Source organism: Lycium barbarum, chromosome 4, assembly GCF_019175385.1.
Source record: "Lycium barbarum isolate Lr01 chromosome 4, ASM1917538v2, whole genome shotgun sequence".
Taxonomy (NCBI): Eukaryota; Viridiplantae; Streptophyta; class Magnoliopsida; order Solanales; family Solanaceae; genus Lycium; species Lycium barbarum.
In genome coordinates, this window is record NC_083340.1 from 148766920 (window position 1) to 148911098 (window position 144179).

Here is a 144179-nt window from a genome sequence, read left to right on the forward strand (position 1 = left end):
CATATGCCATCCTGGTCGCCATCCCCATACAAACACATCATCAAATCATATACAGATGTAAACAGAACCCGGCCCGCACACCGAGGGACGCGGTGAACAATGCAGTGGAATGTGCACGAGTAACAGAACCTGGCCCGGGCGCAGTGAAGGAAGCATTGAGGCATCCACGAACAGATTAATGAGAAACCATATGCATACAGACTCAATGAAACTGAAATAGTCTAGATGATAGATCAAATCGAATAATCGGACAAAATTCATAGTAGGTATGCATAAACGTCATTTGGGATGGCACGACAGATTATGTCAGAATAAAATGTCTAGAACCGCTCCAGACGTCAGAATATATTATGAGACTCATAACTATGGTCATAACGCTTGTCATATAGCAGACAAAATAATAACCAAAAGTTACCTGTGAGTTCAGACAGAAATGGGTTAATTAGAGCCTTACAGAAAATATCAGAATTACGTGGGCCCACCTTGGGCCGAGCCGAGTGGACGTACATGAAATTATGGATCATAGGTAATATGGAGTCATTCATGAGAGTCTTAAGGCATTCCGGCTCCATTTGTAAAAGTTGCCTACTTATAGGTCAATTTAGAAGAAACTGGTTCAATCTTACTGAATGATTTGGAGCCAATTTCAATCTCGAATTCCGAGGAACAGGGTCGTTTCTAAGGCTCGCATCTGAGCCTATTATATTTAGAACATGCCTAAGAAAGAAGGGAAAGACTTTACATACCTTGGTTGCGTCCTACGCTCGCTCAAACTCGATTCCCGTTTCGCCCAAAATCTATAAATAGTCATGTTTACCAATTAGAAACTTCAAGCCTTTAGAACTTGAACTTTAACTCAGACTTTTCTACAAAAATTTGGGCAGCATCTCCTCTATATATACGACATCCTCGAGATTTAACTCGGCTCCAAACATCAACAACCAACCCAACAACAATACCAACAACAAATGACAATCACCACAAAATACAACATAGTATAAATAGTCTTCTTTTCTACATAAAGCGACAACTTCTACCCAAACTTCATACCTCCAAACTAATCTTATTAATTTCACATTCCTTACTAATCACGACCATTACAATACGATTTGGAGGCATTTCTTATCATTTTACACAATATACACAAGATACACAAAATATACAAGTTTTCCTTCAAAATCATAATTCACTCAAAACCTCCAACTTTCAACATAAATGTTCACAACACATTTTTATGTTATCATTTCACTTACAACCATCACTATTTGCACCCTACAACTTCAATTCTTATAATTACATAACCTACTACAAGGTTGCATATTTTCCTACATCAACCTTACAACATATTTTCCATAACAACAAGAACCATTAACCTTCCATTTTCATCACAAGACTTCAACAGCTCGATTAACATACTAAATAATTTAATTCATATTCCTCCCTCCAACTAGAGGCATACGGCCAACACACACATATCCCCAACACACAAAATTTCATACTTTTGTTCATTTTCACATGCTACAACATATATGTAGAATTCTTCCAATATAACAAGAGAAAAATTCTTACCTTTCTTCCAACTTCAATCTTCCGCAAATGCCGCTCTCTCGCTAAACCAATTATATCACGTCGGAGAGCGTCTTGAGCTTACTATAAATACAAGAAGAGCAAGATTTTTGGACCAAAGATTGATGAACACAATTTTTTTCTCTCTTGGCTGAAACCCTTGGCCCTTTTGCTCTCAATTCTCTTCTTCTTTTTTTTGTTTGTTTCTTGAACTTTCTTGAACCTTAGCCCCTTATTATAATTCTTGATCACATGATAAATCACATGACCAATTTATGGGCTTGGGCCTTTAGTTGGCCGGCCACCCCAATTGGGCCTCTAATTTGTAATAATTTTTTTTTGGGCCAACCCGGTTGGTCACGAGTTGGGCCTAGCCCACTGACATTTCGACCTTAAAACGTCCATATCTCCTTGAACCGACGTAGCCTGGGAGCCCACGACCTATGGTTGGAAAGATATTTCAATTATCTACAACTTTTATTTCTGGGCGTTTTCCCAAATTCCAAACTTATAATGCCGTTTTTGCCCCTCCAAGTCAGGTCATCCGAAAACGTTTTCTTAAAAATATTCGTTTGGAGGGCTTCCATTTTGATTTGGCCCCAGGGCCCTTCACGAGTTGTGTTTAACTTTACATATGCGACTCATATAACTTGTCACATGTCCCAAAAAAAATCTTGACGTGTGGGCCCCACCTCAACTTACAATTAATTCGACGTTCGAAAATGCAGGATATAACATTTGTGTTCAACAGATCTAAAGAAATTTTTGTGGGATTTGGTTATACTTTTTCGTTCCTTTTTCTATTTGGATGTGAATATACTTGAAGCTGAAGTTCATAAAAAAAAAAGGAAAATGACCTAATAATACTAGTTAAGACTCTATATTACAAAATATAGGGATACATTTCCTTATTTACAAGATATAAAAATAAAATTACAAAATATACCGAATCTGAAAAATTAAAAGGGCAGATCTTCCCTTCCCCATTCTCCTTCACCCATATTTCTTCATCTCCCGACATCGACTCTTCTTCCCCACCCACTACCTCACCGCCAAAAGTGCAGCGACACCACCACATTGAAGGCTGTATTCTCTCTTTTTGGTCTTGCAATCACCGCCACATTCTTCTTCTAATTGATGCTTTAATTACTAATTAGTTAACTCATATATGGTGGTTTAATGGACTAAAATAGGGACGAGATTCAGAGAAATCAATCGTGAAATAAGTGGTTTGGATCTCAGTTGTTGGCTATCCCATAGTGATTTTTGGTTGAAGAGTGGTGGAGGGCTGGTTTCAATGGTGGAACCTTAAGCTTCACCTTTCTCCACCAACCCTACCAATGAAACGATCTGGGTGTTAAATTAAGAGATTGGGCATTGAATTGTATGAATAATAATAGAATACCTTCTTCTAATACTGTTCCAAGTCCCATTTTCAGGTTCCAATACCTTCTAATTTGCTTCTGCACGAAAAAACTTTCCTTGTTGAATCAATTGTCCATTCAAGCAAATGTTACGTTTTCAGACGCCCTTTCCTCTTAGAATCTATGCGAATTTGGATTAATTTGATCAATGTTGATTCCGAATTGGTTGAATCATCGACACATTAATCACTTAGACTAGATAAGTATTAATAGAAGCAAAATTTATATTAATGAGCCGAATTCTAAGTCCCAAGCGAGTTTCGAAGCGAGATTCGAAATTATTAATTTGTATGAATATTCTATGAAAATTGTATCCAATGTTGTTGTAGTTGTTTTAAATTTTCGAAAACCTATCATACACTTTATACAAATTTATATAGTTATATACAAATTTCATACGGTTTTTATATAGTTTTCATACACGTAAAATGTGAGAATTCTAAGCCTCAAGTGAGATATACATATTTCATACCCAAAATTTTGAGCAAAATATTTAAGCCTTGAGCGAGATATACATATTTCATATAGTTTTCATACACAAAATATTGAGCGAAATTTTTCAGCCTTGAGCGAAATATACACATTTCATACAGTTTTTATACACAAACTTTTAAGTGAAATTTTAAGCCTTGAGCTAAAATTTATATATGTTTTGTAAGAAATCTATCGCTATGTTTTGTAAACTGAAAAGTATCGTCATATTTTGTAAATATACCCTATTCTTATATATATATATACGTCATTCTCCCCTAAAAAAAATGATGATGCTTGGGCTATCTTGTGTTAGAGTTCATAGATTAGACCAATCAAGAATTTTAACTAATGAGTGTGTAAAAAAATAATTGCTCAGGGCATCCCCTATGGGGTTATTATTCATCTTTTGTCCCAATATTTTTTATTCGTTGCAAAATATATATGTTTGATTTTATGGCAAGACAAATGATATATATGAATTTGCAATATAAGTCGGTGATTCGATCATGACAGTTAGGTTGCATATATTTAAATTTCAGAAAAAAATCTTTAAATAAATCTATTTCACTAATGATATCTGAGAAAATAATCCTTTAAAATCTAAACAGTCCTATTTCATTAATTATGGTATCCGAGAAAATAATACTTTAAATAAATATACCGCACTCGTTATAATTGAAAATATATTTTCCCCTTCTTTGTGTATATATTTGAATTCATGACGATCTAGTATGATTTATGAGTAATTCAAAAGGACAACTAGGTTGAATATAGCATGAAGTCATACCTCATAACTGTTTGGAATGACTTGCATGTCACATACTTCTTTTATTATAGTTATGAAATCATGAGATTCAGTTTAATTTGTGAGTAATCCAACAAGTTTACTAGGTTGAATATAACATGAAGTCATATCGATTTATCATGATTTGCAAGACACAATTTAAAAATATTTTTGTATTTCATTGTTTGTAGCCTCGAGATCACAACGATCCAATGTGACTTATGAGTAATCCAACAGAACAACTAGGTTGAGCATAACATGAAATCATATAGATTTGTCATAACTTACATGTCACAACTGCCGACATAACTTTACCATATATATTAAACTTAAAAATAAATTATTTCCACACAAGTATCAAAATTGAAAACAATATTTAAGTAGCAGAACAAAAATATTCATTCTGTACAAATCACCCCAATAAGGACCGGGGATCTTAGTAGCTTAGTTGGTTGACTACCTGAACTTTATCTCGTTGCTGAGAGTTCGATTTTCACCTTATAATCCCCTTCCTAATTTCTCCTTCCCTTGGCTCCTGTGTAATCATTTTTTTGCGCGGATTATCCTTCAAAGGCACCGGTCTTTAATTTTTGCACCTCAAATTGTTGGTCTTTAATTTTTACACTTCGCCTAAAAATTCATGAGTTTCGGGTTTGAATCTCCGCTCAATCAAAAATTAAAAAAACAAAAAAAAATCACAAGGCGGAGTACTGGTTCCCTTATGTAATCATCATATATATATATATATATATATATAAAAGCAGGCGAAAGGCCGCTGACGTGGCGCAAGTACAATCTAGGATTTTTATTTATCTATTTTGACAGTTTTTTGCCACTTTTATTGATTTTCAGCATCAGAAAAGAGAGGGGAAAAAGAGAAAAAAAAAACCTATTCGGCCCACAAAACACCGTTTCGCTAATTCGAGCGGTTTAAAACTTTCTGTATCGTTACTACTACTCTCTCTCTCTCAATTGTGCTGTATTGGAACTCAAATTTATGAATAATGCTATATCGGCACTCAAATTTGATCTATCTGTTTACTTCATCTTTCTTCCTAGATATTTTAACGCCACTTTCTAACAACTAGGCCATTAAACATGTCTCCCTGAGAAGATGTTAGTGGTATGACTCTATTAAAATTTGATTTTGCTTCACTGGAGCATGGAGTGGTATGACTCTTTTGATTATGTTAATAAGGGAAACTATCTTGAAAGGTGGTAAAATTATCTTTGGTGGAACAAGTTACGTTTGAACATCATACATTAATTAATTCTGATATCTTATAACTTTGTGTTCCCCTTCCCGTGCAGAGCATATGTGATTTGTTTTCTTCTCCATAAAGGGGCTCTATCTCAAGTTTTCCAAGCCTCTATGTTTTCTACTTTTTTATTTTTTGTATACTTTTGCTCGATGTCAACTTGTGGTTTGAAAATATTGATAGTTAACTATATTGGTTGGCTTCTTGGATGCAGAAAAGATATATATACTGATTGGCAGTTTTGAGGCAAGTTATGATGGTATAAAGTTATGTTGATATCCAAAAAGCCTGTGAGTACTCCTGGAATTTTAGCTTGGCCAAGTAAACTACTTTTTTTACTCTCTTTCATTATGTTAAAAGCCAACCAAATTCTGTATTAACAAACTTTTAAAGCTATCTGTTCACTTTCTCCGAGCAAGCCCAAATAGCAGCAGTTTCACCAAATATATTGTAACTTATTTTACTGCAATTAATGTTTAGAATTTGTCAAATAACGGATGAATATAGAAGATAAAAGGATTGTGGCTTAATGCTTGATTGAGGGGATGTATGTTTTTGGTTATAGCTATATACGGATGCCAAGAGGTCTTTCCCCTGTGTTTTTAGACCAATAGATGAAGCTTTGAGGAAAATGAAAAGCGAGGGAATTTGCTATTAGAAGTAAAGGAAGACAAAATGAAAGAATGAATAGAATGATATGTAGTGCTAAATTGATGAAGTAATTGTTGTTCCTTCTACACCCGCAGAGAATCTCAAGAATGCAGGCTACTTTTTTTTTTGAGCATTTGCTTTAGTGCAGCTTATGTCATTGCGAATTGATATTATCAAGTTCAATTTGTAAGAGACTATTTTTTTTTATGCTTTATGGATAGTGTCGAAGAAAGTTTGGACCTTTTACTTTCTTTTGGTCTCAAACTCCATCATTTTGTTACTTTAATATTCAAATATTGGAAAAGGATCTTTCATAAGTTTTAAGAAATGAGTTGTTTATGACAGCGCGAAGCGCGGACAAATTTCCTAGTAAGCTAATATAACTAGCCCAAATCCATAAAGGATGATGTAATTGCACGGTTTGTCCTTCAAATGTACTGGTCCTTAACTTTTGGTGGGCCTTCAAATGGGCTGGTCTTTAATCTCTTCACTTCAAAATCAAACTTATGTCTTACTAGGCATAAGTTCTTTAAGAGTACGGGCATAACTCGGGAATATATGAAGCATAGCTTATGCCTTTCTACGCATACATTCGATTTTGAAGGAAAAAAATTAAGGGTGACTCACATAAATAACTACCTTTTAGGAGCAATTAACCATCAATAACTACCCCTTTCATATTTACAATTTGTAGCTACATTAGGCATTTTCGCGCTACGAAATTGAATGTATGTCATATGTCTTGTATGTATCTGAAAGAAGCCAAATACATACGACGAAATACACTCAGATACAAGGAGAAGAAGCTAGGAAAAAAATGTAAGAAAAATAATATGGTTGTCTGAGTTCGAACCTGGGCGGATAGGGGCAAAGCCCACACCCAATAACCACTCCAGCCACAACCGCTAGATATATTTTGATATAACTACGAATGGTAATTTATTAAATTACTATAGCTACTAAATATAAATAAATTAAAAGGTAGTTATTATCAATAATTACCTCTACGAGGTAGCTATGCTAAGTAATTAAAGACCAGTCCATTTGAAGGACAGAAATTAATGACCAGCACAAAATAGGGCCAAAAGTGCAAATGGGCTTAGCGCACGGCCCTCTGACCCATAATATAAAATGACACTTTGTCGGGTCATTTTCCAATACTCCTCTCAGCCCAATTTTTGTCCTTCCTAAACCCCTAGGGCTTTCGCTTCTAGAAACTTCTTTCTTCGATTCAGGTTTTGCTTTACCTTCTTTTTAATTGCGTTTGTTTAATCAATTAATTACTTACTTATGTATCGGTTGAATTTTTTCAGCTGTAATTTTAATTTGTTTTGTGTTTAAATTCAACGAATTACTTAAGTTCGTATTGGTAGAATTAGTCATTAGTGTTGCTGTTGTGTTATGAAGGGGAAAAATTAATTTTTCGTGTTAATAACACGACTCAGAATGTTTTGTTATGTTTTATGTTGTAAATAAATGTTTTTTTTTTTTTTTTTGACTCTTGACAACCTTTAGTTTTAGGTTTAGATGCAAGTAATTGAGTTCAGAACATTTTTTTGGGAGATGGATTGAGTTCACTGTATTATACCAGTTAAATTTGTTGCAGTTGCAGAAAGAAATAGATTATGAATTAAGGACGTGCCTGTTAACCTCAACAGTAAATAGTAAAAGCATTTGATTTTTATAATGTATATAGCACTTCATAAACAAACAAAGAAAGATACTTACCATCTGTTTGGATGATTGTTTCCCGTGGTTCATTAATGTACAATATGGTATGGTACAGTATGGTGTTGTATTGTATTGTATTATATTAATGAACACAATGTTTGGATAGATTGTATCGTTTGTTGTGGTTTAAATAACATTTGTATTGTTTGGTTTGACTGTATGGTACTGTATACTAACTTGTAAGTTTACTAAAATGCCCTTAACTCTTAATTAGAAATTAGTTTATATATATTAATAAAACTCAGGTAAAGAATAAAATAGGAACTTTAAAAAATAAGTAGGTAGTGAGTGGGGGTGGTGGAGGGGTGGGTAGGATGAGGGTGGGGGTAGTGGGTGGTTGTGGGATGAGAATGGGGGTAGTGGGTGGTAGGGTGGGGTTGGGTGGTGGTGAGGGGTGGTTGTGGGGGTGGGGTATAATGGGAAAATGAAATATGTAATCACGGAAAAATTACCAAATCCGTGGTTACAAAAATTGGGACTTTTCATGGTTATATAACTATGGGATGAACCACGGGTTTACAACAGCATACCAGATAATTTTAAGAACAATGAAAACAAACATGGTTTCATACAAAACCATACATTAATGAACCATGGGAAACCACCATCCAAATAGGGGGTTAAAGGCCTTCTCATAAAAAAAGGAAGAGAGAGAGAGAGAGAGAGAGAGAGAGAAGAGTCATTCGCATGATAATCACTGTGTGCGCTATATGTCGAACTTGGGTGTTTCTTGATAACTGATAGGAGTAGTAACTTAGTCATGTGCTGGTGGAAGAGCCGAATAAACTTATTAAAGTTTAATTTTCTTATTTCTATTTGATAGTTGTACAGTCCTGTTTAGTTTGCTCGTACCTTGACTATTCCATTGGGCACCTGCCACCTCCCACCAGTACAAGTATAAGGTGACTCAGAGAAGAAACCACCTTTTGACTTTTGTTAGGATCTGAACCCAGTCTTCACTTTATTGAGCAACTTATCAAAGTTCAATGATTGTATACATTTAATAATGATCAAGATCATCTTAGGAAATATGTATGCAATTAGCCTGTACAAGGAAAAAGGGAATCAGGGGATGGATGCTTATACGTTCAGAATTGAGAAGATTAACCATTAAGACTAATGCAGCAAGTATATGGACTTCTTATCCTGCAGACTAGAAGGCAATAGTTTCATTATTGAAAAAGTGAGTGATTCTCTAAAAATCCAACTGTATGAAATGAGTTTAAATGTAGGTTCACAACTCAAAATAACTTGAGCTTCTTGCTTCTCTGCGCCTTTGTGGTATTCTCCTAATCATCAGATCTTTTTGCCTGCGAAATAAAATGAAAGATAGTGCAGCAGTGCAGCTAAGATCTTTGCAAGTGTACTAGTGTTTATAAAGCTCTTATATTAACAAACATGAAATATTACTATTAACGGGTTTAACCAAATAAATTTCTGGTATAGGTGATGTAGATATCAGTCACTCTCTGTGGAGAGAATTAGAATAAGAGGTGCATGATGTCACCAGCAACTGCATTACTTAAGCGCGCACAATTTCTGAAAATTTCCGTGAGGGTCCAATTTATCTTTCTTTTCTTTTTTACTTTGGTAGGTCGAGAAGATCTAAAATTTGAGAAGGGAAAAGTTGATTGTACATTGTCTTTACCCTTAAAAAACTTTGGGGAACTCAAATTTAACCATGGTCTATACCATTTTCCATAATGTTTGGCGAACCCTTATCAGGGGAAAAGAGCGGGAGCAAGGGGTAGTGGTAGGGCTAGGGGTAGCGGTAGAGCTAGTTCAATCTTCATCTAGGAAGTGTCAGAACTGATGGAAATCAAGTTGTTTTGGACAATTCTGTAACTGATGCTATTTTCTTCATTTTCCTTCTTATCTGAAGCGCTCATTGCACGTTAGGGTGATAATACTTGGCAGACTATCAATTTTTAACATATTATTTTATCACATACCAATTCTGTGTGATTACATTGGTGTATTATACTTCTTGTCCTATTTATATTATGCTTTCTGCTACAATCAATGTAATTATATGGATTCAAATTTATTATTTTACCTTCGTTTCTGCTGTCTGCTAATGACTCTTGCTTCATTTCTTCTTTTCCAGGTTAAGACCTCACCGCGAGAAATATGGCCAAGCATCATCCTGATTTGATCATGTGCCGGAAGCAGCCAGGAATAGCTATTGGACGACTTTGTGAGAAATGTGATGGAAAGTGTGTGATTTGTGATTCATACGTCCGTCCTTGCACACTTGTCCGAGTTTGTGATGAATGCAACTATGGATCCTTTCAAGGGCGTTGTGTCATCTGTGGAGGTGTTGGTATTTCTGATGCTTACTATTGCAAGGAATGTACTCAGCAGGAGAAAGACAGGGACGGTTGTCCAAAGATAGTCAATCTGGGTAGTGCCAAGACCGATCTGTTTTATGAACGTAAAAAATATGGTTTCAAGAAGAGATGAGGGTTCGGATTGTGCTTCTACCCTTTGGTGGAGTTCACTACTAGAGTTTTGTACCTAGTCTTACAAGTGTAGACCATGTAACTTTCTGCTAGGTTTCGTTGGATCTTTGCGATATGACATACTGGTGTCAGAAGTGTAACCCATTGTGATTTTGTATTGTGTTAAGGACATACGACAAAATGCCAACATTAATTGGCTGTTAGATCCTTATCGAGCCTGAAGGTTTTACTTCAGTTTCTCCTTTTTAACTTTCCATGCCTTTCTATGATGATTTTTTCTTTACTTCTCTTGTACTTTAGTTGAAGCAAGCTACTTAAGTTGATGGGATTTGTAATAGGAAGTCACATGAAGAACATCACACGACTTGATATCCCTCCATCTTCAGACTTCTTGAAGATCTAACGAATAGACCAGCGACCTCAGGCAGTGGAAGATGAACAGCCGCTAAAGAATAGCTTCAACTAATAATTGGGGCAATTCTGCTAAGATTAATAATTTCCTCAGGTACAAACCATTTAACATGTGAAAGTAAATGAGATGCAAATCCTCAGGCCAAATACATAAGAAAAATGCTTTTAGGTGGTCAAAGGTAATCATGCAACGTACCAAATAATCATCTTTTTATTTGTGTTTTAATTTATGAACCTTTTAGACAAAAGATTCCTTTTGAGTAAATTGAAAATTCTATGAAAAAATGTTAAGACACATCATGAAATTTCGAAAGCTATTATAGTCTAATGTTTTGTTTGTAAGGTTGAGCAATATACGAGCAAACATTTGATGAGTGCCATGTTGATCGGAAGGCTAGTTTCTCAAGGACAATATACACACAACTTTTAGTACCATGTACATAATCGGCCTAATAAGGGGGCCACCTGCGTAAATCAGCCTTGCATGAAGAAATTGCATGGTTTGTCCTTCAAGTGGGCTAGTCTTTATTTTTGGTCCTTCAAATGGAGGATCTTTAAATTTTTGTCCTTCAAAATCAAACTTAACCTAGCGGGACACGAGTTATTTAAGGGAACGGGACATAATTTGTGGAATATTATAATACGAAAACATAAATTTATGTCCCGCAAAGAAGTTATTTGCAATTGAGGAGAAAAAAATTAAAGACCAGCACAAAATAGGCACAAAAGTGCAAATGACGCTCAAATGTTATGTCAGTACAACGACAACAACAACAACATACCCAGTGAAATCCCACAATGTGAGGTCTAGGGAGGGTAAAGTGTACGCAGACCTTACCCCTATATAGGAACAAATATTAAACCGGAATCTAATATTGTTCTGAAGGTTAATTTTGAAAGGCTATATTTGGACATAGGGATATAATCTAAATAGTGGGCTGATAAATCAGCCCCGAAATGTTGGCCCAAACTAGAATGCCATAACCCAGTGGGCCTCATATTACATCGTATCATTATATACAACCAAAAACTAGGGTTTTTGTTCCTTCTTAGGGTTTCAATCAACAACAGAGCTCATCGCCGAAAGGATATCTCCAATTGTGAAAATGGTGAGTTTCTATTCAAATTACTTACATATTATAAGCTCGTAAATGGTTAAAAACTGATTTAATTGAATTAATTTTATGTTTTTTGTAGCCTTCTCATAAGACATTTATGATAAAGAAGAAGTTAGCGAAGAAACAAAGGCAAAACAGGCCAATTCCTTACTGGATTCGTATGAGGACTGATAACACTATCAGGTACTTATATATATATATATATATATATTTTTTTTTTTGTTGGTTTTTTTATTTATGTTGATTGAGCTAATGAAATTTCATTTTTTTTAATCACTAATTGCTTTTCGTGATTTTATTTGCTTGAGATTTATGTTGATTGAGCTAATGAAAATTATTCATATTTACTAATTGTTTTTTCGTGAAATTATTTGTTTCTGATTTATGTAGATTGAGCTAATGAAAATTATTTGTATTTACTAATTGTTTTTTCGTCAAATTATTTGTTTCTGATTTATGTTGATTGGGCTAATGAAAACTATTCATATTTACTAATTGTTTTTTTCGTGAAATTATTTGTTTCTGATTTATGTTTATTGAGCTAATGAAAATTATTCATATTTATTAATTGTTTTTTCGTGAAATTATTTGCTTCTGATTTATGTTGATTGGGCTAATGAAAATTATTCATATTTACTAATTGTTTTTTCGTCAAATTATTTGTTTCTGATTTATGTTGATTGAGCTAATGAAAATTATTCATATTTACTAATTGTTTTTTCGTGAAATTATTTGTTTCTGATTTATGTTGATTGAGCTAATGAAAATTAGTTATATTTACTAATTGTTTTTTCGTGAAATTATTTGCTTCTGATTTATGTTGATTGGACTAATGAAAATTATTCATATTTACTAGTAGTAGTTTTTTTGTGAAATTATTTGTTTCTGATTTATGTTGATTGAGCTAATGAAAATTATTTATATTTACTAATTGTTTTTTTCGTGAAATTATGTGCTTCTGATATATGTTGATTGGGCTAATGAAATTATTCATATTTACTAGTAGTAGTTTTTTTTGTGATATTATTTTGTTTGTGTTTTATGTTGATTTCAATAATGAAAATTATGCTCTTTGCTAGTGAAAATTATGCTCCAAGTCTATTTTTGAAAATATTTACTTAATGTAGCCTATAATTTGAGTTTGTTACCAGATTTAGCTCATATTTGTGTATGTTTACCTTTTATTCACTAGTATGCACTATACAAGGTTGATACATTATGTATAATGCTTTTCCCACAGGTATAATGTTGTATAATATTGTATATTGGGCTATGTGGTGTAACAATTTTCAAGAGCTGTATATTTTTGAAAATTTCCTATTATTATATGGGAAAAAAGGCTCTATGTCTATTTTTGATAAGGATATTTATCCGGTTTAGCTCAATTTTTTCCCTTAATTACCTGGTGTAGACCAGTTTTTCCTTAAACGCTTCTTATACTCTTTTATACAAGGTGCTTACATTGTTTAGAGCCCGTTTGGATTGGCTTATAAGTTGCTTATAAGCTATTTTCAGTTTTTTTGAGTGTTTTTGGCTTGTCAGCTTAAAGCCATATTGTGCTTAAAATAAGCTCAAAAAATTAATTGGGCCCGTTTGGCTTAGCTTATCTAAAGCGGCTTATCAGCTGAAAACAGCTTATAAGCTGCTTTTTTTAAGCCCATCCAAACAGGCTCTTAATGTCATATAATGTTTGTATAATGTTGTATACCGTGTGTATAAGCACTGCTGCGAAAATAATAATTGATTATACAAATTTAAACCGAAAAATTGGGTATGTAGGTGTAATATATTATGTTGGGTTGCATATATTTGTAAAGATCCCTAGTTTTATTTGTCTTTTTCGTGATTTTATTTGCTTCTATTATGTTGATTGGGCTAATGAAGTTTTTTTTTTAATTGTGTTTTAGGTACAATGCTAAGCGCAGGCACTGGCGTAGAACCAAGCTAGGGTTTTAAGGTGGAAGACTCATGTTTTATTCAAGTTTTGTATGGAAAAACTTCTCGGATTATGTTTTTTTTTTTCCAGTTCGATAGGAGCTTATTCTGTGAGAAAACAGATTGTGGTTTGATTTCAGCAAAGTTTATATATTGAGATGTTATTCCGTTTAATTTGATCCAGCCAACTGACAGTAGTATTTGTTGGTTTATGTCCATGCATTGAGTAATCTGTTTGTGAAATTAGATGTTCTGTTTAGAAGTAAATTTTTCCTCTGTACTTGGCTTAACACTGAATTTGCCTAGGATTTTTAAGAACATTTCTATATAGAAGGAAAGCACGATTGACAAGACATGAAAATAAAGGAAAAAATTATCAAGGAGATATAATGATGTACGCAATGGTGAAGAAATGCAAAGGAGAAGTTCTAGATAGTTTCTGGTGGATCTTAATTAGATTCACTTGAAGTTCAACGATGGTTTGAGTTGCATTGTGGTATACATTGAGAAAGCTGAACTTATCAGTATAGTGGTAGCCAAATTTGAAGCCTAAAGGTAGTTTGTGGAACAAATTTGCTCTATCACTTCTTGGGGACAAGGTAAGAAAAGGAGAAGACAACTTGGAGAAATGTAGAGTCTGCTCAAAAGGAGTTCTGGGACAAGGCTAGGTGCTTATACATAGAGAAAAAGAGAGGCTTCCAGTAGTACTAACTTGCTTTTACACACCTCAGGTGATATGCGGGGGAAAGTAAAGTGTCTTGGGGGCGGGGAGGGGGGGGGGTTGACGTTGGAGCTTGTCAACTATTGATGCAACAGCTTGTTAAAAAAATGAGTTGTCACCAAGGATTAACTGTCTCACTTCTTAAGAGGAAACATGCCTTCCTGAAGAAGCAATGAAAGAACAAAACTTTGTATATGTTTTATGCTCTAGTTGCTTCTATTTAGAGAATATGTTTCCTCCTAAGAAGTGAGTGAGTTGTACTTGGAAATAGCCAATGAAGGCTTCTTTTCTGGCTATCGTGTCATAGTAGAGATCGTATTCTTGCCAATATTGGCCTATCTCTGATGTTGTGGCGTCAGCTTGGTATTGAGGGCCAGATTGCTTGGGTAACCTTTTATCCTTTGGCCTTTTATTTCCATACTGAGGCTGTCTCTTCATCGGCTACCGTGTCATAGTGGGCTTTTTAACCTCGCCTATGTGACACACCCCTGGTACCTAGCACATATTTTGTGGATGATTGATTTAACTTTCCGGTATATTAGGTACTGTACATTTCAGTGGCATCGAAGTGTATTTCACCAGAAACTTGACTTGGGAATTTCTGATTCCTAAAGTATCTGACTAAAAGCTTGTTTTGTTAAGATTGTTGATCTGGAATTATTGGAACACTGATTACTGCACTTTAGTGGTCTGTGGCATGTGCATGTTGAGTAAATTTGTTTGCAGCAATTATTCATAAACATGGACTGCACATTTACAACTATATTCTTGATAGAGACTACCCAAGGTTAGGCCAGGGTGAGGATGAGCTCTCATCTTTTGTGAGGGCTAGAGGAGTTTTCAACTGTATTCTATTGGCAGTTGATGTATGCATTTGTCTACATTATAAGAGGATGCTATCTTTTTGTATAGTTTAGAATATATCCCTCATTCTCTATTTTCTTTACATTGGAAGAGTTTTGAGGCAAGGAGTGGTACATTAGATTGTGCTGACATCTGAATTTCTAAAGGGTTGTCATGATCGACTTTTCTTTCCAGTACGAAGTTTTTTAAAAATGTTATTTTTCTGCCATGTTGCCTAGGCTTCTACATGAGCTATGATTTGGTTAGTCAATATTAAGTTTGTGAAATCAGTTAGGTCTAAGTATTCTGAAATTCCTCAGAATAAAGGTAGCCATAAAACAATAGATTAGTCTGGTCTCCAATAATTATTCCACTAATTACATATCCGATTTGGCCTATGCACAAATATGGATCTCCTCTCTTTAAGAGAGGTCATGGAGAGAACAATCACTCATAATCTGTTTGATTGAATTGACAGATACGAAGCGCTCCCGATTCTTTGGAATCAGTTTGATGAAGTTTGTTGGTTTTCTTTGAACCCTCAAAGCAACTAGCCTCAAGAGCCGAAAAAGTGAGCAATTTGTTAGAAGTCGGTTTTTATTTCCCATTTTCACTCCCAAGCTAATGGTCATAACCCGTTCATAGTTAGCAAGGATAGAAAATGGGTTGAGAGACGGATAATATAGATATCCATACTATGCTCGCTTCTTGAACATTGTCATTGTTAGGAGATGTTGAACTTAGTCAGAGACTCATTTTCCGGATTTTAGAATCACAACCTAGTCTTGCGGATAATATGAACTTATCCATATACTGGTTCAGTTCAAATAAAATTATCCAAACTATGCGAATTACACGGATACTTGACAAATTTATCCACTTTACCAACACTTTGCTACTTTGTTATTTTATTTCCCTTAAAAAATAGAGAACAAGTTGTATTGAAAAGAGTCGACACAAGAATCATAAGACTATTCAATTACTTTGTTATTTGATCAATAAGTATTTCAAGCTTCATTCCTATTATTCTATTTCTTCGCGATAGGAAAGAAATAGTAATGGAATTAAAATGTAACTTAACTGGCATGATGGTAATTGCATGTTTTTTTTGGACCGGCGAAGGAGTGATTAGTGTATTTTTAGTTTATTTATTTCTAACACTTTAATTGGAGATGAAGAAAATGAAAATATCTTGTTATAATTAATCAGTAAAACTTAACTAGCATTGAAAGAAATTCTCAAAACATGAGTTTCCATGGTGTTGAAAGAAAGAGAGTACCGAGAAATACTGCTGCATATGCAGCCCAGCTTGTACCTTCCATGGAGTTGTTGGTACTTTATGACTCTGAGTGAATGAAGACGACTGATAGTGATTGTAATTGTTTCAATGGTGGAGTTTATGGTTCCAGTGATAGGCTGGATTTGTAGTGTTGGAGAGAAACTTTAATAGTGCTAGTACAGTAATGAATAATTTAATAAGTCAATAGATATTGATTATTTTATAGTATTATTTTTGCTTACTTTAGAATCTTGTGATCGTCATTTGCTGTTATTCTAATGGGGAGAGTGGGGCTTCTGTAGAAAAAGTCCAATAATTTCCTGGAAACTTTGGTTCGGTTGCCTTTGCTCTTCCAAGAAATTATTTCTCACTTCCTTGTTACCTTCAACAGCAGGGTGTGAAACAACTTAGATTAATATTATAACGTACCCCACAAACGAAAAAAATAAAAAAATAAAAGAGGAAACATTAAAAGAAAAGGTACGAAAGTATTTTGAGATGGATGTTGGCCTGATCTGGTTCAAGCAAATGATTAACAAGGGAAGGCAATGTTATCCTAGTGGTTGTTTAATGTAATCCCTTTGTTTAATAAACCACTCCTAGGGCGAAATATATAACCTAAAGTTGTTTTGTGTTAGTTTAGAACTAATAGGCTGTTTGGTCAAAGCTTCTAAAATCAGTTTATTTAAAAAATATTTTTAAAAAAATTACTTTTGACGAAAAGCAGCTCGTGTTTGGCAACTTAATTCAAAAAAGACTTTTGAGCAGTAATTAATATTTGATCAAGCTTTTTAAAAAATACTTCTAAATGTATTTTTCTCAAAAGTGTTTTTCAAAAAAGTTCTTTTGAGCAAAAGTTTTTTTTAAGCTTTTAAAAAATTGTTTATGCTAGTCTTCAGAAGCATTTATTTTTTTCAAAAGCTTGAACAAACACTTCACTTTTTAAAGTAACCACTTATTGCAAAAAATAAGTATTTTTGGAGAAAAATAAGTTTGGCCAAACTATATGGTGGATTCAACCAGATAAATCAACCATTTATAGTTTGTATACAAAAATAACAGATGAATCAAAAGTAAAAACTGTGAAGAATTTTTTTTAATTTAATAATTTGTTAATCAAAGTTCATTTATTTGATTAACTTAAATCGGCATGAATTTAAGCGGTTAAAGTGGTCCTTGTAAGAGAATGACAAGTTTCTACGTTTTTGCCTTACATTAGAAATGTGTTAACAAATACAGTACCAGAAGGTCAAGTTTTTCAAGTTTGGCACATGATGCAGCTTCCGCTAAATTTTGTAAAGACTTGACACGAAGTTTACCTAGACTTTGACTCTTGATCTTAATTTGGAATGGTGATATTAAAATAAACATTTCTTTTTGTTCTGTGTAATCGTGCTGTATATTTTTCATTTGTGAAGTGTTCGATTTCACATTATAACAACCAATAAAGTATCATGAAATATGAATCAAACTGTGTCAACAACCGTAAAGGCCTTTTCTTTTTGCATCTTGACCTCTTTTTTTTTTTTTTTTTTTCTATTAAGCAAAAGAAAATTCATAGCTTTGGACCCTTAACTACTCTTACGAGTTAAGTGTGGATTTATTATCACCACCATCCAACCGAGAAAGAAAAAGAAAACAGTGCGTATAAATCATAAGGAAATTAATAAAGAACTTCCCCGATTTTTTTCCTATTTCACAATTGATTGTGACCTATCCACAAGATAAGTTTCTATTTTTTGTTGATGGATCATTTTTCATAAGTTTCTTTTGATGCTATTCTCTATGTAGATTTGCCCTTCAAACAACCCGTACAGTTAAGGACAAGGGAATATTAAGAGCTCAAAATAATGAGGGTGGCCACACATATAAAAATGTGAACTAGTGGTCAATAAAGTAGGTGGAACCTCAGAGATCAGAATTCAAATTCTAGAATAAAAATACAATTGGCTATTTTTTCTTATTTGCCTAAGCTTTGATTGGTAGAATTATCAAATTCTGAGCTGGTGAGAACTAACATATATCTAGTGAAGAGGTCCGAAAGCTTTCCGATATCACAATTATTTAAAAAAATGATGGTGGCCCCATCCAAAAAATGCCATTAGATGCAAGATCTTATTATCCTAGTGTGACAGCTAGTAGTTTCTTTTCTCTATTAAACTTTTGAAACCAGAAAAAGCACAAGGATGAAGAACCAAAATCAGAATTATTTTCCAGTCAGAATTATTTTCCCAAAACGTGTTGTTATACGTAAAATCAACAACTTGCAATTTTGGCATAAGATAAAAATTACTAGTACCACTACTTTTAAGGTAAGTGTAGTGGCAAAAGTGCATAAAGCTGATGAACATTTGTGGAAAGTTAGTAATTTTACTAAGAAAATTTGATTTTGAGATTAACTGAACTTCAAAAGTTATTTTGTGAGGTGAATCTAGTCCAATGTGAGATTATCTGACATTTATAGCATGGACACTATTGAATGTTTCTGTTGACTTGCTAGAATAATTAGTTTTATTTGAAGTTGTTTAGTTATAGGAGGAGTCTAGTTTCTATTCTAATATCTAGAATGTTTAGCAAGGCTGTGATAATATGACTCTGATTTCAAGCTGATTCAACTTCAAAAGCCAATTCATGATGTTAAGAAGTCTCAAAGCTTAGAAGAAGAAAAACAATCCATTCCCTGAACTGATATGAAACATAATTACAGAACGGAAATTTGGTAATCAATCCATTTCTCAAAATCAACAACCAAGATCGAATGAGAAAGAAAATATGTACTTACATGTCTTTATTGGCCTCATGATCCCCTGCTTTTATTCTTCCCCAGTTTAACTTTGCTTAAATAATCCAATTTAGTAATCCTTCTGCATGAATTTTTGAAATAGCAGATCTACTTTCAAAAAATAGCAATTTATGAAACATTTTCTTACAATTTTTGACACATTGTTTACGTTACCATAAATGTTCGTGCATTGTCAACCAAAATTCTATTAAGAGAATAAAAATGTGCTGAATTATTTTTGAAACAATTGAAAAACATAAGACCAGTGATATGACTTATACTATTCCTAGATTTAAGATTTCCCCAGACCCCACATGATGGGATTATAGTGGGCTTGTTGTTGTCGGTTTAAGATTCAATAAAGACATAGCTCTGCTTTAATGTAAAATTTTGAAAATTCATCTGCATTAATTATGACATAGATAGTTTTGATACAGGACTACAATAGACTTGGAGTGCCAATTCAAACAAACAGTCTATCTTGATGGAACCACATCATGCTGAATCAGACAGAGTAAAGATTTGGTGAAAGTCTTGGCTCAATCACAGCTGCAAGTGGAAACTTTTTTGGAGTAGAGAGCCCGAAAATCTCCTCCATATTGAGGTCCTCAGGTGTCATATTATGAGGCAATGACCATTTAAATCCATGTAGAAGATTAGCTAAGCTAGCTTGAATCACCTTAAGCCCCAAACTATATCCCGGACACATCCTTCTCCCAGCTCCAAATGGCAATAGCTCAAAATCATGTCCTTTGACATCGATGGACTTTTCGAGGAACCTCTCAGGTTTGAACGCCTCAGGCTGGTCCCACAATGTAGGGTCTCTTCCGATGGTCCACACGCTAACGAGGACCCTGGTCCCTTTCTGAACGTCGTAGCCAGCTACCTTGCAGTCTTCACGACACTCACGTGGCACCAGCATTGGTGCCACGGGGTGCAGTCGCATAGTCTCTTTGACAATTGCCTCAATGTAAGGAAGATTTGGAATGTCCTTTTCTTGTACCCATCTGTTCTGGCCAATCACACGGTCCAATTCTTCAGTAGCCTTTTTGAAAATCTCTGGCTTCTTTAGCAGCTCTGAAATTGCCCACTCCACTGTCACTGCTGAACTCTCAGTTCCACCAGCCAACAAATCCTGATTGTGCAATACACATTTTACTCTTGTCATCAGCTATAACCAAGCATAAAAAACGAATACGAATAATCTGTCTAGTTTGACTAGCTACGATTTTTGTCACCACTCTATTCCTAAATATCTTGTTGCAAACAATCATTTTTGATAATCTATCGCTAAATAGGATTAGTCATGAATTTTGTTATTTAGCTATAATATTTGTCTGTCGCTGATTCTTGTTTTTTAATAGTGACTTTCTATTTTCTAAAACTTGTAATTTATCTACAGTTGGATTCACTCATTTTATCCGTTTTACTCTAATAGAAAGTGGATCTGATATCATTTTCAGTAACATTATCATTGATAGTTCAATTATTACAAGTATATTCTTTTGTCGGGTTTTGATATTGGTGAATGGGAAATGATGAGATTGAAAATGAAGGGAATGTAAAAGGTCTGTTACTTCTATTATTTTGTTGAGTTTAAATTATATACATCGTCAGTAAAGGGTGAAGTGAAGTGGATACCTGAGTGAATGCTTTGACTCCATGCCTTTCCAGCTTAATCTCCAGAGTTGGATCATCAGCAAGCTGCAATAATACATCCACCATGTCTTTAGCAACATAATTTTCCACTGCGTTTCTCCTCGCGTTATGCTCATCAAGTACATGCTCCAGAAACTTGTCGAATTTCTTGCTCACAACTTTCATCCTCTTAACATAACCTTGCAAGTCCATGAAATCAATCCAGGGAATTGAATCTCCAATATTGAGGACACCATTTAGCAAAAACAACTCGTCTAACATCTTCTTAAATTCCTCGGGATCCACAATCGAGTTCTCAGACTCGTCCAAGTAGCTCTTCCCTAGTACCATCCTGCTAATAACATTTAAGCTCAGAGTTGTTAAATGATCTTTTAGCATAATTGGTTTTCCAGATAATTTGTTTAAATTATGGAGAAGTGAATGGAGTTCCTCTGCACGAATATACTCGTACGAATCCAGACGTTTCGCACTGAACAACTCCATCAGGCACATTCTACGTGCCTGACGCCAATAGGATCCGTACGGGGACCAGGTGATATCCGAATAGTTATAGGTGGTGTATTTTCCTGCAGCCGTTTTAGGTCGGCCTACAAAGTTGACATCCATGGTTTTGAGGAAAATTTTAGCCATTTCGACGGAGGAGCCCACTACAACGGGGAATGACCCGAATTGGAGATGCATAATGGGACCATACTTGAGGGAAAGTTTGTGGATTGATCGGTGAGGAAGTTCGCCCATGAGGTTTAAATTTCCGATGATTGGCCATGGTTTTGGGCCTGGAGGTAAGTTGAGTTTCCTCTGGCGAAGATATTTGGAAAGGAGTGAAAGAAACAAAGTACCAAGAAATACTGCTGCATATGCAGTCCAGGTAGTACCTTCCATTGAGTTGTTTGGGCTTTTGGAATGAGTATTGGTAGTGATTGTAGTTGTAATTGTTTCAATGGTGGAGTTTATGGTTCCACTGATGGGCTGTATTTATAGTGTTTTGGAGAAGACTGAATAGTGCTATGAAGATAGTCGTTTTCTATTAATTTTTCTTTACTTTATAAAATATGATTTTCATTTTCTGTTATTCTAATATGGAGAGAGTGGACTTCAGTAAAGGAAAAATCTAATAATTTCCTGGAAACTTTGTTTACTTGCCTTTGGGTCTTCCATGACATTATTTCTTATTTTCTCATTACCTTCAACAGGGCGTGAAACAACTTAGTAGAATAATTGTATAAGGTACCCCACCTGATAAAAGGGTTCCCCACAGTCCACTAAATTGAAATAATGCAGTGAAAACAGTTTAGAGGATTATTTTACTATGTTTTAGTTTATAATTTGTGTATGAAAGTTAATAGTCGCTACGTTTCAATCTATTTGACACCGTTTTATTTCTAGTCTTTAAAAAAGTTATCCCTTTTTGGCTATGAAGTAGTTAATTTGAACCTTTCATAATTACCTTTTGATGACAACATTTTATAGCTACACAATATTAAATATCATATGAAAAAAAAGTTTCAAAAGTCTAATATTGAGACGAATGTTATGTCATATTTAATAGATCATGCAATTTTGAAGTCTTTCTTCAATTTTGTGCTTAGTCGAACAAAATCACATTAAGTAGGCGTTTGGCCATAGAAATCAAAAACTTTTTCACCTTTTTTGGAATTTTAGAGTTGGAGTTGTGTTTAGCCATAGTTTTTTGCAAATAGTATTTTGATGTTGAAATGTACCTTTTCAATAAGGTTTTGGTTGTGAAAAACAAGTTTTGATTGTTTTTCAAATTACAAATACAACTGAATTTTCATGGCCAAACACTTATTTTTAAACAAAATGAAAAAAAAAATCGAAAAAAAAGTGAATAATTCTTGTGGTCAAATGCGTCCTAAATAAATCGATGAGAGTAGTGAACCAAAAGGAGAAAACGGAGTGACGAGTTGTAAGTTTCTACGTTTTGCCTCAGAATAGAAATGTGTAACATAAGGTCAAGTTTTCCAAGTGTGGTACATGATGTAGCTTCCGCTAAATTCTGTACGACTTGGAACGAAAATTTAGCTTGACTTTGAGACTGACTTGTGACCGTTGATTTTTAATATATATTGACGTGGATATTAGTTCTAAATAATAAAATTAGGAATGGTGATGTTAAATATAAGCAATATTGTTTTCTTCTTTTAATTATTCAGGACGTTCTAATTAAATTATTGCGTTGTAATCGAGTTATATATTTCTTATTTCTGATTCACACAACCACCACCCAATAAAGTACTTTGAAATATGAACCAAACCGTGTCACTAACCATAACGGCCCTTCTTTTTTGCACTTAATTTTTTTCCTTTAATAAGCAAAGAAAGTTCATTGCTAAGACCCTTAACCACTCAAAGTTTGGATTTATTCTCATCACACAGTGGACTGCCCTTACAACCATCCAACTGCGAAGGAAAAAGAAAATAGATAGTGCGTTTGAATAGCAATGAAATTGATAAAAGAAACTTCCAGGCTTTTCTTTCTTATTTTCACCACTGATTCTGATAAATTCACTACTGGACAAATAGTATAGGCAGACAAGCACATGCTTCTGGTTGATGGTTCAATTTCTCAAGTTTGGCAGCTTTGACAACTATTCTTTATGTTGATTTCAAACAACCCGTACAAGTTAATGACAAGGCAAATGCTCAAAATAATGAGGGTGGCGGTTTCCCATTGTTTATTAATGTATGATTTTGTATGAAATTATATTTATTTTTATTATTTTTAAAATTATGTGGTATGGTATTGTAAACTCGTGATTTATCCCATGGTTATATAACTATGAAAAGTCTCAATTTTTGTAATTACGAATTTGATGATTTTTCCGTGATTACATATTTCATTTTCCCATTATACCCCACCCTCCACAATCCACCCCACCCCACTCCCACCTTACCACTCACCCCCACTCCCACCCTCCACCATCCACCCCACCCCCACCCTACCACTCACCCCACCCCCACCCTACCACTCACCCCACCCTACCACCCACCCCCATCCTTATCCCACAACCACCCATATCACACCACCCACCCCTTCACCACCAACTACCCCTCACCACCACTACCCCCATCCTCATCCCACCTCACACCACCCACCCCTTCACCACCCCCACTTACTACCTACTTATATTTTAAAGTTCCTATTTTATTCTTAACCTGAGTTTTATTAATATATATAAACTAATTTCTAATTAAGAGTTAAGGATATTTTAGTAAACTTACAAGTTATTATACAGTACCATACAATCAAACCAAACAATACAAATGTTATTAAACCACAATAAACGATATAGTCTATCCAAACATTGTGTTCATTAATACAGTACGATACAATATAACACCATACTGTACCGTACCATACTGTACATTAATGAACCACGGGAAACAACCATCCGAACAGAGGGTTAGAGATCATAGTTCAAATTTCACAAAAACACATTTAGTGAGTTATTCTTATTTGTCTAAGTCTTGATGGACAAATTACTCGACTAACATATATATGATGGAATAATCCAGATTAGAGAAAGATTTCCAGACATCACAATTATTAAACAAAATAAGGGCCCCCCATCCAAGAAATGCCAGTAGACACCGGATCTTCTTATCCTAGTGTGCAGTTGCTCGTAGGCGCTTTTTTTATTCCATCCGTTTTAATTTATGTGAACCTATTTTTTTAATCCGTGTCAAAAAGAATAACCTTTTGTCATCTTGGGAAACATTTTTACCTTTGTGTAGTGATTTATAGCCACGCAAAATATATGTGCCTCATTTTACACCACAAGTTTAATAGTCTTCTCTTTTTTTAAAAAAAACTTTGTGCTTAGTCAAATCGGTTCACATAAATTGAAACGGATGGAGTATTTCTTTTCTGTTTCTATTAAATATTCAAAATGCACAAGGATGAAAAACCAAACCTGAATTCTTTTCCCAAAACCTGTTATACGTAAAAGAGGTTCATCTCTTATCTCAGCTCTCGTCCATTATCTAGAGCCTGGAGGCGTTTTAAGCTCAGTAAAATAAAAAAATGGCAGTACGATACACAAAGTATCTTGTGTTAGCATGGTTCGAAGAAGGGCGATGCACACAACCTAAGCCCGTCAACCGGTTTAACCGGAACCGGACCGGTAACCGGTTTGAAACCCCAAACCAGAACCGGTCCGGTTCAAACAGTCCAAAACCCTTTTTTTTTGTTTTTCGTATAATATATATATATTATAGTATTTATTAGTATATTGTAGGTATATTTACATATGTTATATAAGTTTATAAGTAAAGTTTAAATATTTACTGACTAACAGGCTAACAGCAAGTCAGCAATACAACATATACGTGTATATACTTGAAAAATAACTAAAATATATTAAGAATATACTTATAATATATAGTATATGTTTAAGTATACATATACTATACTTAAACATATAGTATACATATATATATATATATATATATATATATATATATATATATATGTTTAAGTTATACTTATATGCTATATATTATAAGTATATTCCAAATATATTTTATGTATACTATATATTCTTAATATATATTATATGTATACTATACTTATATGTATACTATAAGTATAACTTAAACATGTATATATATATATATATATATATATATATATGTTTAAGTTATACTTATATAGTTATATGTATACTATATATTATAAGTATATTCCAAATATATTTTATGTATACTATATATTCTTAATATATATTATATGTATACTTAATATATATTATATGTATACTATACTTATATGTATACTATAAGTATACTATATATTATAAGTATATTCCAAATATACTTTATGCATACTATATATCCTTAATATATATTATATGTATACTATAATATATATTCTTAATATATTTTAGTTATTTTTCAAGTATATAACTGTCTAGTTTTTAATTTACGTAGATGTATATTATAAGTATATTCTTAGTATATTTTAGGTATATTCCTAACTTAATAAAAGTAAAAATATGAACACAAGTAAATAGAAGAAAGCTCAATGAGCCATATATTTTATTCATTCTTGGATAACATTTATTTGTAAGTTGTAGTTTTTTTTTAACTTGCAAATAATACATGAGTTGTAAAGAAATAGTAGAATAATAAATTCACCAATTCTGAATCATTTCGTTAATTTCCCCCATATCATATTCGGCCATGGAAATATCTTCAAAGTCTTCCATTTGGTCTGGTCCACTTGCTATCAAATCTTCAATTTCTTCCTCTTCGCCTTCCTCCGCTTTCGAGTTTTGGTTGCGTCGCTCCGATCTAATCCAATCGCGAATGCACACTAGTACTTGCAAGCTAAAGCCGGATAATGAATGTCTATGGTCTCTAATTTGTTGTCTTCCTTGGCTAAATGCTCTCTCCGAAGCCACGGTTGATACTTGAACCGTAACGATATCTCGAGCCATTCTTAAGAGTATCGGATGACTTGCCTTGTACTTCTTCCACCATGCTAAGACGTCCAATTCATCCAGTTCCTTGATATCCACATTTGGTTGCATCAAATAAAAGTTATATTCATCAAAGTTTGCATTACAAGAAGAAGTTGGCTGTGAATGTAAAACTTTTAAATGCGACAAACCCGACAAGCCCTTTTTGCTACTTTGAGAAGTAGTATGGCGTGGAGCAACGGGTGTAGTACGTTCTTCCAAATTAGAATAATGAGTAAAAACTTTTCTAAACTCGTCATCAATAGCGAGTTCGGCTTCAACTAAAGATGGTTGAACTCCCGGTTCAATTTCTAAAAATGTATAAATTTGACCAACCAATGCTTTAGTATAAGACACTTTTAAACAAGGATTTAAAAGAGAACCCAAAATAAATAAAGTTGGGATGGGAAAAAAATACTTCTTAAATTTGATTATCATTTCAAAAATAGCCGCTTGATAACCGGATTTATATTTATACTCTTGTAAAACTCTAGCTATTTCCGCTAAGTAGGCTAAAATTCCGGTTACCGTGGGATAGAATTGTCTAGAAAAAGCAAGAGTTGCATTATAAAAAATTTCTAAGAGTTCAACACATTCTTTAACATCTTCCCAATGCGAAAAATTTAACCAATCATCACTATCAGTATTATATTTGTTGTGAACTTGTTGTATGGAAATCCTATACTCATATGCTTGTTGTAGCATAATGTAAGTGTAGTTCCACCTAGTTTCAATTTCTACTTGAATTTTCCTAGGTCTAAGGTTATTTTTCACACAAGCATTCTTAAAATCTCTAAGTCTTGCCCTATTAGCATTACAAAAAAGAAACGCAACCGCATCTCTAACTTTTTGAATAGAATCGTCAAAACACACAAGACCATCTTTAACAATTAAATTTAAAATGTAACAACTACATCTTACATGAAAAATATTTCTTAGCGGAGGGTTTATTTCTCTTTTTAAAAGACCAATTGCCTTTGTATTATTAGAAGCATTATCTAAAGTAATACAAAGTGTTTTTCTATAAATATTAAAAAATCTCATTATAGTAGACATTGAATCCGCTAAAATTTTTCCATCGTGACGACCTTTCCTTCATCATATAAAAAAGCTATAATTCTTTTTTGCATAACCCAATTGTCATCAACCCAATGACATGTAATAGCAAAAAAATCTAACTTGTTAAGACTAAGACCCAAATCAGCGGTAAGAGAAACATTACAATTTAAAGAATTAAATACATGGCGCAAATAAAATTTATATTTTTTATACAAATCTATAACATCCGCTCTACAAGTACTTCTAGGAATACCCTCAAATAACGGATTATAACAACGTTGAATGTAAGTAACAAACCCCAAACCCGAGGGAAAGGAAAATGGTAAACAATCATAAGCTACCATTTTAGCTATTTCTACACGCTCTTTTTTCTTGTCATACTTAAAATTTCTACCAGTTCGTGGATCTATTGTCATTTGAATACCCCCCACATTTGAACCCGTTTACTCTCCCCAAACTTTCATATGTTTAAGTCTCATATGATTATTTAGTGTACCCGTTCCACCATCCTTACTAGTTCCTTGCCTAAAACCAAATACTTGTCCACATGTGGTACATTTAGCTGTTTGTCTTTCCTTATCCTTAGTCATAAATTTTCAAATTTTAGCAGTTGACTTACGAGTTCTAGGCGGTTTGTCTTGTGTATGTGATTGTGCAGGACATGTATCTCCTATGGGATTTTCGGGGGGTTGTGTTTCATCATCATCATCAATTTCATGAAAAGTGTCGACAAAATGTTGTTGCATTGGCTCATGACCTAAAAGTGGATTATTTCCACCAACATCAATACCTAAATTAGGTGTTTCTTCCACAAATGTTTCCTCATTAAGCCCACCCCTAACAATACCACTACTACTACCGGCACCACGTTTAAATCTCTTTGACATTATTAAATAGAATTAATTTAAATCACAATCAAATAAATCACAAGAAAATAAATTGCAACAAATTAAATTGCGTAAATTAAATTGCGAAAAATAAAGATAGAGTTGAAACGAAGGTACCAAATTGCCGGATTAATTTCCAACAAAGTGAAGGCGGCTAGAATTGCAAATCCACCAAAGGTACTTCGGATTGTTGCAAAATCACTAACTCCACCAACAATATTATAATTGCAAAATTAATAATTGAAACTATAATAAGACTTTGTAATATTTATTTGAGAGAAATATAAAGTGGCTAATTATTGCAAAGTAACTATAATTGAGAGATTGAGATTTGAGAGAAAGAGAAGAGTGAATTGGTGTGGATTAAAATGAAAATGAAGAAGGGTTTATATAAGGGTGGGGGATGGGTTAAAGTGTTAAAAAATAAAAGTTTGGGGGGTTGGGGGGGCCAAAATTGAGTTTATGGCCGTTTGGCAACGGCCATTTTTGCAAATGGACCGTTGCCAACGATCTAATAATGAACAGTCCATTAGCAGCCAACGGCTATAATTTTTTTTTTTTTTTTTATTTCACCGGTTTTATCGGTCCGGTTCCGGTTTTAAAAAAATCGGAACCGGACCGGTAAGAAATAAACGGTTAACCGGAACCGGTTAACCGGTTACCGGTTTGAACCGGTTAAATCGGACCGGTTGACACGTTTACACAAACCCACCATAATACAGGCTGCTTTTACGGCTTAAACCCGTGACCTATAGGTCACACGGAGACCTATATTAAAATCTAAAAACTTGCAACTGCAGCAAAAAATAAAAAATTAATTTAAGGCAAGTGTAGAATGGTGCATGAAACTGATGAATAATTGTGGAAAGTGGGAAATTGTATTGGTTTTAGTCCAAGTCTATCATGACGGTACCCATAACCAAAAAGCAGTCCGCCTTGGAGAAATTTCATTGCAACGTTGTGTCGTTAGTAGTATTAATTCACGGGCAGGAGAAGCAGGCACATAATAATAACGCTAAGAGGGTGAGGAATGTCCAAAATCATATAAGAAGAAAATGATTCATTTCTCTTACCAATGTGAAATATTATTTTAATGGCGAAGCAAAAAATTTCTGTAAATGTGTTTAAGATTTAAATTTATATATACAACTAGTATACTTACCCGTGCGATGCACGGACCGTTTCAAAGAAAAAGAGCGGAGAAATAATAGAAACATATGTATATGAATCACGTGTGATATTGCAAATTTATGTCTCATTTTTTTGTATCAGTATTATTATAGATTAATATTTTCTATGTATATATAGCTGCTATTACTTCATTAGTGCCATTTCTTCAAACAGTGTATAGTCTTTTATATCAATTGACTAAAATATGTAGCTTCTATTGCTTCATTACTGACCATTTCTTCAAATAGTCTAAAGTCTTTTATATCAATTGACTACAATAAATAAATAATTACAAAGCAAATTGAATTAGAGATAATATCAATGATTATGATTATTCTATTATTGCGTCCCCATAATTTCATTCAACACAAATATAAGCTCCAATATTTAAAAAAAAATTGATAATCATAAGTAGAACTAGTAATCATCAACAAAAGAGGGAGAAGAAATAACATTGGAATAAAGTAGAAAATAGTATTCCTAAAAAATTGTAAAGACATAAGACTCTTATTTTAATTAGTTTTGTCTTACCATTCAAAAAACTAATTTACATATAGCATTTATTCTAGAAGATGGAACTCTGTTTATGCAAAAAAAATTGTAAAAGAAACAATTGTGATTGAAAAATTCTGAAAAAGATACACTACACCCTTTCATCATACATATGCAATTCAAATACATGTACAAACATATGTATATATATTCAAACGGTGACGCATCTAAGAGTCATATACACACATAATATATTCACAGTCATTCTTTACACAAATGATTTAGTAAAACTCCATTATATATTTAGGTTCTCCATTGTACATGTTGATTTTTCAAATATTCCTTTCGCATTTGTGAGTTATTTGTATTATTCTCGAGTCAAAAGTCCTATGAAGGGTGTAGTCTAATGATCCATGAAGTGGGTGAAAATTAAGGGAGATCAGAATTCAAATTTATAAAAAAATTGTTGGACTCGAACGAGTGGTAATTTGGTAAAGAAAATAATATCACTCAAGAGCTTTTTTGTTAAAAATATGGCTGTGCTTCTTTGTTGAATGAATCATTTTCTCAAGCACAACCTATTATCAAAACGTCTTGATGAATGAATTTCTTTCAAATCTTTATTGAATGAATAAATTTCTCCCAGCAGATGCATCTAAGAGTTTTTTTCTTCTCTTTCGAGCCGAGGGTCTATCGAAAGCTACCTCTCTATCCCACAAAAAGGTGTAGGGTAAGGGTCTCTGTAGATGCTACCCTGCCCAGATCTCACTTGTAGACTACTCTCGGTATGTTGTTGTTGTAAGATGGATTGATTCATATTTGATCCAGTTTAAGTACATCATTGTTCAATCTATTTTTAGCTGAGTGAATTAGACGAATATTTGACAATTTTATCCACTGCGCCAACACTTTGCTACTTAGTTAATTTTTTCCTAAACAAATTAAAAGAGAAAACGCTGTATAGACAAGAGTCAGCAAAAGTATAATAAAGACTATTTCATTACTCTATTTCTATTTCTACGATTCCTGCAATTCTATCGGATAGATGTAACTACGGATAAGAAGACATGAATAATACTACTAGATCTCCTATAAAAATTGAAGTATATGATGTGTTTTCTCATGCTTCTAGATAAGATTAATTAATTTTAGAATAATAGTTTATTTAATAGTGTGATCACTTAAAAAGAGAAATTACTTAATATGAAAGAAAAATAATAGGCATAACACCTAGATAAACCTCAACTGACAAGTAACCACCCCCAACTTTGAGAATGTACATCTAGACATCTCAACTTGGTTTAAGATGACCCCGTAAACACCCCAACTTTGAAAATCACATCTAGACAACTTAAATTTAGCCGTGTCTAGTGTGCATTAATTTTTAAAGTTGGGGTGTTTACGAGGACCAACTTAAATCAAGTTGAGGTGTCTAGATGTGCATTCTCAAAGTTGGGGTATTTATAAGGGCCAACTTAAATCAAGTTGAGATGTTTAGATGTGCATGCATTCTCAAAGTTAAGGTGTTTACGTGCCTGTCGATGTTAAGTTAAAGTGTCTATCTATGTGTTATGCCAAAAAAATATTTGAAACAAAACTATAGACACTATGGTAGGATACACAATGACGAAAAAACAAAATTTGTAAAGATATTCAACAGGATCGGAGAAAAAAAAGGAAAGAAGAGATCTAAATATTGTATGGTTTTGCATCTTTTTAGGTTAAGCAAAACAAAACATTCGGACATTTATAGAATGAAGAGAATGTGTCGCAATTCTCATGGTTTCTCCTTTTTTATAGGTTTATCTCAAAGTTAACCTAAGGTGTTTAGTTATAAACGGGTGTTTGAGGGATCACAAAAAAGTAGCAAGCCTGCCCCTCTAATTTAATTTCAAAATTAATAGTAAGTGTTAACATATAATTATATGGGCTGATTTCAAAAGAGGGAGTGAAAAAGAGGATTAATTTGTGTTGTTTTCAAGAAAGTGAGCATAGATGAGGGAGAAGATAGAGAGTGATATTAATATTAACACAACAAATTTGATCTTCTCTTCATTCTTCCTTCTTCTTCCTTGTTGAAAACTCACTTTTTATTATTGGTTTCTCTCTTAAGTCCCTCTTTTTCTAGTGTATAATCATCATGGCATCTAATTTATCCTTAGAAGAGCTTAAGAATGAGACGGTTGATCTTGTAAGTATATTCTCCACTCTCCTCTCCTCCATCTCATGGTAGGCCGGATTCAGAATTTAAATTTGATCCGACAGAGATCAAATTATAATATTTGTTGAGATTTTAGTAACTATCGTGTAAATATATATCAATACTTGGGTAAAAATGATTGATGGATTCGTTAAATCTGTTGATTACATAATGCATTGCGTGCAGGGGCAGAAAGGGGTTCATTCGTACCTTTTTTTTCCCTGGAAAATCATACTGTATATATAAGGTCAATTTTCTATGTATATGTAGAAAATGATGAACCCTATTGATGAAAATCCTCCCTGTGCCACTGATTGCATGTGGTCATTGGCAAACAATTATTATGACGTGTTGTGTGGATTTAATTGAACATATACAGAAAGAATTTAGGAATTATATGTATAAATCACACTCATTATGAACTTAGAGCCCGTTTGGATTGGCTTATAAGTTGCTTATAAGCTGTTTTTAGCTTTTTTGAATGTTTGGTTGGCCAGCTTAAAGTCATTTTGTGATTAAAATAAGTTCAAAAAAATAATTAGGCCCATTTGATTTTACTTATCTAAAGCAACTTATAAGCTGAAAACAGCTTATAAGCCAAAAAAAATAAGTTAGACTACCCCAACTTATTTTTTTTTGCTTATAAGCTGTTTTCAGCTTATAGGCATAAGTCCATCCAAACAGGCTCTTACTGACTTTAGATCATGGGTGCACCTCTAGTATATATCGTGGAGACCAAACTATGCATGCAACTAATTCTTTGATGACAGGAACAAAATGTTAAAACACTGAATATAGGATATGATTATTTTTTTGGTCTTAATTTGGTTGAAATTAGTGATGTATTATGCAAGATAAGAAATAAAAATGACAAAAAAAAAATTTAATTTTTTCTTGTGATCTTAATAGTTGAAAATGATATTGCAGGAAAACATTCCGGTGGAAGAAGTCTTCCAGATACTAAAATGCAGCAAAGAGGGTTTGACAAATGCAGAAGGCCAAAACAGGCTTCAAATTTTTGGCCCCAACAAACTTGAAGAGAAAAAGGTGATTTTTTAATTTATTTTACTAGTTTCTATTTAGAAAAAGAACATGAATAAACACTACAAATTTGTGTTGATGTTTATTATTATTACAGGAGAACAAGGTCCTTAAGTTCTTGGGGTTTATGTGGAATCCTCTCTCATGGGTCATGGAAGCTGCTGCTATCATGTCCATTGTTCTAGCAAATGGAGGGGTAATAAAAGATTTTAAATATACCCGAAAGTATTTTTTGGAAAATGTTTTTTAAGAAAATAAGTCTTTTCAGCTGTTTGGTCGTCAGAAAATATTTTCGACCAAAAGGGGGTAAAATGACTTCCGTCACTTGTGAGAGGAAGTCATTTTCCTTTACAACTATATCAACTCTTAACTTCATATCATTGCATTAACCGTCCCTTAGACGTTATTGCCAATTTTTTATACTAAATATCACTACCCAATTTGCTAATATTGTAGTTTTTTCTGTTCTCCAATCATACATTGGAAAATGTTTTTCAGGAAGATTATTTCAAGAAAATAAGTCATCTCCCGGAAAAAACTAGAAAATGGCTTTCGTCATACCAAACACACCCTTAATCCCTCTCTTTGTTCATGTTTATGATCAAGTAAAACAAATTAATCCAAGGTGAAATCTTCGAAAAATGCAGGGCAAGCCACCGGATTGGCCAGACTTTGTAGGTATTATGGTCTTGCTTATTATCAACTCTACTATCAGTTTCATTGAAGAGAACAATGCTGGAAATGCTGCTGCTGCCCTTATGGCTAATCTTGCTCCCAAAACTAAGGTACCCCTATAATTATTGTGCTCTTTCTAACAACTTAAGCTTTTACATGAGATAGTTATATACTTTAACATAGTATCGGGCATTCTTGGTCCATAAAAAAATGAATCAGGTCCACGATTTTAAATGAGATGCTCGCACAATTCAACACCCCTCTGGATTTTGGTGATTATTTCTCCATGTGAAATGGACGATCATGAATGGTATCCCTATAAGTACCATTCATGTTTTTTGGTTTATTATTGTTGGAGAATCACAATAAAAGTTGATTCTTGAGGCGTGTTTTCGACATTGTCCTTAGTATATTTTTTCAATAGTGGTGCGTACCCTGAGGAATCAATTCACTCTTCTATTATAAACTAAGAGCAGCGCGCTGGGGAGCCAAACTGTTAACGTACGACTTTTTTATAAAGTGGAGGAAAAAGTTGTCTTTAACCAATGAGAGATTTTTTTTTCACTTTTAGGTTGTTATTCACATTCTTTCAAACAATTATTTCTCTAGAAATGGATGATAATCTTGAGAATGTGGTTTTCAGGTTTTGAGAGATGGAAAATGGTCTGAGGAGGAAGCTTCACTCCTGGTACCAGGTGATCTGATTAGTGTTAAGCTAGGTGACATTGTCCCAGCCGATGCTCGTCTTCTTGAGGGTGATCCCCTCAAGATTGATCAGGCTGCACTTACCGGTGAGTCCTTACCGGTCACAAAACAACCCGGTGATCAAGTTTTCTCTGGTTCCACTGTCAAGCAAGGCGAAATCGAGGCTGTTGTCATTGCTACTGGTGTTCATACTTTCTTTGGAAAGGCTGCACATCTTGTTGATAGCACAAACCAAGTTGGCCATTTCCAAAAGGTGAAAAAAAAATAGTGACCGACTTTTCTACGATTTAAGTTAAACTTTTATTTTGAATTCACTAGGATTTGGGATCTGAGTTTCATTTTTCTCGAACTGTTTCTTCTTAAGAACTAAAAAGATTTGTTCCAAAATAACATATATTGAAAGAAGAACATAATTCCTTGGACATGTAATGGATCTTGATAAGTACTACAGTCAAACCTCTATATAACAACGTTTTTGTTCCGATACATATAATAACATGGTTGTTATAGTGAAATGTTAGTATAGAGGATGGTTGTTATAGAGAGGTCTGATTGTATATCTAAAAGTTAAAGATTTGTTCCAAAATAGCATATGCAAAGAAGAATGAATCTTGTTATTATTTCTAAAGTTTGTTGTGGTTATATGAATGATCAGGTGTTGACTGCTATTGGAAACTTTTGTATCTGCTCAATTCTTGTGGGAATAGTGATTGAGATTGTGGTGATGTGGCCGATTCAAAAGCGAAAATATAGAGATGGAATTGACAATTTGTTGGTGTTGCTTATTGGAGGTATCCCAATTGCCATGCCAACAGTCTTGTCTGTTACCATGGCTATTGGATCTCATCGGTTGTCCCAACAAGGTGCTATCACTAAGAGGATGACTGCTATCGAGGAAATGGCTGGTATGGATGTCCTCTGCAGTGACAAGACCGGTACCCTCACGCTTAACAAGCTTACTGTTGACAAAAACTTGATTGAGGTTCGTAATCAAGATGAAAATAATACCCATTTTTGTTATGAAAATTCCTATCGTAACATAATAACTTTTCTTCGTGGTTGTAGGTATTCCCTAAGAATGCAGACAAGGATACCCTTATGTTACTTGCTGCTAGAGCTTCCAGGGTCGAAAACCAGGATGCTATTGATGCTTGTATTGTTAACAATTTGGGTGATCCCAAACAGGTAATGTGAAATAATAGTAATTCTTTTATTTCTTTCGTTATGTTTTCTCATTAGAACAAGATTTATTCTCTATAGGTTAATTCACTAAAGAAAACTGGAATTAGCTATGAACTTCGTCACCGATCTGCCGCTAAATAACTCTTAGCTAACATACTTTTATGATAATCTGTCGCTAAATAGGATTAGCGGCGGCTTTTGCTGTTTAGTGACAGAATTTGTCCATCGTTAATTCCAGTTTTTTAGTAGTGATATTAGATGACCTTAAGTACTTTTGATATTGCAGGCAAGAGCAGGCATCGAAGAGGTTCATTTCTTTCCGTTCAATCCGGTTGATAAGCGCACTGCAATCACCTATATTGATGACAGTGGAAACTGGCACAGGGCTAGCAAAGGTGCTCCCGAGCAAGTAAGATATCTCTTTTATCCTTCAATTTCATATACTTAATTTCAACATTTAGTGTCTAATCTAGCAGAATCTTTTGCTAGATTATTGAGCTTTGTGAGCTTAGGGGAGATGTCTTAAAGAAAGCTCATGATATCATCGACAACTTTGCCAATCGTGGTCTTCGTTCTTTGGGTGTTGCAAGACAGGTAAAGCAAACATAATGTTTGATAACTTTGTTTGAGCTAGTGCAAGGTATTCCTATGTATGATAATTTTTATGCAGACTCTGCCGGAGAAAGACAAGGAAAGTGCTGGTTCGCCTTGGGAATTCGTGGGGCTTTTACCTCTATTTGATCCACCAAGGCACGACAGTGCAGAGACAATTCGCAAAGCTCTCGAGCTTGGTGTTAATGTTAAGATGATCACCGGTGACCAACTTGCTATCGGTAAGGAAACTGGTCGTAGGCTCGGTATGGGAACCAACATGTATCCATCTTCAGCTCTTCTTGGTGACCACAAGGATGAGACCATTGCCCAAATTCCTATTGAGGAGCTCATTGAACAGGCTGATGGCTTTGCAGGAGTCTTCCCAGGTAAAATATTTAAAGCGCCGTTTATAAGTTTTAGTTGCTGTATTGAAATGTTGTTATAGAGAACATATAATATAATATAATATAACATGAAAAAATCAGTTCCAAAAAAACTCGGATGATATAGTGATATGTTAGTATTATAGAGGACAGCTATTATAGAGAGGTCTGACAGTAGTACCTTCTGTTATAATGAACATATACCTTCTGTCGTTTATATTTTTTTAGCATATATATCAAAATGCTATTATAGAGAACATATAATATAACATAACAGGAAAAATTGGTTCCAAAAGAAGAACTTGGCCGTTATAGTGAGATGTTGCTATAGAGAGGTCTGATTGTAGTAACTTCTGTTTCATTTTATGTGAAATGTGAAACTCTCTCGCTTTTAGTTTGTTCCGAGAAAAACTCAGACCTTTCTATATTAGAAACACTTTAACTTTAAACTTTCTATATTACCCTTAATGACATGATGTTATAGTCTCAACTCTCAACCTTCAACACTGTCATGGCACGTTTAGAAATCTTTATTTCCTTCGTAACAGGTTCAGTCAAGAAACTATTAGAACTAGAACTAACACAAGGATATATTTGATTTGTTTTTGAAGAACACAAGTATGAGATTGTGAAGAAGTTGCAAGAAAGAAAGCACATTTGTGGTATGACTGGAGATGGTGTGAATGATGCACCAGCACTGAAGAAGGCAGACATTGGTATTGCAGTTGCTGATGCAACAGATGCAGCTCGGGGCGCATCTGATATCGTTTTGACCGAACCAGGTCTCGGTGTCATTATAAGTGCTGTGTTGACAAGCAGAGCCATTTTCCAAAGGATGAAGAACTATACCATTTATGCAGTCTCAATCACGATCCGTGTCGTTATGGGTTTCATGCTCATTGCTCTTATTTGGGAATTCGACTTCCCGCCTTTCATGGTCCTTATCATTGCCATCCTCAATGATGGAACCATCATGACTATATCTAAGGACAGGGTCAAGCCATCTCCTTTGCCCGACTCGTGGAAGCTCAACGAGATCTTTGCCACTGGGATCGTCCTCGGAACCTATCAAGCTCTCATGACTGTTCTGTTCTTCTATCTTGCAGCTTCTACTGATTTCTTTACAGTAAGTTCTTTCCCTTTCAATCTTCCCCTCTCTTAGGAACAAACACTTACCATCATGCCAAAGGCTTACAAGAAAAAAAACTGGAATTAGCTACGAACTTTGTAGCTAACATAATTTATTGAAAATCCGTCGCTAAATAGGATTAGCAATGGATTTTGCTGTTTAGCTCCAGAATTGTCCATCACTAATTCCTGCTTTTTAGTAGTGATTGCAACTTTGTTTTTTAACTAATCCCATCAAGCAAGCGCCATGTTCGACCAGGACTCCAAACCGAGCCATCCCAGCCCACCATCACCTGGGCCTTGCCATAGGCAGGACGTTGATGTTACGTACCCAACACTCTGTCTGAACAAAAATAAAACGTACTATTGGAACTCGATAAACAAATTTATCTCGTGTATCTGCAGGACAAGTTCGGTGTTAAATCAATCAGGGGTAACCACTATGAACTTACAGCTGCTATATACCTTCAAGTGAGTATTATCAGTCAGGCTCTCATCTTTGTGACGAGATCAAGAAGCTGGTCGTTTATGGAACGTCCCGGTATCTGGCTTGTCATTGCTTTCTTTCTAGCCCAATTTGTAAGTCCTGGAAAAAAACTTGAATGATCATTTTCAATTTTCATAACTTTGTATACATATATTCTTACTAATCAAGATCCTGTTTTTTCTAACTCAGGTGGCTACACTAATTACTGTTTACGCGCACTGGGACTTTGCTAGGATCAATGGAATTGGTTGGGGATGGGCAGCAATCATATGGGTCTACACAATTATTACTTATATCCCTCTTGATATTCTTAAATTCATTAGTCGTTATGCGTTGAGTGGCGAGGCCTGGGAATCAATGATCCAGAATAAGGTAAACAAACAAAGCTTATCGCCATCACGTTTTGTGAACTACACTCCTGGCCTGTCGGTCAGAAATAATTACATTTTCTAGCCAAATATACAATAAATATACATTATAATGTATAGAAAATGTATATTATACGTTAATATACAAAAAATATACATTTGTTGGCTATTATTTTGGTAGACGACTATTTATATCAAATTTTTTTTTTTTTTCAAGTTTCATTTTTGAATGATGCTTTATCTTTGTTTCTTGGAAAAATTATTAGACCGCCTTCACAACAAAGAAGGACTATGGAAAAGGCGAAAGAGAAGCACAATGGGCCGTGGCTCAACGTACACTTCACGGTCTTCAGACTGCAGAAAGCAATGGCTTATTCCATGACAAGAACTACCGGGAGTTGAACGAGATTGCTGAACAGGCTAAACGTCGTGCTGAAGTTGCAAAAATTACACACGAGCCATAAATAATTACTCGAACCATGTCACGGATTGAGGGAATTTTTCACTTTCAAAGGGACATGTTGAATTTTATAGTTTAAGCTAAAGGGATCGAATAGCACATTGAAAGGATCCAATAACACTATATTTTTTAATCTTATGCAATCAATTATGGGAGAAAGATGAACTTTTTCCTTCTTTTTTTTTTCCGGCTAAGGGCAGTTTTGCAGCTATTTTTTCATAAAAATATACATGATGTTATCAATGTTGGATGAGTTCCTATATTGGTGAAGTACAAAAGCTAGCAGCGTATCAAAACTATCGAATAACATTATCATTTATGTTATTTTCTGTAAATATTTATTGATGTATTTGTTTTTTCCTAAAATATGTCTAAAAGGAAAAGCATAATTTTTGAGAGATTTGCTCTTATAAATCATAAGACTAAAGAGAAAAGAGATACGAATCGAGTTTGAATGAAGTGCAAATTCAGAATGGATGTTTGGAGTTAGATTTTGACAGAGGGTCTGAATTTAAATTTTTGTTTTCCAAACTTCAAACATTCGGATATGAAGTTAGGTTTTGTCAAATTACAATTTTAGACCTGAAGCTCTGAAGACGATAACAACGAAGAAGAAACAACAAGAAGTTTAGTTTGGAGCTCTTCAAAACTAACTAAACTATAAATATTACTAGTGAATACTATATTTCTATCTTTGAGTTATCAATCCAACATGAGAGTAAAATACGAGATAAAACAAATTGACAATACAATAAACATATCATGACTTTTCTCTCAATATTACAGAAATAAAATAAAATGAGTTCTACTAATTAATTAGATTTGGAAGGGAACAAAATATATCCCATGCCCAAAGAAAAAAATAAAGAAGAGTACCGATTGCTAGTTGCTATATTGAAATAATTACATTGAGCGTACCAATTGTGTAACACATTTATTCCTATTACACAAGGGGATTCTCTTGAATGGAGAAGGTAGTAGTTGAACCCTTATCACTTGTTACATAAATTTTCTTGTAAGTATCACTATACCGTAAACCTTGATGGCTGTTGAGTGACTTTATTAAATCATCAACCCGAGCATATGTCACGATAGTACTAATGCAAGTGCGACATAAGGGGCACGCCTTGTTTTTTGCTAGTAACCAAGGAATAATACAAGCGGCATGAAACCTATGACAACAAGCAGAAAGTATAAGTTCACATGTATCGTCGTCTTGTTTTTCAAATTCTCCTAAACAGATACAACAGTCGCTGTTAGTGCCTTTAATTTTTGAATCATTAGGAATATCTATGACTACTTCCATAGCTCGAGCTCTTTCTATTGTCACATTACGAGCTCTTGTTGTTGCCATGTCATCATGAGGTCGGGTTATTTCTAAGACATCAATCGTATGTGGTTGCGGATCTTCAAAAAAACACTTCCATATGATTTCTATGATCAAAGTAAATAGCACTGGAAAAATGGCAAAGAAAATCAAGTAGACATAATCAGGGAGATTTGGCATCTATTGTTTTCTACGCGGATTATAAATATGCACGAAAAAACTACTAAAGAACTCGAATAATTTCAACACAGTGTAATGATTTAGATGATAAAAACTTTTGCCTGGTGATAGATCTCGTAGTATTAGGCAAAGGATTTAGTTTGAAGTTGGAATAATCAGAAGGCAACATAAGGTTTTATATGTTTAAGTTCTTGCATTTATAAACCTACTAGGATTCAGAGTAACAGGCTCGTTTAAGAAGTACATGTCCTAATTAATTAATTCCTGTTCGGATTAGGATTAATTATAAAATTGATGAGATGTAAAATTAGGAAACCTTTTAGGAAAAAAAAATTAAAAAAAAATAATATATATATATATATTAATCAGTATCACTAGACTAAAAGTTTCGGTGATTATTTAGTGCCTTAAATCATCAGTCCGAGAATATGACGATGGCATGACACAAACACGCCTATTTTCTTCTAATGATGGCCTAACACAAGCATAATGAAAACCTATGGCAACAAATAAGAAAATCAAAAACATTTCCCTATGTTCAATTTCTGCTATAAAAATCGAGCAATCATTGTTTCTAGAAGCACCTTGGATCGGAGGCTACTGGTAAAGTAAAGAAGGGTGGTGCATTTTTGAATTTTATTTTATTTAATAGAAAGAAGAACCTCGTCCTACAAGAGGGAGATTATCTTTTTTCAACTGCCATTGGTAAATTTGGTCTAGCACTACAATAGCTCCATTGTGCGATGTTTACGAAAGAGAAAAAGAATTTTAAAAATATGTGTGAGATCAACAAATAGACAACATGATGAATGTATTATGAATTCGCAGTATCCAATATATATAACTTTTGTCTAAATATTACATGGAAAAAAAAAAGGTTGAATTTCACTAAGATTTCGACATAACAAATATCATGTCCCAAAAAAAAAAAAACCTCGTAATCCCATTGAGTGAAAATTTCAATCATATCACTGCCTTTGATACTGTAAGTCTGGGCGATTTATATTTAGTGCCTTAAATCATCAGTCCGAGAATATGACAATGGCACGACGCAAACACGAGTGCGGCACAAGGGACATGTCCTATTTTTTTCTAACCATGGCCTAATACAAGCATAATGAAACCTATGGCAACAAATAGGAAAAATCAAAAACATCTGTGTATGTTTAATTTCTGAGATACAAATAGAACAATCGTCGTTTTTTCCTTTGATTCCCGTAGTTTTTATTGCTTCCACTGAAATATCTATCGCTACTTCAATAGTAGCGATTCTTTCTGTTGTTGTTGTTGTTGCTGCTGCTCGTGTTAATTCCTCTATATTGTTCGAACGTCGTGGTGTTACTCTATAATGCAACAACATTGTCATCCATTTGTAAAAAAATATTATTAAAACGATCAAAATAAACACCGTAATATAGAAATAATCAGTAGGTAAGAGACTTGTCATTTTTTTTGCTGTTGATGAGTTAAAGAAGGCAATCAGGGGTTTACGTATATTTATAATATAAGTTGTTGATTTTTGAAATCTTATGGGAATCGGAGTAATTTTGGACCATATTTGGAATTAATGCATATTCTTAATCCTAATTCGTGTGGGAATTAAGTTTAGTAACCTTTAAGGAGTAGGATTAATTTACCCGTTAAGGAAATGCATGTCGTAATTAAATCCCAATTAATTATTTGGCATTGTCACGTAAAATAAACTATTTGTTTTCTTCATTTGAATCTGGATTAGGGGAATACCTTCAAATTTCATTAAGACTTGAAAAAATAGTTTGTTTATCGTGGCTGTTTATTTTAGGATAAAGTCGTAAGATCCTTTTCTTTAAAATATTGAACACTCTTGATATGGTACTGGCAAAATCGAATGATTTTGGCTCAAACCTTCAGTATGTGGTGAAAAATCACTAAATGTATGCATATAATAAATTGTGAATCCAGTAACATAAATAGATAGCGAGTTCGCATTTCATTTGAATTTCTCACTACTTTTTATCGGGGAAAAAAATCTTAATAGCTCATACAAAATAGGTACATAATTCTGGTCTAGTACTACAATATCTCCATTTTGCGACATTACTAAAGAGAAAAAGAATTTTAAAAATAGGTGCGAGATCAACTAATAGACAATACGATAAATCTATTATGATTTTTCAGTATCCAATATATAATATAACTTTTTTCTCAATATTTACAGGGAAAAAGAAAGTTCAATTCTACTAGATTTCGACATAACAATATCTTCAATCCAAAAAAAAAAAAAAAAAAACTCTTAATCCTATTAAGTGAAAATTTCAATCAATATCACTAGACCGTGTAAGTCTCGGCAATCTATATTTAGAGCCTTAAATCATTAGTCCCAGGATATGACAATGGCACGACACAAACACAAGTACGACATAAAGGACATGTCCTGTTATTTTCTAACCATGGCGTAATACAAGCATAATGAAACCTATGGCAACAAATAGGAAAAATAAAGAACGTCTCCATATTTTTAATTTCTGCGATACAAATAGAACAGTCGTTGTTTTTTCCTTTGATTCCCGGAGTTTTTATTGCTTCCACTGAAATATCTATCGCTACTTCAATAGTAGCTACTCTTTCTGTTGTTGATATTATTGTTGCTGCTGGTGATGTTAATTCCTCTATATTGTTCGAACTTCGCGGTGGCACTTTATAATGCAACAAAATTGTCATCAATTTGTAGAAAAATATTAAAACAATCAAAATGAACACTGCAATATAGAAATAAGCATAAACTGAGAGACTTGACATTTTTTTTTTTGCTGGTGATGAGTTAAAGAATGAAGGCATCAAGGGTTTGCGTATATTTATAATAATATAAGTTTGCTGATTTTAAAAACCTTATAGGAATCGTAGTAAACCCCTTTTTGGAATATTCATATTCTTAATCCTAATTTGTGTGGGAAATAATTTTAGAAACTTTTTAGGAGTAGGATTAGTTAACCCATGTCCTAATTAAATCCAAATTCATTCATTTGGGTTTGTCACGGAGAATAAACTACTTTGTTTCTTCATATAAATTTAAATTAGGGAGTATATATATACCTTAAAATTTCATTAAGACTTAAAAAAATAGTTTCATTATCGTGGCCGTTTATTTTAGGATAAAGTCATAAAATCCTTTCTTTTAATGAATATATTGAACAATTCACAATGTTCAAATTTAGCCCAGACTTTTTATATGTGTTTAAAATCAACAAATATATAAATATATAGTGAAACCCAGTAGCTTAAATGGGCATTGAGTTTGGATTTCGTCTGAATTTTCACTACTTTTTATTGAAAAAATAATCTTAATAGCTCATATAAAATAGGGACATAATGTTACTCTCTCAAGTTGTGATATAACAAAGAAAATTTATTCTAACACAGTCTAATAACAAAATATCTTCTATCTACTTGTTTACCAGGTCACACAATATGTCATGGATCTCTCTATCTGCACACATATATACTTAAAAACATTTTCGAAATTTTTTCCTTTCAACTTGTCGGGTGCACATTGGACCCTATACTCACATGGATTCAAAGGATAGAGTCCTTCATTTTCGTCTGTTTATTGTGATTCACTTTACATCTAGTCTTTATATCCAATATCTATTTCTTTATTTCTTGTCTGTTTTTTCTTTACGTCTTGTCTGCTTTTTCTTTATTTCTGGTCGTTTTTTTCTCACGTGTCTAGGTTGTGCAGAGCCACCGAGTCAAAACTAGGGGTGTTTAAGAGATTTCTCTGCTGAATGTTTTTATTTTACTTTTTGGTAATCTTTTTTTTTTTTTTTAATACAAACGCATGCTAAATATTCTAAAAAGAAGTTATGTTTTGTGAGTGCACCATGCACTATCTTTTGTTCCTTTTTTCTCTTTTTCATGATGTCCATTCTTGTCTGTTGTGGCTAGGCTTGTTAAGTGGGTACTTTGTGTTGTTGCGTGCCAGCTTCACCACAGCTCCACATCAGAATCATCATCAAGGCAACAGAGCTTCGTCCTTTCAAGATGAACAACAACCGCTCTTGCCGGTTGGCTTGCCATTCTGTTCTTGATTGAAGCAGCCATAGCCATGAAAGTCTGTTCTACATTAGTGGCACTTTTTGCACTTGTTTCCATGAAAGGTATGCCAATTTCATTAGCAAAAGCCTGAGCTGTCTCTGTGGAAACTACCTTCTGTGCTGTGAGATCACACTTATTTCCAACAAGAAGTTTGTTCACATTATCACTTGCATATCGGTCTATTTCACTCAACCATTGCTTGACATTGTTGAAGCTCTCTTGGTCGGTTACATCATAAACCACAATTATTCTGTGTGCACCGCGATAGTACAAGAAGCTTTAATCCCTGTAAGTCTGTAACTTTTTCTTCCCTTTTATTTTTTGGTTACTTTTTGTATGTTCCCTACTCTTTGTTTGTGTAATTATTTTTGTGTCTTTGAAGTTTTACTTGAATGAATTGCTTCTCTAGTCTTTCATCTTGTATGTGTTTTTTATTTTATTTCTCTGTTATTTTAGATTTTCTCCACTGATTTAGATTTTTTCTGTTGATTTAATTTTTATCTAATGATTTTGAATTTCTCTATTTATTTAGATTTTTGGATACTTTTTTTCAGATGGAAACTACAACTACTCAAAAGTGCAAGTTTGTAAATAAGTTTGTCAATTTTTTTGCATTATAAAATATATTATTACAACCCGGAAAAACCAAACCAAACCGATAAAACCGATAAAACCGAAACCGATAGAATTTATACTATAATGGTTTGGTTTGGTCTGAATATTAAAAAAAACCGTCTTGATTGGTTTGGTTTGGTTTGGTTTTAACCAAAAACCGAGTCAAACCGGACCATGAACACCTCTAGTCAAAACTCATTCCCAAATCACACACGCGTGCATGCAATCACACAGTTGAACGACTTGCTATATATACTTCTTTTCTAACGTGAAAAAAAAAATCTGAATTTTATTAGGTTATCGTTATTCTAGAAGTAACAATAACTGTAGTAGTTTTCTCTCTCACACACATATATTATATATATGTATATATATTTCTGTCGTGTAAAAATACACTGGGGACATAAGCTCAATCCGCCTCTGCCAGCATGAATAACTCCCAACGTACGCAAAGGAAGAGAAAAAAAAAATACACATTGCATTTGCATCAAAACTCAAAAGCTACAAGCCTTCTCAACTGAGTTCTTGTGAGAAAAGTAGCATTTAAAAGATTAATGAGTTGCTTCAACTTCTATAATAGAGAGAAATGAGATACCGCTCCATGAAACTACTACTAAAAAATTATTATTTTTCCACTGAAAAATTTTCAATGGCTAATTTTCACTGAATGTTAGTGGAAAAAACCTAAATAATAGAGATTTCATGCGGAAAAATTAGTAAGTTTCCCAGCATTTCAATGGAAACCTATTTCCCACCGTGCGTTTTCCCAGTGAGATTGTTGGGTGGGAATGAGGTGGGAAAATCATGTTTTATAGCACAAATTTCCCACTAAATGTTTGTGGGAAAACCCCTTTTTTTCTAGTAGTGAACTCATACCTAGTGAAATTTCACAAAATGGGTCTGGAGAAGATAGAACGTACGCAGACCTTATCCTACCTTGGAATGTAGAGAGGTTGTTTCCGATAGTCCTCGGTATAAGGAAAAACAATTCAAAACAGCATGAAAAAGGAAATAACAAAAGTAAATAAGCCATAATAAAGCAATCTGAAAAGAAAAAAAAAATAGTAGCTACCTCATATAATCCCTCTTTAACTACAATAACAGGAAATATATACTGTTTAGGATATGCCAATGAGACTAAAATCTTGATCACTTGATTTAGCTTTAATTTCAATGGATCCAAAAACCAAGAGATGATTGATCTTACGTCCCTAATGTCATTAGTTAAATGAGTTTTATATAATTTTTGATACAGTATTAAACTTCAAACACCCACGCTTCACATCAAAACCCACAAATAGACAACACCATAAATATATTATGACTTCTCAGTATCCAATTTTATATATAACACTTTTCTCTCAATATTACATAAAAAAGAAAAGAAAGTTGAATTCTACGTACTGAGATTTGGCCAGAACAACAATATCTCGTGCCCAAAAAAAAAAAAAAAAAACACTCGTTATCCTTACAGCTAAAATCGTTACTCATCAGTCACACTGGCGAAGCCAAAAATATTAACAAGAGAATTTAAAATAAAAATAAAAAAATGACACCCATGTGATTCAATTAAAACAAAAAACAAAAAAATTGCTATCTAAAGCAGTTTTTATATCACCTTTGCCGCTAAGTATTGATTAATATTTTGCCTTCTCATTTGGTCTATAAATCAGTAACTACGTATCATGTTGTGAACGATATTGGCCCAAAGGGCATGCTTGGAGGTATTGTTAAGAATGGGCCTGGATCAGTAATTGTAAAGCAGTCCAACACTAAATTAAGTAGCCTTATATGGGATCCGGATTGATAAATGGAATTTTTACTGGTTGTAGCTTCTTTTAAGACCTAATTATTAATAATAACTATCCTTTTATTTAATTATAATTAGTACCTATTCACTTTTCTAAATTACAATTGGTAGCTATATCAAAATATATACCCAAATACATATATCTTTCTCTATTCCCACTCACTATCCATTTCAGATTTTTCATCCTTTCAAAACCTTAAAAAACTTCCTAACTACAACCGCCGCCGCCGCTACAGTCCCGGAGCTCCAACGACGACTCTAGCGGATCCCAACCAAAACAACCACCTCTCTCTCTCTCTCTCTCCCCTTCTCTCATCTTGACCGGCTTTGAACATTTGAAGATGAACCTCAGCGTCGCCGTAGATGGCAGCGTGAAACGGCGAAGAGAATCAGATCTGCTTCCAGATCTGGTCAATTTCCGGCGCATCCAAATACAACTAATTCACTCGCAGACCAACTGATCTTCCACGTATTATACCTCATCATTAATCTTCTTTTCTTTATGTAGCTGGCTCAGATCTGCGGATTTGACCGTTTTTTGTATTTTTTGAGTGTATTTGTTAACGGTGTATTTGGCTGAATATATGAACAATGTATATCTCAGATATGGCCGGAAAATGGCTCAGATCTAGCTAGCTCAGATCTGCGAATTTGAGTGTTTTTTGTATTTTTTGAGTATTTTTGTTAACAGTGTATTTGGTTGAATATATGAACATATGTATTTGGCTGAATATATGAACAGTGTTTTCAAATACACGAAAATTTAAATGTATGTGGCTTCATATGTAGTTTGAATGTACACAATGTATTTGACATTTTGTTGAAATCCATTCAAATACATTGAATATATGAACAGTGTTTTCAAATACACGGATTTTTGAATGTATTTGGCTTCATATGTAGTTTGAATGTACACAATGTATTTGAAATTTTGTTGAAATGGCATCAAATACAACGAAAACCCATAATGTAGCTACAAAATCAATATGTATTTGAAAACAAACAAATACACCCGTTAAAATACATATGTTCATTAAATAATAGTTATGGTTGGTAATATTGAAAAGGTAGCTACTAAAGGTAAGGACCTACTAAAGGTTAGCTATTCACGTAAGTTTACCTTGATAAATAGCAATTGGTTGGAGCAAAATAGGTTATGCGTATGGTTATGAAGAAACTTTCTGTTCCTCTCATCTCCTTTCTCAGAATCTAACTTCTCATCCCCATTCTTAGCTCTATTCTAAGTTACTTGATTTCAATATTTCTCATTGTAATTCAGTAGTTTGAGTGTTATAATTGTAATTTGGCTATCAGTGATTATATATATTTGTGCTGAGAATTCTGGTTTGTTACATTGGTGCTTTCATTGACGTACTCTAATGGCATTGGTGGTATTAGATCGATTCAGCGGCACTGGTAATCCGAACGACTGAATTTATCGGGTAGAGAGATACTTCACTTTCCTTGGCTTTTCTGAAGAATATTGACTACCTCTTCCTTCATTGTATCTCGATGGTGAGGCCCTCGAATGGTTCAGTTGGATGTTTCGCAACAAACAATTTTTTGATTGGAAACATTTTAAGGAGAAGTTAGCGTTGCGCTTTCGGAAACAAACCTACGCAAAGTCGCCTATGGTGGACAATCAAATCGCTTTAGGACTCTCAGTCTCTTGTTATTGCAGTTTGGGATACAATGCACGATATCGAGGGCCATGTTGATCTTCCCGTTGCCTCTATTTCCATGGATCATGAGGTAACATTTGATTCATTTTTTATTGAAACTGTGCCTACTCCGAGTACGTTGCGTCCTTTTCAGTTTGATCTTGGTTCAGACGAACACCCACTTCATATAGCCAAGGATCGCATTTACACGATTCCACGTTTTCCATTTGATCCTGGTGCTAAATACTTTATGGTACCCATTCTTATAACTTCGTCGAATCTTTATATATGGGATCCGGGAATAAGTTTTGAGGTCATGGCTCTAACATGTTATCCCGTGAACGTGGAGGCACTACAATGGCAGGGATGTTCTAGCAAGTCTTGCTTAATTGTGTATTCTTACTCTATACGTAGAGTGTGGTATCCCGGACAATCTAGGTGTGTGAACCCCTACATCTTGCAATCTGATTCGGCACGAGCAGTTGCTCGTTCTTCAACTTTTACTCACTTTTATATTGCTGAAAGAGGCTTTTACTTCTACCCGACAACATTGGCCCCAAAGGCGACTGAATTACCTAGGAGAGAAAATTTTCTTATTTTGCTTTTAACATGGCTTGATGAAAATAAGGCACGACACATGAATATACATACTTTCAAGACGTGCGTGCTTGCAGTTATTGTTTCAGCAACTCTTGGCATGCTTCGTCTTTGGAATGTTGATTCGGGCCTTGCACCTACTGCCAAATATCGCTATAGTTTCCGGTTACCTGGCATTCTACTACTTCTAGCTTACTTCCATCGTCGCAAATCCGATGGATTAGACAATAAGATCATATTCATGCCTCGTCAAATGTTCATGGACAACTTAATCTCTGATTTACTTAATGACATTTGCTATTACTTTTATGCTTTTAGAGGTAGCAAACCTCTTGTCTCTACATCCCCTCTCGTTTTAATTGGGCTAGTTTTCTCAGTGGGTTTAGGAGAGAAATATTGCGCTGCATATTCAATTCAAGTTGTTGTGTTCGATATTAGAGCAGACACTGAGGTGCCAACAAGAAAGTCACTGGATGAGAAAATGACTGTCCCTTGGATTGCTTTTTGGACCGCAGGCACTTACTCAATATCTATTCCTTGGTACAGTAATCTACTTCCTTTCTATGAGGACACACTATCCATTATTCTAGTGTTTTGAACCACTTCAGGAATCTGGTACATGACCTTGAATTTGCACAAATCAGTTGTTGTCCTGAATTCTTTTGAGGAGTTGGCTCAAGAAATTAACAATGAGCCTCAATCAATGCTCTGGATTGGAAAGCAAAAGGGTGGATATGTGCTGCATCGAAGTTATGTAATTGTTATCATACTCCCCCTTAATGGAATTGAAGCGGAGAAGTATGTTCCACTTTATGAGTGTGATATTCTTTCATTGTTGATATTGTTCTACTCGAACCTTGAGGACGAGGTTCTTTTTGAGGACGGGAGTATTGTTGTGAACGATATTGGCCCAATGAGCATGCTTGGAGGTATTGTTAAGAACGAGCCTGGATCAGTAATTGTAAAGCAGCCCAACACTAAATTAAGTGGCCTTGTATGGGATCCAGGTTGATAAATAGCAATTGGTTGGAGCAAAGTAGGTTATGCGTATGGTTATGAAGAAATTGTCTGTTCCTCTCATCCCCTTTCTCAGAATCTAACTTCTCATCTCCATTCTTATCTCTATTCCAAGTTACTTGATTTCAATATTTCTCATTGTAATTCAGTAGTTTGAGTATTATAATTGTAATTTGGCTATCAGTGATTATATATATTTGTGCTGAGAATTCTGGTTTGTTACATATCACGCTTGAACAACAGAGTTTAGTTTAAAAAAGAAATACTACCACCACCAAATTATCAATGATGAGTCTAACCTTTAAAGTTCTTAGCACATGACTTGTACTTTTAAATTTAGGGTTTGAAATTCAATATCTCTTAAAACAATAGTGGTATCAGATCAACTTTACCTGTCGTACCATGTAATTTGTCTCTATTTTCAAGATTACAAATCCCACGTTTTAAGGAGATTTACATGTAGATATCATTTGGGTGACCTAATAGTTTAAAAAAATTCTTACAGATATATATGACTTATAACTCTTTACCAAATATAAATATTGGGTTCATTTGAAACCCATAGCACATAATTAGCTCCATCCGCCTCTGGCCAGCATGAATGATTCCCCATGCATGCAAAGGAAGAGAGAATAAAAACGCACACTTAATGAAGCTTCAACTTATAATAGACAGAAATGACATACCCCATGAAACTCACATAGCAGATTTCTCTCTTCAACTAAAAAGAACAGGAAATATCAAATATATACAGATAGAATAAGGTTCAGCAATTCTTATGGCGAGTACATTTTCTGCCAAATCGCCAGATAGGAAACACATAACACTTTATGATATGTGACGATGAGACCAAAATCGTGACTTGATTTAATTTGAATTTCAAAAGGATCCAAAACCACGAGATTATTGATTTACCATCAATTTTGGATGTTCAAATGTAGATGTTGCATCCTTGTCATGATGTTCATGCAATCTTCATCAACACTTAAAGTATGCCACTCAAGAAGCCCCTAAAAGAATGTCAAAATGCATCTATTAATTTACACGTCCAACTTAGAGTCCAATTTTGATAAAACCAGAGGATCACTTACCAAAATCCCTCTGCTTTTTTCTCTTTATTTCTGCAAAAGTTATTATCATTAAGCATCGGGTTAATGCATGGATACAGAGGTAATTAACAGACTTAAAAAAATTGCTGGAGTTCATAATGAGTTCAGGTTCGTGATTTATATGTACCTTGATTTTCCTTCAAAGGCATCGTTCATTTCATCGATGCTTGGCCTCTTTGCAAATGTTGCCAAGGATACGTATTTTTCCTTCCCCGGCGATTCATCCACTCTCTTGTATAACTCGTAAGGGTATGGATATGACATTCTGTAACATCAGAAAATTAATAAGACGGTGAATCTTGATCATGGATAGTCAGCCATGCATTTTTTCCCTTCTAGAGGCCATTACAACAAGAATTTATTCATTAAGGGGTCGTTCAATTTAGACTTTTAGAGACAAGTTATGCCAGTATGAGTTTAGCAAAAATCATAATGCAGGAATTATTTCTTATGTTGGATATTTGGTTTGATGTACCAAAATTTAGTATAATATAGATATAATTAAAATGTGTTTACTTTTTAAACAAGATAGAAGTTTATTTGCTATAAGGTGATCCGTTTTGTCATTATAGTTGTTTGATTTAATTAATGTATTACTAATATTCACATTCTTATTCCACATTCTATCCTGCATAAAATGATATATGGACTCCCGCATAACTTATATAGATATTTCATTTTTCTAAGAAAGAAAAGAACTAACCGAACATTGTTATAATAATGCAGGCACTACTAGAAATAGAGGTTTTTCCCACCGACATTCAGTAGGAAATTTGTTCTATAAAACATGATTTTCCCACCTCATTCCCACCGAACCATCTCACTGGAAAAACGCATGGTAGGAAATAGGTTCTCATTTAAATGCTGGTAAACTTCATAATTTTTCCGTGTGAAAACACTACTATTTAGGTTTTTCCCACCGACATTCAGTGGGAAATAGCCACTGAACATTTTTCAGTGGGAAATTCAGCGGAAAAAGAGAGATCTTTTAGTAGTGAGGATTTTATGAGGAGATTAACTGATCTCCTTATGAAACCATCCAACAGTCCAGAATACCTATCACAGGTTACCAATAATAGAAATGCATTTTGTGGGTAGATGTAGCAGAAAACTGATAGTCTTTAATTCCTTTTTAGCGAGGAATATTTTTTGAATGTTCATGCATAAAGAACAATTAGATATATATTAATATTGAAAATTTATCCACAAGAAATTGTAGTCGACGAAAATGATAAGATACATTTTTAACTTAGTTTCAAGAGTTAAACTTCAAGAGATGCAGCGATCCAGCCTACTAAACCAAAAAAGCATTTCCCGCCCCTTGTTCGGTTGCGCTACTTCTTCTTCTTGATCATGTTATGGAAAAATGAACTATGTTGCTTGGACTCTTCAAAATGTCGCTGAGTGCATGTCGGATCCTCCAAAAATAGTGCATTTCTTGAGGATCCGACACGGGTGCGGCAATATTTTTGGAGAGTGCAAGCAACATAGAAAATGAATCAATAGCATAGAAACAAATCTAACCTTAGTGCACCCATAATAGGATATTGTGTTCCTGCATAGAAAAGTAGTCGGAATTGATAGCACATTTCAAACGATGCAGCATACTCCAATCTTTTATCTCTACCCATTGTCTTGCAGAGAAAGAAAAAATAATCAGAAATAGAACTAAAAATATAATAATCAAAAAGTAGGACGAAGTTTCCTATAACGTTCACCAATATATGGCTCGATGGTTACTACTTACTTGCATGATACCACTCGAACCTGGTAAATCCTGCACAATTTGTGATCAGCGTCAAACCATTTGTGATCATTTCATGATCGAGGAATCAAAACAAGATTATAAATTTTCAGTATAATTCTGAAACTAAATCTGTGAAAGGAAAAGTGGAGCCTAAGCTATATACAGTGGAAGATCAAACAAAATTTATTTAACTGTGTTTTCTAGTGCCTCTATTGACTCTTGTTTTCTATGAAAGAGAAAACTCATTATAATTAGTAAGACGAATAAATGGATAATAGTTAGACAATTTGAGTTGGTATTCAGCATCTTAGTATATAACGGTAAACCCTTAACACATGTTAGAGGCTTTAACACAAATGTCAAGGCTTGATTTGCATAGGTGTCATTTTAGAAATTTCCAGCATCAGCTACACTGAACTATCTGAAACTATCAGTACTCATCAAAAGATTTGAAATCCTCGATGCATGAATTTTAATGAAATAGAGAATTTAACAGAAAATGAATATTTACTTTTCTAGTGGATGCATTTGTATAATATGTTTAAGCTCTTCTGATGCGCATTTGGATATATGCATGTAGAACACCATCTATGTTACATGGACAGATCACACATATAAGTTTTTGACACTGCTATACAGTACTCTGTATTTTTAGAGATTAAAAGGGGTTATTCCTGTCCACAAAATGATGACCTTTCCATTTGCACGGGATTCATGGAAAATGAACGGTCCAGAATCATCGAATCACACATTTGATTCACGGGTTTGAATGTAAGAATTACAAAACATTGCTCACATCTTTCTCCTAAGGCATAAGCAAGAGCTGTATGATTTCTTCATTTTCTTTTAAAATCAAATCTTGTCGGATAAATAAAAGAATAATTAAAGTAGGTATAGCTAGTAAGCGAGAATCAGTTCTTAACTTAAAATAAGGTACTGTGAAAAATTGACCAAGATAGATGTTTCACTGAATTTTAACACATCCGGTGCAACTAAATTATTAGGTGCCTCACCAAAAAAAAAAAAAAAAAAAAAATCATCCGTGTTATATACTTGCTCACCAGTTTCATACTCTTAGGAATACTTGCTAACAAAAGTTTGAGTTCCTCGAAAGGAATGAATATCCAGAATCAGAACATGTTTTATGATAAACTACAAAAAGAAATTAAGAATTACTAGTACTGTTCAATATGTATCTTCAACCACAAGCTTCACCTTAGTAAGAGATACTAAGCATTGGAAGGGACATTAGTAATTTATCGTTCAAGCAACTTTTGCTACTGCGGTTGAGATTCATGGTAAGTCACGAGCTGTCTTTTATTAAAAAGGAAGTCACATTTGTTAACAAGGTATTAAGATCCTAACCTTTAGTTTTGGATTGACAAGAATAACTGGTCGGTTACCGGCTGCATCAGTCATAGCTCTCATATCCTGCATTCAGCGGGAGACAAGGAATATAATAATCTGAATAAGAGTAATATGAGGAAAATACAGCAGCTGGCTCATAGTGAATCACATCTATGATGCAATTTCCGACGGCATTCTGGGGAGCCACTAGAATGAACAAGTCATCTTGTTTGCCAACCTCCTTACCACCTGAAAACAGACATTTTTTTTAGTAAATAGGGAGTTGACCAAGAAATAAGGAAAGAACCAATTTGAATTGAAAAATTTGAAGGTTAAGCATTCGTTTGAGCATGTGTAGACTTACACGACAAAGAAAAGAGTCATCACACTACAGAAACATTTAGTAGGTATCTGGACATAAAAAATGTGATATTTGAAAAACAAATTGTATTTGAAAAGCATGAAAAAGGGTTTTCTGTTTGGACGACAACAACAACAACAAGCCCAGTATAATCCCACCATGTGGGGTCTGGGGAGGATAGAGTGTACGCAGACCTAACCCCCACCTTGCAAGATAGGGCGGCTGTTTCCGAAAGACCCTCGGCTCAAGAGAGGAGAACAAGAGAGGAAAACAAGGAAAACAAGACAAAGGTCAGATAGAACCAAGCATATCGAAAACAATATGAAACTAAGGAATAACGAAAGAATCACTTGAAAAAATGGTCAAAACTACTTTTGCAAACTTGAAACTCATCAAAAAATAATCCTGCGGATTAACCAATGCTGTTTTGAACTCTTATTTTTGGAAAAAATGGAAAAGATTAATGTCCAAACAGGCCCTTATAAAGCTAAGAAGTTTCTACAATCAGCAATACTCTGACAACATTCTGAAATAAATCTCTCACAACAAAGAGAAATGTTGGGCGTGAATGGATAGATTTGTCTATATATTATGTCTTAAAGGACCATTTATAGTTGCACTATGCTTCTAAAAACATGATATTGGATGGGAAGAGAAACTCATCGAATGCAATTTTTGTCTTTATAATACCTATAGAACCAATATTGACAAAGGTACCCAAAGCACCATAATCACCCCAATCCATGTACTCTAATATTTGTCGACTTCCTTTAAGCTGCAATGGCATCCCTGCAAGTGCACCATCCCCCATAGACCCTTGGATACAAACCTACGAATGAGATCTGGAGAAATAAATATGTATAATTTGCCGTACTTTAAAGATAATAGATCACTACTAAAAAACAGGAATTAGCTACGGAAAAATCCGTATCTAAACAGAAAAATCCATCACTAATTCTATTTAGACGGATTATCATAAAAATTATGTTAGCTACGAAATTTAGCAACAAAGTTCTAGCTAATTCCATTTTGTTTTGTAGTGATTAATCAGGAAAGGAAAGAATAACCATCAGAGACATACCTTGACACACTTTCCATCGTCAGCAAATGAAAGAGCAAGTACCCGGATGAGTTCCATTAGAGTACCTATTCGATAAACATCCTGTGGAATTAAGATACTGTCAAACCTAAATAAACTATGGGGATATAATTAAAAAATGTTTTCTCACCGTTGAAGGATTCAGCTCCGGGATACTGATTTCTATCTGTCAATTTCAAGATAAATGTATTAATCTAACATGGATTTAAGCTTAATTTAGATGAGAAAAAGGCCTGGATTACTTGTAGGTTCTAATGAAGAATAAATCTAGTTCTCCGGCATAAATAAATGCACGGCTTAGTTTCTTTTGTTCTTCAACGTTTAACCACATAATTCCCATCTTTCTTACCAAAAAACTAAAAAGCAAATTAAGCACCAAATTCTGACCATGGCACAGTTGCCGAAACACGCTTTACATATGAGATTATGTACAATTTCTCAAGATATTGAATAGCATATATTGTGAGTAATCCATATTATAAATTTACAGGATATTATTAAATAGAACGGGACAAGATTCATCTTTTGAGCTAGCTATTTTCATGCTTTTTATACCTAAAAATACTCCAGCGAGCTGGAAGGTTTCTCTGTTTCTTTTCTCAAAATTAAGAAAAGGTGACCTTTCCATGGTTTGAGTTATGTGGACACCAGAATATGGCATATTTCCTACAAATAGGTAAAGTTGTTCATTGGAACTATTTAAACTAATAATTATCGCATCTATTGATAAGAGTTCAGAATATTTAGCTATTCCTTCTCACAAAAGCATAAATTTTTAGAAACACAATATAAAAGATATCTCCAGTGACATCCCAGCAAATATGAACTTCAAGGAGAAAATAATCTAGTGAATCTCTCCCTGTCAACAAATTTAAAGTATCATTACAAGTAAGTTTTCTTCATAGATACTGATCAGCAATTCACTCAAGTATTCATTTCGCAGCTCAATAGGAAAAATGGTATTTCACATACATATGCAAATAATATCTTGTATCTATTTCCACCACGAAAAGGTGACTTCTCAATCAAAATGGCAGCAAAGTTTGCCATTTATAAAAATGGGAGCAAAAGGCGATGTCTTAATTACGACGATATTTAATCAAGATTATATTATGAAACAGCTTAAACTACTCTGTCCAACCTTATCTGAATTACTTCAGAATCGGAGCGTATACCTTTAATCGAGTTTTCCCATCATTGACAGCTCTTTGAGTAGCCCGAAGCACATCAGTGTAGAAATATTCCCTAATTTCTCTTGAGTGAGGAATATTATTCAGTCTAGTTGGTATTCCTCTCCAGTCCTATAAAGATTTAAGCAAAATGGTCAAAGCTAAAAACCAATCATGTTTCTTTCTGTGCAACTCTCCTTAACAAAAAAAAAAAAAGGGAACTTACGTCTGCAATTTACAATAGCAGATGATTACCTTGTTCAAAGATGCCATATCAGCTTGCCTGCTGATAATTGCTGGTTTGTCTGCAAACAAAAGTTAGATTAAAGTTTCAAGGGTCCAAATTATCTTTGAGCTAAGTGATGACTGCGAATTTGATTGGTCAGCAGTTAATAAGAAAATAAAAAAGATGTCCTACAAAAGGTCTTTTTTGTTGTTGAATGGAACATTTATTACATATTTGCTTTTACGGAAAAAAAAAGAAAATGAATGAACTTGAAGGAAATACCTAAATATACAGAACGGTCGGGAAATTCGAGATGCAATATTCCTCAAAAAAGAAGTATATTAAGCGTATTGTAAATGAAGAAAAAGGGAAAATTGGAATTATACACTAGGTTTAACATATGGATGCTTTAGTTTCTTCTCTGATTGCACCCGCGAAATGCTTTAAAATATACCCACATACTATAAAGTGCAAACATAAAAGCTGCAAAGGCTCTATCTTTGCCTGTCTTATAGATTTATATGCTGACGATGTCAACAGGAATATCAGATTTAGTTAATATATATAGTTCGCCGGAGAATATAAAGAACCAAAACAGAGATATTTATAAAGAAACATAAAATTCACACCTAATTTTCCGGCATCTTGTTCCTCTTTCGGCACTCGTGACAATAATGATTCAATTTCTGCAAATACTGCATCTTTACCGCGGTTCCCATCAACCTGTATGTCACAGCTCATAAATACAAATCACTCGAAAAAGGTCTAGAATTTAAAAATTATAAGGTGTAAATGTCAAATCTACCTTATTCATTATATTTGAGTAAACTGGTAATATTGCTTCAGCATTTTGTTTGTAAATTTGTAGACGTGATTTCACCTGAAACACATTTAGCACACCTGGTCAAACTGTAGAGTTTCGGATAATATTAGATGCTTCAACTTTTCTAGGTATCTCCAAGATGGACATTAGGATTAGTCTATATTATGGTGTCTTGAATATCATAAACACAATAGTGATTTGTATAAGCATGTCTTAGTAGCGAGTATTCATCTAGTCATTTTTTTTTTTTTGATAACCGTGGTGTCCGAGCCAGCTTGCTTGCGCGCACCTCGACTCATTCCACGCGATACCTGCTTACTTTATCCACCAATGCTTAGACGGATGGGAAGAAATCACCTAGTATTTTTTGTCTCTTCTTCCACTGGGATTTGAACCTGAGACCTCATGGTTCTCCTCCCACTTCATTGACCACTAGTAAAATAAAGAAAGACAAACAATGGGTGAGGGTTAGGGGATTAAAAGTACCTTTTCCTCTGTGTCATCGGGACGAGTTATGAGCCTCGCTTTGATGTCCTCGGTCTCTGGAGGGAAATTAGTAACATGGTATATCTTTCCCGTCAGAGGATCTAGCCTTCGATCAACACATCTGTCAATAAGAATCTCATCAGGAACCTGTAAAATAAAGGCCTTTTTCTGTAAAACATCAAATATAAATCAACAGATGTTGCAAGAGGTCATAAACTGGACCTTAAATATATTTGTTAGAATTGCTAAAAGAGAAACAAAACGTTTGAAATTTCAATTAGGAGAATGCATTTGCATACTTTGTTTTAATGAGCTGTATATTTAGTTTCATCATCTATGCACTTGTATGTCGAACTTTTCCTCTTATAGGGATTCTCCGAAGATATTTCAAATTCCGTTATGGTTAAAAATAAAAGTGCAAGTGACAAAAAAAAAAAAATTGACCAAAAGATCATATTATTGAAAATGGGAAAGAAAATGCAGCTTATGTAGTGGTAGGGTGGACGTACATCAAGAACGATATAGATATCCGGTCTAATATTTAACTTTTCCAGAGTTTCTGCTTGGGCCAGCGTTCGTGGATACCCGTCCAGAAGCCACCCTTTTTCTTTTGCATCTTCCCTTGATAATCGTGCTGTCACCATCTGTAAAAGAATTCGACTTTAAAAATCATAAAAGGAGAGTTATTCATTAAAATACTAAGACATTTGAATGATCTCATACAGCTGTTACAATCTCATCAGGAACCAGGCGACCAGAGTTCATGTACTCCTTGGCTTTATTTCCAATATCTGTGCCAGCTGATAATTCAGCTCGTAGAAGATCACCAGTTGATATGTGCACCAACCCAAACTGAAAGAGACCATGATAAAAATAACATTCGAGGTGAGATTTAAATTAGCCAACATTCACATTCACAAATTTTGTTTAGCTCAACATGTATAGACAGTGACACATACGATCCGGAACCCAATGTCCTGACTACTTCAGATTCACATCGCGCAAGGTCAATGAAGGTCCTTATCTGACCTTATTTGTCATGCTTTCTCTTGAGCCGAGGGTCTTCTGGAAACAACTTCTCTACCTCCCAAGGTAGGGATAAGGTTTGCGTACACTCTACCCTCTCCAAACCCCACGTTGTGGGATTTCACTGGGTATGTTGTTGTTGTTGTTGATAGCGCAAGGCCAATGAAGGGAGAAGTGCTCCCTACTAGAGATTTCTCCCGAGACCTCTGGTTAAGGAAAGAGGGATCTCATCCATCCCACTATGTCCCTTGTTGGTCATGGAGAACAAATAACATACATTTGGCACATAACGGAAATACATTAATACACCAACATACCCAATGTGGTCCCACAAGAGGGGTCAGGGGAGGGCGGAGTGTACGCAGACCTTTACCCCTACCTTGTGGAGGTAGAGAGGTTGTTTCCGATAAGACACTCGGCTCAAGAAATGTGTTATCAAAACAGGTTTGAAAAATACAACGGAAATGCATGCATAAAATTATCTGCATAACTGAAAAAGTTGGACAACTTAATTGGTTTAGTATATCCACCAATGGGGCATGGCCATCCATATATAACACAGCGCCATGAACAATCAATCAACTATGCCTCAATCCTGAACTAGTTCGGGTCGGGAAAATAAGCAGCTAATAGATAATTCTGACCATCAAATAGAAAAAATAAACAAGAGAGGTAAAAAAAACGACGGACCTTTTGTACAATCAATTCACATTGAGTCCCTTTACCGGATGCAGGGGCACCTGATATCATCACCTTTAAAGGCTCACTTCTGCCACATATCACCTGGAAAAAAAAAATAAAGACTTAATTTTTTTTTTTGTAAATTTTAACCAGTAAATGAATGGAAATTAAGTAAGTCCATAGTAAAATAAACCAACATGGATTAACTTTCACACAAATTATTCCTAAAAATCTTAATTTTAGATTTCATTAGCTAGTAGGAGTAAATGGAAAACAAGCAATTCGAAAACACACACACAAAAAAAAAAAAAATACTTCCATAAATTTAATTCTATATTAAAGTAAACCAAAACGTATTGAATTTCACAAAATTTACTTCCAGAAATTTCGCCCTAATGTATGTACTCCCTCTGTCCCAGTTTATGTGGCACATTTCGAATTTTGACTGTGAATTCGGGCATGAAATCTTTAAGTTTTTTGAAATAAAATTTAGAAAACTACATAAAAAGTACTATAAGTCACAATAACTGACAATTCAAAATATTTAAATGATATACAAAAAAATTACAGTCAAAGAAAGACTTATTTAAATCTCAAAATCCATAAAGTGCCACATAAATTGAGATGAAGGGAGATATAAGAACGATTGAGTTTAAGTTATATACTACACTATCAGGTCACTCAAAAAATAACTACAACTAAACCTCCTTAAAATGTCGGATTTGTAAACTTAAAAATAAGACAAATTACCAATCACGTAAAATCTTTTTTACACTGACGGTATATATAACTTAAACTCATCACTATTTATACATGCTAACCTTCATTTTATGCTTTTTCCTCAAATGGATCCCTTGATTGACATTGCGAGACACGGTCAGTTGCTTCGAGTAAACACTTGATGATGATAAATGGAGTGAATTCGAAGAAATTGGCCATATTAAACGTACTGATGATGAAGAAAAAGAATTATTTGTACAGATAGGAGAAAATTTTGGGTTTGAAGAAAGATTGTGATAATTATTATGAGTAGATATGAAAGGAAAATTCATAGTGACTGAAGTTATCATTGCAATGGAAGAAAAGAAGAGGGAAATAAGAGTAAACTGACAGTGGCAGATATTAACGAGATTAACTGCCAACCACAAAAATACATTTGGGCTTGCCCCGCTTTTAAAATGGGCCTTGAGAATAATAAGTTTGGTGTGATTTGCACAAATAGGATTTTCGGGTGCCACCGTTTAAGTTTTGGCCTCGTTAGAGAAAAAATGATGCTATAATAACATTTTTTCGTCAGAATTGGAAGCAAAATTCTAGTGAGTTGTAAGGATTTCTTAATTGATATTGCGCAAAACGTGTCTTAACAGTAAGTTGGAGAGGTCTCCGGTAGAACCTCACAAGAACAAGTAATTCAAATCAATATAAAAAGGCAAAAATACTATTAAAAGCATGATAAAGCTGTTTAGAAAAAGAAAAAAAAGCAGATAATAGCATAAATCTGAGCAATACGATTAAGCATTTCGAAAAAGATATCTAGTACTAGCAAATATGATAGTTTCAATTCTTGAACTTGTTCTTGAAAGCTTCTTACAAAAAAAAAATATATATATATATATACATTGGGATACGCCCCATGATGGTTGCACATGGGGAGCAGATATTTGTACAAGTTTGTTCAATTGAGAAGACTAAAGGAGAGTGTTGGCTTTGTAGAAAGCCGTGTTGCAACAATTCAAGTTGGACTTGATTTTTTGCCGACTGAGCAAATTAATAGAACACTTTATCGGATTTATATCTATTCCATGGTATGTATGCCTTTGACATTAATAGTTGGAGGTAAAACTTTCTTAATTTCAAAACTCGTGTTTTAACTTGTTATTATCTTGCTTTGATTAAGAAACAACTGACAATTTCTTTTTAGGGTTTATGACACTGTTCGGGATGAATGTTGGATGAATTCTGTGGACCCAACAAAAAGACCTTAAAGGGTTTATATTTGTTGTGGAGGTTTTTTTTTTTTTTTTTGTTACTCAATTTAATTCTTGTTCAACATTATGTTGATTTTATAGCAGTTTGGAAAATGCCTTTAAAATCAACATAATTTATGAAAAACACCTGCTCATAGTTTTCAGGTGGTTCCATTCCTCGCTAGAGTTGCATCTGTCCGAGGTTGTGTGAGACCTGGGCCTTGATGTTAACATTCTCTTTTCCTTCTCCATATTATTAATTAAAATGATAACTAATCAACATTATATTATAAAACTGTTCTACTAACGTAAATTAGTTTGATGTAAGCTTTACAACATACATCTGTTAGCAATATTTATTTATACAGGTAATAGTTCTTTCAAGTTAACAAAATGTTAGTCATTTGTGTCAATAAACTGCCTTGGTTCTTCTTGTCAAAAACTTTATTGACTAATACAAAAAATTTAGTAGTTTAATTCAAAGTTATAAAAATATTAAATAAAGTTCTATTATTGAACATTTAATAAAATAACTTGAAAATTTGTAGAGGAGATTTACAATACTAAAATTGTTACAACCATACAAATATAATGAATATTTTCATTAATTGAAAAGGTTAAATGATGAATACAAGGAAATAATGAAGTTTTCATTTCGAGGACTCAAATCTGAGACCTACCTATCCCAGTATACCACCCCACTACCATTCACCTTGACCATCAACCCGCCTTCGTTTTATAGTGCTTGTCTAGATTACATATAAATACTCTTTAAATAAAAAAATTTGCTTACTTACCTTATTTTTGGAAAAAGTTACATATCTTTTAGGAAATTTTTTCTTAGTGAAAAACATTTTTCTTCCTATCAAACGCATCCTAAATGTCTAGATATAACTTATTTCCACGCCGCAAATGGATCAATAACTCATTTATTTCATGCAATTTGATACTTCAACATACCGGTTAGGGGTGGAGGCATCAAACTAACTAATGAAGAATGAAAAAATGATGGATTGTTCAGCTAACTCACTAATGAAGAATGAAAAGATGATGCATACAATCCGTTTAAATTTGGGAGGATCATTTACCCGCCCATTTATTAACTTAGTTAATTTTAACCCCCTAATTCAAGCCAATCTAAAAGTTTGAGCGAATATATAAACCAAATTGTCGCATGAGAATCCTCGTCAAATACTTTTAAAAATTTATCAGATACTTGAACAAATTATAAGAAAACAACAAAAAGTAAAAGTTAAATAAACATTAAACGAATGGGGCTATGACCCCATTGTTTAGCCCACTAGCTCCAAATCTCAAATAACTTTTGAACAAATTATTGACTAGTTCATTTATTAACTCAGTCTATTTTAAATTTTTAATTTATTTTTTTGCGCGGAATGTCCTTCAAAGGCGCTAATCTTTAATTTTTGTCCCTCAAATTGTTAGTCTTTAATTTTTGCCCTTCACCTAAAAATCCATGAATTCTGAGTTCGAACCTCCGTTCAGTTAAAAATTAAAAAACAAATTGCAAGCCAGAGCCTTATAAGGCATAATTTGGGCAAAAGTATGCCTTAAGACAAACCTCTGCCTTAAGGCCTAACTTTTGCCAGAATAAGTCTAATTTTGCTACAAATCTCTGCCTTAAGACAGACTTTTGTCCAAACTATGTCTCATAAGGTTCAAACTCTACTTTAAGATAGATTTATTGAGTCAGTTTCGAACCCAGAACCTCGAATGTTAGGCAAAAGGTAAAAATTAAAAACCAGTGCCTTTGAAGGGTAATCATGCAAATGACCCATTTTAATCCGCTTAAATTCAATCTAAACCCGCCCCCTTTTATCAGCCTAAATGATGCCAAGGCTAGGCAATCCTGAAGTGCAACATGCTGATAGAGAAACCATGGCTCTAAGATTTTATAATTAAGGCTATAGAATGGGTAAAATAAGTTTATATTCTCAATCACAATGTACCAAATTGTTCGTTCGATATGATGCTAATTCTTTTTTAATCATTGAATAATTCATCAAAATAAGCTCTTTCATATAAAGAAAACTAGGGACAATATTTTATTTTATTTTATTTTGGTTTTAACAGTTCCAAATATAATATTCGCTAGCACAATTAATCCAAATTTGCGTCGTATAAAGTGCATTATTAAAGGGGAGAGCAGTAACTACAAGAAATTAGCAAGAGGTTCAATCCCTCGTTCCATCCACGTAAAATGGCAACATCTCTCCACCAGTTAATAGTTGATTTCTAGCAATATTTACAACCCATAGATACAACTCAGAATCGGGTCCCGACTATCTGAAAAATGCAGACTGAACCAGAAGATCACAAAATGCAACACAACAAGGACTAGACCAAACGAATAACAAAATTAAACATAGCAACTCGAAATCGGATCCTGGCTATGCAAGAAATACAGACTGAAGGGGAAGATCACAAAATGCAACACAACAAAGGGTGAACAAAAAAAACAACAAAATTAAACATAGGTACAAGAATCATTAATATTATGAGAAGAGCCTGTCAAAGATAAAGAGATCCATCACTATTAATAGAAATATAGAGAAATGATAAAGACATGATGTTCACCCTACCAACTGATGAAACTTTACTTCACTAGCATGCAATGACTTCTTCTATAAAGAATTTAACAAAACTTTAGGAGTTTATTGTTCTCTCTCTTCCAAATATCCTACAAAATGACAATAAAAGTAAAATAGAATGCTTTTGACATCTGCCACTCTGATCTTCAATGGTTGGTTGGTTTGCTTCTTGACTTCTTCAATCCAGCTTCACTGATGAGAACAAATAATGTACAAACCAGAAAGAGGAAAGGAACCCGACTGTGCCTGTTGCAAACATAATCGCCAAGACCATGAAGAGGGAATATCCGAGGTAAAGGGTGGCGGAAACAGGACCGCTTAAACTCTTGAGGTCGAATATTAGATAGTTGATAGAGTACATGAAAATGTATATCGCGACAGAACCTGAAGCAAAGAAAGACTTCCACCACCATTTCCAGTCCTCCACACACAGATGCATGTAGGTCAAAACAAGAGACACCTCAGCACAAACGACGACAAGGAGAATCATAACAATGAGGAGGAACCCGAAGACGTAGTACACACGACCCATCCATAGACTCGACATGATAAAAAAGAGCTCAATGAAAAGAGTACCGAAAGGTAAAGTGCCTGCACCTAGAACCAAAAGCCAAGATGGGTATTTTTGTGCTGGAATTTCACGTGGGATTTGGTTGGTTCGGACTGGATATTCAATATGAGGTGCCTTTGCCCCGAGATAGCCACCAATTAGGGTTAGGGGGACGGAGATACAGAACCAAAGTAAAATGAGCACGACAAATAGAGAAAACGGAATAGCTCCAGTGCTGTGACTACCCCATAACAAGAAGTTCAATATGGTCAGAATAGTAAAAGCAATTCCAGGGAAGAAACAAGCAGCCTTCCACGCGACGGAAACCCAGCCTTTGTGGTCCCCACAGAAGATCGTCCTCCAGAGACGAACGGAAACATAGCCAGCTGCAACACCAAGAATCATGTAAAAGAATAGCATACCTGTTATCAACGTTCCTCGAGATGCTGGGGACATAAATCCAAGGGCAGCAAACATAATAGTCACTACACCCATCCCCAAGATTTGAACTCCGTCCCCAACCATCGCGCACAGAAGGCCAGGGTTACTAGGGGCGCGGAAAACATCACCAACGACAAGTTTCCACCCGGATAACTCCTCGTTCATCTGAGCCTGAGCTTCTTTGTCGAGCTCATCATACCTCGCCAGATCCCTCCGGACTGTTCTCAAAAAGATCACGAGGACAATACCAGCCAAGAAAGTAATCACCATAAGGGAATTGAGGATCGAAAACCAATGAACCTTTGCACCTTCCATTTTCAAATAAGCATCCCATCTCGATGGCCACTTGATGTCACTCTCCACAAAGTTCACCTCATAACTAAAAGCAAGGGGCTCGTTTTCTTTAATAGCCATGGACACGGTTGTCGGGTCACACTTAATTGGAGACGGGAGCTTATTGTACATTTTAAGGTTCTTTAACGAATCAGGGGTATGCTGGATACTACAAGGTACGACCTCAAATCCAACAACCATATATCCAGGTGTCTCAGATCCTGTACTTCCAACGGTTGAGATCACTTCCGATCCATCCCCAGTACCCATCACACGAGCCACATTGGTCTCTTCAAATTTATGAACGAGAACCGTAAACTTCAAATGATTAAACACATAGTATGCATCTTGGACTTTAATCCCAACCGGATACCCCGTCCAACGCAAGAAGTAATTCTCCTTCTTGGTATAACGAATCGCGGGCAAATTATCAAGAATCAAATTAACCTGATACATCTCATCAATTCTCTCTTTCAAAAGCTTAAATTCCTCACCAGACAAAGGTTTTGTTTGACACAAGAAAACTTCAGTCTCATTTGTATACATCTTAAACCTATAAGGTGAATTCTCAATCCTATCACCCATAAGAAGTTCACCTAGATTTTCAGCACTGTCCTTAACACCCTCATTAGGCTTACAAAAAGGCAAACTATAATAACTATAAGGCAATTCAGTATCAATTGAAGTCAATGAATTGACCTTAACAGTCAAGAAATCACCAACCCCATATTTATGTGGATAACTACCAGGCAAATAAAATCCATGACACAATTCAGATATCAAACAGATAAACAAAACCCAAATCTTGAATTTATCAAAAGATCCCATTTTTACCACTTCTTTGCTCAGATCTATATGAAAGATCAAATTTTTTTCAATGGGGTTTCAATAAATATCAAGATCTATGTATGAAATGAAAGTTATATCAGATCTGATTAATATTTGAAACAAGAATAATGAAATATATAAGATCTTGCTCACCTCTGATGGAATAATAGGCGTTAAAATGGAGATGAGAGTAACATTTGAGCTGAGGAAGATCCAAAATAAAGGTGGTGGTAATATACAGACTATATGACTTAGGGAATTTATATATACATAATTACATTGCTTTACGTCGTCGGTGGGAGATCTTGACTAGCAGTTAGGACCTTCATTAAATTGACTTATATGTCCCTCACCAATTGTGGTATTTAAATTGTTTCTTTTTGGGATTTTTTCTATCCAAAAAATACATGTATATACAAGGAATAAACTGTATTTCGTGAATGCTACTTACAAATCGCATTTAATGGCGAATTACAAATCGTGGTTACTGATGTGAATTGCAAAAGGTATTTTACAGAATGTGATTTAAGCGTTTTGCCACTTATAAATCACCTAGTGAATGTGGTGTATAAATGACATTCGAGAATTAATACAACTTGCAATACGACTTTCGGTATCGGTATGGTATTCGATATATATTGTATCGTGCCCACCCCTACTTACATGTACGAGATGTCACTTGCAAATTGCAATTACTACTTACAAATCGCATATATTGAATGTGATTTACATTTCTAATATGGTATCTCACTATTTTGGATGATATTTCCTCTTCTTCACTATTCATAAATCCTTTTCCACCCCCTTCGATGTATTAGCATTTTTGACGATAAAAGAAGCTCGTCCTCTAATTTATTTGTCTGATTTTGGGAAAGACTAGGTATAATCAAACTCAAACTCCTTCCTTGCTGGCGGAATTTTCTTTTGATATTATTGTACTATTCCGTATGATAAAAATTAAAGCTCTTCCCGATTTTAACCCATTCAAAATTAGATTTTTGTTAGGTGTACTCTCATTTTTATTTTTGGAAAAGATGTCTATGCGATTTTTTTTTTTTTTTTTTGGCCAAAAAGAAACATATAGTTTCATTTTTTGGTGCATGAATTGCTTTCATTTTTATTAGTCTATAACTCTTAAAAGTTCTAATTGTCTGTCAAATGTCAATGTTCAGAACTTTAACTACAAGATGCAATTAGAAAATTTATTTGTACAACGTATTATAAGACATTTCTTTATCTTTAAAGATTCATTGCCATGCGAGAGAAAAACTATATTTTTTTCTGGCCAAACTCTAGTTGCATATTCCGTACCTAATTTAAAATCAAAGTTATTGCCATACACCACCCATCACCTAGACCTATGTTTTTATATATGGGTAGAGTTGCCTAAAATCTAAAAGGGTGTATTTTACAGCTTGCAAAATGCCCCTTTGCTTTTTCATGCTTGTCACGTAAAGTGGCCTGCAACTAATTGGATCTATATATATAAAGCCTAAATATAATTAATTGCCAAATAATCATCTAAGTTACCAATGATTTTGAGAATTATTATATTATATTATAAGAATAGATAAAGAAAGCTTTTTTATTGACACGTATGACGTGAATGTCCTACCATGAATTGTTTATACAGTATAATAATTGATGTATATATTTTTTTAGTATGAAAGAGGCCTGCAATTGGAGATATACTATAATGACGCATCAATCCAAAATAAGTTCTAGATGAATTACAACCAAATTTCTCTACAACAGTAATTCTTTATAACAACATTTTATCATAACAATCATGTTTTCTTTACAATCGATTTTCAAATTATAATATATTATATATTCTCTATAATAATATTTCATGGTAATAACAGAAAAAATATTCTGACAAATTGCACCATTATAAAAAGGCATGGTTCTATATCAGTCATAACTTCTTGATTTAAATTTAACCAAGAAATTGTAGGAGGCCTGCGATTGGAGATATGAAAAATAAAAATGTCTAACGAGAATGAACTTTATATCTTTTAGATTAGGATGAATAAACTTTTTTTTTTTTGTTCAAGAAAAGAGCTTTTTAAAACTTAAGAAGCACGATACAGTATAGAAAGCTTGGATGAAGAAATCTTACCAAAATCAGTAAAGAAATATAATTTGCTTTACTACAAATGCAATTTATCTTTGATATCTAGCCCATGTGGTTTAATTTCCAACATAACAAAAAGAAGAAAAAAAAGTAATGAGCAGATTTTTTCATAGTTATTTGGCATTTAACGTTAATAAAAACTAACTTAGATGGTTAAAATGCAAATTAAACTGAATGTTATTTTCTTTAATTAGTTTCTAAGTTGCTCTCCTCTGTTAACATAGACATATACTCGCCCCGTTTCATTTTAAGAGTGTAAAAAAGAGAACTTTGAATATCGTGATTTAATATGCTTTTTGAATATTGTGATTTTAAAGGAAGCGTTGATAAAGGTAAAGTAAGAATATTAAAGATTAAAAGCTTACTAGATATATAAAGATGAAGTTTTTTTTGAATAAAGTGAAAAAAATAAAACACAAATTTAAATGGATGGATTAACATTTTGATATCCAACGTAACAATTAAATTTTAGAACCTAAAAGTCTTTAACTTGTAAGATAACATAAGTACACTCTTTCTCAAATACCTTATAACATTTTAAAAGTGTATTTGGAAGAAGTGTAGGTAGGGGCATAACTATAATAGAAATTACAAATTCGTGGATGATTAACTTTTACATTAAGGTTCTCTTAATTCTTTTGTTTTTTTTTTTGGGTCCAAGGGTTCTCCTTATTCATAATTTCAAGAAAGTCAACTCCTAACGCCGTGCGCAACATAAACTTTCATAACATGGCAACTTGACAATAACACAGTTCCCAATTATCATTGTCCCCGGTAAAAAAAAAAAAAAAAAACAGTTCACAGTTTACGAAATTAGATGCATTAGCGATAAATAAACTAGTTTAGTAAGAAGTATACTTGACAAATAAAATAAAATAAAATAAAAAAATTGACAAATCAAATTTTTTATTTTTTTTTTGTTTTTATCACGATAGTGTCCGAACCATCCTGTGCGTCGGACGTCAACTACTTCTCACAAATACAATTACTAAAGAAGGTTTCTATCAATCTACATATAGACAAAGAGAGAATGTTTAGTTATTTGACCCACAAAAAGAGTTGTAGGCGGTTGAACATATCACACAAGAATCAACCAAAAAGCATGACAAGTCATTCGCCAACACTTTTACCAACAATAAGATTATGTTCGAGTTAACATGAAATTCAAATGAATCAAGGAGAAAATCATCTTCTTATTTGGAAAAATGATGGAATAATTGTCGTCTTGTGTTGTTGACTTAAATTTGCTTTAAAAGTATTTTTAAAACTCAAAAGAAGGTGTATTTCGATCACTATTGGCAGGGGGTCGTCCATCTCTAACTAAACCACTAACGTATCACGATAAATTTCAGCAATTTTTTTCGAATGAATTTTACATGGAAAAAACGTTAAAAGATTTGCGATTGAAAATCACAATTAATTACAAGAATATAAGTCGTAGTTATCAATTGTGATTCATAAGTAACAGCTTTCAAAAGCGCATTATAAGTCAGTTGCCAAACGCGATTTATAAGACGCAATTGTCAAATGTGATTTATAAGTCACAGTTGTGCCATTTATCAGTCCGAGTTGTTAAATGTGAATATCAATTCTAAAATGCGATTATTATTATTATTTTCACTTAAATATTTCTCAAACAAGTTTTTTAAAAATATTTTACAAGTATACTTCAAATGCTAAGTTCTTTTTTTTTTTTTTTTGGTAAATCAAGATACTTAACATAGTTTAAACAAGCTATTACAGACAAAGGAGGGAGCGAGTCCCAAATTGTTTTTGGGTTAACCCCATTAATGTTGTTGTTTCAAAAAGGCACAAAACGTTCATAAGTAGTTCCTAGCATGTCTGTCAGTCTATCCAAAACACTTCAATAACAAACATCGGAGGAACTGCTGCAATATAATCTTCACTCTTCCAAAAAGCTTCTTCATGGCTCCCTCCTCGCTAGCAGATCAACGACCCTATTTTACTCCTGGTAGCTTTGTTTTAGCTTAGTTGTTCCATCAGAAATCTAAGTTTATTATTTGCAAAAACTATGTTAATGTCATTACTTGAGTTACAATTCTTGACAAGCAAATCCCAAAAATAGTGAAGTCTTTTGGGCCAAAAGACTATATTTAAGTTGTGTATTAGAACAGATGCATCAGAGCAATTCAATGGCAATTAAATTTCTCTAGTATTTTTTAACGAAATTTTATTCACTGCGGACTTGTGGTACAATTTTTATTAGTCCAGTAATACGACGGTATGCCAATTTTCAGGTTAAAATACTTTAAGATAATTTTTAAAAACCTTACAAAGCTATTAAATTTGATTTTCGAAATAGTATGAAGCCTTACATTCGTTTGTAAGAAAAGAAAGGAAACCGGTAATCACACTCCTACTACAATTAAAGGATTAATTTTTAACTACAACTAGGAAACTGAACACTCTAGTAAATCAAATGTTAGAGTTCACATACAACTAAACAACTATTTGGTACTCTAGAAAATTGCGACATCCAACACGAGTGACGTGAAAGCATATACTCCCTCCGTTCACTTTTACTTATTCAGTATTCTAAAAATAGATTTTCATTTTTACTTGTCACTTTTAGCATATCAAGAGAAGACAATTTCTTTTTTTCTATTTTACCCATAGTATTAAATACTCAGTTCAAATCATTTTTCAAATCAAATAAAAATATGCACCAATTAATATGGATACATTGGTAAATATGCGCTTCATTTATTGTTTCTTAAGGGATGTGCAAAGTCAAAAGTGAACAAGTAAAAGTGAATGAGAGTATAATTTATTAGAGTGGAGCAAGACTGAAAAAGAAGAACAAAAGACTAAATGTGGTTAAATGTGGTTGTGAATTCAATCTACTTCTCATGATAACTTGTTAAACAGTAGTATCTCTCTTGGCACCTAAAAGATTGAAACTTGCAAGATAAATGAAACACAAAGACGATGAGGTTTATTTTTTTTTTTACATCTTTCTCATCACAAGGTCAATGATACCTAGGTCCATTAGGTGCGATAATATGGGGACTATCTTGAGGAAAAGCTAAATTAGTAGTAAATGGTACCAATTTTTTTCTTAGATTTTCTTTTTTCTCTAGTGTTTATTAGGCTCGTTTGGACATAACTTTTTTTATTTTAAAAAAGGTATTTTCAAAACATTGTTTGGTTGTACGTTAGAAATAACTTTTAGGTTAGTTCTTGAAGATGCATTTATCAAATTAAATCAGTTTTTTCGAGTGAAATTTTTCCAGCTCATAAACTTTAATTTTTCTTCAAGTGAAATGCATGTTCAGACACATCTTCAATTTTCAAATGCCATTTTTCAACGTCAAATTTAATACTTGTTTTTTCTCAAGTATCACCCGATTTATATCCAAATGCCTAATAAGTAAATGACTTGAATCTTTCCCCAGAAAATGATGTTACTTCCATTAATGAACAAGTCCAATGCGTGTTTCTCTTAGGGGATACATTGTGTGGGTCATGAATTTTAAGTACACTGTACTATCTACCTCCCATTAATTCCATTTCCTTTTACTTTGGTCGGTGATAGGGGCATCATCTTTATGTTCCTTATCATATTCTCTTAGTTGCTAAATTATCATTTTGGCCATCATTTATCACGATCCAAGTTTATAACAATATGCATGCATTGTGCGCTTTGATCCAGTAGTTCTCGTTAATTTTATTCATTGCCCGCCTCATAACGAGCTTAAAAGAGTGGTATCATGTAAACTAGCGGCGGAGTCAGAATTTTGACTAATGAGGTTCAAAATATAAAAAAGTAAACACACGAAGAAGTCAAAGGGAGTTGGTTCAACATATGCTATATATATATATACATAAAAAATAATTTTTACTATATATAAATAATGTTTTTTTTTCACCGAAGGGGGTTCGAATAACCCCTAGGCCCATTGTGGCTTCGCCTCTGATGTCAACTCATGTCTTATCTTACATATGGCTTCAACTTGTTCTTCATTTTCTATGTCAGGTTTGCCTATGTGTCATGCTATACATTTTCTCTTTAAAAATTTGAATCCAAATAAATGTCAGGCAAAACTCTATCTTGGGAATTCAAATTCTACTTTGCGATTTTTATTTATTTTTTACTGAGCGATGGTTCGAACCTGAAATCAAGGGGTTTTTAGCGAAGGACAAAAATTAAAGACCACCAATTTGAGGGGCAAAAATTAAAGACCAATAACTTTGAAGGGCATTCCGCACAAAAAAAATGTTAATTAAATCCATATTTATTGGACTTAACCAATTATATTAATCCATAACATTTATTTGGACTAATATATCTTGAATTTAATATAATACGAATTTCTCGCGAATTTAAATTTAATACAATTTCACTATCCACAATCATAACTCAAGTATATAGCATGTATTGTTTGCCTTAGCTTAGCCGATTTTGCGAACTTATTCCTTGAACTATATTTTTCTTCCCAACGTCCATTGAACTATATCAAGTGGAGCTAAAATAGCACGTAGCGTATGAACTTATGTTTGATCTTGTTTATAAATTTACTTTCAGTGTCGTGTACGTCGCTTCTTTAGAACCTAACATCCTAGGAACCTTCTAATATTTCTTCTTAACTATCCCTTGTATAAATCTGTTTTTTTTTTTTTTTTGTTACTTTGGATTTTAGTTGTCCCCAAGAGAGGAGTTTCAAGTACCTTAGGGCCATGATCCAAGATAATGGAGAGATTGACGAGGATGTTACGCATCTTATTAGGCCAGGGTGGTTGAGATAGAGGCTTGCATCTGGTGTCATGTGTGACAAAAAGGTACCACAAAAACTTAAATGGAAGTTCTACAGAGTAGTGGTTAGACCAGCGCTGTTATATGGAGTGGAGTGTTGGCCAGTCAAAAACTCTCATGTCCAATAGATGAAAGTGGCGGAGATGGGGATGGTGAGATGGATGTGTGGGCTTACTCGAAGAGATAGGGTGAGAAATGAAGTTATTCCGGAAGATGGGAGTAGCCTCTATGGCAGACAAGAAGCGAGAGGCGAGACTAAGATGGTTCGGACATGTCTAGCGGAGAGACACGGATGTCCCAGTGAGGAGATGGGAGAGGTTGTGGATAGAGGGCTAGAGGTGAGGTACAGGTAGGCCGAAGAAGTATTGGGAAGAGGGGATCAGGTAGAACATGACAAGTCTTCAGCTTATAGAGGGCATGACCCTAGATAGGAGGGTGTGGAGATCGAGGATTAGGATACAAGGCTAGTGGTAGGACTAGTATTATTTTCCTTCCCAGCAGGATAAGTATTATTTTCGTCATTCTACTTAGTATTCTCAGTTTTTCCCTATAATTTCTTGCCTTTGATTTTCTGCTACTATATGTTATTTCTTGTACTTTCTATTCCTTTTTCCAGATTGTTTATCATGGCCTTTGATTTTGCACTATTTAATTTTCATACTGCTTTAAATTGCTTGTCTTTATCTGACCGTTTTTGCCATGCTTTCTCTTGAGCCGAGAGTCTTTCGGAGACAGCTTCCCGACATTAAAGGGGTAAGGTCTGCGTACACTTTACCCTCCTCAGACCCCACATTGTGGGATTTCACTGGGTACGTTATTGTTGTATCCCTTGTATAAATATAAATAGGGAAAATACATAAAAATCCCCCCAACGTATACTCGGATTAATTATGACGCACCCAACCTTTGCGGGGGACCTATTACCTCCCCGACCTTATTTTTTCTGTATTTTTGTACTTTTTTCGGCTGATATGGCACAATCAAAATTTGATGCCCAGTTGCACAGTAGAGAGTGTTGCACACTCTCCGCCACATTGGCCCCACGTCACTGCCACGTCAGTGCCACTTTTCCTTTCTTTTTTCATTTGATTTTTCTTTTATTAATTAACCTCTAATTAACCATTAAACCCTCCATTAATTTTGTCTTCTTTATCACTAAACCCTTCTTCTTCTTCTTCTTCTTCTTCTTCTTCTTCTTCTTCTTCATTTCAAGAAATCCATCAACCCATTTTCTTCCTCCATTAACACACACACATATTCAACCCATTTTCTTCAAAATAAACAATGAAGAAATTGCACGAACTGCCCTTCAAATGGACTGGTTGCTCAAAAATATTTATTGCACGAATTGCCCTTCATTGTTTACAAAATAAACAATGAAGAAATTGCACGAACTGCCCTTCAAATGGACTGGTTGTCCTTTATTGTTTACACGAATTGCCCTTCAAATGGACTGGTTGCACGAATTGCCCTTCATTGTTTACAAAATAATCAATGAAGAAATTGCACGAACTGCTCTCCAAATTGATTGGTTGCCCTTCAATGTGTGTGTGTTAATGGAGGAAGAAAATGAGTTGAATGTGTGTGTGTTAATAGAGGAAGAAAATGGGTTGGTTGATTTCTTGAAAAGATATATATGATTGGTGCTGAAATTGAATGTGTGTGTGTTAATGGAGGAAGAAAATGGGTTGAATGTGTGTGTGTTAATGGAGGAAGAAAATTGTTTGAATGTGTGTGTGTTAATGGAGGAAGAATATGAGTTAGTTGATTTCTTGAAAATAAGTTTTTTATGATTGATGATGAAATTGAATATGTGTGTGTTAATGGAGGAAAATGGGTTGATTGATTTCTTGAAATGAAGAAGAAGAAGAAGAAGAAGAAGAAGAAGAAGAAGACGTGGCACTGACGCGGTGCCAATGTGACGGAGAGTGTGCAACTGGGCATCAAATTTTGATTGTTTCATGTCAGCCGAAAAAAGTACAAAAATACAGAAAAATAAGGCCAGGGGATAATAGGTCGCTCGCAAAGGTTGGGTGCGTCATAATTAATCCGAGTATACATTGGAGGGGTTTTTATGTATTTTCCCAATATAAATACTACGGGTAATTAGCTCTTAATTACTTGATTATACAAATACACATGAAATTAGAAATTATAATTGCATTAAATTAAAATTAAACTTATGATAACCGTATCTTTTGGTCAAGAAAAAGTGCCTAGTATAGAGCCGACAAATGTTCTAGATCTAAGGAAAACAAAGTACACACGTTGAATGGTTGCATGGCTCATCACCTCGATGATGCCGCTTTTGCCGCTACCCTACGCCCCACGCAACCCACCCCAACCCTTACACGTTTTTCCCCACTTTGTCTATTTTTTTTTTATTTGGGTTAATCACTTTTTTATCCCTTAATTATTAGTAAATCTTAATTTCGGTCTTTAAAATGCCGGACTAAGCATAATTAATCTTTAATTTTTTTGAAATATGCATTTTTTATCTCTCAACCGATGAATTTTCATAAAATTACCTTAATTATTAATCATTCTACCACTTAATTACTGAAAATTATATTTAACTTGTATTATTATTTCCTATTTGATGATAATATACTTCTAAAAGTAGTTCAAACCTTCAAATATAACATATTTTTTACACAATAAGACTAAGATACACTTTTTCTTTTAAGATACCCATTGTGACTAATTGAAGGTTAATTGTGTTTCACCAGATATCTCGTTAAACATATTTACTCTCTTCGTTCACTCTTACTTGTCCACTTTTGATTATGCACACTTTTTAAGAAATAATTAATAAAGTGTATAATTTAGCAATGTACCCATATTAATTGGTGCATATTTTTATTGAATTTGAGAAGTGAGTATTTAATATCGTGGGTAAAACAGGAAAAAAGAAATTTTCTTGTTTTGATATGCTAAAAGTGACAAGTAAAAATAAAAATCTATTTTTGGAATACTAAAAAAGTAAAAGTGAACGAAGAGTAACTGAAATTCGGACTTTTGGTCCCTTTATACAAGAAAACTGATATATTGAAATATATTGCCGTCAAATATAGGGTGACAATACAAATTTAACATAACATACGGGACAATTAGCCGCGAAACAACTGACAATCATGGTAAATAGATGAATATTCACAAATAAAAGAACCAAACACGCACGCCTCAATTAATTGAAGGTAAATTCGGAATTTATCAATAACTCGGGGATCAAAAGTGCTATTACCCATCACTATTTAATAATTTCTCTTTTCACTTTTCTCAATTTCTCTTTCGCCATTACCACCCTCTTGCTCTTCACGAGCAAAAAAAAAAAGCGGTGGTTTATATTTAATCAATCAATTAATTAACTAAAATGGCTACCGGTGCTGCAGGTGAAGGAATATTCCGTGGAATATTCGAAGGATCAATATCCGGTCACGATATGGAGATTTCAAAAAGGCCGTATCACCGTAATTGTGGATGTGCTTTGCACAAATCCCGAGGCAACTGTTCTCATTCTTCGCGATATATGAATATATCGTATCCGATAAGAAGGTCTTGGAGTGAAGGATGTTTATCTCTCGTTGCCGCTGCTACGGCGGCGGCGTCAGGAAATTCGTCGCCGGCGGGAAATTCTTCGCCGGCGGTGGAGATTGGAAAGAGGAATTTGAATTTGGTTACGGTTAATGAAGATGTTGAAGATCGAGATCTCGTTTTCTGTAAGGTTTAAATGATTTAATTTTTTTTTTTAATAATTTGCTGTTTTTTGTTTACTCTATTAAACAATTTGTTCCTCTTGAAATTTGTTTTGTTTAATGTGTATTTGACAGCATGGAAGAAATTATAAATTTTTGAAGAAATTTAGCGTTCATCTTCATGAATTTTTAATTTTTGACAAATATTTAGATTGTATTTATGATATATAGCTATAGTTTCGGTTTTGCAGCAAATACACACGTAACTATATACAGTCCTTCGCGATTTCAGTTGATACAGTATACATTGATACATCTGATATACTACGATTACGCTCTAAACTATAACTATTTATGAAATTTTCTCTTTTTGCTATTCACTGTTAATTTAATTCTGGTGAAGATCTCGTTTTCTGCCAGGTCTAATTTTATTTTATTTTTTAATTTTTTTTAAGGGAATAATAATTACTGTTATTTTTACTCTATTAAACAAAAATTACTAGCTGTTGTGAGTTTCGATGAAATTTGTTTTATTTAATGTGTATTTGACAGCATTGGAAGAAATCATAAATTTTGAAGAAAATAGTTATTCCATCTTCATGAGTTTTGGTCTTTCTTATTCGCAGTCAATTTAATTCCTTTTATTTTTTTATTGAATTTGCTTTTATTTTGATTATTAATGATTCTCGTAAACTGTTAAATATATGAAAATCAAATGCTTAAAATTGCTGGAATCTAACAGCTCCATGAAAACTGTACATTGTATTTTGTATGTTTATGATTGTTGCTGATCATATATTCTGAAATATCTTAAAAATTAAAATTTTAACCAAATTGTTTATATTTAGCGCCTTCACATTTATAGATATACGTGAATATTAACAGAAAAAAGTGATCTTCATTTTTCATGTTGACACTACCTATAATAATTGGGGGTGGATTTGGAGTGTCTTCTACGAATAGGGCTGTCAATATGGGCTTGTCCGGCGAGACCGGCCTAACCCAACCCTTTATTTAAGTAGGGTTGGGCTACGATTTTTTGGCACATATAGAAGTGAGGCTCAAAAGCCCAGTCTCTCTTGGCCCGCCGACTTAAAGGGCTGGGCTGAGGCTGAGGCCAGCCCTTGAGGTTAGAAAAAAATAATAAATTAATTAATTTAAAAAAAAATATAAGTAAATTAAACAAAAAGATAAAAAGTAATGAGAAAAAAAGAACGTACTTTAGTACTAAGTAGTAAATTAGAAAATAGAGTTATACTTTTTAGTCTTAGAATTTATATTATGTTTAATTTCTTTTGAACGTGATCTGAATTAGTGATCAAAAATAATAATTTATATTTGTTCTCTTGAATTTTTTTCTTCAATGATATGAATTTGCGCAAGAATGAGTGATAGAAGATTTTATTTCATATTGCAAAAGTTTCATGTTCAAATTGTACCAAAAATCAATTAGAAAATGTTATTTCGGAAGACGGAAAAACTGAAAGGGCTGGCCCGTCCTAGCCCGCAGCCCGCTTAGGGTTGGGTTGGGCTGCCATTTTGCAAACCCTTCAATTAAAAGGGCCAGCCCGTCCTAGCCCATTTAATTCTTTGGCCCTTAAGGGCTGGGTTGGGTTGGGCTGTGCCAACCTATTTTGACACCGCTATCTACGGATGTGAACTCAATAACGGTTTTTTCTGCTCTATTTACTAGTAAGAAATACATTAAATATTTATAAACTTTAGAATGTAATTGCACTTCTTTAGTGCCAAGAGTCTATCAGAAATAACGTCTCTAGCTTGCTCATAAAGTAGGGTTAAAGTTTGCGTACATCCTGTCATATTCTCTCCGGACTCCACTCGTTATAATTTGAGTATATCCTACCCTCTCCAGACTCTATTTGTGAAATTGCTATTGTTATAAATATTAAATATTTAATTCAATTATTATTACATGTTAATCTGAAGTCATTGCGGGAGTTCATAAACGCGCATGATAATAATGCTAACATTTATTTTGAATATATTAATTCAAACGGACTAGATTCAATTTTCCATCAACTTTCCAAGGAAGAGAGATTGCAAAAATTGAAAAGGTCAAAAGAATGTATTGGGAGTTGGAGTAGCACAGCACATGTCACGCTCGGAGCTTTTTCTTTGGCATATTCAGGAATGTGTCGTTTTCCTCTTATTTTAGTTGTGTTAGTTTAATAGACTGTAGCATATGCCAAAGTATGCCAAAATTAACTTCTTACGAATAATCTGGGCAACGGTGACCAATTACAAAAGGAAATATTGTCATATTAGGTTGCTTATTATTAGGAGTATCAAGGAGGGATCTCTCTACCCTTCAATGACTTGATATTTGCATTTTTTGTCGTTTGCGTATGAATATTCACAAATTTTTAAAATTATTAGTCGTCCTATCCAGGAGCGGAGCTAGGTAGGCTCCAAGTGGTTCATTCGAACCCCCTCGGCAAAAATTTACACTGTATATACAAATTTAAAATTATTTTTTATGTGTATATAGTAGATGATGAACGCCCTTGACTTTTTCGTGTATTTGCTTCTTTATATTTTTGAACTCCTACGTGAAAATCCTGAACTGGTCCTTTCGTTTAATTATTCATATGTCATGTTAAACTTAATTAAACTACTTATTATCCTATATTTGAAGGGAATATATTTTTAGTCCAAATATAACATATTTCCTAAATAAAGGGGTTAAAACACACATTTTAATTAATTGAAGGTAAAATGTGTTGAGTCACATAATTTCTTTTCTGGATTCCCTAACAGAATCTCTATTTCTGTTATTGCTCTATGCAACATGAATTCGGATAGTCATATGAGATAGTCCGGACAATAAATTTCGGATATCAAATGGTTATAAAAGATTATGTTTTCATTTTGTGTAGACATGGAATACTAATAAGTATACAACTGGTCAACTTGAAAGCACCTCAACTAATTTTACATGGTACCTGTTATCTTTTACTAGCACCAGTATCAAATAATGTTGTCTACTAAAATTTGAATATATTTTCTTAATGAAATCTCAGTTCAATTTGTTGATCACTAAACCATATATTTGATGCGACGAATGGGATATATTTAATTTAAAACTATGCCAACTTGATGAATTTTTTTGTAGGCCAGATACAGAGAAGTCAGGAAATGAGCACTAGTATTTTTTTTTGTTTTGTTTTTTATTTTTTAAACCCCTCACCCTAGGAGCTCCCTCATTTGCTGTCTTGATGACTCGAACTCGCAACCTTCGAATTGAAAGTGAAAGATACTTACCACCCGTCTCTTACAGTGAGCACTAGTATTTAGTCAGGAAATGAGCACTAATATTTAAGCATCTCTCTTCGGTTATCTGTTGGTCTAGTGCTTCATTATAATTGTACTTAGTTTCAAAGCAGAGCAGGTTTGACTGAATTAATGTTTTCTTTTAGTTTTTCTGCTTACTGCTACAATTTTAATATTACTGTTTTCCTTTGGAAATTAAAAAATGGAGCACATATGCAACTTAGATCTATATCTAATAGCTATGCTCCTCGGATTCTTTAAAAATATAATCGGGTGCGTCTCCAATACAGTTGCATTAGCATTTCTAAATTTCTAGTTTCGTCATTGCTCTATGTGACATGAATTCAGATAGTAGTCAGGATGATGAATTTTTTTTTGTCCACCGTAAACATCAAATACTACTCCCTCTGTCGCAGAAAGATTGTCCTCCTTTCCTTTTTAATCTGTCCCAAGAAGATCGTCCCCTTTCTATATTTAGAAACAATTTAACTTTATAAGATGATTTACAGCCACACAATATCTAAGACTTGTTTTGGACCACACATTTCAAAAGTCTTCCTTTATTTCTTAAACTTTGTGTCAAGTCAAAAGAGGACAATCTTTTTGGGACGGAGGGAGTAATAAGTATCATTAACAATACATAATTGGATACAATTGGTCAACTTGAACATATCTTGACTAATTTTGCTGGATATTTGCTACTTCTGCCAGCCCTAAGTATCGAATAATTTTGTCAGCTTCAATTTATTGACCATTAAATCACACCTTTGACGCCCTTGGGACACATTTAAATTAAAACTTGTATCAATTTGATTTTTTTTTTTTACGCTAGATACAGAGAAGTCAGGAAATGAGCTCTAATATTTAGTAAGGTACAGACAGTGCTACATTATCATTGTACTAGTTTCAAAGCAGGAGCAGGTTTGACTAATTAATGCTTTCTTTTGGTTTTTCTGCTTAATGCTACAATTTTGATCTTGCTGTTTTCCTTTAGAAATTAAAAAAGGTAAAATACGTCAAATCATACTTAAATTATATCCAAAAAGTTGAGTTTACATTTCAATTAATTGAGCGATCTATTTGCCCCCTAATTCTTCTTTAAACTGTAACTAATACCTCCCTAACCATGACGTGGCAGAGGAATTTTTTTTTTTATCTTTTTAAGTGCGAGTGAGAATAAAAAAAATATATTAAAAATTTATTAAAATGTACACGTGTCTATTATTAATGGGATGTTACATAACTAATTGCACTTAATTATTTGTGGGCCCTCGGATCTTTTGTTTACTCTTTTTTTTTTCTTTTTTCTTTTTGTTTGTGCAACTCTTCTTCACCCTCATTCTTTTTCTTCCCCACTGGAACTCCATTTTTACGGATTCAATCATACATTTTCCTCCAGTTATAGAAAACTTAGGATAAATTGTTTAATTAATCATTCCAAACTCCAAACACCACACAGGACATGGCCCATGAACACCCACAAAATCCCTCTTTTACGAAGGAGATCACCTTTCATCTTTTATATAGGGACAACATCTAAATGTGGCCGGAAAATTTATCTAGAAAATTTCATAAGTACAGTTCCATTTTTTACGGTCAATCTTCTGCCTTATTCCTATCTCTCATTCTAATTTTCTTTCTCTTACAATTATTATGCAAAAAATCATTGCCGATAAATTACAAATTATTTCTGCAAGTTGAAACCATTTCAAATTCTTAAATCTAAAATGGGTTATCGAAAATGTTGTTGGTTTACCAATTTTGAATCTGAAATTTTTGTTTGTTGGTGATTTGTTAGTCAATGTCATGACCCAGCCCCGTGGGCCGTGACTGGTGCCCTACTTGGACACCCAAACAGATTTACATACCGAATTGGCATATCAAAGACTTAATCAAACTTAACATACGTTAATTTAAGCAAATACTGAAAACAAATATCGTCTTAAGCGGTCGCCCGTACAGAACATCATATCCAAATCCGATAGATTGGCGGAATACACATCGCCAGATATATACACATATACGTACAAATGGGTCGTTTTGGCCATAATAGTGTACGACCCGCATTAAGACGCAAATCATAATCACAAACAAACAAACATGACCCATGACCCACAAATATGACTACAGGCCTCTACAAAACATAACAGAACATATGGCGGGACAGGGCCTCGCCGTACCCAAATAGTCCTATATACAAAATGTGGATAACAGAAGATATGTACCAAAATATGAGCTCCGGATCAAAAGGAGTAGTCTGAATGGCAGACTGTAGATATCCTATACTGGAGGGTCACCCAATCGAACGTCCGTACCTGTGGGCATGAAACGCAGCCCCCGAGGAAAGGGGGTCAGTACGAAATATGTACTGAGTATGTAAAGCATGAAATACTGAAGTCAGAATCATAACCGAAGTGAGGAGTGCAGGATATGGATACCGAAAGAATATATCAAAATCTGTGCAGAGGACACATATATATATCATGCAAATAAAATCGTGCATAAAGCTCAGGAACGCGGTCGCCACTCCGACGCTGGCGCCACAACACATCATACTCCAGAAAGTTTCAAATCTCCAAACATATTGTATCATCATATCACATGACAATATCAGAACATGTCATATATCATATCACATCATAACGCCGTATATAAGCCGAACCCGGCCCTATGGCGAGGCCTCGGGAACCGTAACACATCATACTCCCGAATATAATATAGTGCGCACGATCACAAAACCGGCCCGGGATCCGGCAAACGACATCATAGTAGTAGGCACGAGCGGAGTAGTGCGGAAGCTATATGCATTCACATATTTAAATAAATTCCAAGACTCGACGGATAAATACATATACATACTGATATTAAAAGGGCTCAAGATAGGCATCGAGTCCATCGGAATTAGTATACAAGAGTTACGAACTTCCAAATTTCAAAACTTTCGAGAAATACATCATAGGTCATTTTCTTGAAAATTAAGTATCATTTATCTTTAAGGAGCTTTCAGACAACCTTATAGAGTACTTCAAATGGAGCCTTAAAATCATATGCACATCTCTAGCATATACATATCCAAACTTAGGCCATATCAAATATATATTTTTTTTCAAACCGTATCCGGAACGTACCAACTAATATTCTAAACGTCATAAGTATGTGATAAGTCATATGAAATAGTTCATGGAAATCAAAGACATAGGCCATCCTAGTGGCTCTAAGAGTAGAATTTTCTTTAGAACATACAAATATATATTATTCATTTACTTCATAAGGGTCATGCCAAAAAGAAAGAACGCTAAGCCTTACATACCTCGATCGTTCACTACCAACCTCGATCGCTTGCCAACAAATCCCGACTCAGGTCTCGGGCTCTCCAATATCTACAAAATATTATAAATTTCCAAAATTTAGCTACTAGAACTTAGAATTTTTAATTCTAATTAGTATTTGTCTACCGAAATTTCGGCAACACCTCCCTTGTAAATTCAACATCCTCAAGAATTAAACTCGGCCAAATTCATCAACAACCATACCCACAATACCAACAACCAAACCAATAACATCAAAAACCAATCTAAAATGCATTCTAACACTAGTAACTTTCCTTTCAACATAATTCATCGACATTCAATTCAACTACGAATTTTTCAAGCCAATATCGACACATAAACATTCATTACCAATTCAAGATCATTCAAAAGAATTTCCAACGCATTTCATACCATTTTACAAAGTATACAAAAATCCACCAAGACTAGAATTCATCCTAAATCTCCAACCTTTGACACAACATTCACAACACATTTTTTTTTCATCTTCCCATTTCATCAACAACAACCACAATTTACACCTTAACACTCCATTTTCATAATTACATAAATTTACAATAAAATCACAAAATTTCCCATAACAACTTAACAACAATTGTTTTATGCCAACTTAAACTAGAATTCTTCCATTTGCATAAAAAAAAAGCCATTACAACACAATTAACATAATAAATAAATTTTAATCATTTCTCTCCATCCACCCATTTTCGGCCACACACCCACATACCCATAACACAAGATTTTCATACTCTACATGCATTCCCACATACTACAACGTATATATAAAATTCTCCCAAGCTAAAAAGAGTAGAATCTTACCTTTTCCAAATTCTTCACTTTGAAAAAAAAATACTCTTTTGCTTCCAAATTTGTATCACCTTGAAGAGGGTTTCCCACTTAATAGGAATTTTAGAAAGTTAAGGTCTTTGGATCAAAGTTGATAGGCTAAAAAAATTATTTTCTTTTCTTGAAGGGGCCGAACCCCTCTCTCTTGCTCTTGCTCTCTTTCTTTGTTCTTGAAGGTTCTAATTGATGACTAGAAAAAAAAATGGCCCTTCTATGTATTTAATGACTTGGATTTTTAATTGGCTCATGGGCTTGGGCCATTGTTCATGGCCGGCCACCCCCTCAAGTATTGGGCCTCTCTTCCATTTTTTTTTCTAGCCCAAATTCATTTATGGGGCTTATTTTGTAATTCCCGAAACTAATTTCCGAAATTTCCAATTTTGCCCTTAGCCTTCCTCGATATTTCCACATTAACATTTCATGGACAACACACATATATTAAGTAGAAATCAAATTATGGCCTTATTTCTTACAAGTCAAAATTATTTCAGATTTTCCGAATATGCGAAAATGCGGGATATAACAGTCAAAAATTGGTTTGCAAGTAAAAAGATAATGGCTAGGATGAAAAAATGAAGAAGAAGAAGAAGAAGAAGAAGAAGAAGAAGGGTCTGGGGGGTGGGGGTGGCGTGAAGGTGGTGCTGAAATGAAGAAGAAGGGTTTGGGGGGTGGGGGTGGAGTAGAAGCGGGGTGGGAGGTGGTGGTGGTGGTGAGATGAAGAAGAAGATGAAAAATCGGTTTTTTATTAAAATTTAAAAATTATTTTTTACTTTAATTTTGTAAATAAAAGAAACATGTGAATAAAAAAGGTAAAAAAATATAAATATATTGTATTTCTGACGTGGGTTGACATGGCGTTGACGTGGACTGACATGGCACTGGCGTGGTGCGGGCGTGTGGAGCACCTCACACCATGAGAGTGGTGTTATAGCTCATAAGGTGGTGTTAGTTCCACTTTAAAGAAGAATAGGGGGCAAATAGGTCGTTCGATTAGTTGGAGTGTGAATTCGACTTTTTGGGTATAGTTTAAGTGTGATTTGATATATTTTGCCATTAAAAGGAGCACATATGCAACTTAGATCTATATCCGATAGCTATGCTGCTCGGACTCTTAAAAATGTAATCGGCTGCGTCTACAACACGAGTTTCGTTAGCATTTTTAAAGAGTCTTGAGGCCGAACATAATCAACAAGTTATTCTTAAGTTGTATTAAAATGATTTTGCCGGAAATAGAGGTAAGAAACTAACTATATACTACTGCAAAAAGAGTATTGTTGAGTCTCCTCAATAATTTTTATCTATCGCTAACACTGCTATTATTTTCTTGAAATAAGAAACCGGTTTTTCAATAGAAACAATTGCTACCAACTATACCATTCTAGTCCTTCGGTATCTTTTCTATTTGAAAATACATTAAGCTCATGCTATGGCTGAACCATATTAAATCAGTCATATACAACCTTACTTGGTATTTCTGCAAGAGATTATTTTCACAGTTGGAACATTTTTCATTCTGAAAGAACAAAAAATAGAAGAGATAATGGTCAAAAACACATTTGAAGTATTATTTTTTTCGAGTTTTCTACCTAAACTATCAAGTGTTTGTGTTTCCTACTTGAACAATACATAGTTCACCTATGCAACTTTGAGAAAAAGATTCCACTGTAGAATAGTTTATATAAGAAATACAAATTAGTAGTAACAATCAACAAGGGTCATAGTGGAGTATTAATTGCTCCTTTCAGCTCATTCTTAATCAGAAATCTCGAATTTGAGTCTGAAATTACCTTTGTCAGAAAGCAGTTTATCCTTGACGTAAGACTTTTCGGCATGGATCCGTTTGAACATAGCACTCTGATTTTGTCAAACAGGTCATTTGCACGATTGGCCTTCAAAGGCATTGGTCTTTAATTTTTGCCCCTCAAATTATTGGTCTTTAATTTTTGCCCTTGGTTCTGGGTTCGAACCCCGACTCAGTAAAAAAAAAAATCGCAAGGCAGAAGTTTGTAGAAAAATTAGGCCAATTCGGGCAAAAGTTAGAGCTTGCCTTAAGGCAAACTTTTGCCCAAACTCTGTCTTATAAGGTGCAAACTCTAGGTAAAGTTTGAATCTAAAACTTTGCCTGGCGAATCCAAATCCCTGCGTTGCGATTTCTTTTTTTATTTTTGATTGAGCGGGGTTCGAACCTGGAACCCATGAATTTTTAGGCGAATGCCAAAAATTAAAGAACAGTGCCTTTGAAGGACATTCCACGCAAAAAAATGTTGTCAAACGCCAATACAATTACCGAATATCGAATGTGAAATTACTAAAAAAGAATAACATGCAAGCATCAACTTTGCAAAAATTTTTAACCCAACCATGGTGGATGGGCACTCTCTTTGGGAGTGGAGCCGCAGATTCATCCAAATCAGGATTTCTCAATTGAAATGCTAACGCACCCATGGAGGATGTGCATATATTTTCTTCCTTATCTAAATTCTTGGCAAATACACCCTTGTTGGGTGTTGTTTCATGATACCACATTGTGGTGACAATTAACGCGTTCTAACCAGTGTGGTAATTTTCACCAGTATTTATTTTTAGCAAATATTACTCGGTATTGATTTAATTTAATTCCCTGTTTCCATAATAATTAAAAATTTGCGTCGTCGGATTAAGTGTACTGCATTGCATAGATTATAAAAGAACAAACAAATAATTAAATGAAAATCATTATAAGTTGAGCAGATTGAATTATGATCAATTGTTTAGCACTTGACATCTTTAACCTAAGGAAACGTTGAACTGATTATGATCTACCCATTTATTTTAGACCTGTTTAAGCAACTCAAGTATAGCTCACCTGAAAATTTTAGGTACAAGTATTTGAACTTTAGGCACAAATGTCTGAGCTACACAAATTTATGAACGTCAGACATGTTTGTCTTATGTTTGATTGCACAAGTAATATGCCACATTTTTAGTAAAATTTGGTAATTCAGATGCGAATTTGAGCAACCACGAACGTGTTTGCCAGGAGTTGATTTTAAAGTTGCTAAACTTATAAAAACATATACATGCGGCTATGACTTAGATGCGAGCCTTAGAATCAGCTATATATCTCTCTCTGCACTTCGCCAAAATATCTGAAAATGCTACTAAATGTTTCAATACTCTAAAAGAAATTTCATCACTATTCCATAGATTGGAATAATTAAGCATTATAATACTTCAGCAAATCACAATTAGAAACGTTAACTGTCTAAAGAATAACAAGACAAGCCGTCACCCGCAATCCTGATATAAAATGTCTGATTAATTAACTAATGGCCTAGTGGTCCTAATCCTCATCAATTAATAATTAATCTTTCTCATTAATCATTATATGGTTGTCACTATTATCAACATGATCTGTCAATTTGCCTAAGGCCTTTATTTCGCAAAATAAAATAGCATCAAAATTTTAATTTAAAAGATAGTGGTTGTAACAAACAGAAATTTTGCTTAAAATACTATATTGAAAGCTATTTTATATGTACACGATTCATAAAAATAGTATATACAATATATAGGATGATTTTTTTAATTTTTTCTGCTGATATTTTTGGATTGAATCTTTAATTAATCACTGGAAAATCCACATTTTCTTGGTTAATAATCAATTAGGTGTGTAGCGTTAGTTGATAAGAGTTGCCAAATGAGACTTTAACTCAAATAGTTAGTTATTTAATTCATCTACATATTTTCCAAACACCAGCTGGTAGCTGATGTCATGATTTAATTATCAATGCTGGTGAAATTACTTACCTACTTGATCCATATAAATGAATTATGTCCGCAAATTCTGTACATTTGTCAGTTGTAGCAGGTAACTTTTGCATAAGAATTTCACTTTTTATGGATCTTTACCACAAGGGGCAGAGCGAGAGTTCTAGCAACGAGTTTAGCAGAACTCAATAGCTTTAGCTGAAATTCAATATTTCTATTAAGAAATTTACTTCATATGTATACCAAATTTATCCATAATCCATTAAGCTTTGTGACTTTTGTAGAATTTAAAAACTCAAAATTTGGTTTCGTCCCTACTAGTATAAGAAGAAAAATTAAAATCGTCCGTGTAAGTTAAACGTTTTTTTAATATATATAAACGACTATTGTAGTAAACGTTGTTTCTTTATTATCTCACTTTCTTTCTGTATTCCATGAAAGAAGCCAATAATTTAACTTGTGAAGAGAATCTCTGGAGTTAAACATGGAGTTTCATGACCATTTTTCTCAAGAATTAGCTCTACAACAACACCAGCAACAAAACGTTGATGATGATGTTTCAGATCAATCGATGAATTTCTCCATGAAACTAAGTCAACAATATAGGGACGAGGTCAATAATAACAACAACAACAATAATAATTATAACAACTGGGATCAGAGCGAGAAATATAAAGCGGATATTATGAACCATCATTTGTCTGAACAACTGTTATCTGCACACGTGGCTTGTCTGAGAATCGCGACGCCGGTGGACCAGTTACCGAGGATCGACGAGCAGTTGACGGAGTCACAAAATTTGGTGGCTAAGTACTATGTTGTTGGTCAAAGTCAACGGCCTCTCGATGATAAAGACCTTGATCAATTTATGGTAATTTTACTCTTTCAAGCTTTCTTCGTTTCTATATGCATATGATCTGTGGCAAATCATGAATTTTTCTATGGTGTTAAAGCTTTAATAAAGTATATAAATTTAAGGTATATACATCGCTGTACAAGGAATTTTACACCATCGGATTACCTTTATCTGTTGTTGTAAATAATCTGTCTTATTTTTATGATTAAATCCCACAATTGAAGAAGATTTTGGTGTTAAAAATTTGTGAAAGAAACCTTCCTTTGCTCCTGTCGGCGGGATCAGCAGTGTCCCCATGTGTAAGACCCTTTCTTGAAAGAGGTTAAATAGTTCCTGTCCCATTCATACTATTATTGACTTATGTGCTATGTCTAGCGGCCCGTGGAGATAGATGATTCAGTATTGTATTAGATTGAATATTTCCTCGATTTTTGATTCAAGAAAGGGTTTAATGGCGAGATAACTCAAATTCTTAATATATATATGTACAAAAGTAATATTTAACCTATATGAATAAAGTTTAATTTTCCGGCAATGATATTCAAGTGATTGTCCTTCGACATACGTAGCTCTACGCCTATATATAGTTGTATTTGGATTTCATCTCAAAAACGAATTTTGAAGTTTAGATATTTTCCTGGCTGTTTCATACCTCAACAAAGAAGAGCGTTGATGTATAGGTTTTTTGCATTCCGGTGTATATAATTAAGCTCTTTTGTTAATTATGATATAGGCACATTATGTTGTGCTGCTGTCTAGCTTTAAAGAGCAACTGCAACAACATGTTCGTGTCCATGCAATGGAAGCTGTCATGGCTTGTTGGGAGCTTGATCAATCTCTACAAAACTTAACAGGTATATATTAACACACATTTCTCTTCTCTTATCTTTCTAAAAATTTCTCCAACTATAACATATGTCTATCATCACTTGTTACTTGGTTTTTATGAACTATTATAATCATCAATTATGAGAATTATTCATCAGGAATTTGGTCTAATGCTTTTCAAAGTCTTTTAGATGTAGCAAAGAGTGATTTTTATGTCAGATAGAAAATATAAAAATCTTCTACGTAATTAATATTTTTTTACAGTCAGTGAGGATTATATTCATATAACTAATCTCAACTTGTTTTAAATTGAGGCATAATTGTTATTTTTATCACCTGTATTAAAAGTTTCACACGAGCGGTGGATTTAGAGATTAATATATGAATTCATCTAATTTCAGTAGCTTTAGTTTAGACCTTGTACATCTGCCAAATGTTTTACTATATAAGTACAAATAGTTTAATTTCGAACCTAGTAAATTATATTCCTCGTCGGAAGTTATGGGTTCAATTGAATTCGTACCTATAATGGTACATTCGCCCGTGTCTACCCTGACATACACATGTAAGTAGAGTCGGGTGTAGCCTATGCAATAATAAAACTGAACTCAGTATTTTAGACACATGAAATATGTGTGTGTTTGTGAGAAAACCAACTAATATTTTAACGAACATTAAATTCAAAATTCATAATCTTAAAAGTATAATAATTTAGTATAAAAGCTTTTAAAAATTGAATTTATCAAAATTTACTTTGGAGATCTGATAATTGGGTATGATTTGCTAACAGGGGCAGCATCAGGAGAAGGTACAGGTGCAACAATGTCAGATGATGAAGATGATCAAGCAGAAAGTGAGACAAACTGTTATAATGGAATTTTAGATGGAGTAGATAATACTAACAGTGGATTTGGTCCTCTTGTACCTACTGAAAATGAGAGATTCTTAATTGAACGTGTAAGGCAAGAACTGAAGCACGAGTTCAAACAGGTAAAGAATCATAGGTTGGTTCTGTATTATAACTTGTTTATGTACTTGCTGTTTATGTTGAAACAATTTAAAAATACTTTTAATATGTGAGCATATCTACACTTTACATGTAGCTTTCTTTTCTTTTCAACTATCAATAATGCAGGACTTTGTTTGCACACCTAATAATTTTTCCGTCGAACTAAGTTTTACATGTCCATCACTAAGATTCATGGGCTAATCTGGATATCTGTGTGCCACCTGCATCATCTTAGTATGACCACCAAAGTCTGCAAGCTTCTTTTGTGTATGTGTCTCCAAGCAACGATTATAAACTGGCCCGTAAAGAAGCAAAGACATTAAGTCGGGCCGCACACCATTACTTTGCCATTTTTATACTCATCTTGCCGAATCATTAACTCTGCTATCAGTTACTGGGCTCAATCTGCTTAAAGATACTTTTAACATGTTTTGATATTGTCGCTTTGCTAAGCCCTCACATTTGTTCTCCATAAGGTCTCACACCATTAAGAGTGTCTCCACACTTTATATGTAGCTTCCTTTTCTTTTCAACTACTAGTGTGGATCTTTATTCACACATCCAGCCATTCACTTATGGAATGAATTTACGACGAGTTTAGTGAATTGAACTAAATCGGTTAATTTATGTTCGAATAATTATGCAAATATAAGCATAAAAACCATTATATATGATCACTCGTGCCGAACATACAAACTTTAAATCTTGAATTCGTTTCTATCTGTTAATTAATTTCTCTTTTGTCTTTTTTAGGGTTACAAGGAGAAGATTGTTGACATTAGAGAAGAAATTTTAAGAAAAAGAAGAGCAGGAAAACTGCCTGGTGATACTACATCTGCCTTAAAAGCTTGGTGGAAGTCACATTCCAAGTGGCCTTATCCCACAGTAAGTACTACATAAAGTTACTAGTATAAAATTATATTATGAATTTAAGTTAATTACTGTATTGATAGTGTAGAATATCTTTCTATTATTAATCAGTACGTAGTTTAACTTATTACGACAAATCAGTTACTGTTTTCACCTACATATTAGTAGTGCTAGTAAAAATTATCATATAAACTTATTAATCGCCTTAGAAATGATTTAACTTTATGCTTCAATACGTAGAAAATAAAGTAGGTAGTCTTAGAGTAGTGATAAAGTTGTTTCCGTATGGCTTATAGGTTACAAATTCGAGCTGTGGAATTAGCCACTGATGGTGACATCAACCGTCAGGTAGGCGCCTTGGGGCAGGGGCGAAACTAGGCATTAAATTACGAGTTCGGTAGAACCTTATAACTTTAGCTCATGTATATATGTTAAGAAATCCATTATGTATATATATACAGAAATTAAATTTAAACCTAATTACTAGCACTTTAAGTCATTATCCTAGAATTCAGAACCCATTAAGGTTCAAATCTCGGATCCGCCTCTGTTTTAAGGTGCGACCTTTTGTTGAACCATACATAAATGTGAGATGCTTTGTGGTGGAGCCACATGCATCCAAGGGGTGACACCCCTTCGCTAGAAAATTACTCTGTGTAGATATGTAATTTTTTTTTTTTTTTTATGTATGTATACTATGTGTTGAATCCCCTTATTTCTTCGTATATTTACTTTTTCATATTTTGACGTCCCTTAGTAAAAATCCTAATTCCGCCACAGTACATCGGGCTGTCTTTTTTTAATGCATATAACTTTAACTTTCTTGGCTTCTATTACTTATACTTTATACGGAAATAAAACTATATTAGGAGGAAGATAAAGCAAAGTTGGTGCAAGAGACAGGGTTGCAACTAAAACAAGTCAATAATTGGTTCATTAACCAAAGGAAAAGAAATTGGCACAATACTCCATCATCATCTTCCACACAAAAAACCAAACGCAAGAGGTATAAGGGTGATTCACTAATTATTTTTACTCCATTTGATGCTTTACAAGTTTATGCTTACATTGACCTTTTTTTTTTTTTGGGTAAAAATAGTGTTGGTGAAAAATCAAGAAATGATCACTTTACATGATGGGGAGAACACTCATGCAAGGGGAACTTGATCGAACATGCATGTCTGGTATAACTGAAGTAATTTTCTGTCCTGGAAAATATTTTCCGATGTTTGATTAGTAAAACATGAGTTGGCTAGCAAAACCTTGCAATTTAGAGGCTGATTCAAAATATAAGGAGTGGGTGCACGTTCATTCAGTATCTCCAATTTAAACTATTTATGTATATATACAAAATCAGAAGATTTTTTGTTAAAAAATATGTATATCTATTAGAGTGAATCCACTGTCTTTATTTGGATCTAGACAAAGCACAATAGGTTCCATTTATGTAATTTTTATTTGTTCCATGTATTAATATAGGCTTTGCAATTTTGGATGCTACTATTGCTCGTTTTGTTAATAGAACTATGAGCCTGTTTGGATGGGCTTAAAAAAAAGCAGCTTATAAGCTGTTTTCAGCAACTTATAAGCCAATCCAAACGGGCTCTATAGTTCCAGGGTTTTGTGAAAACTCTATGCTTTATTCTTAACTAGAGGCCTCGGATTTGAATCCTAGACTTTGAGTCGTCTTTGTTAAGGAATGTTTTACCCCATAATGCGAGATTTCTCCGTGTGAATTTGAATTTTGTTAGCTTCCAATACGAGTACCAAATACCGAGTGGGAACCAAAACAGAGAAAGAAAACTCTCTTGCTTTATACCAAAATGGCTAAGATAATTTGATATCGTAGATATAGTTCTAGTACTTTTATAACAAGTATTTTTTTTCTAGCTGACTTTTACATGAGAGGTTTTCTACTATAGATTCATTTCCTTTGATAAAGGGATCTCCTTTAGGTTTCTGTCTCTCTCACATTATCAAGTAGTGTATACACTTTACAACAATGAACCTTATCCATTTAAGTTGAAATTGCTTTCATAATTTAACTTTAGGGCTCGTTTGGAACAAGATATAAGAATAAATAATCTTGGAATTATATTTGAGATGTGTTTATCACACGTTTGAGTGGGATACAATGGCAGTACAACTAATTCCGGAATTAGTTATCTCGGGATTGCAGTGTTGTTTTATCCCTGTGGAAGGGTAGAATAACTAATCTCAGGATAAGTTATCCTGAGATAACTTGTTTCCAACCAAACGACCCCTTAGTGTCAGATTCTAAAACGATTGTTGTTTTGCTGTGCTATACTTTATGTCACGATAAGACTTTGAAAGAAAATTTTATATAAATCGAAGTAAACGCAAATTGATTCAAACATCCCGAATATAAAAAAAAAATAAAAAAATTATGCATTAACCTTTTTGTTTTGTTTTTTTATATTGCGAACACGAAGTTTGAAATATTAGTTTGACATATGAGAAAACAATCATCAATATTTAAACATTACAAAAGATATCGAACATCGTCGGAAAATTAAAGAAAATAGTAAGTACAATTCTATTAGTAGCATTTTAAGTGTAAAAAGAGTGTCATAAAACTTTCTCTTTTTTTCTCGAGCTACAATTCTAGAGTAACTTTTATCCGTTGATCGATACCCTTCCATTCAACACTGTTGGTTCGCTAAGGCCGACTTTCCTCCCTACGGGTGGATTTTTTTCCCATTATTGTATTTGGTGGATATTTATAACAAACCTTCTCTCTGTTTTTTATTTATAACATTAACACCAACCGGGACAGCAAACCTAGATGAGAAATTACAAAAAAGGTCATCTTCTTCCACACGAGCTCCATCATCAAAATTCAAAGCATAACTCTCAGCATCATACTGAAATTGGGCTTTCGATTTCTTCGACTTACGATACATTTTTCCAATTTTCCTCACTAAATTCTTCAATATCTTGATCTTCACTAGCAGTGACCTGGTGTGAACTTTGTGGGCTTGGGCCCAATTAAAGTTGGAAAACTTTAAGCAGTCACACGGTCCATGTCCAGTTGGAGAAGATGATGAATCGTCGTCGAAATTTGGACTTTTGGTTTCTTGGTTTTGCTCTGTAATGGGAATGTAACTTTTCATGATACTCCTTTTTTTCTCTATATATGTGTTTGTTGGTGGATATGGTTGGATGAATAGGAGTTTTCGCGCTTAATCAGAGGTTTCAGAGTTCGAGTTCTGAATATGATAAGAAATTTTGATAAAAAATGTTTTGGCTTTTTTTCAAATTTGAATTAGTTGAATATCAAAATGAATCGAACACTGAATGAGAAATAAAAAATTTGTATGTTTGGGTGAGGGTGTGTGAAGGAGTATATATATGTCAATAACCACCGAGGATTATGATCGAATGAATAAAATTTTTGCTGCTAATATGAATTCTTGAGTTTATTGGATTCACAATGAATATCGAACACTGAACGAGAAACGAGAAATAATATGTATGTGTTGGGGTGAGAGAGTGTGAAGAAGGAGAATGATGGTAATTGGAGAATTGGTAAGTGTTTATTTATATGTATTTGTTTGTGCGTGTGTGATGTGTGTGTGAAAGGATAAAGGGAGTGAAAAGTGGACAAGTGGTTGCAATTAAAGGAAGCTTTGAGAAATATTAAATCAATAGGAGCAAAAGGAAGATTCTTTTTTTAAAAAAAGAAAAAAATCTTATTTTGATTCATCTTAGCAAACAAAATTCGAACAAGAAAAGGACATTTTCTTTTTTATTTATCCACATAAATAAAGGAAATGGGGGAAGGTTCAAGATTATTTTTAGTTCGGAAAAATAGGTCAAAGATAATACATAGAGTCAAAGTATGACTGGAAAAGATATAACAATGACTGGAAAAGAAACAACAACACGGTGGAATAGAAAAGATCTTGTGTTCAAGCTTCAATATGACGAAATAATCTTTTTTCTAACATTTTTTTACTTAGATTGTGATTCGTTTAAAAGTTATGGGTGACAGGTATATCAAAACTTTTGTTTCTATTTGTTATTCATCTAGATTCCGATACTTACTTTACGACCCGACTAATTCGGATGCAAAAGTTTCACTTTAAGTGGTAAAATGTACTCTAACGAAGAATGCGTCAAATGGACATTAAATGGTTGATATTATCTCTCCCGGATCAAAACTTCTTGTTTCCATCGACAAATTTATCAAACTTTATCAATCATTAATGAATAATCCTAATGTAATCGAATTTGTTCGGGGAAATGCACAAATAATACTTCAAGATGCATTATGTGTCTAAAGACTTATGTTCTTCTAGTCATATGTTATTTTGACCAAAAAAAAAAGATTCGAACACGAGACTTCTCACTGAGAACAATGACACATTTACTGCAATTTTTGGTAGTGCATATTTTGTTTCTCTAAACAGAACAGTGTCACATACTCGTGATTCAACATCTATTCTTAATCGTAACGGTGTAATATTTTTTAATAAATTTATTTTTATCTGAAAAAATAGTTGTGTCACTAGTAGAGATGATACTCTTTGTACTAGTTCTTCATTACTAGGTAGAACCTATTTGTTGCACTTGGTAGTTGGTATATCGTGTCTTCTCCCAGCCGCCAAAAAATATGTCATCAAGTTTAGGTGTACTAATAATTACCTCAAGTCTTCAAAGCAAAGAAGAATTGAAACAGCGTTGGGACCGTGGGTATCGCGTCGACAACGTGTGGAGTGATAATAAGTTCCTGCATTTAAATTTTTCTCTTTGATGTTGATGTGCTTCTCTTTAAAGGACACATCTTCACGAGGAACAGTCTTGGTTCTTAATATATAGTAGATGCTATTAAAATTAATCACAAGACTGACGATCATGTCAAATCTAAATATGGTTAACTCTTTTTGACGGCGGCTCAATAGGATCGGGAGTTTAAAATTAACTTTAATAAAAATCTTATTTTTTTTGTTAAATATTTTTTTAAAAAAATAAATTAACCTATAAATTTATTGTAGATAAAAATTAGGCCTCGTCCCTTCTTAACTAGAGATTTTGAGTTCGAGCCTCAAAATAAAAAAATCTTGCTAGGAAGTACTTCCCTCTTTAATCAGCCTTATGTGTTTCAAAATCGAATTAATCGAAAAATTCAATACAAATAACGAATACCGAATGAAAAAATGAGGCCCCTAAAATTTTGAGACCAAGGCCCCCGCTTTAGTGGCTTGGCCCTCTTGCCGGTCCTGTCTTTCTGTCCCACACACTTCCAACTTTACTATGCCGCGCTTCAGTTATAGAGTCAAATTTTTTTTTAAAGAGGTTAAAAATATAAATAGGTAAATATACAAAAATAAAAATTGAGGGATAAAAAAGGCTACACAATAATATTTTGGGGCAAAAGGGTATCAATTTATATCCCTTGGACAAAGATAGCTATGCCACCGCCCGCATCCAAATTATATGTTAATATTTGATTGGACATGAAAATTAGAAAATAAAATAATATTTATTGAAATTTGTGATTTGAAACAAGCTATGAATATTTATATTATTATAAATCATAATGTGAAATTTAAAGTTAATTTACTCCATTTCTTAACAAAGAAGTACTTACGACAGTCGGCAAAGTCTTGAGGCACATAGAGTCTAAAAGTCGTCTAATTTTCATAGTTCTCTTGTTAATATGGACATTCAAATAACACGAACAAAGAATATGATTTAAAATATTCAAAATAATATTTAAAGATTATTTGTCATGTGCATACAACTTTTGCCAAATACTCAACACCCTATTGGAAATTCACGATGCTGACTCAATGCCCACTTTCAACATGTTAGCTATTCTTTTGTGTCACTTACTTATCCATATCTTCTCATTTCTATTTCTTTTTGCTTTTTCCCCTTTTTCCCCAACATAAACAAATACCTTGAGTGGATCTTATCTTAAAGCTATGAGTCATAAAAAAGTCATATTCTTATCCAGTAACAGATTCTACTATGATCTTATTATGTATAAATAGATAACGCAATTTTCTTTTCACCTCTTTAGCAGAAATATAATACTCAACCACAGTCGCCAATTCATTTGGTAGCCAATTCTGAAAAAATAACACATATTGCTTTTAAAGACAAATGAACATAAAATAACTAATTTAACATATGCGTCAGAACGAGGGAATAAACAAACAACCCATTTTTTTTTTAATCAAATCTCCTAGCTAACATAAATTTTCAACATAAAAATAAATCAATTGCCTCTCTTTTGGAAATAACCCTTTATAAATTTGTATTTTTATTGAGCTATGAGTAGGCAAAGTATTCTGTTTTCCTTCTTTCTGGAAAAGAAAGCTACTAGGAATAGCTTGACACAATTTCTATTCTTATTTATCAATCGCATGTTCTTATTTTTACAGATCTCAAGTCAAAAAGGATCATTTAACTAAATATTTACTATCTTTGTCTCAATTTATGTAATACACTTTTTTTAGCCTATTTAAAAAAAATGATACATTTCCTTATTTAGTAACAATTTAACTTTATTTTTCACGCTTAATGAGATGATCTATAATCATATAAATATCTTTGACTTATTTTAGGCCACAAAATTAAAAAAAAAATCTTTTATTTCTTAAACTTCGTGCTCAATCAAGCTATATCACGTTACATTAATGGCCTTTAAACCAAGTAAATTGGCAGGTGGGTGACTCTGCTATGTAGATGAAATTCATGCCAAATTCTGCAAAGAGAAATTTCAGTATCAAAATTCACTGTGTCCCTTAAATTTCTTACAAGCCAAAGAGAAATAGAGGTAATATACAAATAGAATTAAAGGCGAATGTAGAGTGTAATATGTACAAATATACTCATTAATTTTTTGTTAAGATCCTGCACAAAGGTTCAGAAATATACTAATATGTACAAATAATATATCACAAACTTACAAATCTCAAATCTTAAATGAACCTATACACACACCGCAAAGCAGAGAGCAGCAAAATAAAAAAATAAGGAAAAAAGGCAAGATTTTTAAGATTGAGAAGTATGTACAAATCAACCTCAAATTCAATTCCATATCTATAACAAAGAAAAAAAGTAAATATTAAAACAAAAAGAAAAAAAGAAAGGTAAAATTACTAGTCATTAACCTTAGGGGTCGTTTGGTAGATGGTCGAAATAGTCCCGGGATTATAATCCCGAGACTAATTTATCCCATCTATTGGATTATTTTATACCATCTGTATAAGTGGGATAAGAAGGTATAAGCTGAGTTATCCCAGCACTAATTTTTGTACCATATTTGATACAAGGTATAACTACCAAACATGGTATAAAAATTAGTGCCGGAATAATCCAGCTTACACCTTCTACCAAACGACCCCTTACAATTACACATAAATTTAGGTTGCAGCAGTTACTTCCCTCACAGACATAGGTTTCACCGGTGGTGAAGGAGGGAGTCTAGAAGAAAAATTCCTCAAAGGTGCTTCTTCTTCGTCATTATTATTACTAAACCCATCTTCAAAATTAAGGGAATAACTCAAGGGATCATAACGAAACTCCGTAGAAGAGTGTCTTTTATGCCTATTTCCAACGAAACTGAGAGCAGTTAAGACCTTGTCTTTTAAATTCGGGAGGTTACTGGGTTCTTCCGGGTTGAACCAGATTAGACCCGGATTTTCATCGGAGGATGAAGGCTGAGGTGGCGGAGGACGGCGGTGAGGGAAGCAACAGGAAAAGCAAAGAGAGTTCTTGAGTTTCTGTTTGAGAGATGGGGGTGAAGTGACTACCCAGAATTCATCGTTTTCATCCATTTGGAGTTGAAATTTGCAGAGAAAAATTGGGGATTTTTGGATATACTAAATTGGGGAAGACGACAAAAAAGGGGATGAGGAATTAGCAGGTTTTACTAAATGCCCGGTTTTGTTTCCCACCGTTTTCTAATCTCGTTACTACTCCCAGTATCAGCTTAAGAAATCAACATAAAAGTTACAAGTTAAAATAACATTTAAATGATAATTTAATATTATTGGATTTCCTAATGTCAGAAAAATTATTATTTATGTATATTCTAATCAAGAGGAAAAATAAATTATTTATATGACTAGTTTCTTATCTCGTACACTTTTTTAATGTATGTATAACTATTTTTTATATATATATATATATAAATACACTAATACATAACGAATCGTGGTATTAGCGATACCGGGATTATTAATAAATGCATAATCATGTTAAAAGACAAAATTACACTTAAAGTCCCTCAAAACTAAAGATGTGCAGTTTATTTTGTGGACAAATAATGTTTTAAAAAATAACGCAATACGTGTTATTTTTTACAAACAGTCGATAAGAAACGTAGGATTCTCATCGGAGTGAGTTCTTGAGTTTGTGTTTGAGAAATAGAGGTGAAGTGGCTATGGAGAATTGATCGTTTTCGTCCATTTGGAGTTGAAATTCAGACTAAAAAATGGTGGAGAAAAATGTGGACTTTCACGAGTGGTATTGTAGTAGGCTAGTAGCCAAATAAATTGTTTTGGTCATAAATTACCATATATGCTTTTGGAATTGAGCATCTAAAACAATCATGTTAAGGTGTTATCATGAATCGTGTGATTTTTTTCTTGCTCCTATGGCTCTTTAATGGGTTTACGCAGTACAAATTCGAATTAATACGGATACGAAAAGTGAGTGAGAGAGAAGTGTTAGATTGACTAATTTTTAATATGAATTTCAAGTTTTTATGATAAAAAAAACTACTATATCTTTAGAATTGTATACAAAGTACTTTAAATTAGAATAATTAATAATTTAACATATTTACAAAAAACTATGATTAAAAAATTCATCTAAATAATAATTGTGTTACATAAATTGAAATAAAAGAAGTAATATAATAAGTATATACATTATTTGCAACTAAATTGTTTAGTTAAAATTCCCTCGGTCCCAGTCGACAAGATGCCTTTTTTTTTTTTTTGGATTAGAGGTTATTACTATTATTATACTATTATATTTGCGAAAGCCGTTACAAAAAAGTGTAGTCCAAGCTGTGTGATATGTTTGATGAAGAGGATATTGTTGGTTTTTTGGTTAGTCACGTGGCTCACTTTGTAACACTGTCACACTTATTGTCGTGCTCATGATAAGGCTTGTTAAGCTACATACATCTAAACAACAAAAGAATATGATAAGCACAAAAGAAGCAAAAATGGGTACAAAATCTTGAATTCAAGAGGTTACGGATTCACATGTTAGTTACTTTTATTTAAAATTCGTATATATATGTTAAAAAGTTACTTAAGTTTATAAAGATTGATCATGAAATCAATTATTATTATTATAGAATTAACTTGATGTCATTATAAGAGTGGAAAAACTTTAAATTTTCAGTTCACCTTTAATTCATTAAATCGACTATTTTAAAGTCGCGTGTAAAGTTCATTAAAGGAAAAACACTTCCTATCAAGAGTTCTTTTTGTTTCAAAACGCAAACTTGAGATAAGATCTCATTCATTACACCACGTCTATCGTACGTACCTACCACTACCAGCTTCTTTCATTCGTTTTTCAAATGATAAATAAATAAAATTGCCGAGAGAAAAAAAGAATATTGGAGCTGAAAATGATAGCTTATATTATTATTAAAGAATTAAAGATAAGCACATGGGTTGGAACTTTTTTGGTCTGGCAAAAACTTTAGTGCCTAAAATCTGCCAAGATTCAGATCAAAGTTAATTTACTTGCCAAAAAAGATTGTGCTTTTCATGTGAGGTACTAAATTCTTTCTTTATTATCTTTAAAAGATAATTCAGATCTTTACATGGCTCCTTAATATGATTGTTCTTTCACTTACACTTTTCTCATCGCTGTGTTTGGTAGGAATTACAAACTAAGGCAATAAGTTCCTTATTCTAATTTTCCTTTGTAGATCATGTGTGGAAAGTTGCTGAGGCGGAGCTAGAGTTGTGGTTATCAGTTTGACATAATTCAATAGGTGTCTTTTTTAGAATTCAGAATCGATAAACTCGACATTTTAGATTCGATATCTATATTTGGAGAATTTTGTTTTCTCTTTTTCTTTTTTTTTTTCTTTTTGAGTTTGTGTAAAAATATATGGCTGGCATGCTTCCTGGTGTTGAACATGCTAGGAGAAGGAGGTTTCATCAAAGAAGTGGCAATAATTGGTTGAATTCATCTAATTCTTGCCTCTACACAAGTAACTATGATCAATTCCATCTAAGCTCAAGTTCATCCAAGGTAAACTAGCAGAGTCCTCTGACAATTATACTCATTGTTTGTTGATGTTTTATTTGTTTTAAATAATCTAGCGGGAGCGGATTAATTCAGATTCATATGCATAGGGCAAGAAAGAAAGAAACACTCTTTACCAAAAGCTTGTCCATTTTCAGAGCTCGAGCTCAAAACCTCACTAGTGAAGCGGAGGAGGAGGGATCTGATCCGTTCCACCATATATAGAATGAGTTGATACTAATTCTTATCTCCTTTTTCCTGTTTGGTTAAATTGAATTAACAGCAAAGAAGTGCAGCAAGCCATGCATATCAAGATGAGAAATTAGTTGAAATTTCCAGAAAAGCCAAGCAAAGATTGGATAAAAAGCTTAGTGGACAATGGAAATCAGAAAGCAAATGGTAAAAGGCTAAATTTCCCTAACACCCTTATTTATTATCTTCCTTTTGACCCTTATCTACCTAGGAAGATCTATAATTTAAATTTGACCGGTTCAAAATTTTGATATTTGTTATAATCTCAATAACTTTTCACACACATAAATACGGGAAAGGTCCATTTAAGTAGATGACTCGTCGGGCAAAAGAACTTGAATAAGTTTGATTTCCTGAAGGAGTCGTTAGCTGGCACTGATTGTTTATTTCATTTGTTGTAATGGATTTCAGGAGTATCAATAATACACAAAAAGGGCAAGGATTTGTGTGCAAAGAAGTGTTTGGATTAAAGAAAAGTGTGTCAAAGAGGTTCATCAATTGGGCAAAGATGGGATGGAAATCTTCAGAACAAGATGAATGCATCATTTGCTTGGACCAATTTAGAATAATGGACAACCTTATGCAATTGCCTTGTGCCCATAGGTTTCATTCCAAGTGTTTAGTGCCATGGCTTGAGTCTAATGCAAATTGTCCTTCTTGTAGAATGGAAATCTAGATCACTTCGTCATTTTTTTTTTTTTGTATCTTACCAATTTTATCGGATGACTTGAAGGACCCTTAACTACTTCGTATGACGTCCTTCTAAGTGCACAAGACTTTTGAAAATATAATATGAAAGCTTTTCTTGTAGCATTTGAGGTATCTTGTGTGCATAAATATGTTGACTTAATCAAGATTTACAAATTGATCATTTACTAGTCCATACTAACTATCTTCTTCGTTTCAATTTATGTGATATGAATTTAGATTCAACATATGTATGAATGCAGATACTTGTCAAAACTTGTGTAATTAACATATTATAACATATTTAGAAAAAAAAAAAAAAAAAAAAAAGAAGAAGAAGAAGAGCAAAATGGTTAGTGTCCAACTAAAAGATGATCAAGAAAGATCCTAATAATGCAAATTATTTTCTTTAAAGATGGTGTTTTTGGGTCAATTACGCGCACCTTAACTATTTTTCTTTTGTACGTGTTATCTCCCACCAATATAATGTCGTGTAACTTTTCCCACCAAAATATTTTAAACAGATTTATTAATGAACCGAGCTCAAAATGTACAAACTAGACTGGCTTAATTAGGCTAACTAATAGAGCAATTCCTAACATATCTTAAGGTGCTAATCACCTTTAAAATTAGAAAAATGATTGTTTTGAACTATATTTTCTGTTTTTTTAAGAATTAATATGGTTTGGCTCTAAGAAAAATAATACAAATTCGTTAATTTAAAACTTATGACAAAAGCCTAAACCGGAGCTACAATGTTTGATACGAGCTAAGACTAATTCAATAACTTTTTCTTAGAACCTTTATTTATATTACGAAATTCATTAAATATGTATACATAATGACGATCCCAGTAACTAAAATAAGTTATGAGTTTGATGACAAATTCAAAATTTATAAGCTTCAAATTCCGATTCCGCTGCTACAATAGGTTCATCTTATATTTTAAATTTAAACAGCTATTAAACATTTTTTTTTTTTTTTGCAAAACAAAGTTTAAAATCCAAAAAAGAGGACAAAATGTTTGTTTGTGGGGACAGATTTGCATTTCCATTTTCCTGGGAAGTTCCCAGGAAGAACAGTCAAAACAAAACTCCCAAATTCATCTTTCCTTAACTTCTACGACATAAACACATTCAGACATTATAGATCTGAACAAAAAATGTCTTAAAACAAGAAAATTCAAATACCCTTTACTCAATTTCATCTTCTTGAAAACCCCATTTGATCAATTTTTCAGTAAATCTTGATAAACCCCACATACAAAGATTTGATTTTTATGTATGTATGAAACTGAAAAAACATGATGGAACTTAAACCCCTTAATTCAGTTCCATCTACAAAGCAACCACCAGGTTTAAATCTATTTCCAAGACTCAATCCACCAGGAAAAACCTTAACTTTCCACAAATTTTTAGTCCTTTTCCTTACATTTATAGCATATGCAGCTTTTCATGCTTCTAGGAAACCACCAAGTATAGTAAAGTCAGTTCTTGGACCTGAGATTAAAGCTATTAATGGCACTGGGTGGGCCCCATTTGATGGTCTAAGTGGGCCCCACCGTTTAGGGGAACTTGATCTTGCATTCTTGTTAGCATACTCAATTGGGATGTATTTTGCTGGTCATATTGGTGATAATATTGATTTGAGAGTTTTCTTGAGTGTTGGGATGTTGGGTAGTGGGATTTTGGTGATTGTTTTTGGTTTAGGTTATTTTCTTGATGTGCATTGGCTTGGTTTTTTTCTAATTGTTCAGATTTTATGTGGGCTTTTTCAGTCTATTGGTTGGCCTTGTGTTGTAGCTGTAATGGGAAATTGGTTTGGGAAAGCTAAAAGGGGTTTGATAATGGGAGTTTGGAATTCAAATACATCTGTTGGTAATATTATTGGTTCTTTAGTTGCTTCATCTGTGTTGGGATTTGGTTGGGGTTGGTCTTTTTTATTGCCCGGGATATTCATTTTAGTTGTGGCGGTATTGGTTTATATGTTTCTTGTAGTGAGTCCTGATCATATTGGTCTTGAATTGGATTCGAAGGAGATTGAGATGAATGTGGAGGGAGTTGCATTGGTGGGTCCGGAAACGGGTGAAGCTGAAGAGGAGGGGGGAGTTGTGGGACCTGAAATGGAGGAGGGTGCTCGTGCGATCGGGTTCTTGCAAGCCTGGAAGTTACCAGGAGTGGCACCGTTTGCGTTCTGCTTATTTTTCTCTAAGCTAGTGGCCTACACTTTTTTGTACTGGTTACCGTTCTACTTAAGGCATACAGGTATAACATCCATGTTTTCTGGGGAACCGATCTTTCGTGTTATGTTATATTATATGTGCTCTATAACAACATTTCACTATAACATCCAAAAATATCGCCTAACTTTTGCTAGGAAAACTACTCTTTGAGTGGAAAATAGGATAGTGGTGTATGATTAAGTTTAGGATTGTATCCTTTTTGCCTCTTGTTGGAAAACACTACTATCCTATTTTCCATGTGAATAACATGACTTAGATTATGAGAACTTCTTGTTGCTTTACAACACTTGAACTGGAGTAATTTAGAGTTAGAGACATATATGTTGTTTTATTGCATTTTGTATTCATTTGCTTCTTCTAGACGAGCATAGAAGTAATCAAAGCCTTTGCTTGCTTAATTTCGGCGCTTGAAACAGTTATGATGTTCAAAGTCAGCTCTTAATCTGCTGACCTATTATACTTTTTAACATGTAATTGCTCTGTTTATGAGTAAAGTACTCCCTATTCTACATTTATGAGCAAACAAAAGTTTTTTTTTTTTGATTTGATGTTTGGTTGTGTAAAATGTTAAGCTTCATTTCAGCTAGTCCTACTACTAGGTCTGGCAAAATGGTTAAAAAAAACAAGTAACCATCCAATCTGACCCATTAAATATGGATTGGATAACTGACCATTTAAAAATGGATCAAAAAATGGATGTCCAGATGGATAATACGTATATCCATGTTATCGTATCTATTTGTCTGCTTGTTATTTTTCGTGAGTTCTTGCATTCTGAGAGTCTAAGCTTATTTTGACTTTTAGCTTATTCGTCGGTTAACATTTTTTATCCAAGTTAAATATAGGCAGTTCGGATATTTTATCCGTTTTTGTTTAACCCATTTTCGACCCCCCCAATATTCGATCTGACCCTCCTGTTTGCCGCTCCTACTTCTGCTAGACGAGCATAGGGGTAGCAAAGCATTTGCTTGCTTACTTTTGGAGCTTGAAACAGTTATGATGTTCAAAATCTGCTGAATAATATATTGATTAACATGCAATTTCTCTGTTTATGAGTAAAGTACTCCCTGTTTTATGCTGATGAGCCAAACAAAATTTTGATGTCCACTTGTGTAAAATTTTAAGTTCCGTTGCAGCCACTTCTACTAACCATATGTTGCATACTTACAATTTTGTCGTTATTGCAGTTGTTGCTGGTGTGCAGCTGTCTCACAAAAGTGCTGGGATCCTTTCGACAATTTTCGATATTGGAGGAGTCGTCGGAGGGGTTTTGGCAGGAGTTACATCCGACATAATCGAAGCTCGTGGGGTTACTTCCATTGTATTCTTGTTGTTATCAATACCGGCTCTTCTTTTTTATCGCTTATACGGGAGTGTATCTATGTTTACCAACATTTCTTTGATGCTCATTTCTGGTGCACTCGTCAATGGTCCTTATTCGCTTATTACCACAGCAGTTTCAGCAGATCTTGGTACTCAGAGCCTGATAAAGGGGAACTCACGTGCGCTAGCTACTGTGAGTGCAATTATAGATGGTACTGGTTCGGTGGGGGCCGCGCTCGGGCCACTTTTAGCTGGATATATTTCGACTAGGGGATGGAACAGTGTGTTTGTTATGCTAATTCTTTCAATATTCATTGCAAGCCTATTTTTAATCCCTATTGTGAAAAATGAGATTAAAGGAAAGCTGAATGAAGGGAAATGGCTTTGGATCAGCATGATTAAAAGGTGATTCAGAACCTCTTGAAGGCAAAGCTACCTCTATTCGATTATGAAAATGGTTCATGATTTGAACCTTTGAGTAGTTCAGCGGTTCACTATTGTTTGTATAGATTCTTAGAGCTCCTTATTGAGAAATGAGGAACTCAATATTGGATTCCTGAAGCTGTCATTCATGCATGCCCTTTTCTGGGTTGCGATTTTCACACAACAGAGAGATTACTTTTTTTTTCTCGGATCAGTTAGTACAGCATAGTGGATACTTATACATGGTTGTTCATTACTGGCAAGCTGACTTACGTGTATATTTCCTGTGCCTTCTGGGGTTTTCTTATAGCAAAAGGTGAATGTATTGCTGGTTCGTTGAAACTATTTCCTTCTCAATGTATAATTCTTCCAATCTTTTCTTTTGCACAGTGCATTGTGCAGTTTTGTATTAGAAGCATCTCTCCACCCCTTCTCTTTCTTGGTCTATCTATATATCTATATGTGAGCTCTGCTTGACTCTTGATATTTCACATAAACCATGGCCGTGGCTATCCACAGGATCAGTCAATTGATTTCCAAACTTTACGTTTAGAAAGCCGGAATTGTTGGTGTAATTAGGTATGACAAAAATGTGGCCTCTTATCAAGAGGCGGAAATTTGTTGTGTCCATCAGTAGGACAATGTGGGAAGCTCCGGATATGTTCAGCTCAAGATCTCTACCTGTCAGCCTGTTGCTCAGCTACTTGACTTGCTATATGCATGTATTATGTAAATCCAGGAATCCATTTCCAACCTGTCAGCCTGTTGCTCAGCTACTTGACTTGCTATATGCATGTATTATGTAAATCCAGGAATCCATTTCCAATTATGGTTTCTTATGGTTGTAGCTCTTGTATTGCCTGTATCTCATAAAATGATCTTCAGTCTGATTTTAATCATCATGGAGTTCGTTGTGATACCGAGGTGTGTTATCAGAGACAGCTTTTTTGTTGTCTCAAGTAAATTTGCTTTTGTTGAAAGCATATTTCTCTTTTTCTACGATTTGGGTTTGCCTGGAATCCTATAGATAAGTTTCTTTAGCTGCTTCGGAATATATTAATTTTGAAGGAGGAAGGTGCTACTCCATTCATTTTGTTGTGAAGTTTCGGTGAAAGCTGGTGCATGCAGGAATCTAGTCAATATGCTTCAATATTTTGAGGATTATATTTTGGATCCACGGAAACAAGAGGTGAGGGCTTAAAGAATATAAGTTTGACAACAACACAGATACAAGAAAAGAACAGTTTGAGTCAAAGATGGTGTTTCTAGCTACAAGGAGCTGAACCAAGGCAATAAATTACAGCAAAGTACAGATTTGGTTGTATATGCTTATAAAGCATTCCGTGTATGTGTGTTGATCATATTTCCTTCTATTTGTGACAATCTGGTGTTTCCAAGGCTGTATTTGAAACTTTAGACATAAGCAAGATCATCCGTGGGCGGATTTAGAAGGTAGCAATGTGTGACTGCATTTTTGGGGGCTTAATCCCCTGTTAAAACTGGTTTTTACAACTAGCAGTGTGTTTGTTTTCCTATTCTGTGCCTGAAATCTGATTCCTCCCTTAGCAATTTGGCCAACTTTATGTATACATCCGATTCCAGTTGATCTTCTTTTTGCACTTTTGCTATTTTCTACTGCTCCTAGTTGCACGCATGGACGGATGTAAATTTCGACCACATGTGCCATCCAACAAGGTTTTCATGAAAACTAATCCTCTCATGTACCTCTTGTCCATAGTCATGCATGAACCAAAAAGACAAAAACGATGCGTCAATCTCAAAAAAGTTGGGTTTGGCTCTTGGGTGAACTTGCTCACATACATCTGTCTCAAGCTCGAACAAGAGGAATGTTGTGGTAGGTTGACAGTCAGCATAAACTAGAATCATGCATGTACCAAGCAAAACCAAACTAGAATCATGCATGAACCAAGATTGCATGCAATGGAGTTCTACACTGCTACCGATAGCAAACAAGAAGCGTTTTCCCACAATATAAAGTCGAGCTGATGCCACTAAGGTTACAGTATTTCATTCTAGACGTTCCTAGAAATTAATGGACGAAATGAAGAGCACCTCCTGTTAAATTTGGTTAATAATTAAGGATTACAAACATATAGGCAAAGAAGATGAGAACAAACAAGAGCATAGACGTTAGATTTCTCTTGAAATAGAGGAATGTATTTCTGCTTCGCACACCTGAAAATCCTCAGAAAGTATTTTAATGGTGCATCTGATAACAAGAAGGAAAGTTTAATAGAGGAAAGCTGCTAAATCAATCAACCAATAGGAGTAAAAGAAAGAGAGTCTAACGCATTGAAAAACCATAGTTCCCAATTTTGTTTAAGCCTTTTATTCCTCATTGATGAATCTAAAAGTTTCTGCTACCAGAAAATGAGGTTCAGATGTGTGCCCTTAGTGAAAAGGGAGCATACAATTTAAGAATGAATTGTATACAAATTTTTGGTTCAATAGCTTGCTCATCTCTCCCTCAAGCTTTTATTCCATCTGCTTCACTTCTAAATTGGAACATTACAAGGAAAGAACAAATCCTACCTCACAGATATTTACAAAGTCGAATTCATTCTCTACCCGTCGAGCAAAGATCTCAGATTTTGAAGCCCTTCGGAGGAGATACACTTCCTAATTCTTGATCTTTGGAATACGATAGGTGGCGGTGGCTCGGAGTGAAAACACACCATGACTACTGTTAAGTTGTCAATAGCACCACGTTTTTTGGCCTCATCTACTATTTCCTTGCAGCATAATTTTACGTTGTTATGTTCTTGCAGTCTCCTCCGGGCAAAATCCACTGCGTTTTGGTTTCTAAAAACGTCCCATATTCCATCGCTACCGATGATCAAGAATTCATCCTCCTTTGTTAATGTAAGTAGTTTTAGTTCAGGTTCAGCACTCAATGGCCCGCCCTTTTCGACTTCCTTCAGTCCCTTCATGTGCCAATCGCCCAATGCTCGGGTTACGCCCAACTGTCCGTTCAAATAACCATCATCGACAAATCCACCCAAGGACTCAACACGTGTTCTTTCATTGACACAACAAGGTCTGTGATCCTTTGACATTTCCATAGCCAGTCCACCTCGAGAGAGTACAGCTCGACAATCGCCAGCATTTGCCACGAGTAATGATCTGTCCATCAGATAATAGTACAGAAAGATAGAAACTAATATTAGACTCTGATCTCCCAAGTGTAGCCTATTGAAGATAAATTAGTAAGGATAACGAATGAATTTAAGCAAAAAAATTCCCTACTCAAAAAAAGATACATCTCAAGAGAGTTTTTAGTCAGAATTGTCCCTTACTTATGAGAGTAGGTCTATTTTGGTTCTTTAAATATAACCCTAAGCATCTTTAGTCCCTTGAGTTTGCTAAAGTGGAGCGCTTTTGGTCCAACTAACATAATGGACTTATAAACTAACGGTGACTACCAAAAAATACTACAGTACTAAAATACGGCAAAAATTGACCCAAAAAAAAGTGGATCAACTTTCAGACCAATCGAAAAAAACCAATCGAACGGAAAACCGACCGATTCGGTGGTTTGATCCAAAAAATATGTAATCGTTTTTTAAAATAGAACCGAGCAAGCTTGATCAATTTTTTTATTTTTTTTTGCGCCAAAAACCTGGAAATAAGAAACCTAATGAGCTGCGATCGTTTAAATATTCCACGAAAATATTTTTACTCTGATATGTGATACAGTTCCCGATTTCTAATCATCATACTATTTGCTCGAACTCTTCAAAGATTACCGAGTGTGTGTCGGAACCTCCAAAAACTATGCATATTTGGAGGATCCAACATGGGTCCGGCAGTATCTTTGCAGGGACAGAGCGACGTAGGGTTGAACCATAAATCAGAAGACGGGATAAAAAGAAAATAGCGAGAAGAAAACAAAAAATAGTATAGTACGACGAGGTCAAAATGCAGGATCGGTTACCTTCCAAAAATCATAGCAGTGAGTGCAGTTGTGCCCGAGGACAAGGCAGCATCGAGGGAGGATGACTTGGCAAAGGCAGCATCAGTCTCCAAAAAAGATTTTGTGACCACTTTTTCGAGCTTCAAAGGGAAATCTGCGTCCTCAACGATAATTCTTGGTAAGCAATCACGTACAAAGAGTGCTGCTCCCTTCCCACCATGGCCATCAAAGACCTGTCACTAAAACCATTTGCATCAGATGTCGAAGAATATCAGATACGACATATGCTAAAAATTTGTAGAAAACTTGGCTTATTATCTCTTTCCATCCTGCTCTATGTAAAAGTGATGAAGTTGAAAAAAGGTATTTGGAAGTTCGAAGTTGTGTTTGGAAATGCATTTCACTTGACAAAACGTTCAAGTTTTGTGAATGGAATAGAAAATTCACTGAAAAACTGGTTTTCTTTGGAAAACTCATCTTCAAAAACTAACCAAAAAATAGTCCAATTGACAAAAAGGAAGAAAATATCTATGTCCAAGTGGCTCCTAAGTTTTCAATATGTGGAGATGAAAAAATTCACATGAAGCATCCAGCTTCTGTAGTGCATTCTATTTCCTTCTTTGATACCAAAACCCTCTTCAAAAAAAAAAATTCAATATCCAGAAAAGATCTATGATTTCATTGGATATTGCCAGTCCTAAAAGAATCGCTCTGGCACTCTTGAATACACATACACCCCATGTTCCCTACGTTCCAATACAACAAACTAAATCTTATAGAGAGGAAAGATACAAATGCACAACTTAGTAAATTGAGTAAATTGTCAAGTACGAATAGTCATGCATGAGCGATGAGTTTAAAGAACTTACTCCATAGAAGGAAACAGCTTCCTCATCAAGAATACTATGACCAAATTTCTTAGCCAAGTCTGAGATACAGATGTGAGTATCTTCCATATCACGACGGCCTCCAATGTCAGACCACTCTCCAGACCTAAGAGTTGGAAGGAATTTATTGATCTGCTTACGGTCTGCAATAGTCGTATCCTCAGATATACTTTCCATCTGGAGGAAAGTGAAAATGAAAGAAATTAATTATAAGGCAAATAAGACGTCCATAGGCATGTTTACAATCAGCTTAGATGTTATAATGTTCAAGTGAACTTTCTATTTCGAAGCAAAGCTTAATAGATCTATTTTAGGAAACAATACAGAAAGACAGTAGGGATAGGAATGTGTGATACTACTCAACTATGTTGCTCGGACTTCTCAAAATATTACCCGATGTGTGTCGGATCTACAAAAAACACACTACTTTTGGAAGATCAGACACGCACCTAACGTATTTTTGAAGAATCTGACTAACATAGTTAATGATTTTAACTGCTGAAAGAATTCAAACAAACACAGGATGAGTGTAAATAAAGTAACTTCAATGATTTACTATAGCACATAGCAATAAACCAAGATTCTACAAGTTTTCCGTGGAGAGTCCATATAATTCAAATTAGTTTCCACAAGACAAAGATTTCTAATTATCATCAAGAATTTCCATTTATGATTGTCTTTCTACCAGAAACACCTATAACACTGTACAAACAGATGAAAAAAATTTACTAAATCCATCTACCAAGTCCCACACTTCACCAGAAGAAAGGATCCAAAGAAGTGCAAATTACAAAAGATAAAAAACCCATGATTAATAAATAGACCTTTCAACAAAAAGTGGCAAAACCAAAAAGGAAAAAGGGAGAAATAAAGAAAAAGACATGCTGAGGTAGCAAATAGTAGAGGAACATAAAAGCTCCAAGCCAGCCCAGTAACGATAGATAATTGACAACAACACAATTACTGTTCCTTTCACTACTCCGTGAAAGAAAAAAAGAATCAAATCTGCAAGATTAATGAACAAATCCCAAATTGACCAATTTCAATATAAAAACAAACAACAGCTCTCAACATCCATTTGCTAACCAAAAAAAAGCTCGAACTCATAATTACACAACAAGTACACCTAAATCTATATTAGTCAGAGTCAACTATATGAACCCTTTATATCCATATACCAGAAAGGAAAATCATATCTTGCAAGATTATTGAAAAAAAAAACTCCAAAGATACCAAATTTATTATACTAACAAGTAACACCTACCAACAGGCGGAACCAGAATTTTCACTAAGGGGATTCAAAATACAAAGAAGAAAAATTATATCTTGCAAGATCATTGAAAAAATCTCAAAGCTACCAAATTTATTATAGTAACAAGTAACACCTCTCAACATCCATTTGCAAACCAACAAACCAACAGGCGGAGCCAGAATTTTCACTAAGGGGATTCAAAATATAATGAAGAAAAATTACATCTTGCAAGATCATTGAAAAAATCCCAAAGCTACCAAATTTATTATACTAACAACTAACAAGTAACACCTTTCAACATCCATTTGCAAACCATCCGGTGGAACCAAAATTTTCACTAAGGGATTCATTCAAAATACAAAGAAAAAAAAATTATATGTTGCAAGATCATTGAAAAAATCCCAAAGCTACAAAAATTATTACTATACTAACAAAGTAACACCTCTCAACATCCATTTGCAAACTAAACAGGCGGAATCAAAATTTTCACTAAGGGATTCATTCAAAATACAAAGAAAAAAAAATTATATGTTGCAAGATCATTGAAAAAATCCCAAAGCTACAAAAATTATTACTATACTAACAAAGTAACACCTCTCAACATCCATTTGCAAACTAAACAGGCGGAACCAAAATTTTCACTAAGGGGATTCATTCAAAATACAAAGAAAAAAAAATTATATCTTGCAAGATCATTGAAAAAATCTCAAAGCTACCAAATTTATTACTATACTAACAAAGTAACACCTCTCAACTTCCATTTACAAACTAACAAGCGGAACCAGAATTTTCACTAAGAGGATTCAAAATGCAAAAAAGTAAACAAACTAAGAAGTCAAGGGAATTCAATATCTGACTGTGCATACAAAAACAAAATTTGACCTTATAATATAATGTAATTTTCCAACAAAATTTTGCCCATCAAGAGAAAGGTTACTAATACTTAAAAAAAAATGGAAAATTTACTATAAAATCATAGTTAATTATAGAAAAAGATCCTTACTGGGAATGAATTTCTCATCACAGCACAGCTAGAAGATGAATTCTTTTCAAATTTCTCTTTGTTGGTATTTGATAATTCACTTTCTTTTTGTAAAGATCTCATCTTTTCACTACAATCAGTCTTGGAAATGTCCAAATTCTCCATATCTTCACTCACTTCATCTGAATCTTGCACACACATTTCTATTTATATCAGTTTCAACCAAAAAAGAAAAACAAAATGGTATTTTTTTGAGAACCAAATTGGAATTTTTTTTTTCACTTAAAAAGTTTTTGAAAGCTTTGTGAACCAGAGAAACAGAGAATATCAAGAATATGAAAAAGGGTCAACTGAAAAATGATTAATCAAAGATTATATACTGTGTAATGCAAGTAATAATATTTATTTAAATATATATATAGATGTATATTGAAGAGAGACAATGGAAACTTTGAGTGTCCAGATTTTTCTTCCAAGAAAAAAGTGGGGATATATAGCTGTATTACTGTGAAAGCAATGAAACAGAAAAGCTTTTCTATTTGTTTTTGGAGGTTATTAGGTGAAGATTTTTTTTCTTGGCTCAAAGCACTCGTATTTGGGTCCGACTAAATTTAGGTTTGGCCAGGAGGTCAGACGAGAGGTAAAATTTTCTAATAAAGATTGATTCTGCATCCATGATTTGAACTCGAATTTCTTTAATTAATAACGAAGGAGTACTTGACGTACCATAGTAGTTATTGTTGATTTAATTTATGTCGGCTAGTACTTACCAACTTGATAGGAAACTTTTAGGGGTACTAGTAGCTTCTTTTTTCCTGTTTATTTAATTAGTCATTGTCAAACTAAAGAAAGGAATAAAAAGACAAAAGAAATATTATTTTGTATATTTCATATGTATATATCATGCTATTGTGTATATATCGGTAAAAACTTACTCATATCGAGTATACATGATATGTGTTTAAACATACACAACTCATACTTAATCATAATTAATTGATTATTATATTACTGTATGATTGTACATATTGTTATATTTGATACCATTGTACTTACCATAGAACTGCTTATACCTTGTTTCTGTTTACAACCAATATACTTTGGGTACACAAAAGGTAATTCTTTGATTGACAAAAGAGGAAGGAAATGACTATGTAGCAAGAGTAAAACCAAACCTATGTTTTACATAATACTCATATATTTCAATTTTATGAACAGAACACGTACCAAAGAAAGTACATCTACTAAATAATGTTGTTATTATTTAACTAGTCAATTTGCCCAGCGCAGTCAGAGGAGAAGATAGGAAATTTAAAATATGACGATCTTATAATAAAGTTGGTCTGAGATACAAGGACAACATTTAGTGTATATGCAAAATAATATTACAATTTTCACATTATAATAACTTCTTTGCAAACAAAACCACCCTTGCCGTTATAAGGTATAAAGTCCTCCAAAATACTCTAGTGTGCTAATATCATTTCACAAGCAATAATTATGAAATGATGAATCCGGAAGCAATGATAAACAAAAATTGAAATAAAACAAAAACACAGCCATTGAGGAAGGATGAAAAAGTCAAAATATCATCTCTATTGTAAAATGACAAAACACATACTTAAATATGTTTATTTGTTTATAAATAAATTTTAATACAAGTCAAGAAATGAAAGAGTAGAAAATAAGAAACAAACTGGGGAAAAGGGAGTAATGGGATGGTATACCTAACTTTAATGATAAGTCTCTGCTATGAAACTCGTGATAAATTAAATTTAATATAAAACTTTTAGCTTTTCAATAGAGTATTGTCATCTTATGACCCATTATTATTAATTAGAGTCGACATAGATAATTAATACCACATAATAAACGTGTTAAGAAAAGTTCCCTTTGTTTTCTTTTTGAAAGGGAGAGGTATGACAAATCAAATTTACATCAAAAGTTATATAATTAATCTACCACTCTCTTAATATGGGGTTTCTGAGGATAATTCTCACCATTTGAGTTAATTTTTGAAGTTGAATTAGTTATAAACTTCCTTTTCTCACATTGTGCTAATTAAATCTTGACACATCATGTGTCGCTAATGTTGAACCTCTCGTGTTATGTTATTCTACGTTTCAGATTTTCACTTCTAAAAGTGTCTGATGGTGTTATCACATAGATGACGCACAATATATAGTTATAATTGCCGTCTTATATGATCCTTACATGATCGTCATCAGTATTTGAACTATTTTTTGAATTGAATTAAATCCAATATTCATTTTCTCGTGCTCTTTTTCTTTTTTATTATTATTATTATTATTATGAAATAACAACTTATTAACCGAATTAAGAGTAATATGAATGTAGAAAAGTTGCGTTAAAGTTGTAATGAAAGGAGATAGCTGTCACTTAAATCTATATTTATATCTATATGGCTATATCTACCTACCAAAATGAAAAATGGAAGAGCTGTTGGAGACTAGTGTTGCCCCTATTCAAAGTAATAATGATTTATGAGTCAATGTTTTGCTAATTAGTACTTATTGTCAGTGTGAAAGCAATTGGATATGATGTAACATAAAGATTTTCTCCATATGCTATGGGAAATTTTATTATTGGGCCACGTGTATGGAAAGTGATGTAATTATGCATTTTACTTGGTGTGAAATGGAAAGATACTTATTTTTTCTTTTGATGATGCAAGAAAGTGACATCAGAGATTTTTGAACCAAAAAGAAAAAGATAGTGAGGACTTTTAGTATCCTATTCTCGATGAAAACCACTAAAGATAGATGATGGAGCGGAGCGCATTTCTTCATTCTTTTGCTCATATTCCATGTTCAAGCTTTTGATATAAAATTATCTTTGGCAGAAAACGTTTTACTCGAATACTGAGCTTCAGACGCGAATTTAGATTTAATCGGACCCAATGCGGATACTGAATGCCGAGGGAAACGAAAAATTAAAGATATTGATGGAGCGGTAAGTATTTTTCTATCCTTAATTAGATATCTCAAGTTCGAGCTCTGGAATGAAACCGTCTTTGGTCTGGAGAGCTTCACCATCCAAAGTGAGACTTTCCAATACGTCAGGATTAATCGGGTCAAAGTAAGTACCGACATCAAATAAGATTTAAAAAAAAACCAATCTTGAAAAATAAAAAGATTTCTTAGAATTTCAATGGTCCATAACCTGGTAACCTTTTGATTGGTATCAACAAATAACAAATTAAAAGCCGAAAAGATAGACGATGATTCGTTCTACTCATTCCATTTTCAAAAGAATAATATTATTATCAATGTGAGGAATCATAACAATTTTTCCTTAATCGCGATTTAAACTATGTACACATACTGATTTATACTCCAGTATCTTAAGTAATTCTAAAGGCATAATTTTATCTAAATTATTCGATATCTTTTTCTAAATAAAATTAACGCCTAAGAATAAGTATTTTTTTAATCTAGAAATATGGGTGTTTGGTGGGGAGGGGGGGTGGGGTGGGGTGTATGTTAATTAATACTCCCTCCGCATCAAAAAGAGTGTTCACTTATCCATTTACACCTCTTAAGAAAATACTAATACTAACTCCTAGAAAAAAATAGGTAATTTCACTAAACTGCCCCTAATTAAATATGTATTGTGATTTGATCACATAACACTTAATAAGAACAAATCTGAAAAAATAAGGTTAATTTTTTTCTTGATTTGATAAATGGATACTCTTTTTTACAACAAAAAAAAAAAAGAGGGGGGGGGGGGGGGGGATTAAGAGCCCGTTTGGATTGACTTATAAGCTGTTTTCAGCTTTTTTGAGTGTTTGGCTAGTCATAAGTCATTTTGTGCTTAAATAAGCCCAAAAAAAAAAATGGGCTCGTTTGACTTAGCTTATCTACTAACCCAACTTTTTTTTTTAACTTATAAACTGTTTTTTTTTAAGTTCATCCAAACAGACTCAAAGTGCTCTTTTTGATCTCGAGGGAGTATTATCATGCCCATGCCATAAGCGTATGAGAATAATAAATAGCCACACGAATCAAGAATTGCGTATGGTCATAAAAGCACTAGCAACAAAGTTGACAACTTGTATTGATAGATTCAATATGACCAACACAACAACAACAACCCAAAAAAAAAAAAAAAAAAAAAAGAGGAAAGCTCGTTTTTTTCCCCAAGAAAACACGAATCGAAAATCTCAGCTTGTTAAATCTTGAAATTATTCTTTTCCTTTTATTTTTTGGGGATTGTGAATCTAATAATGTTAGACTTAATCGATGATACGATCATTTTTTCCCTTTTGATTTAACGTTGCTATAGCTTGATCGCGTATACTCTTCCTTAATGCGTGAAATTAATTTTTTTTAGTTCATTTGGAGAAGATATTCCCCCTTCTCAGTAAAATTTTGCCGCGTCGCATGTTTAAGAAAAATCATATCAACCTATTAAGTTGATTTAATGAAATAAAAATATATACTAACTAACCATAAGTAAGTGAAAAAAGTTTAAACACGAAACACATGCATGACATACATGATACATCTATTGATTGGTGTGACGGGTAAATTTTTATCCTCCTACCTTTCCTCTTTCGGTCTTTACTAAAAGAGCTCCAACTAGAAAAAGAAAAGAAAACCTCATTAAATACTTTTTACAAGTAAGTAACTAAATGGATTAGATATTGGTTATTAACTTTTGTAATTCACTTAGGTACAAGTGCATCTCATTTGAAGGGAAAATGTCATATCAGGAGCCAAAGCCTAAGCCAAATTAAGAAATTTCCTTTTGCTATGGGAATTTATTCAATCCATTAAATGCTACAAGAATCTCTTTTGTTGCAAGAAATTGGGCTGGATGGTGGAAAAATGCAGTTGATGGAAATTGACGTGGCCTAATTTTGTCCAATTATTTTGGGTATCTATAACAAAATTTATGAAGCTAGAATATCATAACAAAAAATAAGTTACTAAGAGCCCGTTTGGATTGGCTTATAAATTGCTTATAAGTTGTTTTCAGCTTTTTTGAGTGTTTGACTGACCAGCTTAAAGTCATTTTGTGCTTAAAATAAGCTCAAAAAAATAATTGGGCCCATTTTACTTAGCTTATCTAAAGCAGCTTATAAGCTGAAAACAACTTATAAGCCAAAAAAAAAAAAAAAGTTAGACTACCCCAACTTTTTTTTTTTTAGCTTATAAGCTGTTTTCAGCTTATAGGCATAAGCTCATCCAAACAGGCTCTAAATAATTAATTTCTTTTGTGGCTTTTTGGCTTTTAGGTTTTATTTCACAGATTCGATGGCGGCTTTCATATTTTACCTATTCTATACAACTAACTAATAGCCTTTTTTGACCAAAATGTCATGTTGGTGAATATTGATATAATTCCTACAGATTAACAATGTTAAAGTAACTTTCACAATAGGAAATTATAGATGATACTTAGTGAATGATAATTAGAGATAAAAGGACAGATCAGTCTTTGTATAAATATCAAGATAATTAGAAGTAGTTAAAGACTTGAAAGCTTCTAGAAGATAAGTGTTCACAAAGTTAGTTATAACTAACTCTAAGCTAGTGAGTAGTTATATATATGATGCATTGTATTCATGATTAATCATCACATTCTAATGAGAATTACTTTTTCTTCATCATCTCTTAACTTCCATACGATTACTTCCAGTTTACAGTTTCTAGTTTGTGATCATTGATACACTGTATATCCAGTGTATATTCTGTGTATATTCACACATTATAACATGGTATCAGAGCAGGCTGTGTAGCTTGTTAGTATATTCATCTTCATCTTTATTTCTTGCTTATGAACAAGTCAAGGTTCTAATTCTTGCTTCCGCAAATCATTAGTGTTCTAATTTCTTTCAAGAATAAATGGAAAACTTGAATCCTGTGAATGGTGTATCTGGTGTCTCGACTGGAGATGGTTCTGGTGCACAAACTGGAGCTTTAAATGGTTTAAATGGTGATACATTACCAGGAAATTCATCTGGTGTGAATGGATCACAACAAGGTTCTGGCATTGACTATAATCACCCACTGTTCTTGTCTCCTGCAGATGTAAGTGGAATTCAGATCATTTCTTTCCAACTTACAGGTATTGAAAATTACTCTATCTGGTTTAACTCTATGAAACTTGCTCTATTAGGAAGAAATAAATTGGGGTTAGTTACTGGTGGCTGTAGTAAAGAGAATTACCCTGAGACTATGTGGGATCATTGGGAAAGAGTGAATGCAATAGTTCTTTCTTGGGTAATGAATGCTGTTTCAAAGAATTTACTAGGAGGAATTATGTATGCTACTAGTGCTCAGGTGGTATGGCAAGATCTGTGTGAAAGATTTAATAAAATTGATGGATCAAGAACCTACAATCTACATAAAGAAATAGCCACTCTAAGTCAAGGCACAGCTTCTGTGTCTGTGTACTTCTCAAAATTAAAGAGTTTGTGGGTAGAATTTGAGTCAATGGTACCAGCTCCTGGTTGTAATTGTTCTAAGTCAAAAGCATTTGTAAAACACTTACAGAAAATGAAGTTGTTTCAATTCTTGATGAGCTTAAATGATGCTTACTCTCAGGCTAGAAGCCAAATACTTATGATGAATCCTATGCCCAATGTAAATCAAGCCTACTCTCTAGTGATCAGTGATGAGTCTCAAAAAGCTGTAGCAGCTAATTTTGGAATTCTAGGGCTAATCCAAGTGTCACAGTTGGAAACATTGATATAGCAATGTATTCAAGGAATAATGTGGGTCAAAATAATGGGAGTCAAGGTGGTTCAAATCAGTATGGGTATCAGAAATTTAAGAAACCTTATAACAGTTTGATCTGTGAATTTTGTAAGTGTAAGGGTCACACTAAAGACACATGTTTCAAGCTAGTAGGATATCCTTCTGATTTCAAGTCCAATAAAGATATGATAGACAGGAAAACTGGTCAGAATCAAAGGTATGGTGCTGCTTATAATGCAGTAGGAGAAAGTTCAAATATGGATCTTGGACCTGTCAACACTCAAGACTATAATGTTCAGCAAGCATCTGTGCCTTATAATATGAATGAGGCAGGTTCTAGCTGTGGACAAGGCAATAACATGGGAGGATATGGTTCTCAAAATGGAAGAAGTGATGCACAGCTACAGATAGGAAATGCATTTACTAGAGAGCAGTATGATCAGATTGTTCAGTTGCTCAACAAGAGTCATAATGCCAATTCAGTTGTGTCTTCAGCAAATGCAGCAGGTGATGTAGCAGGTATGGTAGAGGACATGGCACTAGTAGCTACTGATAACAATAGTCCTGAATGGATTATTGATACAGGAGCCACTAACCACATGGCTTCTGATGCAAAATTATTGAATCAAGACACAATAAGTGAACCTGTAGTTCCAAAAAGAGTACATTTGCCTAATGGTGACATTACTCAAGTGTCTCATATTGGAACTAGTTCAATATCTAAAAACATCACAATATCTAATGTGTTTTTGGTTCCTAAATTCAAGTACAACTTACTTTCAGTCTCAAAACTAACCAGAGAATTACAATGTTCTGCAAAGTTTTTTCCTGACTTTTGTGTGTTTCAGAATCTCTTCACTGGAAGGGTGAAGGAGATTGGTAGAGAAGAAGCTGGTTTATACTTGTTGCTGAATCAACATACATATAATGGAAAACATGTCAGTCTAGCAGTGAAGAATCCTGGGGATGCAGTGTGCAGTCAATATATTAGCTTGTGGCATAAAAGACTTGGCCACAGTTCTTACTCAGTTTTGAATAGATTTTTTTCTTGTAATTCTAGTGATGTAAGGAGTAGTATAGATAATTGCACTATATGCCCATGTGCCAAACAGTCTAGATTGCCTTTTCAGCCTAGTCATATAAAAACTAGTGACAGACTTGAGATGGTTCATGTAGATCTTTGGGGTGCTTATAAAATTCTAACTTTTGATGACAATAAGTTCTTTCTAACTATTGTTGATGACTACTCAAGGTTTACATGGGTAATACTACTGAAAAATAAATCTGATGTAGGCACTTGCTTAAAGCATTTCTTTAGATTGATTAAAAATCAGTATGACAAAACTATCAAAGTCATCAGAACTGATAATGGCTCAGAATTTCTAAATAATACTTGCATTACTATGTTTCAAGAATTAGGCATAGTTCATCAAAGGACCTGTGTCTATACACCACATCAAAATGGTGTAGTTGAAAGAAAACATAGGCACATTTTAGAAGTAACTAGAGCTATGAGGATTCAGGCTCATATTCGTATTGAGTTTTGGGGACATTACATTCTGGCAGCAGTACATGTGATTAATAGGTTGCCTACTCCAGTGCTTAACGGTGTTTCACCATATGAAAGATTTCATGCTAAACAATCAAATATCAGTCACTTAAGAGTACTAGGTTGCTTATGTTTTGCCAAAGATATGACTCAACATGATAAAATGCAGTCAAGGTCAAAACCAACTATACACATGGGCTATTCTGATGTGCAAAAAGGGTATGTGTTGTATGACTTAGCTAATAATAGTTTCTTTGTTAACAGGGATGTTATATTCAAAGAGGGAATCTTCCCATTTCAAAAGAAGGATACAACATCCACTTATGTTTTCAAAGACACTGCAGTTGAAGATATCCCACAATGGCCTAAGTATATTCAGTTTTCTAGGCTTACTCAGTCTGAATATAGACAAGATGAGGGACAGATGCAGGATCAAATGCTAGGTGCAGAAACACAAAGTAGGACACATGAAGATAATGCACAAGAATCCATGGCTGAGCTATATAGTCAGCAAAGCTCAGAGTTGCAGATTGAACAACCAATACAAGAGTCAACAATTGTGGTTCAGGAAACAAGAAAGTCATCAAGAGGTACCAAACCACCAGTTTGGATGAAGGATTTTGTTAGCTTGAATATACATGAAGATGCTGCATATGGACTAAATAGATACATTAACTATGACAAGTTAAGTCCTAAATATCAATCATATATTGTTGTATTCTCAACTCTGACAGAACCAACTACATTTAATAAAGCTGTTAAAGAACCAAAGTGGATTCAAGCTATGAAGGAGGAGATTTCAGCATTGGAGAGCAATCACACTTGGGACATAGTTAAATTGCCTCCAGGAAAAACAATAATTGGTTGCAGGTGGATATACAAGATTAAGTATAAAGCAAATGGTGAAGTGGAGAGGTTCAAGGCAAGGTTAGTAGCTAAAGGGTATATCCAAAAGGAGGGGATTGACTATCAAGAGACATTCTCACCTGTGGTAAAAATGGTAACAGTCAGAACTGTTTTGGCCTTAGCAGCAACACAGAAACGGCACATCCATCAAATGGATGTGTATAATGCTTTTCTACAAGGAGACTTATATGATGAGATATATATGAAATTACCTCAGGGATTTGCCAATCAGGGGGAGAATTCAGTATGTAGATTGGTCAAATCTTTGTATGGCCTAAAACAAGCACCAAGACAATGGAATGCAAAACTGTCTGAAGCCCTACTCAGCTTCAAATTTCAGCAAAGTCAGTTTGATCACTCATTGTTTATCAGGAAGAATGATCAAGGTACTATAATCATATTGGTCTATGTAGATGACATGCTGATCACAGGAGATAGCTTGACAGTAATTGAAGAAACAAAGACAGCTTTACAACATACTTTCAAAATGAAAGACCTTGGAGAGTTGAAATATTTTCTTGGGATTGAATTTGCAAGATCAAGTAAGGGCATCACAATGGATCAAAGGAAGTATGCATTGGAACTCATATCAGAGGTAGGACTTGCAGGTGCCAAACCAGCTGGCACACCCATTGACACTAATGTCAAGCTCACCTCAAAAGAGTATGATGAAGGAATACAAGTCACATCTGAGGAAGATATTCCAGCTGACAAGTTGCCTATCAAAGACTCATAGGAAAGTTACTTTACTTAACTATAACAAGACCTAATATATCATTTGTTGTTCAGAGTTTAAGTCAATTTCTACAACATCCTAAGAAGTCACACATGGAAGCTGCACTAAGGATAGTGAGATATGTTAAACATCAGCCTGGACAAGGCCTGTTGCTCTCAAGCAGTTGCAATCATATAGTAACTGCATACTGTGATGTAGACTGGGCTTCATGTCCCATAACTAGAAGATCAGTGACAGGGTTCATGATTAAGTTTGGAGACTCACTTGTGTCATGGAAATCAAAGAAGCAAACAGTAGTGTCAAGGAGCTCTACAGAAGCAGAATATAGGAGTTTGGCCACTACAACAGCTGAGCTGATCTGGCTACTGGGATTACTAAAGGAACTAAATCTGAGCATTGATCAACCTATTGCTATACACACAGACAACAAGGCAGCTATACAGATTGCACACAATCCAGTGTTCCATGAGAGAACAAAGCATATAGAAATAAACTGTCATTTTATTAGGGAGAAAATTCAGAAGGGATTCATCACAACTCATTATATCAACACTAAGGAACAACCAGCAGACATCTTTACAAAGGGACTAACTAGAGTGCAACATGAGTACTTGAAGCTCAAGCTAGGGGTTCTCAACATTTTTACACCACCTAGCTTGAGGGGGAGTGTAGATGATACTTAGTGAATGATAATTAGAGATAGAAGGACAGATCAGTCTTTGTATAAATATCAAGATAATTAGAAGTAGTTAAAGACTTGAAAGCTTCTAGAAGATAAGTGTTCACAAAGTTAGTTATAACTAACTCTAAGCTAGTGAGTAGTTATATATATGATGCATTGTATTCATGATTAATCATCACATTCTAATGAGAATTACTTCTTCTTCATCATCTCTTAACTTCCATACGATTACTTCCAGTTTACAGTTTCTAGTTTGTGATCATTGATACAATGTATATCCAGTGTATATTCTGTGTATATTCACACATTATAACAGAAATGAAGGTTTATATGTGTATATATACAAGATAATTCGTATAAGTGATTTAAAATAATAAAAAAAAAAAACTATTACACAATGAGATATATCTGCAACTGAGTCACGATAAACAGTTTTGCTTCGACTAAATCATTAACTTGCAAAAATTACAAAGTGATACAAAAACTTGTGAGTAATACGATAACACCCCAAATACACAAAGGCATAAGAAAATATATTATCTTAGATTCGTCCCTGATACTTAAAACCCAAAGTGATGATGACTCAATCATCAATCAATATATATTCAATAAGAGTATAGTACATGATGTATTTATGTACAAAATCTTCCTAATCCTAAAAGAATGGCAGCATTTCTGCATACTGTCTCAGCTGCTCCTATTCCTTTTTTATATATATCTAAAAGTTTTTCACTCAAACTATTGCAAATGTGAATATATTTTAAGAAATAACAAAAACAAAAAAAGATTTATCATCTTTAGACATTGTCTTTTCTTATTTTATATTACTGGTGAATTTCTTTATAACCAAAAATCCCCGAGAACAATGGATCTGCATCACATCACTCCTCTTCTCCACTCAAGTACTCCATTATTTATTTCTGTGACAAGATTCAAACATCATGCGTTGCGCTTTTACCAATAGACCAAAACTTATTTTATAGTATTAATTACTCGAATATTTTCTTAAGTGAAACCTACCTTTATTGTGGTTGTGGTAGAATTAGAAATAGATATGGTTTTTTTTTCATAATTTTCCTATTTCTTCCTGCAAACAGTAGATCAAAACCATTCAAATAAATAAACATAATGAAAATCCATTGAATTTAAAGAAGCAATTTGAACAAGTTAAGAATTAATGTTAGGGAGAAGCTACAAAATAGCTTTGTAGAATACATGGACAATATGGATTTCAATCGTTTCTAAATCCCCTAATTAAAATTCCTAACCCCCTGTTTGGATGGTGGTTTCCCGTGGTTCATTAATGTATGGTTTTGTATGAAATCGTATTTGTTTCCATTGTTCTTAAAATTATGTGGTATAGTGTTGTAAACCCGTGGTTCATCCCATGGTTATATAACCATGAAAAGTCCCAATTTTTATAACTACGGATTTGGTGATTTTTCCGTGGTTACGTATTTCATTTCCCATTATACCCCACCCTCCACCATCCACCCCAACCCACCCCCACCCTATCACTTACCCCTACCCCACCTCTACCCCACCCTCCACCATCCATCCCACCCACCCCCACCCCTACCCTACCACCCATGCCAACCCCTGCCTTACCACCCACTACCCCTCACCACCACCCAACCCCACAACCACTCACCCCCACCCTACCAGCCACTACCCCCACCCTCATCCCACAACCACCCACCTCACACCACCCACCCCTCCACCACCCCTACTCACTACCTACTTATTTTTTAAAGTTCTTATTTTATTCTTTACCTGAGTTTATTAATATATATAAACTAATTTCTAATTAAGAGTTAAGGGTATTTTAGTAAATTTATAAGTTATTATACAATACCATACAATCAAACCAAATAATATAAATATTATTAAACCACAACAAACGATACAGTCTATCCAAACATTGTGTTCATTAATACAGTACAACACAATATAACACCATACTGTATCATACCACACTGTACATTAATGAACCACGGGAAACAACCATCCAAACAGAGGGTAAGAATAATTGTTAAGTTTATCAAGAAAACAAAAATAGGGAAATTAAATTTGCTAGCTAGTATAAAGAAATCTATTCTTGTAAAGCTAATGGTGTCTAGGTCTATGTCCTCTTGGCCCATAATAATCTTCATGAATACTTGGTAACCAATGGTGTGGTTTCTTGGCTACTCTTGAAAGTCTTCTTTTTGTAGCCAATGATGATGAACAATGGTCATCTTTGCAAAGAGTACTAACTTCTCCAAAACCTCCTTTACTACTTCCTGTCAAAATCTTTTCCTGCACAGTCAAAAAGAAAATATTATTAAGACGTATGATATAATTAAGTTAAAAGTACAATTTCTCCTACTCTTTTAGATGGGATAGTCGCAAGCAAAGGCAGAGTCAGAGTCAAGATTTTTAATCTATAGGTTATGAATCACAATTTTCTTTTGCTTGCTGGTTCTTGATAGATATTATTTCACATATTCAACACAAATGTAGGATTTGAGCTTAATCTATTGGGTCTGCCGAACCCGTAACCATAATATTGGCTCCGCCCTCGACTCACACGATTCAACGTGGCATTAATTAAGACAGACAAGATATCATGAGTTCAAATTTCACATATTTAAAAAAAAAAAATCTTGAGTCGGATAAACCGATCGAGGGTTGTATGTTGGCACTCTCTTAGACTGTCTGTCCCGTTATACTTGAGTATAAAATCAGAAAGATAGTATCTTTTCTTTACATGTTTGAATCATAAAAAAAAAAAAAAGTATTGAGCCCTACACATGAAGGGACGTATTTAAGTTTTTAGATGAAATGTTCACAGATTTGGAGAAATCTTAGCACTAAAATTCCAAAAAAAAAAAAAAGTTGTATATTTATATATATCCTCACCTGTAATTTATGAATAGTAGCTGAGAAGTACTGTCCTTTCTTCAAGTGTCTTCCTTGTGCTTCATGGATTAGAGTGGATAAATAAAGTAGAAATAAAAGTCGTAGAACTTGCCTCATATCAAGAATGGGTATAAAAGTTTTTTAGACAATATGCGAATGAATTGTAAAAAGCTGAACTGAATTGGAACTCTCTTAAGTTAAGGAATATGTAGAAGAAGTAGTGAGTTTCTGTTTGTTTCTAACTTCAAAATCTTCAAGATATGTTACAGTTGAATGGTGAGAGATAACAAATGTAAGTTTGGTTTATATATATACACATACAACGAGAAAAGGTCCAAGTCTAGAGGACCACGAAAAAGTTTCTTGAACATGGTAATACTATTTTATTGAGACTTTGAGCTTTTCTCTAGTTTAATTTTTATGCATTGATTAATAGTAAAAACATATATTATACAATTAGTTAACTATTAAGTAATTACAGATAATTTTTTTGATAATTGTTTTTTGATAAACACTAAATATTGATAATATATATGCACAAAAAATGATAACTAACCTATTATTATATGTAAAATTTCACTGATAGTGCAAAAAATAAAAAAGTTTACATTGTCCGTGTACATGGTCGGAACTATCTATATTCTTTTGACTTTCCTTTGTCAGAATGTTACATTGTACATACAAGGTCATTAGTTTTTGTGTATATATATAGTAGATGTTGAATCTCCTTAACTTTTCTATGAGTTTACTTCTTTATATTTTAAATCATCTTAGTGAAAATCGTGACTCTATATATTGCTTTCTGTGTATACAAATTAACTAAATCATTTATTTCAATCTATTTTGTTATTTTAGTGAAATGTGGATACATATAACAAAAAAAAGCTTAATTTTTAAGGAGTCCATTTTTATTTGGTTTTGTGGGGGGGGGGGGGGTGGGGGTGGGGGTGGGGGGTGGGGGGTGGGGGGTAAGAGGATGACAAAACTATTGTCATAAGAAAAAGGGACTCCATCTATTCTAGTTGCATGAAAAGAAACTTCCAAATGAATAATACCCCAACATGACAACTCATTGAAATTGGACGAAAGTGTAAAAAGTGATCTCTTTCTTTGTTCTATTTCAACAGTATCCCAGAATTTGCTAGTCGCTAAGATATGGTGTGTTTCCCTTGTTAGTTTGTCTACTCTTAAACCAAGAAAACTATAACTCTTAATTAGCTTTCCAATAAGTGGATATAGGTACTAATAATTAGCCAAAAAGTTAGAGGAAAGAGACTACTAAAGCTAGTGAAAATCGAATTCACACGTATGGTTTGAAAAAAATTATACCAAATAAAAAAGAAAATAACGATGAATAATTTCTATTAAAAAACAGTAAAAAGTTGTTGCTGATTTTGTTTAATGACGTATTAGTAATAAATTATCGAAGGATTTTGTTAGCTTCGAATTAACTTAGCTACTATAATTTTTTTTATTTTATTTTATGTAATAGTGATTGTATATATGCCTCTTTATCGTGATCTGATCAAATCTTACCTATCTACTAAAGGAATCTTTGAATTACAAATTATAAAGAAGCAGCTATTTTGCCAATTTTCAAATATGTAATCATAGCGCTATTTGTGTCAATGTTTCAATTGTCTGTTTGATGTGTCAAGACTAGATAGCCAGGCTTTGATGGATCAAACTTAAACACATGCAAATATTTGACATATATAGCTCACATCATAAGAATGGATATATCCTTCTTCTTTGGCAGATAGATGATTACTTCTCAATTCCCATGTTTAATCAGATCACATCATGGATGTATACAAAAATCTTTTTGTGTCTAACCTGCAATGAAAGAAATATATCAGTTGGACATTTAACTAAGGACTAGGCACGACAATCAATCTGACAGGATATAAGTTCCAACTTCCAACAAGTACTCTTTCTCGATCTCCAAATTTATGTGATGTAGTATATAGTTTTCCTTTAATTTACTCTTATACGAGATGATTTATATATTAATATCAGAGTTAAATGTGTAATGTGTTAGTACATGTGAATTATTGAGTTTAAATTATATATATCATTAGTGTAAGAAATTTTTACACCATCGTATCACTTTTCTCTGTTGTAGCATGTACATCATACATGTCTTATTTTATGGAAATTACGTGTAAATATCCTTTGGTAACCTCGTAGTGACAAAAATGCATTTTGCATTAACGACGTACATTCCTTAATTTATAGAAGCTTTTCTTTTTCTTACTAGCATCTACTTACGCCGTCTTTTTTATCGACATAACATTCTGGTTTTATAATTTTGTTGACATGAGTACTTAAATCACCAAAAAAGGAGAAACAAAATAAATGGGGATCATAAGAGGGGAATTCAAGAGCAAAATTTCACTTTACTAATTGAGAAAGCTGTTATTTTGATTTTGAGGATATATATGCTGTTAATTAACAATTATCAGCAGACAAAGAAACATATTATATATGCTTTTTTCCTAAGAACTGACAGAAAATATTGAACCACTTAACAGTAAATCATATTAAAATTTTAATTATTTTGGGACATGTTTTAGGAATGTTTCGACAACAAGAAGCAGCAACTAAGCAATTTGGGGTGGGAATTAGCTGGTTTTCCACTTGAACTAGTTGAACGCTTGCGTACCAATCGAAATTTAGAAGTTGATGAAATTTGGCCATAGAGTCTCACCAATTGGTGAACTAATTAATTAATTAAAATTAAGATCATGACCCCAGCTGAAAATATACATGTCATCTTGAAATAAGTTTATACTTTTTGGGAAAAAATGTTAGTATGATTGTTATGTAGCTATTAAAGGTGATCGACATAGAATATGATTAATCCATGCAACATTTCCCTCTTGTTTCTACTCTTCACACACAGGCGGATTTATGGTACTCCCTCCCTATTTTTTTTTTTTAATTACATAGGGGGTAAGAGAAGGAGAAATGGGGAGGAAATTACAATGTGGAGATTCGAACCTTCACCAATAAAGTGAAAATTCAGGGATTAGAGTACTCCCTCCTTTTTATTTTTCGAAAGTTATTTGACTATCTTCAAAGTTAAATTAAAGTAGGTTAATTTATATATTAAAAATTAAAATTTCGATATTAAAAAACTATATGAGAAGTACTATAAGTCATAATTCTTCTCATATCAATTTAGTGAAAAAATACATCTCTTAAAATATAGATCAAAATTCATGTACTTTGAATATCGAGAAATGAAAAGTGACACATATGGAGGGATATGTTTAAGATTCGACAGGATCCATAATTTCTACTTGGACCTTCTATAGATTATGTTTTTAAAAACTTAATGTGTATAAATGATATCTATTTCGAACCCAATAAGCAAAAGAGCTATGAATTTAGAGCTCATAAATTTAAAATCTCACCTTAGTTACTTGTAGAAATGTCACGTGGGATGAGCTTTTGCGTTGGATAATTAGCTAGGATGGCCATAATAGATGGCAAGTTGATCCAATGGGCCAGTCCGATAGACAAATTTACATGGCCCATTTGCTCAAGGTCAAGAAGTAGCTGGTCCATTTCATTTTGAAAGCAGCTTTGGCCTATGAGTAATTAAGCCATTAAGGTCTGATTTGCATCAGGTAGCCAATTTTACATGAGATATTTAAGCTATATTTATTTTTTTTCAGATTATTTGACTTGTAGTCAGTGTTAGAAAACATCGTACTAAAGCTAATATACCATGTTGTTCTTGTGATCTTTTTGGCTCCTCTTCACTAGGCTACTCCATAAAGTTCTTTGGCAAGTCCAGTTTCAGACTCGTATATCTGAAGTTTTTGAAATTTTAGACCCGTGAATCTAAAGTTTGATTTTTAAGCCACTAAACTTACAAAAAAATAAATAAATTATGAATTTGATTATTTTTAAATTTGGAACGAACAAATAAATAAATAAATAGTGCCGCATTGGAGAATATATCCTCTACATCCTAATTCTTTTTTTGTTTTCCTATTTTTTTTGTCCTTTTTATTAGTATCTTTTCTTTCAAGTTGCACCGGCATGAGAATTCTATATTAGGAAGAAAGTAGTAATTAAAAATTAGAGGACAAGTCGTGTAGAAATTAGAGCCTCATCATGTGAAGAAGCCAATTTAAATACTAAGTTTTTTTCGAACAAAACATGTATGGTTAGCAGAGATCTGCCCTCGTGTGGCTCAAACGCTGATTCATCCTTTTTGTTCCTCTCGTGCACTACTTCTGAATCTTTGACGTTTGACCAACTAAAAATACTACTTATATATAGTCGTTTTAATGGTAAACACTTAGTAATTCTCACGGTGTTTACATCAAATCGTATTAATTTATCATGATTAGAGCTGGCAAAAATGGTTAAGAAAAGCAAGTAACCATCCAATCAGACTCATTAGACACGTGTTGGATAATCAACATTTTAAAAATGCATCAAATATGGATATCATCCATATTATCGACTAAAAAAAATAGATATTCATAACATGGATATCTATATTATCAATACCCATTTGTCAGCTTGTTATTTTTATGAGTTTTTACTTTCTGGGAGTCTAAGCTTATTTGACTTTTAGCTTGTGTTTAATAGGAATATCCATATTAATCCATTTTTTATCCATGTTAAATATGAGCGTCTATTTTTAATTAAATGATTTTCGATCCGCTCATATCCGATAAGATCCGCGGGTCCGCCCAATTGCCACTCGTAATCGTGATTAAGTGATAAGTCAAGGTGAGATATTGGCTATAAGCAGAGGCCTTTTAAAGTTGTACCCTTGTGACATACTCTCTTTTTTTCAGAGTGCGATGACAATATTTCTTCTTTTTTCTGTGTGTTTGTTGGTGATTACACTAATTACTAATTCTGCCTACCCAGAGCAAGAATCAAGGACCATAAGCCTATAACACCACATTATTTTGGACAACACAAACAGTAGAGAGGCTTTGGGAATATTTGAAGAGTCCGAGGCCATTAGTCAAATGGAACAATTTGGATATCATATGTGAGTTTCAGTTCATTGGATCCTTTGCATGTGAGATTCATGACTTCCAATGATTAAAAAAAAAAAAAAAAAAAAAAAAAAAAAACCCCTTATCATTAATTAACCTTTTGCCAAGTGTGAGGACCATTCCTTATTTCTTTTAGGCTTAATACCCAGATGGACCCTTAAACTTGACATGTTTTGTAAGATAGGCATATAAACTTATAAGGTGACCAGATAGACACTTAAACTTACTCAAAGTGTATTTTTCAAGTTTTTCAGTTGTTTTGAAAACAAAAACTATATTTTTCAAACACTCACAATTTTCATGGCCAAACAAGCCCTAAATATATCACAAAATATTTTTTTTAAAATGCAAAAATAAGGCAAACGCATATACATGAGACTATAAATGTGCACTTAAACCAATAAATACTCGCTAATCGCAATTTTGCAGCTTTCAATTAACTCGGATTTTTTTTTATACTGAATAATTAAAAAACAATAACTTTAACCAATAAAAATCCTTAAAAAAAGAAATTTCAAATTAAGAAATTTCTTTTTTTTTAAGGATTTTCTTCTCGGCTTTACAGTTTTCTTAATTTGAAATTTCTTTTTTTAAGGATTTTTATTGGTTAAAGTTATTGTTTTTTAATTATTCAAGTGTAAAAAAAATCCGAGTTAATTGAAAGCTGCAAAATTGCGATTAGCGAGTATTTATTGGTTTAAGTGCACATTTATAGTCTCATGTATATGCGTTTGCCTTATTTTTGCATTTTAAAAAAAATATTTTGTGATATATTTAGGGCTTGTTTGGCCATGAAAATTGTGAGTGTTTGAAAATTATAGTTTTTGTTTTCAAAACAACTGAAAAACTTGAAAAATACACTTTGAGTAAGTTTAAGTGTCTATCTGGTCACCTTATAAGTTTATATGCCTATCTTACAAAACATGCCAAGTTTAAGGGTCCATCTAGGTATTAAGCCTTTCTTTTACAGTTTCATGGATAAACCCCAACTAACTTCTATCAAGATTGGATACTAGCTACAGTATTTAGAGGCACAGTTAGAATTTTTATTATGTGATTTCATAATATAAATATATTAACACATAAATAAATTAACAAATAAAGAAGCTAAAAGGATTCTGCTATATATATACGTAAACAATAATTTTAACTTTATACGTATATAATATAATTTTTCAATGGAAAGGAGTCGTTGCTCCCCTAGCTCCCCCTGCTTTTTTAATTTCAAGGTAGCCACACATTGGTTTAATTTGTTGAGTTGAAAAACAAGGGTATATATGTACTACGACTCACTCACGGCAAGGTTATTTGAAAACGAATTATTAACAAAGGATATGATTGACTAATTTTATAAAATTAAAGGCATATATTTAAATCCTTTCCTTTTTTGAATCAATAGTAATGCATCCTAACATACGGGGTGGAGGGACGGCTAGACGGGAACATTAGATGTACCTTTAGTAGGAGTAGCAAATGAACGGTTTGGACTAAATTTGAACGAATTAAAATTAGCTAAGTTACTAAATAGACCGGTCAATGTTAACTCGCCTAAACTTGAAAGTGTTGGAAGAATCATATTTTTATGAGTTAATTTTGCCTTCCCTAACTAGTATTTAGATGTATGCCTCTATAACTTGTACTTCGAGAGTGTTACATGTGACAAGGATTCACTGGTCACTGTTTTAATTGGATATATGCATTGAATTGCTCGATTTTTTTTTTTTTTTTAAAATACGGTAGACTAATGTACTAAAGTCACTATTATAAGGGGTATTTCTTGTTTTACTTTGCTGTAAAGCTTCAATCTCCAAGATAATATCTTGATTAAAGCATAAGGGTGCAAGAAACAATGCTGTTTCTCAAAATTAGCGAATAAGAGTACACATTAATTAATCATGTCATTAGTTTGTCTAACTAGTGCTACATGAGTTGTTTTCCTCTGTCAAATTAAAGCTGATACTAGGAAATTAAGCCCATTACACGATTATACGTATAAACAAATTAATTACTTATTCATTAACTTAATTGTTTTATTTTTCATTAGTGGAGTAGTTGATGATTTGTTGCCATGTTTTCCCTGAATCCGAGTTTCCTCGTACATGTCTTGTCTTTGCTTTATTATTTGTTCTTAAGTGATCAAACTAGATTTATCTGCTGCAGACACAATTAAGAAAGTTTTGTAATTAATTTTCAGCTAATTTATGGTAGAGTTGTTAAGGGGTCGGAGTCAATTCTGTTGTTGTTGAGAAAATCATTATAACGAGGGGGGGGGGGGGGGGGGGGGAAGAAAAGGGCAGAGAATTCTTGATTGGGCAGATGATATGGGTTTTCAGGCTAAGGAGAAAAGTTTATAATCTTTTTGCATAAAAAAGGTGGGAATGAAAGTCCTCACAAACGGGTAAGTCTTTTCGCATGCATGTTAAAAGATAAAAATGCAAGTCATAACAAATTGATATTAACTTTTTAATATATTCGACTTATTTGTTATGTTAAATTAGTCACAAACAATATCAGATTGTCATGATCTCTAAACATCAGAAAAAAAATTATAGTATGAAAGTCATGACAAACAGGAATAATTTCATGTTGTATTGAACCTTATTGTCCGGTTAGATTATCACAAATCATATCGAATCGTCAAAAGTTCTAATGATAACTTGGATGGTAGCTTGTTTGGACTTTGCAAAGCTTGAATTATATGTCGGCTTGTAATGCTCGTAAATATGCAAAATCATAAAAAAAAAATTGAATATACTCCGACCAATTTCTTCACTACCAAAGACACGAGAATCAAAGGACAAAGTAAATTGTTTTTTTTTTTTAAAAAAAATTTGTAATGCATTTCATAATTGAAGAAAGGCTCCTTTAATTGAGGGTTTAAGCTCTCAACACAAGGAGAGAGAGAAAATTTGTTTTCATATATGGGGGAACAGTGTCCATGTTCTCTTCACATATCTTACTCCTTTTTTCCTATTTCTTTGTTTCTCTACATGTTAATTAAAATAAATTAAAATTATGTTCACTAACAATTCTAATTAAGTTTTTACAAAATCAATACAATTTTAATGTGTTGTAATATGTACCTGTCATATCTTTCAGGTTATAATTAATTTCACGTATTATAGATAGTTGTAAGCCTTAGTTATCTTTTCAATAATACTTATAATAGTGTAAAGATTCTGCAGCTGGTGTATAAAGTTAAACCTTATATAAACTACAATAGAGCTCAGAGACAAATTGTTGTGTATGTACCCAAGGAATAATATATTTCCATTTCCTCTCTCTTGTGATTCTTCATAGTAAATACACTATCATCCATATATACTATAGTTCCTCCCTTTTTTCCAATCAAAGCTATTGTGTCCATTGCTTAAGTGTTTGAGTATTGATCAGAGGCGGATTTGAGCGTTGAGTCTGAAAGAACAACGGGTTCAGAATTTGAAGTTTTTGGCTTCCAATAACGATTTTGAGAGAATAACTGTTTATGTGATTATGGTAAGCTTTGGCTCCATTTCTTCACATTTCTATATATATGGTTGAATTATTCCCTCACCAAACAATACTTTTGCTTCTTAAGTTTATTTATTAATTAGCATCAACATCTACTAATTAATTATGTATTATATTTTTTATTAGGGAATTCAGAAGCCATCATGGATGAAAGCTCTTTATGTGGAGAAATTCTTTGCGCCATGCTCAATTCATGAAAGTGCTAAGAAGAATGAGAAGAATGTTTGTTGTTTGGATTGTAACATAAGTATATGTCCTCATTGTGTGACTTCTCATCGTGTCCATAGATTGCTTCAAATTAGACGCTATGTATATCATGAAGTTGTTCGACTTGAAGATTTAGAGAACCTTATAGATTGCTCCAATATTCAGGTAAGGTATTCACTAAGAAACTAAAAAAAAACCAGAAAACCGTTTATATCAAAATTTTCAGTGGAACCTGTTGGAATTTGGCTCGTCGGTAACGTTTTTGATGGAGCCAAATTCCGATGGACGGTCCATAGGAAATTAGCAATTTTCTGGAGGTGAATTGCTTTATTTATTCTACTAACCTTTGCTAAAATATAATGTTCTTGATGGTTGGTTTTGCTCTAATAATATTATTTATAACTTTTACATAGGCATATACAATAAACAATGCTAAGGTGGTATTTATCAAGAAGAGGCCTCAAAACAGGCAATTCAAAGGAGGAAACTATTGCACTTCTTGTGATAGGAGTCTTCAAGAACCATATATCCATTGCTCTCTTGGGTGCAAGGTAATTTTTTTTTAAAAGAATTTTGTGTTTTTGTGTCTCAACCATAAGTACTTATATCTACTTATCATAATTGATTTCCTACCAAGTATACTTAATTGTTATATATGCAATCCTGAACTGTATGCGTAATTACACTTAACTTGACATCCTCCAAACATAATGTAAAATTGAATATGCTTGCTACAATGAAAGTCATTTTATTTGAAAAATATTTTTTGGTGCTTTATTGATGAATGGGAAAAAAATACACTAAAGATACGACAAGTTTAATTTGATCAAATTTTGGATGTTAAAAATTAAGAATAATATTTAAGTATTAGTGGGAGCTAGTAAATATATGAAATTAAAAGTTAAGAAATCCGTTTCCCCATTCTGATGGAAAGTGTTTCCTTGATAATATTTTCCTGAAAAAGGACTTCCGTCGTACTAAATACAATCTTAAGTGAAATAACTTAAAGAATAAGACCTTAGAATTGAACTTAATATAGGAACAACTAGAGACGGATCCACAATTTCAAACTCTACGGGTTCAATCTTAAAGGTTTTTAGCATTGAACACATTGTATTTTTAAAATAATAGTAATTTTTTGTAGTTTAATTTTAATAAATTTTTACACTAAACTTATGTTCCACGTCGACAACAACATTTTTCTTGTTGGTTGACAACAGCTTTGTTTGTCATGATCAGGTAGATTTTGTGCTAAAGCACCACAAGGACCTTTCTCCATTTTTAAGGAGATGCACAACTTTACAACTTAGTTCAGACTTCTTTATTCCTCAAGACATGGGCGATGATGACATGGCCATCGGGACAACCCATTCAATGGTCGTGGACAACGACGAGCCACGGAGCTCGTCGTCGTCCACGGGCTCGGGTTCAGAGAACATGAGCTTCCCATCCACTGAGTTTGTAAGGAAGAAGAGAACTGGAATGCATGTTTGTGGAAGAACAGCTAATAATTATAAGGACATTAACGAGGAAGACATGGCTAGTAATATGAGTAGAAGAAAAGGCATTCCTCAAAGATCTCCATTGTGTTAGAACTTTAGAAGAATATTGTCTCGGTTTCAAATATTAGTCGTTTTGTCAACCTTAATTTGTGTTAACAATTCGACGTTTTAGAAGAAAGAAAGAGGCATCTATTAGTAGTACTTTTTTCAAGTCTATCGTTGCTGTTCGACTGGAGTATTAATTAAGACGTTTAAGGAGAGATAAACGAATTTAGATAAATATTCTTATTCTTAGGGAGTTAATTAGGACTAGTAAATTTTATTCTAAAAGGGCCTGAATATTAGCCCCCCGTCTCTTTTGGTGTTAATTAATTACTTGGTCGGGGTGTTTTGTCTTAATTGCATCACGTGATATTCCCTCTTCCTATTTCTTTCTGTTCTTTTTTTTTGTGATTTCAAAAGTTCAAACATCATATAATAATAGTTGGAATTGTGAATTCGAAATCTTGTTTTACCTAACGATTTCTATGCGCACAAATTTCTAAAATCACTCGAACTCTTGTGTAAGAAGAAGTAAATCAACTTTTATAATATATTACAAAATGTTGTTTCAGTTATATGACTCCTTTCATCGGAGATCGGTAAAATATAATCCATGAAATCAGTAAATAAAACATGAAAACTTTATGATCATTTTTTTCTATTTAAATTATAAAATAATTTACTCTTAAACAATTGAACACCAACACTGAACGGCTGAAGTATGACATGCAACATTTCTCCGTAATGATGTCACTTTCTCTGTGATGTGTGAAGGAATATTCGTACTGTAGTACTCAATATTGGATGGATTTATATTTTTTTCAACTCTTATTCATATGAGTACACAAATTCGAGTCTTGTGTTATTTGTAATACTTCTCTAGATTATGATATGGTTTACGTGTTGTTTTTCTTTTATTCTCTAGTTAATTTCCTGCTTAATTAACTCTTGAACTGCATTGAAAAGTTTGTCCTGCTTAGACTCTTGGTTGCCTAGACAATAGATAGGTTGCTTGCATAGACAAAACCGGTTTACGTTGAACCGTAAAGGAACATAGCTCATCTGTCTAATAATTATGCAGAGGCATATTTAGGATTTGGACTTTTGAGATGCTGTTGAACTCACTGACCGTTTTGAGTTATTGCGTATGGACTTTAAAATTTCTACATGTTTAGTAGTTTCTTAACACATAAACAAGGTTCAAGCCAAAGTTACTAGATTCGACTAAATAGCGTAATGCACAATAATATCCTATAGTAGTTTAGTATTTGGTGTATGGTACAGACAACTTGATTGTATTTATATTTCTCTTTACTATAACCTTCGTAAGTGAATATCTGTGGCATTTCAATCTACTGATGAACTTAAATCTTCCGAACTCTGTGCTACCAGAGTGTTTTCAAGCTAGCATTCTCTACCCATTCATGTATTTTGGGTAGTCGTTATAACAACTATTATTATGCCTCGATGTCAAGCTAGTTGGAATCAACAAGGCAAATCTTCAATATCTAACTATTTCCCTTCATTCATACCCTGTTTCATTCGAATAGTCAATAATTTGATGTTCTTTGGCATTAGAGGTTGTTTAATTAGATGGTCATTACAACAACTACGTACGTCTCCGTCTCAAGGTAGTTGGAGGGATCAGCTATATGAGTTTTCAATTCTTCATCCAAAAACTATATGAATCTTCAAGATTTAGCTACATGTCCCTTCATTTATACTCGTTTTCAATAATTCTGTTCTCTAGCACTATAGGTACTTAGGCGAGCAGTAGGCAAACAAAGTCTTTCAAAATAGGCATCACAATATCACGTATATACTCATAAGAATCCATGGCACAACGGACATATATGTTTTAGTAAGATACAAAGACTACAGTATGAGAATTATCAATGTTATTATATTGATGCACCGTGCACGTAAACTACTCCTAATAGAAATGGTGAAGCATCTAATTGGTAATCAACATAGTGATATCTTTCTAATTCATGTTCGTGCTAGGAGCTAGAGTAATGAAGTTCCTGAGTTGGCAATGTCATTTGAGATGTATTTTCTATCCAAGAATACCTGCATTGCACGGTGGCAATCCTCGACGCCAGTCCATAATAACAAGAGTTGCTACACTATGCGCGAAGGCTGCTGCAACAACGAGTACATGGAAGATTTGATGGCTCTGTCCTACAAGGTCAAACGCACCAGGTTTCCATCTCTCTGGAAACCTTGTAACGTAGAACACTGCTCCAGCAGCATACAAAAGTCCCATGGCGATCTCGTAGGCTAGAGCCACCAGTACCTGTGGATGATGAAAGTAAAGGGAAACAGCATGGGCTGCTGGAATCACACCTGAGAAACCCATAGCAAGAAACAAAGCAGCCCTGAATGATCTGAATTTACCAGAGGTGAGAGCCGGGGCGAAAAGTGTGATAATGACAAGGATACCGACTATAGTAATGGATGTTAGGTAAAAGAAACGCCAGCACGGTTGACAGCAGAAAGTGTAATATATGGGAGCGAAGAAAGAGCAGATGATCATGATAGAAATCCCAGAGTAATCAAGACGCCAGAAGAAGAGGGTAAATTTATGCGAGTGGCAAGCGAAAAGGTGAGAGACAGAGCTGAAGACTAAACAGATCATAGCCCCTCCTAAGAAAACAAACCAAGGCCATATGGCAACTTCATAACCATCTCCATATGCACCTAGAAATGAGGGGTTTGAGATCTGACTTGTATAAGAATCCTGCAAATCAGAAATCAAATTTTACGATGAGATGGTGCTTAGTATCTTGTTTGCAGCTCAACAATTACATAAACACAAAATTTTCCCAAAATGTGGAGGTTAAGAAGTAACCTCCATCACTTCTTTCCACTCAACAACGTTATATTAGGAAACAGTCAGATAACATCAAAGTGTTCTGTTTTTACTACTAAATCTTCAGAAGATATGCAGTTTTAGTAGGTTTGGCAATAAACTCAATTATTTCCAGCACGATTGCCTTTAGTGTCTCAGAAAAAAGAAGCTTCGTTGTGATTTCACTGTTACTCATTGAACAAAAAATCCGTTTACTGGTCTAGCATGTGTCGGGTTCATGGAGCAGCCAAGAAAGTAATAGTCATTCAAGTTCATCAAACTTTTCGACACTGATCAGTGATTACCTACCATTTGAGAATAAAAACAACTTTTTGACAATGATCAGATTCATTTCCATGTTTTAGAAATTAATGCCAATCTGACTGCTTATGACTAGCTTAACTGAGATTGAGACAACTTTGTTTTAAACAACCTATCACAGTCAGTAATCCAGATAAGTTAATATGACACTACATTTGATCTGACATTCAGCTCTAGATCTGGTCTTCCAACTTAAGTGGTGTAACAATACAAACAACCAGCTTAGTTGAAACCACAGATTTTCTATGAGAACCAAAATCAAGAATGCCTCTTAATCTTTCCTTTGCTATTTAATCCCTTCTCCTTCAACAAAAGGTTGAGCTCTCTAACCATATAATTTGTATTGCTGTTAAATTGGATGAGTTGCTAAAGCCTAAGCCATGGAGAAGTGGCCTGATTTAGTGAAAAATTGACAAAGAATTGTATGGCCGTTAGGATTTGGTCTGAGAACAGCACCAGGAATGATTTTAGAACTGTGTTAATGTCACATGTTTGGTCTCAAAAGCAAACCAAGTCGCTCCACAACTTATTTACCCCATCAAACAGGTAAAAAACATCTGGCTTTGGAAATGGTGTTAAGATACTATATATGTCTGTACGATGCCATTTCCAATAACCTGATTTTGCTAACTCTTTAGTCAAATTTAATAACTATATGGACCCCTCAAGAAGTCCTCGATCGTGGCAATGACAGTCGAGGAGTGATCAAGATAATATTATTGGGTACTTGTCTTTTGAGAAAGTATAGTCTCCTAGAAATATCCCAAAAGTTTTTCAGTTATGTTTTGTGGCACATCTTAAATTTTTTGGTTGTAAGTCAAATTTTCTAAAAGTTCTTTATTTTTTCATTCAAATTTTTTTGTTGGATATCTTTTTCTATCTAAATAGTAAACAGTAATGTTGAACCATTTCTTCTCGAAATATGAGAGGCTTCAATCAAACGACATTGTCAACAATTTAAGTGACATAAAAAAAAAAGACTCAATCTCAAAAAGATCCCCAAAACACAAATAAATAGTTCTTCCGTCTCAAATTATTTATCATGGTTGCTAAAAATAATTGTTTTAAATCATTTGTCGTTTTAAAATTTCAAGACACAATTACAATTATCTTTTCCCATTTTATCCTTAGTAGAATTTTGTCATTAATGGAAATAACACATAAATAGACTAAACATTTTATTGAGAGGATTATCACTTAGACATATATCCGTCCTAATTAATATATTTCTTATGGGGCGTGTAGAAAAGCAACAGATAATTTGAGACGGAGAGAGTAATAATAATAAATCCGAACATGCGAGATACATCTAAAAATCCTAAATTACAACGTCAAAAATCTTAGTAGGCGTTTGGCTATGAAAACCACATATTTTTCACTTTATTTGGTATTTTGGAATTGGAACTGAAGATAGAGTTGTGTTTGGTTATAATTTTAGCAAAGAATATTTGATTATTTGAATATATTGAAAGTGAAAATAAGTTTTTTGGTATTTTTCAAATTTCAGATACAACTTTAAGTTGTATTTTGAATTTTCATGGCCAAACATTAATTTTCAAATAAAGCGAAAACGTTTTTCGAAAAATAGTGAAAAAATCTAATGGCCAAACGGGCCCTTAAAACGATAAATAAATAATCGAACATGATTTACAAGATCTTTTTCTTTCTAATCACAAACAAAAGAAAAAAAGGTTTGTTGAGAAGGGACCCATCAAATAGTAAGATTCCTTGCATAGCTCATCGATATTTCAAGAATTGAATGAGTAGGACCCACCTAGGCCACACTCTTGGAAAAGTGTTGTCATCTCAAGTCTTTTAGTGGCGGAAAAGTGTTGTTATCTCAAGTCTTTTTATCGTCGTTTGCTAGGTAGTTAAAATTATTTCGGAATTATAATTTTGGGATTAATTTATTTCATCTATTGAGATTATTTTATTTCATTTAAGAAGAAATATTCCATCTTTTAAGTTGGAATGCATTTTATACTTTATTTAATACAAAATATAAATTTATTTCAGGATAAATTTATATCTTTTATCAAGATAAATTTATATCTTGTATCAAACATGATAAAAAAAAATTAGTGTTGAAATATC

The 144179-nt window shown here is 33.7% G+C and overlaps 15 protein-coding genes and 1 long non-coding RNA gene across 20 annotated transcripts in view; 7 read left to right on the forward strand and 9 right to left on the reverse strand.

Moving 5' to 3' along the window:
* The first annotated feature begins 7254 nt into the window (after window positions 1-7254).
* On the forward strand, window positions 7255-10600 carry LOC132637029 (PHD finger-like domain-containing protein 5A). The gene is made up of 2 exons (XM_060354179.1): window positions 7255-7393; window positions 9997-10600. Exon 2 carries the CDS (start codon window positions 10020-10022, stop codon window positions 10350-10352), a length of 333 nt encoding a protein of 110 aa, XP_060210162.1. The 5' UTR covers window positions 7255-7393; window positions 9997-10019; the 3' UTR covers window positions 10353-10600.
* Window positions 10601-11714: 1114 nt separating this feature from the next.
* LOC132637030 (large ribosomal subunit protein eL39x) lies at window positions 11715-13989 on the forward strand. Its single transcript, XM_060354180.1, has 3 exons — window positions 11715-11871; window positions 11960-12063; window positions 13788-13989. The coding sequence occupies exons 1-3, from the start codon at window positions 11869-11871 to the stop codon at window positions 13834-13836; spliced, it is 156 nt and encodes a 51-aa protein (XP_060210163.1). The 5' UTR covers window positions 11715-11868; the 3' UTR covers window positions 13837-13989.
* Window positions 13990-19816: 5827 nt separating this feature from the next.
* LOC132637031 (trimethyltridecatetraene synthase-like) lies at window positions 19817-22099 on the reverse strand. Its single transcript, XM_060354181.1, has 2 exons — window positions 21082-22099; window positions 19817-20575 (listed from the first exon to the last, which is right to left on the reverse strand). Exons 1-2 carry the CDS (start codon window positions 21979-21981, stop codon window positions 19946-19948), a joined length of 1530 nt encoding a protein of 509 aa, XP_060210164.1. The 5' UTR covers window positions 21982-22099; the 3' UTR covers window positions 19817-19945.
* Window positions 22100-32058: 9959 nt separating this feature from the next.
* On the forward strand, window positions 32059-39808 carry LOC132637032 (ATPase 9, plasma membrane-type-like). Its single transcript, XM_060354182.1, has 14 exons — window positions 32059-32378; window positions 33315-33434; window positions 33526-33624; window positions 34076-34213; window positions 34747-35061; window positions 35464-35790; window positions 35874-35993; window positions 36277-36399; window positions 36480-36584; window positions 36661-36970; window positions 37579-38093; window positions 38501-38674; window positions 38772-38954; window positions 39217-39808. The coding sequence occupies exons 1-14, from the start codon at window positions 32328-32330 to the stop codon at window positions 39412-39414; spliced, it is 2778 nt and encodes a 925-aa protein (XP_060210165.1). The 5' UTR covers window positions 32059-32327; the 3' UTR covers window positions 39415-39808.
* A 5072-nt stretch (window positions 39809-44880) lies between these two features.
* LOC132638027 (GTP-binding protein YPTM2-like) lies at window positions 44881-48919 on the reverse strand. The gene is made up of 2 exons (XM_060355020.1): window positions 48876-48919; window positions 44881-45241 (listed from the first exon to the last, which is right to left on the reverse strand). Exons 1-2 carry the CDS (start codon window positions 48917-48919, stop codon window positions 44881-44883), a joined length of 405 nt encoding a protein of 134 aa, XP_060211003.1.
* A 2418-nt stretch (window positions 48920-51337) lies between these two features.
* On the reverse strand, window positions 51338-62006 carry LOC132638029 (adenylate kinase 5, chloroplastic; the record flags this gene model as incomplete). Its single annotated transcript, XM_060355021.1, has 19 exons — window positions 51338-51701; window positions 51783-51812; window positions 51928-52065; window positions 53325-53434; window positions 53548-53577; window positions 54913-54978; window positions 55064-55143; window positions 55946-56084; window positions 56337-56417; window positions 56485-56520; window positions 57530-57655; window positions 57779-57828; window positions 58379-58472; window positions 58555-58629; window positions 59059-59205; window positions 59568-59702; window positions 59782-59910; window positions 60775-60867; window positions 61587-62006. Coding segments are annotated over 19 exons (2004 nt in total), but the record flags the coding sequence as incomplete, so codon positions are not given.
* Window positions 62007-65264: 3258 nt separating this feature from the next.
* LOC132637034 (transmembrane 9 superfamily member 11-like) lies at window positions 65265-67742 on the reverse strand. Its single transcript, XM_060354183.1, has one exon. It carries the CDS (start codon window positions 67494-67496, stop codon window positions 65523-65525), a length of 1974 nt encoding a protein of 657 aa, XP_060210166.1. The 5' UTR covers window positions 67497-67742; the 3' UTR covers window positions 65265-65522.
* Window positions 67743-83337: 15595 nt separating this feature from the next.
* Window positions 83338-85743, reverse strand: LOC132638836 (uncharacterized). Its single transcript, XR_009581913.1, has 3 exons — window positions 85542-85743; window positions 84704-84773; window positions 83338-83708 (listed from the first exon to the last, which is right to left on the reverse strand). It is a non-coding gene; the product is annotated as an uncharacterized LOC132638836 (long non-coding RNA).
* A 3684-nt stretch (window positions 85744-89427) lies between these two features.
* LOC132637035 (homeobox protein knotted-1-like LET12) lies at window positions 89428-94381 on the forward strand. Its single transcript, XM_060354184.1, has 6 exons — window positions 89428-90189; window positions 90908-91028; window positions 91793-91992; window positions 92765-92896; window positions 93751-93887; window positions 93981-94381. Exons 1-6 carry the CDS (start codon window positions 89803-89805, stop codon window positions 94015-94017), a joined length of 1014 nt encoding a protein of 337 aa, XP_060210167.1. The 5' UTR covers window positions 89428-89802; the 3' UTR covers window positions 94018-94381.
* A 5897-nt stretch (window positions 94382-100278) lies between these two features.
* On the reverse strand, window positions 100279-100692 carry LOC132638030 (uncharacterized). The gene has a single exon (XM_060355022.1). The coding sequence runs from the start codon at window positions 100690-100692 to the stop codon at window positions 100279-100281; it is 414 nt and encodes a 137-aa protein (XP_060211005.1).
* A 1685-nt stretch (window positions 100693-102377) lies between these two features.
* On the forward strand, window positions 102378-104197 carry LOC132637038 (uncharacterized). Of its 4 annotated transcripts, XM_060354190.1 has the most exons (5): window positions 102378-102655; window positions 102813-102878; window positions 102983-103141; window positions 103419-103534; window positions 103799-104197. In XM_060354190.1, the coding sequence occupies exons 3-5, from the start codon at window positions 102998-103000 to the stop codon at window positions 104061-104063; spliced, it is 525 nt and encodes a 174-aa protein (XP_060210173.1). In that variant the 5' UTR covers window positions 102378-102655; window positions 102813-102878; window positions 102983-102997; the 3' UTR covers window positions 104064-104197. The 4 variants fall into 4 exon arrangements, with proteins under 4 accessions (XP_060210173.1, XP_060210172.1, XP_060210170.1 ...); XM_060354189.1 differs by having other exon boundaries at window positions 102384-102655; window positions 102764-103141; XM_060354187.1 differs by having other exon boundaries at window positions 102384-102655; window positions 102813-103141.
* An 899-nt stretch (window positions 104198-105096) lies between these two features.
* LOC132637036 (putative glycerol-3-phosphate transporter 5) lies at window positions 105097-108533 on the forward strand. Its single transcript, XM_060354185.1, has 2 exons — window positions 105097-106338; window positions 107504-108533. Exons 1-2 carry the CDS (start codon window positions 105378-105380, stop codon window positions 108046-108048), a joined length of 1506 nt encoding a protein of 501 aa, XP_060210168.1. The 5' UTR covers window positions 105097-105377; the 3' UTR covers window positions 108049-108533.
* Window positions 108534-110389: 1856 nt separating this feature from the next.
* On the reverse strand, window positions 110390-115791 carry LOC132637037 (probable protein phosphatase 2C 27). The gene is made up of 4 exons (XM_060354186.1): window positions 115139-115791; window positions 112866-113060; window positions 112018-112229; window positions 110390-111206 (listed from the first exon to the last, which is right to left on the reverse strand). Exons 1-4 carry the CDS (start codon window positions 115316-115318, stop codon window positions 110648-110650), a joined length of 1146 nt encoding a protein of 381 aa, XP_060210169.1. The 5' UTR covers window positions 115319-115791; the 3' UTR covers window positions 110390-110647.
* An 11930-nt stretch (window positions 115792-127721) lies between these two features.
* Window positions 127722-128871, reverse strand: LOC132638837 (uncharacterized). Its single transcript, XM_060355591.1, has 2 exons — window positions 128620-128871; window positions 127722-128016 (listed from the first exon to the last, which is right to left on the reverse strand). Exons 1-2 carry the CDS (start codon window positions 128734-128736, stop codon window positions 127825-127827), a joined length of 309 nt encoding a protein of 102 aa, XP_060211574.1. The 5' UTR covers window positions 128737-128871; the 3' UTR covers window positions 127722-127824.
* A 7430-nt stretch (window positions 128872-136301) lies between these two features.
* On the forward strand, window positions 136302-139210 carry LOC132638031 (protein RGF1 INDUCIBLE TRANSCRIPTION FACTOR 1-like). The gene is made up of 4 exons (XM_060355024.1): window positions 136302-136316; window positions 137289-137534; window positions 137783-137920; window positions 138609-139210. The coding sequence occupies exons 1-4, from the start codon at window positions 136302-136304 to the stop codon at window positions 138960-138962; spliced, it is 753 nt and encodes a 250-aa protein (XP_060211007.1). The 3' UTR covers window positions 138963-139210.
* Window positions 139211-140700: 1490 nt separating this feature from the next.
* Window positions 140701-144179, reverse strand: part of LOC132637040 (heptahelical transmembrane protein 2-like) — a 5656-nt gene continuing 2177 nt past the window's right edge. For both annotated transcript variants that reach the window (XM_060354191.1, XM_060354192.1), the window contains exon 5: window positions 140701-141653. In XM_060354191.1, the coding sequence (XP_060210174.1) occupies window positions 140970-141653 (684 nt within the window). In that variant the 3' untranslated portion in view covers window positions 140701-140969. The remainder of the gene's footprint in view (window positions 141654-144179) is intronic.

What these genes read in the sequence shown, in the direction of transcription:
- LOC132638030 (XM_060355022.1), bottom strand. Translation starts at nt 100,692, where the DNA reads ATGGATGAAAACGATGAATTCTGGGTAGTCACTTCACCCCCATCTCTC.
- LOC132637035 (XM_060354184.1), top strand. Translation starts at nt 89,803, where the DNA reads ATGGAGTTTCATGACCATTTTTCTCAAGAATTAGCTCTACAACAACAC. An exon ending in CCAAGTGGCCTTATCCCACA is followed by an intron (nt 92,897 to 93,750) that starts GTAAGTACTACA and finishes AAACTATATTAG; the next exon opens with GAGGAAGATAAAGCAAAGTT. An exon ending in CAAAAAACCAAACGCAAGAG is followed by an intron (nt 93,888 to 93,980) that starts GTATAAGGGTGA and finishes GGGTAAAAATAG; the next exon opens with TGTTGGTGAAAAATCAAGAA.
- LOC132637032 (XM_060354182.1), top strand. Translation starts at nt 32,328, where the DNA reads ATGGCATCTAATTTATCCTTAGAAGAGCTTAAGAATGAGACGGTTGAT. An exon ending in TTGACAAAAACTTGATTGAG is followed by an intron (nt 35,791 to 35,873) that starts GTTCGTAATCAA and finishes TCGTGGTTGTAG; the next exon opens with GTATTCCCTAAGAATGCAGA. An exon ending in CTTTGGGTGTTGCAAGACAG is followed by an intron (nt 36,585 to 36,660) that starts GTAAAGCAAACA and finishes ATTTTTATGCAG; the next exon opens with ACTCTGCCGGAGAAAGACAA.
- LOC132638031 (XM_060355024.1), top strand. An exon ending in TAGATTGCTCCAATATTCAG is followed by an intron (nt 137,535 to 137,782) that starts GTAAGGTATTCA and finishes ACTTTTACATAG; the next exon opens with GCATATACAATAAACAATGC. An exon ending in ATTGCTCTCTTGGGTGCAAG is followed by an intron (nt 137,921 to 138,608) that starts GTAATTTTTTTT and finishes TGTCATGATCAG; the next exon opens with GTAGATTTTGTGCTAAAGCA.
- LOC132637031 (XM_060354181.1), bottom strand. Translation starts at nt 21,981, where the DNA reads ATGGAAGGTACTACCTGGACTGCATATGCAGCAGTATTTCTTGGTACT. An exon ending in GAGTCAAAGCATTCACTCAG is followed by an intron (nt 20,576 to 21,081) that starts GTATCCACTTCA and finishes TTGCACAATCAG; the next exon opens with GATTTGTTGGCTGGTGGAAC.
- LOC132637034 (XM_060354183.1), bottom strand. Translation starts at nt 67,496, where the DNA reads ATGGGATCTTTTGATAAATTCAAGATTTGGGTTTTGTTTATCTGTTTG.
- LOC132637029 (XM_060354179.1), top strand. Translation starts at nt 10,020, where the DNA reads ATGGCCAAGCATCATCCTGATTTGATCATGTGCCGGAAGCAGCCAGGA.
- LOC132637036 (XM_060354185.1), top strand. Translation starts at nt 105,378, where the DNA reads ATGATGGAACTTAAACCCCTTAATTCAGTTCCATCTACAAAGCAACCA. An exon ending in GTTCTACTTAAGGCATACAG is followed by an intron (nt 106,339 to 107,503) that starts GTATAACATCCA and finishes TCGTTATTGCAG; the next exon opens with TTGTTGCTGGTGTGCAGCTG.
- LOC132637037 (XM_060354186.1), bottom strand. Translation starts at nt 115,318, where the DNA reads ATGTGTGTGCAAGATTCAGATGAAGTGAGTGAAGATATGGAGAATTTG. An exon ending in TGATGAGAAATTCATTCCCA is followed by an intron (nt 113,061 to 115,138) that starts GTAAGGATCTTT and finishes ACTTTCCTCCAG; the next exon opens with ATGGAAAGTATATCTGAGGA. An exon ending in AAGCTGTTTCCTTCTATGGA is followed by an intron (nt 112,230 to 112,865) that starts GTAAGTTCTTTA and finishes TTTTAGTGACAG; the next exon opens with GTCTTTGATGGCCATGGTGG.
- LOC132637038 (XM_060354190.1), top strand. Translation starts at nt 102,998, where the DNA reads ATGGCTGGCATGCTTCCTGGTGTTGAACATGCTAGGAGAAGGAGGTTT. An exon ending in TAAGCTCAAGTTCATCCAAG is followed by an intron (nt 103,142 to 103,418) that starts GTAAACTAGCAG and finishes TTGAATTAACAG; the next exon opens with CAAAGAAGTGCAGCAAGCCA. An exon ending in TGGAAATCAGAAAGCAAATG is followed by an intron (nt 103,535 to 103,798) that starts GTAAAAGGCTAA and finishes AATGGATTTCAG; the next exon opens with GAGTATCAATAATACACAAA.
- LOC132638027 (XM_060355020.1), bottom strand. Translation starts at nt 48,919, where the DNA reads ATGAAGGAAGAGGTAGTCAATATTCTTCAGAAAAGCCAAGGAAA. An exon ending in CTTCAGAAAAGCCAAGGAAA is followed by an intron (nt 45,242 to 48,875) that starts GTGAAGTATCTC and finishes CGGTGCACACAG; the next exon opens with AATAATTGTGGTTTATGATG.
- LOC132638837 (XM_060355591.1), bottom strand. Translation starts at nt 128,736, where the DNA reads ATGAGGCAAGTTCTACGACTTTTATTTCTACTTTATTTATCCACTCTA. An exon ending in CTACTATTCATAAATTACAG is followed by an intron (nt 128,017 to 128,619) that starts GTGAGGATATAT and finishes TTGACTGTGCAG; the next exon opens with GAAAAGATTTTGACAGGAAG.
- LOC132637030 (XM_060354180.1), top strand. An exon ending in AGGACTGATAACACTATCAG is followed by an intron (nt 12,064 to 13,787) that starts GTACTTATATAT and finishes ATTGTGTTTTAG; the next exon opens with GTACAATGCTAAGCGCAGGC.